Source organism: Prionailurus bengalensis, chromosome E1 (genome assembly GCF_016509475.1).
Source record: "Prionailurus bengalensis isolate Pbe53 chromosome E1, Fcat_Pben_1.1_paternal_pri, whole genome shotgun sequence".
NCBI classification, from domain to species: Eukaryota; Metazoa; Chordata; class Mammalia; order Carnivora; family Felidae; genus Prionailurus; species Prionailurus bengalensis.
Genome location: NC_057347.1, coordinates 50,583,852 through 50,728,030, shown reverse-complemented (window position 1 = coordinate 50,728,030; position 144,179 = coordinate 50,583,852). Strand labels below are relative to the sequence as shown.

The window sequence follows — 144,179 nt, the reverse complement described above, 5'->3', positions numbered from 1 at the left end:
CAAATTCAGTGAGTATCCCCCACCCATCCAACCAGCCCTCTCTCCTGACTCCTGTTTCCTAATTCAGCCACGCCGTGACCAACCTTTGATGCTTCCTGCCACCTTCTCCCCTGCCATAATTTTAAAAAATTGCCAAATCATGTACATTCTTCTTCTGAAGCATCTCTGGAATTGACCGATTCCTTTCCATTCTCAAGTTCAAGCACTCATTACCTGTCATCCAAACAGAGCCATCAACTCATAACCAGCTCCTATCCTCACCTCTTACTCCTCCAGTCAAGTCTATGTATTTGACATTTCGTCTTCCTAAAAGTCTTTATAGCTACACCATTCTCTTACTCAGAAAACTTCAGTGGTCGCTCCCAGCCTTCTATTTCAAATAAAATCATTTAAAACCCTTAAGCTACTTTCCAATCATATACCCCATTAATGTCTCAAAGAAGCTACACCCTAGACCAAGGCTTCTCAACTTTGCCTCTATTCACATATTGGACTGGAAAATTCTTTGTTGTGGGACCTGTTCTGTTCATTGTAAGATGGTTATCAGCATCTCTGTCTTCTACCCACTAAGATGCCAGTGGCACTCCCTGCCAAGTTGTAACAACCAAAAATGTCTCTAGATATTGTGCAAAGTTCCTGGGGAACAAAATCCCTGCCCCAGACAAGACGGGTCTCCTTGGTTAGCAAGATACATCTTAGGCTTTCCATGTCTTTGTGTGTATTTGCAGTGGTTGGGAGGTATGTTGGGATGTCCTCCCTACCACCTTTATTCAACTCATACCCTCATTTAAGGTTTATCTAGAAAAATTCCTGTCGGGGCGCCTGGGTGGCGCAGTCGGTTAAGCGTCCGACTTCAGCCAGGTCACGATCTCGCGGTCCGTGAGTTCGAGCCCCGCGTCAGGCTCTGGGCTGATGGCTCAGAGCCTGGAGCCTGTTTCCGATTCTGTGTCTCCCTCTCTCTGCCCCTCCCCCGTTCATGCTCTGTCTCTCTCTGTCCCAAAAATAAATAAACGTTGAAAAAAAAAAAAAATTAAAAAAAAAAAAAAAAAAAAGAAAAATTCCTGTCATCAAAGTCTTGTCTCTGTTTTAACTAGGCTCCCTGAATTGAGGTATTTTCCTTTGCCTTTGGATGACAATAGCAATTTATGTGTTTCTTAAACCATGCATCTTATTTTGACTGTTTTCCTTGAATTTAGCTGCTAACAACATACGCAGAAGCATATTTTTGACCCACTAGCTAAACGTATAAATATTAATGGCATGACTTATATAAGCTACTCTCTATTCTGTTGGAACTTTACTTCCCTAGGTGTTGTTTGGGTTATTTGTTTTCTTTGGCGTTTTTTTTTTTTAATTTTTATTTTTTGCTTCTAACAAATCTATTTGTAGGGGTGCCTGGGAGTCTCAGTTGATTGAGTGTCCCACTCTTGATTTCGGCTCTGATTGTGATCCCAGGGTCATGGGATTGACCCCCCTGCTGGGCTCCAAGCGGAGTATGGAGTTTGCTTAGGATTCTCTCTCTCTCCCTCTGGCTCCCTCCCTGGCTCACAATACACATGCATGCATTTTTTTCTCTCTCTCTAAGCACACACACACACACACACACACACACACTTATAGCTTTTTGTATGAAATTTTTCCAGTATGTAAATACTACAAATAACCATCTTTATGTAATTATCTCAACATCACTGACAAGTGCATTAATGTGATGTTCTCTTAACAAATGAAACAGAAAATAAATCATAGCGTCTTTACAGAGAGAAAAGGAAAAAAACAAAAAACTGGAGTCACCTGGATCTTAGAAACTATCTGGTCCTTCCTCTGCCCCTTTACCTGAAGAAACTGGAATCTTGGAAGGTAAATGTCCCAAAGTGGGAGAACTAGTCGATTACAGACAAGACAAGTACCCTGGGCTCCTGCTCAGAATTTAATGCACTAGACTAGTTGTGCCTTATGTGAGGCCCTTGGGGCAGCATCTTGTGCAGCACTTAAGAACTTGTTTGAGGGGTGCCTGGGTAGCTCAGTCAAGCTCCAGACTCTTAATTTCAGCTCAGGTCATGATCTCACAGTTTCTGGGATGGAGCCCTGTTGTCTGCACAGAGCCTGCCTGTGATTCTCCCTCTCCCTCTCTCTCTGCCCCTCCCCTGCTCGCTCTCTCTCTCTCTCTCTCTCTCTCCATCTCTCTCTCTCTCTCCCTCTCTCTCTCAAAATAAATAAATAAACCTAAAAAAATAATAAACTTGTTAGGAATGCAAATTCTGGGCCCCACCCCAAGCCTACTGACTTAGAAACTCTGGGGTGGGGCCCATCTATGTTAGGTCTAATGCCTAAGTTCTCAAACTCCTATGCATAAGAATGACTCAGAAGATCTGTTTAAATACAAGTGGTCCTTTACCACACGCAATGTTGGATGAAAGGTAAGCTGTTATGGGCTCTCAAGACCGAACTGTGAAAGGCAGCTGTGCTCAATATCAAATTAACAACTTGACCTATTTCCTGGAATTTACAACTTAATACAGATTCCTCTGTTGACATAGTACAAATTTCATTCTACTTGAATCACTGTAACGTCTGTTTCATCTTCACGAAGAGAGCATAACGGATTTGCATCAAACTTAAGATAAAAACCCACTAGACTGCATTCAGCTCTGATTTTTATCATGTACAATAGGGTGTAGACATTCCAAGCATAGGGATATGAGAAAAGGGAAGTGTAAGCATGTTAAGTTTTTGTCTTATTGAGAAAACTGATATAAATGCAAACAAATCCTAAGCATTTGTGGAATGGTTTGTTTATTTCTCTTAAGTTTATTTATTTATTTTTAGAGAGAGAGAGAGAGAGAGAGAGAGAGAGAGAAAACCAAGCAGGCTCTGCACTGTCAGCACAGAGCCGGACATGGGGCTCAAACCCACAAACTGTGTGATGACAACCTGAGCTGAAATCAAGAGTTGGATGCTCAGGCAACTGAGCCACCCAGGCACCACCAGAATGACTTGTTTAAATACAACTATTGAATATATAAGGACAACCACTAAAACAAAATAACTAGAATATATATTTATAAGCCGACAGAAGAAAAAGTAAACACAAACATATCAATACAGGAAAGGACAGGAAAGAGAGAGGAGCACGGAAAACAGAAAACATGAGTATACATAGTAATGATAAATAGTCTCCTCTTCAGACATATAAAAAATTACATAGAAAGATAGAGAGTGGGGGTGCCTGGGTGGCTCTGTGGTTAAGTGTCCAACTCTTGACTTCCACTTAGGTCATGGTCTCAAGCTTGTTGAGCTCAAGCCCTACATCTGGCTCTGTACTGACAGTGTGGAGCCTGATTTGGATTCTCTCTCTTTCCATCTCTCTTTTTCTCTCTGTCTTCCCCTCCCCCCCCCAAAATAAATAAATAAACTTTAAAAAAATAAAGAGACTGAAAGGAGAAAAAAAACATATACTGGGTAAATAGCAACAAATCACACACACACACACACACACACACACACACACACTGAAACATCATTGTCATATTAGTGTTTGAGCAAAAAGAGGATTATTATATTTGATAAAGTGACTATCCACCAATAAGTCTGAACAATCATTAACATGAATACACCTAACAATAGATCACTGAGACATACAGGAAGAAAGTGCCATTGGAAATACAAGTAGAAATGGACTATTTCCCCATCATTATGGAGACTTACACACACTTATTTCAGTAATCAAGGGATTACACAGATGAAAAGTATTTAAAGATGTGGAATATTTGAATTATATAATACTTTGAATTGTAGAATGATGTAATTAACAGGCATATAAATGCACAGAATTTGTACCTGATGAAGAACAGATATACTTTCATTTCAAATAGTCATGGCATATTTACAAAAATTTGCCATTATATTAAAAAAATTTTTAATGTTTATTTTTGAGAGAGAGAGAGAAACAGAGAGAGTGAACAGGAGAGGGGCAGAGAGAGAGGGAGACACAGAATCCGAAGGAGGATCCAGGGTCTGAGCTGTCAGCACAAAGTCCAACACAGGGCTCGAACTCAGGAACTGTGAGATCATGACCTGAACTGAAGTTGGACACCCAACTGACTGAGCCACCCAGGCACCCCCCTTTATATTTAAAAGAAAAATAATATATCACATGTTTTCTGAACATGATTGAATAAAGTTAGAAATTAAAAACAAAACAAAACAAAACAAAACAAAAAAAGAAACAACCTCCTCCCCTAAGAACAAAACAATGCAAAGAGATCAACAAATATCCAACTGGACAGTTAAAAAGATTCTTTTTGAAAATCTTTGAGTTAACACAAACTACTTAAAATTTTTTAAAAATACAAGAATGCTACATACCCCAAAACCTATGGGCTTTGGCAAAAGTGGCAACCACATGATATTTTATAAACTGATGCACACATTATAAAATAAAGATAAAAAGAATGGTAAAAAATGAACCATGTGTTCAATTCAACAGTCCTGAGTAAGACCTAAAATGATGATACATTTTCATCGGCAAATTGTGGAAATTATAAATAAATCAGCAAAAAGTAAGAATCACCCATAATCCCACTATTATTATTCTTTCCTTTCTTGTAGCTGTAACACACATAACAAACAATAAATAACTCAGGCTAACTGATCCAAATTGTGGCATGCTCTCACGGTTTCTGGGCTGGATTTCCCCTTTGATCTCAATATCACCAGACAGACTCTTTTAAAGTGAGGACTCTGGGAGTAAAGGGAGTGCCTTTGGTTCTACACGTGCATGTGCAGGTGGTGTGTGGGTGTGGGTGTGTGGGTGTGTGGGTGTGCACATGGTTGGGTGTGGATGATGGGCAAAATGTGCTTCCTCCTAAGTCCCTGTCAGGAATACAGCTTTTCTTTTGAAAGAATTCATCAAAGGAAAATAAACGGTTCGTTTTAGCAGATTTTCCAAAAAGATTTCAGTGACACGAAAATTTTGTGATTTGGCTTGCAAAATGATGTGATGAAAGCCGAGAGAGAGAGAGAAATAAATACATATATCTAATCTATAAGGAAGTGACGGGAAAAGAATTCCTTGGAATCCAATGAGGGGAAGTCGCTTTGGACACTGAGATTATGTAGAGGAGGTTTTCTTATATGATCAACCCTGACAGAAACGTCACCAATCCTCTGTAAAAGAGCAAGGCCACTCTAGTTTGGCTACAAGTTCCAGGAAGAGCCAACTCCTTTGGCCAGTGACGCCATTTTGTTCAGCCGAAGGCCTCTGGGGTGCCTAATACGGTTCTTGTTTGGGCATTGACCCTACTAGGAGGCATGCCAGGAGACTACAGTCTTCTCTCACAAAGAACGAGAATAAGAAATAACTAGCATGTCCTAACAAGCTGTGAAATCCTATTCTTCTTGCCCCCTGAATAGAGTCCAATGCCCCAAGATAAAGGAAATCCACTCTGTAATCTGATAGGTTTGTTACTGAGCATTTTGCCAAGAACAACGCCTTCCCTTCACGTAGTGCCAGGGTCCAGGTGCATAAACTCCAACCTTATAAACTCCAATACAAAAATAAAAAAAAACACCAAAAAATAATAATAAAACACTTTGGCATTTAGTACATATGATATTACACGACAGGTAATGCCACGGGTTTTCTCAGCAAGGGTGGAGGAAAGCATGCTTACGTCTCTTGCACAGACACTGCATTGGAGGTCTTTTGGCTTGATTGCTAAGGTCAGAGCACAAATATAGAAATCTAAAATTAGTGTACTGTAATTGTTCTCATTCTCCCTCACCCCACTGCAAGCTCTTTGAAAAGAGTACCTTTGAGTCTCCAACACACATCATAGTTTTAGGTACTGCATGCTTGGTGAATGTTTCCAAAATGAGAAAAGGTGATTTTCTTCTTCTTTTTCTTTCTTTTTTCTTCCTTTTTTTTGGGGGGGGGGCAGAGGAAGCATGGGGGAGAGATGAACAAATGTTTTGAATTTGGAGTAAAGAACATTTGTATTAGAAATTAAAAGGGGGGCACCTCATGGTTCTGTCAGTTGAACGTCCAACTCTTGATTTTTGGCTCAGGTCACGATCCCAGGGATGTGGGATCAAGCCCCGAGTTGGCTCTGCACTTAGTATGGAGCTGCTTGGGATTCTCTCTCTTTCTCTCTCTCCCTTTGCACCTCTCCTTCACTCTCACTCTCACTCTCTCTCTCTAAAATAAAAAAGGGGTACCTGGGTGGCTCAGTCAGTTAAACGTCAGACTCTGGATCTCCACTCAGGTCATGATCTCACAGTTCGTGGGTTTGAGCCCTGCCTTGGGCTCTGCTGTTTACATCACAGAGCCTGCTTGGGATCTCTCTGCCTTCCCTCATGTATGTGCATGCTCTCTCCTTCTCAAAAAGAAACAAACATTTTTTTAAAAAGTAAAATAAATAAAAAGAAATAATGAAAAGAAAAAAGAAAAGAAAAATTGCTACTACAAATACCAATATATATATAGTACTTCAAAAATTATAAAGCACTCTTACAAAAACTATCTCCTTTTAAATCTCACAAAATTCAGTCTTTGTTCTTATTTTCCAATGAGCAACCCAAGGCTCAAAGCTCAAAAGTGACTTGAATCTAGAATTCCAAACTTTTGTACCTAGAAGCAGGTAACAACCACTCGGAGGAAGTTCCTCGAACACAGCTTTAAATACCTGTTTGGCTCTGAGTTCAGATGGATTGTGCCCGGCTATTAGCTGCTGTCATTGGTGTTGACTTGTTTTTGCTTTCCCCCCACAACAACTCACAACTAGAATTCAACCCCTCTTTGAGTTTATCCAAAAGAATTGAAAAATCCATTATAAGCAACGTGGACTTTGCCGAAAGTTTCACATGGGAGGCTAAGTCTGGGTTTTTAGCACACACCCCACAGAAGACAGCATCTAACTTATCTTTCAGGTCCTATTTCTTGAGTATTTTTTTCTCTTATCCCGCGCCCCACCTTCACTGGGAGTGTCCAGTGAGATTTGACTTTTTTTACCTCCTGAAACCATTCAGATGCTAACCAGAACAAAGGACCATGTGGTTAGGAAAATGCTCCTTGTTAGAAATGGGCAACTTTGTAACTGCACAGACTTCTTTTTATCTGATATGATAACTATGATGGACAGAGTCATAACCTCCTGTGAGTAGTTGTTATGTACCTCTAGGTACAAGAGTCTGGGAATTCCAGACTCGTTAAAGTAAACATTTCCAACTTTAGATTCTCAAGCAAGTTCTTCAGCTCCGTATTTTTGGCAAGCATGGAGCTGGTTTCAGCAGGCATTTATTTAAAAAAATTTTTTTAATATAATTTATTGTCAAATTGGCTAACGTACAGCGTGTAAAGTGTGCTCTTGGCTTTGAGGGTAGATTCCCGTGGTTCATCGCTTACAGACAACACCCAGTGCTCATCCCAACAAGTGCCCCCCTCAATCCCCTTCACCCTTTTTCCCCTGTTCCCCATGCTCCCCCACCCCATCCACCCTCAGTTTGTTCTCCATATTTAGGAGTCTCTTATGGTTTGCCTCCCTTGCTCTCTGTTTGTAACTATTATTTCTCCCCTCCCCTTCCCCCATGGTCTTCTGTTAAGTTTCTCAAGATCCACGCATGAGTGAAAACATATGGTATCTGTCTTTCTCTGACTGACTTACTTCACTTAGCATAATACCTTCAGTTCCATCCACGTTGCTGCAAATGGCAGGATTTCATTCTTTCTCATTGCCAAGTAGTATTCCATTGTATATATAAACCACATCTTCTTTATCCATTCATCAGCTGATAGACATTTAGGCTATTTCCATAATTTGGTTATTGTTGAAAGCACTGCTATAAACATTGGGGTACACGTGTCCCTATGCATCAGCACTCCTGTATCCTTTGGATAAATTCCTAGTAGTGTTTTGCTGGGTCATAGGGTAGTTCTATTTTTAATTTTTTGAGGAACCTCCACACTGATTTCCAGAGTGGCTGCACCAATTTGCATTTCCACCAACAGGCAAAAGGGTTTCCGTTGGAAAAAAAGACAGTCTATAGTAAATGGTGCTGGGAGAACTGGACAGCAACATGCAGAAGAATGAAACTAGATCACTTTCTTACACCATACCCCCCCAAAAAAAACTCAACATGGATGAAAAACCTAAATGTGAGACAGGAAACCATCAAAACCTTAGAGGAGAAAGCAGGCAGCAACTCCTTTGACCTCAGCTGCAGCAATTTCTTACTCAACACATTTCCAAAGGCAAGGGAATTAAAAACAAAAATGAACTATTGGGATCTCATCAAGGTAAAAAGCTTCTGCACTGCAAAGGAAACAATCAACAAAACTAAAAGGCAATCGATGCAATGGGAAAAGATATTTGCAAATGGTATATCAGATAAAGGGTTAGTATCCAAAATCTATAAAGAACTTACCAAACTCAACACCCGAAAAACAAATCATCCAGTGAAGAAATCAGCAGGCATTTAAACAGCATGGCCAGACTGGTTTTACAAATGGCACTAGCCAAGGGGCGCCTGGGTGGCTCACTCGGTTGAGCATGACCTACACCCAGGTCATGATCTCCCCTGCTCATGGGTTCAAGCCCCGCATTGGGCTCTGTGCCTACAGCTCAGAGCCTGGAGCCGGCTTCGGATTCTATGTCTCCCTCTCTCTCTCTCCTTCCCACCACTCATGTTTTGTCTCTCTCTCTCTCTCTCTCTCTCTCTCTCAAAAATAAATAAACATTAAAAAAATTGAAAAACAAAACAAAACAAAAAGCAGTAGCTCCAACCTGCCACCTTGTTGACCTGCAGTCTGCTGTCTCTCCAAAAGGGGGAAATTCTTTCCTAGTTTATTCATATAAAAGACTTATTTGCCTTGCAGAAAGCCTCAGCATAGGACCACACACTATGTAAAATGGTGAGAGGGGTTACACACAGTCCTGCAAATCAAGAGAACAGACAAGGCATATACTCAGACAACAAATAAGGCTGGATTCTTGTTTATCGGACACACCTTGTACCTTTGCGTTTTCCATTTTAAGTAAATTCCATATTGCACACGGCTTCATGCAAATCACTAGCAGGAAATAGCAACCTAAACACTTTCCAAATCATGCCAGCAGGAAGGTTCAGGATGGCCTTGTTTCAGTACAGAAAGAGTAAGGAGCAGAGGGAACTTTTTCTTCCAGCAAATTTAATCCATTAGCCCATCAGAAGGGGTAAAAAGAACTCTAGTTCTGACCCTCTGTCCTAGGTGAATATTGCAAATAGCACTAACTATTGAGGTACTTGTATCTCCTTCCTCCACCTCTTTATTGTGAAAGGAGCTGTTTATACAAGTAGCAACAGGATTTTTAAAAAAATGAAGAAGATGAAGAAAAAGAGGAAGAATTTTGTTAGCGAGCTTCTCCACTAATTGCTTTATTTGGCATTCTCCTGTCCACTTCTTTTTATTATCCTACAAAATGGCCATAAACTTATAGAATGCTTTAGACTAGCGGATGCCTGAAGGCAGAGCAGTTTCTGTCGGCCCTGGTGAGCCCAGAGGGCCTAATGTGCACAAATGTGCACAGACACTCGAAATGGACCCGCTTTTATAAGACTTCACATTCAGATGTCAAGCGTGAGCTGGGGGAAAGGTCGAAATTCAGAAGAAAGCCTCATTCCCTTATCTTGGCAAATCTGGGCTCACTTCAGTTAAACCTTACATGAAGACTCCTGTTTGAATAGTTGGAGTTAGTCTCGAAATAGAAGGGAGAAGTGAGCTGTAGACTGAGGCCAAAGTACATACTGTATCATCGAACACAGTTTTTTCAATAATTACATCCTCGTGCACTTTTAATTTTTGCTTCTTGAATAAAGTCACTCAGATGAAATTAAGGAGAAGGTGCTCCGATGCTTCTTTCGGTTTCTATGGCAACTCTGGGGCATCTCCTGCAGCTGCCTCATTGACTAAGCGCGCCAGAGTGATGCAGGCTGCAACTTTAGGCTGATCCTGGAAAAGGCGGGGACGAGTGTTGATATTCAGGCCACCAAAAGAGCTTAAGGCAGGACGGAAGAAAATCTCTGAATTGTTGATTCGACTTTCCCTCAATGATTGCCATCTGAGAGCGCTTTTGCCAAGAGTGTTTTGTTAGGGATGTGTACACACTTGCCTTTCACACCTCGCTGTTGGTAAATAATCTGTTTTTATGGGTCTGTGGCTAAACGCCTAATCCAGCCATTTATAGATTTTGAAAGAAACTCTTACAAGCCATTTAGTGGAACGCTGTCCAGGCTCAAATAAAAGGTTGCTTAACTAGCAATTTAGATGTAGAAGTATAGTAGCAAAGATGTGAAAACCAAAAGCCAAACTAAACTACACAGCGTGACTTTGGTTCACTCGTTTGTTAACCTGGAGTGAAGTCAGACGCTTGCCCAAGGGGTGTTTTCTGCGCAAGCGTCAGGATTGGGGCGGCGGCGCTAAGGCAGGTGCTTGCCCAGACCTACTAACCTCAGCGGGGACCCGGGTTAGAGCCGTCGTTCAGCACGAAGAAGGGGAAGAACAGCATCCTTGGGGGCGAAGTTTCGACAAAAGCAACCTCAACAATTCCCAGTAAGCTGTTGCAAACATATTTGAATCCGTGGCGACATCCCTGAAAAAATATTCAGCGAAGTGAAGATTTCTGTATGTCGAGGGCAAGAACTGTGTCGTTGTCCAGCGCCTAATGCATCGGGAGCACTCGGTAACTGGCAGCTGTTATTATGCATACATTGCTTTTGTTGCAAACTCAACTAGTTTTCACAGCTGCAGGACAAACGAATATCCATCTGCACTGCTCGTTTTCTAAACTATGATCTAATGAAGACAAAGGCCACATAGAAAACTTCGAACAACCAGCACCCGGTAATACCTCCTCCATAAATGTTTGGTCAAGTTGAACGGAATTTTTGAGAAGTCAAAACCTTTAACAGCCTCAACCTCTTGGCACATAATCTCAAACCTGAAATTAAAAAAAACAAAACAAAACAAAACAAAACAAAACAAAACAAAAACCTCTGAAAACAAGGACAGAAATCATAAAATCCCTTTATTCAAGCCAGACTTTTGTGTCTCAGCTCACCTTTCTGGGTTGCCGGGCATTCTGACCTCAGTCGTACAGTCCTTATAATGGATTATCTTAGTCCTGGACACAGCGGATGGGAAACAGAAGCCTAAATGATGCGAAGGGACTCTGGCAATGGACAGAACCGCAGCTGGTGATTTAATGGACAAAATTTAAAAGCACATCCCGCCAGACAGAGCAGCACCTATTAGCCCGTTTCCTTGGAAACATTAAATAATACATCTCAATTTTTTTAATAAGCAGGGAATTGTATAGTCTTTTAGAAAGCCCTTCCTCCAAAACAATGAATGCCCTGAAGGCAACAACTTGCAGTTATTTGGGAAGAGCCATTTAGGTGTAATTATTCATCATTATTATTCTTATTAGTTAGTAATAATCCTGTGTTGAATTTTAGACTCCTCCCCTTCCACATTCTTCTTAATGGCTCTCTCCTTTCCTTTCCCAGAATCCTACTCCACTACCTTCCAAACTAGATGACTGACTCATCCCAGTGTGCCCAGAAAGGTTCCAGTTTTAGCACTGTGATGCCTGCCTCCGGGGAAGCCCCTCTGTCTGCCACCCCCATCCCCCGCCCCGGGAAACCAGGACAATTGGTCACCCTATTCTAGAAGCAGGTACTGTGGTAGAATTATTGACTCATGGCTTACAGGTGTTACCTTGTAATTATGTAATTTTTAAAGTTATTGTAATAATCCTCATATAGTGGCTCAAATCATCAGGTCACTAGAGTCCTTGAGCTGAATTATTTTGGAAAAAGAAAAAGTCTCTGGTTTTTTTTTTTTTTTTTTTTTTTTTTTTTGAAATAAGCTGATCATGGAGCTGGTTCTTAAAGTACATGGAGCTAGCCTTCATTTATTTACGTATGTATTTATTTAAATTTGGGAAGCAAATCTGACTGACTTAATCTGCTTTGCCAGCTCTAAAATGGAAATTTCTAGAGGGAAATTTGTTTTCCTCTTTGCAAGTAGGATCTGGGGAGCCGCTGCTTCAGCAGGCCAGGATTTGGAGGTTTCGTTTGTCACTGAAAAGAAGGCCTAAGCAGAAAGACTCTGAAATCCCACCTCTGTCTTTTCTTTTGGTATATATATTTAATTTAAAAAAAAATTGTTTTTTTAAGTAGAGGTGAGGCACACATAGCATTCAGCTCGCTGCCTGGAGTTACCATTATATATCTTGCTTAGTGAGGCCAGTCACCAAGAGGATCTTGTTACACCTTTGGCTCCCTGAGTGGGAAGAAAGCACAGTGTATATAATGTGGTAGGATGCCCGTAGCTTGGTTAGTACCAGAGCTTTGTGGTTCCGCCTGGAGACAGGACCGAGCAATCCCTAGTTAATGGAAACTAATCTGAAGTTTGAAATTTACCCAGATCCCACAACCCATGCTTAAATTTGTTGTTCCTCTACCCTTTGTGAATTGTTCCATCTCTCCAAGAACTGGATGAGAAATGGAGGAGCAGGTTATGAAGGAGGTGGAAATCCTGGGCTCATGTGTCCCATGTGGAGAAAAGGAATCCATTTTCATCACCTGGGAACATAGAAACTAGGAAGCAGAAAGGCCTTGGGTTAAATGGTGAAACTTGTGCCAAGAATGCCTCCAAATGGAAAAGCATAGAGTAGTCATCAAACAAAAACCAAAAAAAAAAAAAAAAAGCGCACAGCCCAGTGCTCAATGGCCTCAGTTTACATCTCAGCTCTAATACCTAGTTGCTCTGTGTGCTTGAACAAGGCACTCAACCTCCCTAGGCCTGGTTCCTCGTTTCTTAAATGAGGATAATACCACTGCCTACTCCATAGAGTTGCTGTCAGGATTAAATTATTTCCTACTTACAAAGAATCTAGAACCATGCTTGAAACACGGGAAGTGCCCTGTGAGTATTTGTTAAAGAAAAAAATATTAAGGAGCAACCCGTATTTCAGATCGCAGATTTCCTCAGTATTTCCAATCATGAAGAAACAGTTAAGTTATTCCAAATCTGCTGGATGAAGTGGCATTTTCTCTGAGACTGCCTATCCCTGGCAACTTTGTGTCCTGAAACAGTATATAGGTTAGTGGATTAAACTGAGTTGGGAGGTGGTTAAAACCTGAATTCAAATACCATCTCAGCAATTCATTAGCTTTAAATCCAGCCTCAGTTTCCTCTATAACCAAGGTTGGTAAATTACAGGCCATGGGCCAAATCTGGCCCACCAGTCATTAGTCAAGTTTTATTGAAACACATCCACATCATTTATTTTCATATTATCTGTGATTGCTTTTGGGCTACAAGAGCCGAGTTGCATTGTTGACACAGATTCTCTGTTCTGCAAGGCCCCAAATATTTACCGTCTGGCCCTCTACAGAACAATTTTACCAACTCCTGATTTATAATACAGGAATAATAGTATCCTAATCGGCCGGGGTTGGCGGGGGGGGGCGGACAGTGAGATAATATAGAAGGCAGAACCCTACACATGGTTCAGGCTCCATAAAGGGTAACTATCATCATTAAACAGAGAGTCAAAAGCTAAAGCGTATGAATTTGTCAGTTGTATCTGCTCCTTTGTTTTCCATCCTCTCTCTACCTACAACATTCTGTCCAAAAACAAAATATGAGCTTGACTTCCTCTAACTTGGATTAAGTTCATCTGCCACTCCACCACACCTCCCTGTTTGGGCAATTTCTATGGCTCTATTCTTCCCAAAGGTCAGGATTTATGTCCTATTGTTTGGAAACATTTGCTTCCGATCTCAGCAATTCTACAGCAATCACACAGGAAGCCCACAGACTCTTGCACGAATTTGTCCTCAATTTTTAATTTTTTATTTAGAAATAATAAAATAAGACATAATATATAAAAATATGTACAATCCATGGTTTGTGCAGTACAATAGGAAGACTTTTAGATACAAAAAGACGGCAAATGGGAAAATAATAGTGATCACGATTGTCAAAGGCCGGGATTGTTCAACTCGCCAGAGCCCAGAGCTGAAACCCAACAGAACTAGAAAAAGAGATTCTAGTCAGGAGTTGGGAGGTGCCTATAGAACACTTTTATTTTTCACCTTAACATTTATTAGACCCAGAGTGAAAAAGAACTCACACTGCTTCTCAGAACAAGCTTCTTGCCCTTACTGAGCGGCTTATTATAAAACATGAACTGACATTTGTTATTCGCGAGGGTAACATGATTTGGGGGGACGGAGTGCATCAAACAGACATCAAGGTTTGGGATGGAAGTTTATAGGGAAGAAAGGAAATGAGGAGAAAAAAATAACGCATTAATAGGTGTGTTTTTTTTTTTTAAGGTAAAACAGACTTTCTCCGGGAATTTGGAAATGGCTACAGTGCTATAGCGACATCCTTACAATGTCTGATTCAAGTATACTTCTTAGAGGGATAGAAAACTATTCTATTCTCAATAGTCAAAATAGAATTCACTTTGTCTATCTTTTATTTAAAAAATAGGATAGCCAGGAATCTATGCCTCCTCCCAAAAATATAATGCCCATCCAGACACGAGCAAAAATTCTTTAAAAGGGAGCAATTCCTAAGTAAATTCAACGGGGGTTTGCTTGCAATAGAGAAGCAACACCTAGCTGGGAACAGACCCCAGATATTCACGGCGAATCTCCTCTGTCTTCATTCTAATGACATATGTGCACTAATTACGGAAAGGAGACCCAGTCAATAAGGACAAATGTTTTGAAGGTAAAATGCAACAAGACATGTTGTGCATTACCTGCGTCTTGGCTCTTGACAAAAAAAAAAAAAAAAAAAAAAAAAAATTGCCATTTAAAGCTTGTAATTGTTAAAAATACTAATAACTAGAAAAAGCTTTCAAATGAACAGTCCATGCTGAAATAAATAACAGAACATAGCAACACGAACCTTATAAGGCTGGTAAATATTTGCTAAAACCATGCTAACCGGTAGCATATAGGTACTCGCTCTCAGAAATTACAGAAATTATACTTTCTATGGCAATTTTTTTTCCCTTTACAGACTTCTATTTACATTTGGCTTTAAATATGAAAATATCTGATAAACTTTATAAAATGTACACTTTAAAAACATAGCTTCTGCAAAATTTTCTTGGAAAAGAAAAAAAAACAAACCAAAAACAAAAACAAACCTGTGCACCAGAAATGTTAGATTTTTTTTTCCTTTTTTCAGAAAGAAGTTGAAAGATTTCCCTCCCTCATCCTTGCCCCCAGACCCACCCCTTTTCAAATATCTCAAGTGTTTTTAAGTGGCAGCACTGTGTGTTTGGGAGGAACCTTCTCAGTGGTCACCCCCATTCTCCATCGCATCTTCCTTTCATTTACATACCACCGAATACTCTTTGGTTTGATTATTTTCCTTTGCAACATATCGAAATAGCAGCAGCTGGAGCCCTCAGTATTCACTCACTGTCAACAGCCAAATTGTTCCCTCTTCTGTCAATCGTTTTGTCCCATCAACCCCAATTCCTCCAACTCTCTAAACAACTTTCCAAACCTGCCTTTACATTTGGATTTAAAATAACATCCCCTTGCTTGACATCTCTGTCTTGGTTTCGGTGAAAAGAACACCAGTTTTCAAACCCATCGACTTTGAAGGCTGAGAACAGCAGAATCTGTCATATTATTGCAGGCATGGCTTTCAGAGATGGCTGTTCAAGAACCAGAGACTATCACACACATCAATTTACAAAATACAGGATTCCAGAACAAGCTGTTTTTTAATGGCATACAGGGATATAATACCATAAGAGAGTTGATTTTGAGACTCCAATTAAAAAGAAAAGTCAGCACCACCACCACCACCCCCCCCCCCCCCCCCCAGAATTCACACATAAGGAACTTTAAGCCAAAAAAAAGAGTTCCATTATTGAGTTAGAGCAAGAGGGAAAAAATAAAAGAGTTTCGATCAGCCAGGCAGGAGAGACTTCTCGAAAACAATGTGTCCTTAGTAACCTGCTCTCAGGATCCACAGGCTAGAAGGATCAGCTCAGATCCAACCCCAGGTGTGCATATATAAAGGAGAAGTAAATCTTGTAGTTCATTATCTCCTCTACTTGTGGCCGCCTTATATTTTCTATGGCTCTTGTTGACCCTCAAATACTGCGATATTTTCATTCCTACCCTCTACCACTAAAAAGAAAGTAACTCTCCTCTCCCTCCTGAATACTTGAGCTGATGTACTACATCAGAAGTGGCTGGTCCACATCTCGCTGGCTCCCCCTTTGGCATCTGCAGCTTCCCAGACACCAGGGGACTTGCTCCACACAGACCGATCGGAAGAACCAGCCTAGAGGCCAGCTGTGGCATCTTCTCAAAGGCAAAGTCAAGCTGGAAGTGTCCTGACAGTTGGGGCAACGAATTCAGCCACAAGGGTTTAACCTTATTTATCTTTCATGTTGGACGGCTCAGCCTTGAGGATGCCAACGAACTCCAACCTAGGAATACATTTTGGAATGTGCAAAAAGGGGAAACCCAGAAAAATCTAAGAGCACATCGCCATCTCGCACCTTATGCATTAGCCTGGCCAGCCCTACCTCGCAGGAAAGAAAAGATATTTAATATTGTGTATGTGTGAATTTTACTTCCCCTTTCTTCTTTCTTCTATCATACACAAGTTGCATGAAAGAACAAAACTGAAAGAGCACTACACTTACTAGACTCTGTGTGTATGATGTTCTATTTTCTGAATAAGGTGAAAAAGGAAAGGGCAGTTCAAGGTCTTGCTGAGGTTCAAAGTTACTGTCTCTTGATTTCAAGGCAGCCACGGGGCTTTTTATCCCTTTTAGTATAAGCTCCACTGTGCAAAAATGTGCATTATCTTTGGTATTTATTTTAGGTAATCTAACTTAAAATTTGAGATAACCCATTAACATCATGGAAGAAAAAAAAAAAAAACAAAACAAACAAACCCAGAGGCTACCATTTGGCTAGTGTTACATAATGCCCTTATGTAACCAAAGAGAGAAAGAGAGAGAGAGAGAGAGAGAGAGAGAGAGGAAGAGAGAGAGAGAAAATCAATTCTAGCAAACAAATTACTGGCCTCAAAAAAATCAGGCTCTCGTTTTGGCAGCTCTTGGCAAACACTTGCCACTTTGAAGCACATATCATGAGCTTTCAACAAAGTTCAACATTGACTTTTAAATTACACGAAAGAAAAACTACACAACAACAAAAATACAATTTGTGTTCATGTAGTTAGCAGCTTTTCAAAAATTAAGGCAGAGTCTTGCCTTTGTTATGCCATTAAAAACATTCTTGTTCCCTAAAGAGAAGCATTCTGGATTAGTCAAATACCCAACCAAGGCTTGCCTGCAAGTTCAAGTTTTGTAAAAACACAAAACAATACATAAAGACCCCATAACTTATTCTACAACATGTATGTGCCATTGGGTCACGGGGGTGGGGGTGGGAGGGGTGGGGAGGGGGAGGCATGTTGAGTGCTTTATGTTCATCTCCGAGCTTACAGTCTTTCTCTGAAACCATTGTACTAGCCTCAGTCCCTTGTGGCCACTTGCCTTGACCCACCTCTTCACCAGTACCGTCGTCTGAATAACTGTTTTGGGCCTTTGACCAACAGACTGTAGTTTAAAGTAAATATTCCAGAGAAGGAAGCAGTCATATCTCCGACTCTCGCCGTAAGGGCCTGGGCTCTAGAGGTACACTTGCCTGGTTGTGAAGGTCTATGTCAGGGGGTGTGTCTGTACTAGTGCTTTCCGGGACTCCGTTTTCACTGTCATCTTCCTCTTTGCTTGTGAGGGCAACTTCGTTTTCATAGCAAAATGAATTAGCATTTGAGAGGATATATTTCTTTTCTGCTAAGTCTCTGGCACTACAAAGGGGAGTGTTGGGCACTTCATAAGTCTTGTGGAACCTTGAGTAGTCCACTTTGTAATAGTGCTTCTCTTCAAAGAGTACAGGCTCATAGCGGTGGCCCCAAAGGATTTCATTGGCCAGATATGAGCTACGGCACTGTGTTGTCATGGCCGTGGCTTCCACCATGCCTTCCAGTATCACAACAATTTCAAAGTCTGCATTGTCAATGTCCTGTTTACTCAAATCATATAAAGGACTATCTTCATCTATTTCATGGACTATAGTGATGGGGGACACCAGAAATATGCGATCAATTCCACTGTCAAACCCAACGTTGATATCTATTTGATCCAGGGGGATGTACTCCCCTTCGGAAGTAATTCTGGATTTGAGCAGCTGTGCTCTCACGTGAGCTTCCACCAAATGGCTTTTCCGAAGATTGCCCACCCGCCACATCAAACACAGTTTGCCATCTCTCATGGCGATCACAGCATTGTGACTGAAGACGAGAGTCTCGTTTCTCTTCTTTGGCTTTGCCATCTTTGCCATGACTGCGCCAATGATAAACGCATCAATGATGCAGCCCACAATGGACTGGAACACCACCATAAAAACAGCAATTGGGCATTCGTCCGTGACACACCTGAAGCCATAGCCGATGGTTGTCTGGGTCTCGATGGAGAAGAGGAAGGCAGCTGTGAAGCTGTTGACCTCCGACACACAAGCTTTGCTCTCTTTAGATGCATCCAGATCCCCATGGAGCAAAGCTATCAACCAAAACACACAGCCAAAAAACAGCCACGAGAGAACGAAAGCCAGACAGAAGATAACCAGCATCCATCTCCAGCGAATGTCCACACATGTGGTAAAGATATCTGCAAGGTACCGTTGTCCCTTCTCACCCACATTGATGAACTGAACATTACAGTGGCCGTCTTTCTTCACAAAGCGGCTCCTGCACTGTTGTCGAGTGTGGACTTTACTCTTCCCATTCCCAAAGCCATTTGCAACCGCCATGGTGGCCAACTTCATCCCGTCTTCTTCTGAAGAGACAATGCTGTAGCGGTTGGTTCGCACACTGCCCATCGCTTCTGCTGTGGACTCCAGTGCTTCTGCTTTGGAAAACAGTCTGAGTTTTTGCAAAACCCTTTGGAGAAACAGTTTTGAATGTTCAGTGAGGACACACACACAAAAAAATAAGGAGAGATGGGGGTCTCCGGGAGCCTTGAGGTTCTACCAAGGTCTGTCTACTGACATGCAGCACTACCTTAGTAACTCAGCTGACATCCAGGGTACATGTCCTGAAAAAAACCAAACAGACAGACAAAAGACATTATTCATTAGAAAACAAGTCATTATTGAAGGGTTCTACTCCCTAAGGCAACATGTCCTAGCAGGATACAGTCAGAGATAGAGAAATACACTCTGCATTGAATAACAGGAGTTTTCATTTCTTTGTACCCTAAAAAATATCTGTATTATATAAACAAAGTCAATAAACATAGAAGAGTTAGTTGTTTGGAACAGCCTTTCAACCAACATTTCAGGTCCTTTTCTCCCTATTTTTTTCCAGCAATCTAGGAGATTCTATTTTACAGATAACCTCTCTTATTCTCTCTCTTGCCTTCTCTACATGCTAGGGTCCCGAGTTACTAAGCAGGAGAAAGGCTTGCTAAGTCCAAAGTCTGTCGCCAGGTTTTGGGAACTCAAAATGTCTAGAGAACATTTCATATAAATGCAGAACATTAATATTAATTTGAGTCGCAGGCGCATTATGGGAGAATATGGGAGCCCTTGATGACGCGGTGGAAAGCAGAAGGCACAGACTATTTTGTTTAAATGATAAAACTGAGTAGACAGCCCTTATGATGATCTGAAATCGGTCCCAATTTCTGGAGACTGTTTGGGCTTGCTGCATCACTTCACACGCTGCAAGCAGCCACTTTGCAGAAATGCCTGATAACATCTCTGTTAGTGCAAGTGATTCTGACTTGAAGGCGTAGGTTTGCTCTGGGGGATAAAGAGCGAGTCTGTTGCCTAGCAATGAGTCCTGAAATTCTCTGGAGATGGGACTGCCATGTGTAATGACAGGCTAGGAAGTAAGCACCTTTGTGCCAAAGGACCAGGTCTTTAGCGAATTGAGATAAGGCAGGAACTCATTTCATGTGGGTCCAATTCTGGGTCTTCCCAAACAGAGACAACTTTGTAGGAGTAGAGCATAATTGTCAGTTTACTTTCACTTCGAGCGCTCTTGTTTGCTGTATGTTCCCATGGAGAAGGCACTCACCTTTACCTAATGTGAACAAATAGTAGTTTTTCAATTTTTTCCTCTTGCCTTATCCTAACCTGGGTAAAAACTATCTATTTAACTTCCCATCTTCACTCCAAAGAAAACTATTTTTTTCCTTGACCAACAAACAGAAGTGTAAGATAAAGTCTAACATGTTTTCTTCGCCACATAGAAATTAACAAAACTAATATGGCATATAAAAACCAAAAGCGATCCTCCACTTGTCAAACAACCCCATCGATCTCCTGCAATAAAGGGGGACAATGAAAACCAGATGGCAAGGAGCAGAGATTTGCTGCAGCCCTGATCATGAGGACTCCACTTTTTCTTTCCCCCCTCCAAACCACATTAGGATTAAGTGGTTAACAGAACCAATCTCAGCCAAGCCAACTGCAAAAAAAAAAATAAATAAATAAAGCCGTTCATGTATCTTGTTTTGTACACCCCCCCTAAAGAGAGGCAAGGTGTATTGTCTTTGAAAATGCCTCGTTACAGGCTTTTCGCTTCTCCCTCCTTATCCAAGTTATTATGCAAGAATGTGCCCCAACACATTTTTCCTGAGATTAGTCATCTGTGAAAATTGCAATGTGTGTTACATTTTGGCAGCTTTTGACACCTAAATGATGCCCGATTTGAAAGTGCCTTTGAATTACTTTATAAAAAGAAGTTACTGTGCCTTCCCAGTCTTCCACCTGCTTCAATGTTTTGTCTGCTTCCCTACGAAGTTTGTACTTGGACAAAAGGAACAAGCCTCCTGTTCCTCAGGGTTCTAGGTCCTGGACATGGAAAGAATTATTTTAACAGTGATTTCAGATTATTGGGCTCATGTGAAATTGCCAAGGATTTCTACACAAAACCAGATAGGGATAATAATATAACAGCAGATACAGGTGTACTTTCCAAAAAGGGGGGATGGGGAGAAAGCTCACTTAAATAGTGCTTGTATCCTTGAGCTCTGAATGACTTCAGAATCTTATATTATAAGTTGACACCAAGAAATTCCCTTTTCATGATTCAAAACAAGCCTTCCATCTGAGTTACCATTAGGGACCACGAGTAGACAGTTTCAAATTTCTTCTGACTTATTTCTTCACTCTTTCCACATTAAAGCATAACAACCATATGAAATCTAAAGACTGAATTACAATCTTCCAAAAATCCTGACCCCAGGACATTAGTTCGAATTCCACAAAACACAATACCAGCTTCCTACAGATAGCTTTCTGCAGTTAGAACTTGAAAACAGCCTGTATTGAGCGACTATTATTGTCTTATTTCCACTGTTAATGACAGAATTTGTTCCACATGCAGAGCATCATTTAGAAATTTTACCCTTCTGCCTGCAAAGGAGAAAAAAGATGGTTTGTTTTGTTTTGTTTTGTTTTTTGTTTTTTGGCAAAATGGAAGATTTTGTCACTTCGAATAGATATGCTCCAAAACAGATTTCTGTGTGTATATGTGTCTACACACATTATGTATATTCAGAGTTTTGGGAAACTGATCACAGAGCAAAACTCTAAACCTGCCACAGTTTGCTAGGGTGATTGTCTTAATATTTCATTATGATGAATGTCCTTTTTACTGACCTACTCACATGCCCAACTGACTTTACGCAAGCAGAAAACTTCCTTGCCTGCTTTTCTCTCACTGAAAATCACCGATTCATGAGTGTCTAGAAATAAAAGCTTTCATTAGGAACAGGGCTTTCATGCAACTTTATTGTAGACATACATTCAAAATTACTGTGTGAGAAACATTCAATCAAGAGTAGAGGAGATCACTAAGTGATGTGACTCCTTGAGGGGTACAATTCAGGAGAATCCATAGTTGATTTGATGTGTAAATTCCCCTCTGAGCCAAAATATTTCAGGCCCTGATGTAAATTTAATAGATACAAATAATCATTTTACCCAGGCTATAACCAATGAGGTAGAAAGTATTTCTGGGAAATTGAGAGGCTACATGTGGTGGTGTTCATGTTAAGACTATTTATAGGCTGAGCCAAAATTAAGCATAAGCAATGGAAAAAAATAGTTCAGCCGTTTCAATCTTAGGTAGATGTTAAAGAGAGAGAGCACTACAGATAAATTCAAGGTCAAGGAGATAACACTGTATCAATGAGTGGATCTGAATCGTTTTTACCATATGGGAAATACTTCCAAGATGGGTTATAAAAAACAGGAAAAATATAATTATGAAGAATAAATGTGTCCCATAATAAGGTCCCGGTGAACAGTGGATAAGAAAGTTTCTAACTAAGGACAGGAAATAAGGATAGGTAAAGAAAGTGTGCTGGGCTGAAAGAAAGGTCTGCTAATGAGTGTTTAGAGCAGTTATTCCCCAGCTGACGCCATATAGACCAGCCTGAGTGTGCTCAGGGCACATGTTGCTATGTGAGCACAACTGCTGGCAAAGCAGCCTCTTGGAAGCTCAGTAAACAGAAGGGAGGGGGAGGGGAAGGAGGGGAAGGGCAGAGGGATATGCATTTATCTATGTGAGCACTCTACCGTTTATACTCCGGCAATGCACGTAGCATCATTCAGCATTTGCAGATGCTGAGAAATACACACATTTGGTGAGATAAAACCTGCAACAGTCTGTCAGTTCAGGTAAAAATGTGGCCCATCTTTCATGCTACGGAAAAGTTATTCAAGGACTCTACAGCTAACCAGAGATTCTACAGCTGGAGCATCTAAAGGTAGCAGAAATACTGTGTGTCCTTAAAAAAAAAAAAAGCCAAATTGACAAGCGTTTAGAGCAAATATTCCTATGGATGCCAATAACATTAAAGAAAGTGCCACCAAAACCTGAGGGGGAGGGGTTAAAGCAAAGTTAAATGACCTTGACCCCAACGTTGACCCCTCTCACCATCCTGGAAGTAATAGCTCTTACTCCTGAGCCTGGAGACTTTTCAGATATTGGCAAATATAAATAAACCACTCAGGGGTGGGGGAGGAGGGGAGCTGAGAAAAAGCTAATAAGTGTACAGGTAATATATAGCAGACACAGGGCAGTGGTTAGTGAGAGGAAATCTGACAGCCTTTTGGTTATTAATGTGAAAAGAAAGTAAGTGGTAAAAGTCAATATGCATTCTTTCATACCTAAAACACGTTTTCAATGCCTTGTTTCCTAACAGGTAAATTCTGAGCTTATGAAAATCCCCAGGATTCACAGCGGTATCCTAGTTACCATCCTACTGCCAGGCTTATCCAGACACAGACATTAAACTGCCCTTTTCCTATCTCGATTTTTTTTTTTCAATTGTCATGACAAGTCTATGTTATGATGCAATCCTTTTGCAGAAGTCATTTTGACCACTGTGCTTTCCTGAAATCACCCTGTCTTCAACTTAGGTATTAATACTATTATTACTAAGAATAATACGTTGCTTAGGACAGAGTGACATATGATGTGAAAGTTTTGCTGTCTTCGGGCTCAAATCCAACGCGGGCTCGCGCTCTCTTTCCCCAGCAAAGCAACTTTGAGAGACGCTCGCTCTGTTTGGAACTCGACGCTACACTTGAAGCAATGACAAAGGGAAAAAAAACAAAAAAAGCAAAAACAAAAACAAAAACAAAAAAACGCCAAGGATCAAGACTACTGCTGAGTCCCAAGTTCGCCAAGGTTTGAGACCAGTGTTCTAGAAGCACTCCCCACCCCCCGCCTTTTTTTTTTTTTTTTTTTTTTTTTTTTTTTTTTTTTTTTCCCTTAGAGCGAGAATCGAACACAGGCTCCCTGGCCCATGTCTCCAAACTCAGTATCTCGCTACAGCTGGTGCATTGGAAGTTATGAGCACACACAGATGCTGCAGAGAAATCTGTTTCTATTGCTCAACTGTTCCAAGCATGTCTCAGTATTTTTAGCTCTGGGGATGTTCTGGTGCGCACACAAACTCCATAGGCATGATCTGGGACTCCACAGCGTGGGTAAGCGCTACAGCAGCGTGACAGCTGGGCACCTCTGGAGCAGCGGGGCAGGGTAGGGTCGGCGACGGCGGCCCGAGTCCACTCCCCCGGACACACAGGCAGCGGGAGACAAGGAGGGAAGAAAACACACAGCAGCCCTTACCTGTTGCTGGCGCAGGAGCATGGGGACATGGAGTGGAAGTGGGGGGTACAGAGGCATGTAAGATCCAGTAGTTTGTAAAAGCGAGTGAGCCAAAGCAAACCAGAATCCCCAAGACCCAGCTTGCCGGCGCCGAGTGAGACTGTGCGCTGGCCAGGGCTCTAGTGCGCTCTGCAATATCCTGGGCTCTTTTGAGATACCGGCCCGCCTGGCTCCGCCCTCCGGCCTCTGCCGGCCAATCGCGGCGCGCCTGGCCGCACGGCCGGCCCCGGGAATCGCGGCAGGGAGGGGAGGATGCTACACCCGCGACCCGCGGCGCTGCCAGCGAGGAGAACCTGCCGCCGCTTCCTCCCCCTCCGCCCTCCGAGCCGGGTCGGGGAGTCCGGCCCCGGCCGGGGGAGGAGGAAGTTGCGCCCCAGCTGGGACAGCAGCAGGTGGGCAGCTCCGCGGCCGGGCTTTTGCGGCCGCCTAATTGCAGCCTGGCCTCGGGATGAGCTTCCTTAGCCGTCTCCGAGCCCCACACTTCCCTTTTCCTCTGCTCGGTGGCTGCCGTGCTGTGTGCGTCCTCCTCGAGGGGCCCGCGAGGTGCCAGGGCTGGGCTAACCGTTTGCAGGCGGGGAAGATTGCATTGCGTTGCAGCCCAGGCGCACCTCCCTGTCCCCTTGCTCCCACCTACGGCCCCACGCCCCCCGAATTCCCCGGCGGAGGAGCCGCGAATGCAATGGGGGAAAGGGACCGGGACGGCGCGCAGAACCCGGCTGGATTTCAGACGCGCACAACTTTTGCAACTGCAGAGCCGCTTGGCTCTTTCTGCTCCCGGCTGTTCGTGAATTACTTACAAAGCGCCTAGACTTCTCTGAAGGGTGAACGACTCGTTCCCTCTCGCACTGTCCGCCCTCAGTCTCTTTCTCCACCGCCGCCCGGCACGCTCTACTGATCTAAAATCAGAGCAATTAGAGTAATGAATTCTCTGGAACAGCAACTCCTACAGACACTCAGCTCTGCCCTCGCATCAGCGCCTCCCAGCCCTCATTCCCAGCAACCAGGCAAGAGCATGTAGACCCTTTAAAAACCTGTGTCAACTTCAGTGTTAACCGCGTCTGGATCCTGCGGCTTTTACAGCTTAGTCCGTGTGTACGTGTGTCTGGCTGTCGGTGTGTGTGTGTCTCTGTGTGTGTGTCAATTGAGTAAGTGCATGTAACTCTGATTACTTGGGCGTCCTAACGAAGCTTTGCTCTTAAAGGACACAGTATATTTAGGAGTCTTCCTTACACGGAGTTTGAAATTCCTGTGTGTGTGTGTAATGTTTATTTCCTCAAGCGACCAAATGCGTCCTTCGTGCAGTTGGTTGAAACCTCCAAAAGGCCTCCTAGAGTCGCCAAACTACTTGCACAGTCTAGCTCGTATTCAGGGCGGCCCGGACTGGTGGATTTGTGTGCGTAGGGGAGGTGAAACTTGACAATTCAAGGAAAGGGTCTGCGCCGGTACCCACCTCCTAGCCTCATTCCCTCACTTGGCCCCTAGGAGGTGCTGGTGAAATATGCTAGGTTTTGCAGATGCGTACTTAACCCTGCTTTAGCAAGGGTGCCGCCTGTCCTGGCGCGGAGCGAGAGACTGAAATTAAGAGTGTGAAATAAGTTGTGCGTGCGGCGTATCTGCGCTGAGAGCCAAACGTCTTGCTGTTCCGTCCCACTTGCTGAGATTGCACAGTACTCCAAACCCTGTGACCGTCTTGCCTTGTATGCGGGAATAATACCTCACCCGGGGTGGGGGTGGGGTGGGTGGCGGTAGGGGTGTGTGTGTCCACTTTAATATTTATTAAGTAATGTATTACTTTGGAACAGCTTGCATTAACTGTGCCAAATAGATGGATGTGTAGAAACCCAGGCTGCAGCGCAAAGCTAAAAACGTGGAGATAGACAAGCTAACTCTGTGTAGCCAGAGGAAGGACAATGAGTGACATGTCACCCCACCACAATAAGCTGCTTCTGAAATATGTTTCTTCATGGATTTCTTCTAAGAAACAGTTGGGAGAGGTCCAATCAACCCCTTAAAACATATTAAGACTAAAGGGAAAGAGGAAATTAATCATTTATGTGTATGTCCTTTATTATGATTCAGTCTGTGCATCTGTAGATAGCTAAGAATTTTCCAGCCCATGTGAATTCGGAGAGGCAGCATTCTTATTTCCAGGTAATGAGCTCTTTTTGAAAGTCAGTCACCCAGAAAGGGGTGCCATTTTCCTGGCATGTGGATTGAAATTGTGTTATTTTAATACTCTAACTGAATAAACTGAATATAATCATAGGCCAAGATAGTTTCATATAATAGAAGAATCTTTAAAGAAATTAACACGAAGTTATAAGATTATGGTTGTTGCGTAAATTTTGTCATGGAGGGGGCAAATAAATAGACGTACTTAATCTTTCTCATCAGCATCACTCTTACCCACCATGGGCTGATATGCAGCAAGGCTTATTTCTTGAAGTTAAAGAAAAATTGATTCTTGTAATACGCAGATTCCCAGCCTGAATAGAGGTTTTACCTTAATTATTTAGCTAAATAAGGAAACATGAAGGATTAAGTTTTGTAAGTAAATGACACTTTGTAAATGCATGAGGGCACTAACCCCACTGCTTCGTGTTATAAAGGGAAAAAAAAAATTAAGTGTGCATTTGAATTAATAAGTGACTTGTCACTATGCCCCTATTAGGAAAATTCTAGTGTTCCAAAGCTTTCAGGACTTTTTGGAGTGATGCATGGTACAGATTTCTCTAGTCAGAGTGTATCTTTTTTTGGCTGAATCAGTCCTTATTTAGCAAAAATCCCCATTAGTTTTGGACACCAATGCAGTTGGGTGTTGGGATCCATCTGTGGATTAAATTTTTCCAAGGAAATGACAGTTATGCCCTTACTGATTCCCTCCACAGTAACCACCTATAATATTAGAGCCAAATATTAGTCACAATCCAGATCTGCAGTTAGATTATGAAGGGTTGTGTGACGCAGAAGGGATTGTTCCGCTAGGAACACAGATCTTTCCTTTGCACTTATATAAATATCTCTAGCAATTAGATATATTTTCAGACTTCTGTTAACCAGGTATGCCGTCCAATTTTACAATGATGAGAAGTGAAAAACTCCTTTCGTTTGCATCCACTGTGTTTTGAGAACCCCTTAGTAATCTTCAAAGTAATAATTGATAGCAAGAAATAATAAATAAATGTCAGGTGAACTTAAAGCGTAGACCAGATGAGTTTGCAATCTCCTGCAATGAGGACAAGCCATTGGCAATGGTATTTTTTTTAATGTTTATTAATTTATTGAGAGAGAGAGAGAGAGAGAGAGAGAGAGAGAGAGAGAGAGAGAGCTGTATGAGAGCTGGAGAGGGGCAGAGAGAGAATCCCAAGCAGGATTTGCGCTGTCAGCTTAGGATGAAACATGGGGCTCGAACTCACGAACACTGAGATCATGACTGGAGCCAAGATCAAGAGTTAGATGATGGGGCACCTGGGTAGCTCAGTTGGTTAAGCATCTGACTTCGGCTCAGGTCATGATCTCACAGTTCGTGAGTTCAAGCCCTGTGTCGGGCTCTGTGCTGACAGCTCAGAGCTTGGAACCTGCTTCCGATTCTGTGTCTCCCTGTCTCTCTGTCCCTCCCCTGTTTGCTCTCTGTCTCTCAAAAATAAACGTTGAGTTTTTTTTTTTTTTTTTTAAAGGGTCAGATGCTTAACCGACTGAGCCACCCAGGTGCTCCCGGAAATTGTGTTTTAAGGCACCAAATGTAATCTTATCTATGGGAAAACAGCTTTGGCAATTTCGATTACATATTGGTAAGAGTTAATCTTCATATTAAATTCACTAAATGTATTTGTTGAGTATATACTTTGTATTTTAGCTATATGCAGAGTGATAGGGGAGACTTAAGAGCCGTGGGAGGGACAATTTCTTCCCTCTGGGAATTCACAACGAGAGTCTCTCATTAGAAGACAAACCATGCACCAGCAAAATCAAATGGCCCAATGACAGGATAAAGCAGCCTATGGTTGAAGTGGTAAAATAGATCATGCAAGAAAAAAAAATTCTGAAGAGTTTCTGTGGAATCAACTGGAATTTATGGGGAAGTTCAGGATCGAAGACTTGGTATGTACGATATACTACCCTGTAGAGTTGTGTTAAGGATGCTAAGAGCCTACTAGACGATAGGATTGTCTTTTCATTCAGTTTATGTCCTAAAACAACTGGTAGGCTCCCAGATCTGTCCATAGACATGCAATCCTGTGTATGAATTATAAGCTGCTTCTAAGAATGCTACATGTCTCTGCCTACACAGACACTGTTTCTTCTAAAGCAGTGGGATTTATTCCACAAGCCTTATTTGCCATTTGTTACCACTGTAGCACACAGTGAGGATGCCTTCTTTTCCTGGCATCCCTGGGAATGCAGTGTATCGCCTAATGGCTTTTCTAATTAATTGAAATTTGTTTGTGGTGGGAACTATTTTCTCTGATACACTGTAAGCCTTTGACTGCTCCTGTCCCACTATAAACATTTCTAGTGTAGCATATTTTGTTCCTCTCCTGCTATTCCAAATAGTTGTCCCTATATTTTTCCACCTAAGAGCTTTTCAAAATCCACTCTCATATCTTTTTTGTCTTTATATCCTCATTGCTTTGCACGTGGCCAAGGAAATAAGTCAGTTTCAATAAATGTCAGTTGATAGATGGAATGCAGTATTTCTGAGTATACTACAACTTTTGAATAATGATTCAGTATCATTATAATAAACATAAGCAATTTCATTTTTACCTGCAACAGAGGGGGACAATCGGGGTACAGTAAGAGCAATGTCATCTACATTCAAGGACTCTAGACTAAGCTTATTTAAGTCTTCTGCTTGTTTTTTTCTTTCCCCTCTTTTCCACCAAGGACAGCCTTCACTTCTCATTTTTTCTTCTGTCAAATATATCAGGCTGCCATCACGCTCTATCTAATTTGTTGATTCTAATCTGCACTGTACTGAGAACTTATATAACCAGGGTTGCTTAGAAATATATGCAAAGTGAAAACAAACATATTCTAAAAGGCTTAAAGTAGATATATATTTTTGAAATAGTATGAGCAGATGCCAAACTTGGAGTTACCTTGTTTTGGTCAGTTTCCTTTTTGGGTAAAAAAGCTTCAGGATATGGATTTATGACATCTATTTTAGCCTCTCAGAGTGTTTAAATGCTTTAGTCCCGTATTTACTGTGTAACGAATAGTTGAGGAAGACCTCCGGGTAAGGGAGGTACCTTTGTGTCTGCAAATATGCACATGTTTATACATATATGTACAATAAAACCATACAGTCATTTATTGAGAAATCATTTGAGTGCTTACTGTTTCCATTAATATGATCTTTATTTTCCACCAAATATTTTTAAACCAGCAGTACTAAGTGGGATTTTTTTTTTTAATTCACACTTCCAGTGCAGCTGAATTATTATTTAGTAAATTACTCTCTTCTGTCATGCTCTGGACGACTTAATGTATTTCATGTGGGTGAGACAGTTACACTCTGAAAATACCATAATCATCCTCAGGCCAGACCCTACATTACACAGGCTCTTAGCACAGTGATTATGATGACCATTGTATCTGTGTTGTCTGTGACACATCAGCTCCCTTAAAGGTAATGAGCCTAAAGCCTCAGTTCATTCTCTGTTAACACGGACGGCAGCTTCTGAGATCAAGGAGCCCAGCCATAAGATGCCTGCACCTTGGCTTTTTCCAGAACTAGCAACAACAAAAAACAATTTCAGACAACAAAAGTTAGTCACGATTATAGACATTTAAAGAATGTGCCACAAGCTATAAAGAAAACACAAAACACAGTTTGAGTAAAGCCAATGATACTGTAATGTTACTTCTGAAAGAAAGGGTATATACCAGAACGTCTAGATTTGGGGATATAGGCTTTAACAGTTTGTGCGTGTGGGGTTCTCAAGTGTATGAGTGTATATAGGTCTGTTTTTTGTTTTTTGTTTTTTTTTTTTTTAACTGTCAAAGCAATTGTGGAAAATGTACCAGAGAAGCATTAAAAATATAGAAGAATGCAGGAAAACATAAAAAATAAATCCATATTCTCAGGGCGCCTGGGTGGCTCAGTTGGTTAAGCATCCAACTTCGGCTTAGGTCATGATCTCACAGCTCCTGAGTTCAAGCCCCGCGTCGGGCTCTGTACTGACAGCTGTGAGCCTGGAGCCTGCTTCGGATTCTGTGTCTCCCTCTCTCTCTGCCCCTCCCCCACTCATGCTCTGACACTCTCTCTCAAAAATGAATAAACATTAAAAAAAAGTTAAATCCATATTCTCACCATTATGAATACTTCGGTATATATCTTCCCCTTTTTCCTTTTTTCCATTTTTGTGTCTTTATATTTTTAAAATTTTAAGATCAGTTGTGTCATGCTTTTTGATACATGAGTATCTTACTTTTTATACTTCTTTGTCATGCAATGAAAATTCATTGGAAAGCATATATTTTAATGTTTACATGTATTTCATGTCCGTAATATGTGTGAATCATACTTTAATGAGCCATCACCTATTCTTATGCCTTTGTATTCATTTTTGTTTTATACTCGTATAACGATGCATTAACTTCTCACATAGATTGTTTATCTTCATCTTTTGTTAGGTTTCCAAATGTGGAATGACTAGGTCAAAGGGTATGATCTCTTGAAACGTTTTTTGTTTGTTTGTTTGTTTGTTTGTTTGTTTGTTTAATTGCAACTCTTCCAAGGCAAATCCTGATATGTTGAATGCCAGGGATGTTCTGCATTATGTGACCTTGGTGATGGTGACGGCATTGCACGGTGGTGAGAGTTTGGGCTTTGGGTCAGCCTGATGTGTGTGTGCAACATTGATCCAGCTAGCTGTAAAAGGCTGCTATAAGGATGAGAAATAAGACACATAAAATGCTTGCCACACGATGAACACTTAGGCAATGGAATTATTGACATTACTTGAGACTGCTGCTACTAATGACGATAAGGTTAATAAATAGAATCAATTAATTGGAGGGAAATAAGATGTTTTAAAGAGATATTTAGATGTAATAACCCTTTAAATAGCATTACAATCTTCTGCAGTGCCTGATTAAGTACGAAAATCATAAATGAAGAGAGAAGCATCTGAGGAGTTTAGGAACATTTTATAGCTGTGTCGGCATATGGGTTGCTGTTAGAGGGAGAAAACCAAAGCAGATTTTCTAGGTGATGGTCAGCATTTGAATAAATTAATGAAAAAAGAGATATTAGTATTGAACATTAAATTCAGGCCAGATTTTAGACCCTTAAGCATGAAGAGTGACACTTTATTCGTTAGACGGGGAGGGACCTGCCGATGACTGAACAGAAGGCTAAGAGATGTGAGCAGGACTGTTAGAACGTTATTCGGACTGTCATTTCTTCATCTGTTGCCTCTGGCTGCATTCCTGCCATGTGATCTTTTCTTCTGGATTTCTCCTCATATGATTTCCCAAATCCCAATTTTAATGTATAAGGAAATAGAGAAATCATGTGTCAAGGAAGTTCCTCATGTGAGTGGAGACTGTTGATAACAGATTCTAAGTCTGCTGATTTCAGACTCAAGGTTTCTTCCTCTCCTTTCTGCAAAATATAACTTTTCACAGCAACCGTGCTCAGACAAATCTAGAAATCAAAGAATAGGGCTGATCATTTTTGCTGCCAGTTACTAACTCCCCCCAAATTATTCTTACACTGAATAAAGTGTATAGTGTATAATAGGTCCTCACGCAAGACCTATTTCCAAATGTTTGGCTCAATTTCTGTGCTTCGCTATGGGAGAGTTTCTTCCATTTTAAAAATAAATTTGATCAGTATCTGAGGATACGATCGATCTTTTCCTCTTTCATTGACAAGTTCATGTTCTGCAGGCGTATATCCCCCATTGATATTTAATTCCAGGCCCTTGGTAAATGTGTCTTTTAATATTCAAAGCCCTATGTACAAGTTACAAATAAGTAACTTGTATCACAACTATGCAAAATTAAAATGCTATACTCCACGGTCACCAATAACATTAATGACTAATGATGACAGGAAAAATAACAATAATAGCCCTATATGGTTACTAAAACAAAATCCAAGTTACATTACTGCCCATCTTATAGGTGCTTACTTAGATATTTTAAGGTACTAACTAGGATCAAATCCAATTCTCCTCCATTCAGATTTGAGCTTCCCCTGGTCCATTCTAAATGTTAAAGAAATCCAGATGAATGATCACTGTAAACGAGCATTTCAGAAAATTGTCTCTCTTGTTAGTAATAGAGAAACTCTGAATTTACTACGCAGACTTCAACTCTGTCTGTGTTTCAGCTTCTGGTCTTATCAGCAAAGAAAATCTCTTTTTAAAACTTGTATTTACACTAAATCTATTCTGTTACATGGTTTGAATAACTGAATCACCAAATTTTAGCAAGGCAGGAACTGACACTATAAATAATGCTTTCTTGTAAGCTCATTGCCATTTTCCTGCATGTAAATTGAAATACGTGCAGACTCTCTTCTATACCTGTTAGGTCAACTTGGGGAAAGCAAATCATTTAAGAAAGCTAGCTTTCACATTTACTGAGATTAAATCTCTTATGTACATTAACACACACCGTGATGCTTTCCAAAAAGAAAAATCCTTGAAAAATAATGATGTATTTCCCCTTTGGGCAAAGCTTAAAACCCATTTTATACAAAAATGTAGTGCCTCCTTAGTACTGGATTAACTGAAAGGAGGAAGGTACTTAATAAATTAGTGGGCACAAAGCAAACTCACAGTATATAAACATGAAAACATGCACACTCGGAGTTCTACGTCTTGACCTCATGGTGTCATATCTAAAGACCTTATAAGAGGCTCAAGATGGCCACATTTTGATTTGTAGTTTCTTAGTTCTGACAAAAGATCTGTACTCGGCATTGAGACTCCATTTCTGAGTAGCTTGCTTTTGTGATTCTGATTGTATGGTGTTTAAGAGTTCGGTTATATTTTACAATTTGCAATTTTAAAAAAGTATCATCTACTCACCCATTGCACACATATTTCTTATGCATTAAAATACGAAACATTCAAAGCAGATAGTGGCGACTCTCAGTATTTTCCAAAAAAAGAATAATCTATAAAGCTCTGAGGCTAAACAGCTTCAGTCTTTCTGGAAAACACTAGCTAAGTACACATAACAGAAGCAGTTCCCTTGGAGCAGCGGCCGATGAAAGTGCTATTTGTGTGTCCTGGCAGAACTTATCTGAACATCTACTTGGTCAAAGCATCATTTAGCACCAAAGACCGTCATCAATGCTATATCCATAGTATCAAAATCCAGGCAGTATAGTAGAAATGTATGCAAGTCTCCTCAATCCTGGGCTCACAATGAGTCGGCGCTCTTCCCTAAGTGAATTAAGCACACACATTAATTCACTCCTCTCTATGTTCTATCTTCTTTCCTCATGCATTGCTCGCCTTGTTCCTTTTTCCTCTCCGTGGTCCATACATTATTTCAAATCCTACAAAAAAAGAGGACCCAGACATAGCCAGTGATCCAGGCAGAGCAGTTAGAATTGTATTATTAGCCTTCTTTAGCATTTGGTTCGTCTCTGGACATGCAGTTCAGGATCTACCTCCACAGGCTCCCTTAAAAAGCATAGCCCATCAAAGCAACGTGCCGGAAAAGCATCAAGCACAGTGCATAGAAAACCGACCCATGCCCTGCAGGTAACAGAGTCCGGTCGGCCAAAAATAAAACAAAGAAAATAAAAATCGTTTTGGAAATTATTTTTCCATAAGGGAAAGCAGTTCTCTGTGAGTTGACTTACAGGTCATGGACACAACACCAAAAGGTCAAAGAACAGGAAAAAAAAGAAAAAAGTTAGACCCCTAGGCATGGACAGGTGTCCTGCTCTTTCTCCTGTCTCCTGAACCCTCTTCGGAGTCTCCACAGAAGGATCTGCAGCCTGTTTCGAGCAACATAGGGACTGGTGATCTCTCGGGCAAGGTTTCACCCCTAACTCCACTGAAGACCCCCTCAGACCAAGAAAGATTTTCTCACAGGAGAGTTTGAGAGAGTCTATGAGTTCATGCTCGAAGTAAATTTCATAATTTCCTCTCTGTGCAAATACCAGGGTATTTATTTCTCTTACGTAATTTCCAGGGAGTCCGTTACGTGACCCGACTTCTATTCTGTTGGTCTACTGAGGGACCTTACCGTCAAACAGTCACCCTTGGTGAGAACGTACCCAAGGACTGATATACGACTGCAAAGGAACTTAACAATTCCTGGAAGGAAAAGGGTTAAGAGCCAGTAAAAACAGCATAAATTTACACATGACCTAGTACGATTACACTTTCATTCTCTTCCTCGCAAGGAACAACAATGGCAACATCCATAACTAATGCTTCTGGTCTAAAAAACCTTCTCCCTAAAGGAGTGGTTTTCACCCACTGCAGATGATCTCAACAACCTGTGGTTAGAAAGGATCTCTAGACAGAGAGATGTACTTGCTGGTGATTTTTCTTTCAAAAGGAGCTAAAAGGTTCATTACATCTTGGAAAAATAATCTCAACTATCGGTCTGAAGGGAGCAGTCTTGTGCGATTGGTTTGTGATGGTCCAATTCTGGCTGACAAGTTCTAGAATTAGATTGGTTTGTCCCAATCTTAACCTAACTGCTAGGAAGGGGGATGGCTTAAATAGCCAAAGGACTTGGCTTTGGACACAATTATGAGCAGAGAAAAGCCACTGGAGTGGTTTTAAGTTAAAACAAAAACAAAACAACAACAATAAGAAAACAAAAACAAAACAAAACAAAACAAAACAAAACAAAAAACAAAACTGGTCCTGGAGAAAAACAGAGGACATGCATTTGTTTTCCATTAGGGATGAGATCAAATGCTACAGTCCTCTCTGGCCTAAGCCCACAGTGGAGGCTTCCCTAGATGAGCAAACTGGTTGCAAACTGAGCTCCCTGTAGGGGATCCAGGTGGGGCAATAGAAAGTGAGCAGAGCTGAACCGCAGCCCTTCCCTTCCCCACCCCCAGATCCTGTAATCACCACCACCCTCTCCCACCCCTGCAACAGTCCCCTTTCCTTTTTTCCCCTTTCTCCTCTAGGAATTTTCCATCAGCTGGAGAGCAAGGACATCAGTTGTGACACTGATGGGAAAAGTTGCACTTTTGCCCTTGACCACAGCTGCATCTGGGCGGCCTTGTATTTGCCTGTGGAGCCCACGGATACTGGAGCAGTATGCAACAGCTGCTCTGTCCAGGTCCTACCGATGTCACCTTGTTCTTTTCCTCCCCTCCCCTCCTCCTTCCTTGTGGTTTGCACACAGATGTCTCAGGGAAGACCTTCATGATGCTTCCTGGCAAACACCTCAAATGCCTTAGATCAGCACTTATCTTGGAAGAACTGGTCTTGGGGACTTTTCAAGACTGTTAATTGTATTAGAAGTGCTAATGAAAGACTCAATTAAAATGAAAAAGGTAGCAAAACCTTCCCAGTTTCAGGAAAAACTGAGACATTTTGAGATAGCATCATTGGGAGATTTTTTTCCTTTAATATCAATTTTTCAAAAAAAAACAAAAAACAAAAAACCTCAGTCTCTTGTGTGGTGGAATAACTTCCCTGGCTCCAGATGTGGCCAACTCTGAAGTGAATTCTCCCAAAAATACCCTCCTTTTTTTTGTTCATGAAAACAATACAGGGCTGAGCATTCTTGATGGGAGCCTACCCACATCAAGAAAACGAACCAGAGCAAAGATATGTGATGTATACACAAATACCCTGATATTACAAGACCTATAGAAAATACAAGTTTCTCTTTTCCTGAACCCCAGGCCTTTCTGATATTTAAATTAAGAAATGTCAACCTTTCCACTGTTCTAGAACAGGGGATCCGTAAGCTACAGACCACAGGCCAAATCTGCCTCATCATCTATACAGCTCCTGAGCTAAGAATGATTTAAATTTCTTTAGGGGGAAGAATCGAAGGAATAATAATATTGTGTGACACTGGGATATTTTTTAAAAATGCAAATTTCTCTGTCCAAAAGTAAAGTTGTATTGGAGCATAGCCACACTTGTTTGCTTACAGATTGTTTCTGACTGTTGCTTTTGTGCTACAAAGGCAGAATCGAGTGGAAGACAGAGCCCACATGTGGGCCACATACTATCTGGCTCCTTACAGAAAAAGCGTTCTGACCGCTGGTCCAGAATAATGCTACGGGCTTTAGGCTGAATTGAGTAAAAAGGGTGTGAAAGCCATCCCTCAACTCTAGTACTAACAGGCTGAATACATTTATTGTATTGTAGGATTTATTTAACTGTGGGCGCTCCTTGTTAAAGTGGAGAGGTTTATTTTTAGGATCAACCATATATGTATGGTGAAATATGTAGTCGAATAATAAATATTTTTTTGTTTAATGACAGTTGACAAATGTCAACTTACATGTCAAAACTAAGTGTCTTCCAAGTAGACTCATAAAATAAAATTAAGGTTACTGTTAATAGCAATCCTTTAAAAATCAACGAATGGGGGGGGCACCTGGGCGGCTCAGTTGGTTAAGTGTCTGACTTAGGCTCAGGTCATGATCTCGCAGTTTGTGAGTTCAAGCCCCGCGTCGTAGGGCTCTGTGCTGACAGCTCAAAGCTTGGAGCCTGCTTCAGATTCAGATTCTGTATCTCTCTCTCTCTATTCCTGCCCTGCTTGCACTCTGCCTCCCTCCCTCTCTCTCTCTCTCTCTCTTTCTCTCTTTCTCAAAACTAAAGATTAAAAGAAAATTAAAAAAAAAATCAATGAATGTCAAAACTGCCTCCATGGAGATTGATTTTTGCAAATCCACTGCTAACCTGTTTTATGCTTGCTGATCCATAGGAGACCAGAGAGTCTGTGAAACTATCAGACATGTATTTCCCTTTGTGTTGCTTCAACAAATCTTGAATTTGACCTCGTTAGCAACTGCTAAGTGTTGCATGTAAGAGTATTTAGTGATGGGCACCTGGGTGGCTCGGTTGGTTAAGCATCTGACTCTCCATTTTGGCCAGGTCATGATCTCATGGTTCGTGCATTCAAGGTTTGCACCGGGCTCTGCAATGACAGCACGGAGCCTGTTTTAGATTCTCTCACCCTCTCTCTCTCTGCCCCTGCCCTGCTCATGCTCTCTTGCTCTCTCACAATAAATAAACTTAAAAAGAGTGTTTAGTGATTGAAAAATATAAAAAACAATAAATAATAGAAGAAAATGGGTTATTTGCAAAAAAAGTTGTGTCATGGAAAATGTTTAAAGACTGAACTTTGAATGCAGATTATATTATATGATTCCATTTTGTTGAGAAAAGAAACTCTTGATGTTTAAATCAGTTCTTAGATCTGCACCGCTGTCTACATTTGTCTTCAGTGCTAGGATTGGGATGTGACAAGGACTACACACATCAAATGTGAACTTTAAGAGGCACAAAAGAAAAACCAGTAATCAAGATAACAGTTCAATTCATAATTTTTTTAAAATGAGAAATAATGCAAAATAACCCATAATGAGCAAAATAGGCCAAAATTATTGTATAAATTCAGGTTTGCTATAGTTGCCTGCAATGGAAAAATTCAATATATCAATATATTAAAAAATGGAGACCTATTTCTCCTTCATGTAAAATCATTTGGAGATGGGTATCCTACAGATGGTATTCTGGGGGCCCCATGCCATTTTTGATGGGTCAGGCTCCCATATCTCAGCTTTAACATCATACATATATGTACATACCATATACGTATAAGATAATATAGTTATTAACATAATATTATATCACATGTAAAATTTAACAATGACCTAGTAGATGTGGTTATAATTTATTTTTATTGTCTTACGTTTGTGTATCGGCATTTTCTCATTTTTCTCTAAATATTTATTATTTCATAATCAAGAACAAAACCTAATGCATGATATAATTTTGAAACTAAAAAGAAGATGCCATTCCTTTTTTATTAAAATTTTGTCTTTATTAAGGCCAAGATGTCAATTTGATCTTTCATTTGCTGAGGTGACTACAAAGAATATTGGGTAAATGCTCTTCGAGTGCATGCAGACTTTGAAATCATATTTCTATACTCATTAGGGAACATTTTTTTTTATCTGTCTAGAAACACAACTAAATCAATCATTCATATAACATTTTGTTCATTAGCTGTTAAATAAGTGAATGCAGAAAGAGTCCTAAACCAAACCAATATAAGTTCACTGGTGAGGCTAGGCGAGATTTCCTTCCTGGGTTTAACGAGAAAAAAGTAAGAAGCAGAATGCACGTTTTCAACATAATTCAGTGTGCACCTTTTATCCCCGGAGCCTCACAGAACACAAATTCTGGTAAATTCCTCGGAGGAATGAAGTACAAAGTCACCAAGAATAGTTCCCACTAAAAATTTCTAAGAATTAATAGAAGTTTGGTCTTTTCTCCCTGAACACCACTAGACATGCCTAGAAGCCTAATTTGAGCCTATTCTATAAGAGTTCTACTGTCGGTTTGTTTTAGTATCAGAAGCTCAGTATTAAATAAATAGGGCTTTAGACTTCTGCCCATTTGAGTACTTCCTTTAAAAAGGAGAGAGGTGGGAACACATCCTCTCGTTAACTCTCCTGCCCCTGGTTTGACATCATACTACTACTAATAAAAATGTGCTAACTCTACACATTGACCCTGAAAACCAGATTCTAGGATGTGAAAATCTTCCTGAAAATATTGATTCTCAGGGAGCTTGTTGCTGATAGATTTGTCATCTGACATTAATTTTTCTTAATGTAATTAGATAGTAGCATAATGGCTATGCTTCCATAGAGAACAATTAGCCATTCAAAACATGTGGTGTGGATAAAAATTTCCGAATTGCCTACAGGAATCAATTAAAGGAAAACACAACAGAGAGAAAAATCAAATATGGTAATGATGGGATTTAAAAACTAATAAATTATTGCATTTCCTAAGAAATTGCAGGAAGAAAATTAAGGGAGAAATAAAGCCAGCCCCTTGATTTCAATGGAATTGTGAGCTTCAGAATCTATTCTAATGAAATGGTAATGGTAATACTAATTCTGTCAAACAATATAGGATTCCCTCAAATCCTTTGTATTTAATTTAAATATCTTTTTATTAAAAAAAGATTCTAGGGGCGCCTGGGTGGCGCAGTCGGTTAAGCGTCCGACTTCAGCCAGGTCACGATCTCGCGGTCCGGGAGTTCGAGCCCCGCGTCAGGCTCTGGGCTGATGGCTCAGAGCCTGGAGCCTGTTTCTGATTCTGTGTCTCCCTCTCTCTCTGCCCCTCCCCCGTTCATGCTCTGTCTCTTTCTGTCCCAAAAATAAACAAACGTTGAAAAAAAAATTAAAAAAAAAAAGTTTCTAATGATCTTTGGGGTTAAATATTATTCACCAAAAATTTGTGACTAAAAATGAATTATCTTATTTCATCCTGTTTTTATTCTACAAACTTGGAAGAGGGGGTTGAACAAGAGTTTCTTTAAGGTTCTGTCCAAAGTTACTTTTCTGTGATCTCTTTGGTCAAACTAAAATGGCAGACATCTTATCTGATGCTATTGGCCCTCTTAACTTTGTCTACTAGAAATAAAATAGTTATAATCTGTTTTCAAAATTTCCGCATGAATGTAAGTCCTCTGAAAGTCATATAATGTAAATGATTAAGATGTAAACAGAATTAAATATGAGTTATTACCTTAGTTCTCCATGACCTGGGTGGTTTCAGTCTGTGACATTCAATATGACATCATTATATATTTCTTCTGTTTGTTTTTGCATAGTTGTTTTAATCCAATGAACTCTGAAGGTTGATAGAAAGGTGCTGTTAATATTATTACTATTATTATCATCATTATCATTGTAATTTCCATTTTGGGCAATACTAAGTAAAGACCACCCCTTTCTTTCTTCATGGCCAACAATTGTATGTGAGTTTAGAAACAATAATGTCCTGTCTTTGCAACACAATATTCTTGGGGCCCTTGGGTGGCACCATTGGTTAAGCATCTGACTTTTCTTTTTTACTTTTCTTTTTTCTTCTGTCTTCTTTTCTTTTCTCTTCTTTTTTCTTTTCCTTTTTTTCTTTTTTTTTTTCCTTTTTGTTAATTTAAATTCAAGTTAGTTAACATACAGTGTAGTCTTGGCTTCAGGAGTAGAACCCAGTGATTCAGCTCTTAAATATGACACCCAGTGCTCATCCTGAAAAGTGCCTTCCTTAATGCCCATCCCCCATTTAACTCTTCCCTCCCCACATCTCTCCTCCAGCAACCCTCAGTTTGTTCTCTTTATTGAAGAGTCTCTTATGGTTTGCCTGTGCCTGACTCTTGATTTCAGCTCAGGTCTTGATCTCAGGGTCAACATAATGTTCTTATAGGATTATGAATTTCCTTCATATAGGCTCCTGGAAGAACTAATTAGATGGCAGCTGTCATTGCAAATACACACACACACACAAAAATATAGTGCATTTGATGCTTTCCAAGAGTTTTTCATTTGTAAGTATTTGTAAGTAAGCATACTAACAAGTTTTTGTGAGCCTCTCTCTTGTTTATATGTTGATAGTCAACAAATGTACTATAGCTACCTGATAAACAGCAACTTTACTATAAACTAAATATAAATACAACCCTCACACAAATATGACAATTGAACTTACAATGACAATGACAAAATATGCATCAGAGTTTTGTTTACATCATAGATGCCTCTTTTTCAGTACTTTTAAGAATATACATTGAACATTTTTCATTAACCACTATAATAATGCATGCCTTAATATACACCCAAACATAGCTTCACAAATGTTAACGTGTTCACTGAAAAACCATTACTGGACTTGAATCCATCACCCTCTGTCTTTACACTTTTAGTGAAAAGCGAACTTCTCTAGCTTTTATATTCTATTGACTGATCGAAAGTCGCCATGTTAGATTTCAGCGTCACTTAACTACATGCTCTCTAACAGCAAATTTTAAAAACACGAAAAGTAAATTTAAAAATCAAATTTAGGGGCGCCTGGGTGGCTCAGTCAGTTAAGCCTCCAACTTCAGCTCAGGTCATGATCTCTCCTGCTTGCGGGTTCAGGCCCCACATCCGGCTCTGTGCTGACAGTTCAGAGCCTGGAGCCTGCTTCGAATTCTGTGTCTCCCTCTCTCTCCGCCCCTCCCTTGCTCTCTCTCTCTCTCTCTGTCTCTAAAAAATAAATAAACATTAAAAAGAAATCAAATTTAAAAGGAATTTGTCGTAAAAAGATATCAAAGAATATCTCAAACCACAGCAGGACCAAATCCATTAAGATCTGTCCCCTCCTCCCCAAAAAAGAGTGAACATGGAAAGAGTTCATTGAAAGGAAATCAATAGCAATCGAGAATAGATACAGGGGATGGGCCTGACTTTAACCGAAAAGGCCAGTTTTAACATTGTACCCAAATACATGAGAAAAAAAAAAATCAAATCCACAGATGGAAAAAAAAAAAACACAGTGAAACTATCATGCAAACAAACGTTTGATTAAAAATTGTGTTCCTGGGGCGCCTGGGTGGCGCAGTCGGTTAAGCGTCCGACTTCAGCCAGGTCACGATCTCGCGGTCCGCGAGTTCGAGCCCCGCGTCGGGCTCTGGGCTGATGGCTCAGAGCCTGGAGCCTGTTTCCGATTCTGTGTCTCCCTCTCTCTCTCTGCCCCTCCCCCGTTCATGCTCTGTCTCTGTCCCAAAAATAAACGTTGAAAAAAAAATTTTAAAAAAAAAAAAAATAAATAAATAAAAATTGTGTTCCTCAGCACAAACCGACAGCAGCCAGGTGACCACAGCTCTGGAAAAACCTCAGCTTAAAGCAGCCCCTGGTTCTCTAGCTCAAGTGCTCAACACAGCCTATTTTACTGCACTTTAATACCGCATCCTAAAAAGCTTGTGAAATAGTATACAGACCCAGGGGCCAGGATGGAGTCCCAACACACTTTACACATCTGCCTTCCACAGTTGGTTGTAATCTAGGACCAGAGAGGGAGGGAGAGCTAGCATAATGAGTCACAGGGTTTCTCCTCTTTGGTATACTTATGTGGTCAAATGTTCTTCCTGAGCCAGAGTGGTGATCTAGCCACTTCTTTCTACATCTTCACAATTAATGTTTCCACGGCAGATAAAATTGATCTCTTTTATTAAATTGTGTGAGTCCAAGTGTCACTCACAAAAATGAGACATGTTCATTTGGAAAGCTGGGTTTTTGGTGGTTTTTTATTTGTTTTTTGGGAGGTGGGGGGAGCTGGATTTTTAAAAACCTGGTTAATTCTTGGGAATTCAGTTTTGTGACAAATGTGCTAGATGACAAAAAACACACCTGCTGGCCGTTGTGACTTTACACATGTAGTCACAGGACTCCAAGGGACTTTGGGAGCACCTGGCAACCCTGGTCCATCAAATGCCCGGGCTCTCAGGGTAGGACTGGAGCCATTTTCAGCTCCACTCAAACCTCACATACATGCTTCACTGTCAGCTGATTCCCCTGCTTGTCATCACAGTGAAAGAAATGGAAGCAGAGAGAAGGGTATGTCTTCAGCCTTCAGGTCTCTGCCTGAAACGCGCGTCTCTATCTCCACCTGGGCGCGCAGGTTTCCCTCCTGTGAATGTAGCTAGGATGCCTCCCTCCCTCCATTTGTAGCCTGGGCGCCTTCCCTTCTCATCTATTCAAGGCCTCTTCTTCTTTATTTATCCACTCTCTCCTACATTGTCTATTTTTTCCTCTCGATGGGATCGTCCCCATCTGCTCATAAACATGCTGAACTACCTCCCCGCTAACAAAAGAAAGAAAACTACAAAGAAGAAAATTGGGGAGGAAAACAAAACAAAACAAAAAACAGAAAGCTTCCCTTGACCTTGTATATTTCTCCAGCCGTTACTTCATGTATCTCCTCCCCTTTTTATCAAAACTTGTCGAAAGGTGTCCCTGTCTTAGCCCCAGATTCTCCGTTGAATCTCCCCGAGATGGGCACCCCCCCCTCCCCAGGCGTGCTTTCCCCGGTCAACTCTGTTTTCTCACACTTTCTCCAAGTAGTACTTGACAGGGCATCACTCGGTCACTTGTTCCACTTGGCTAAGTAACCACTCATCTCTGTCTTTTCTCCTACCTCACGGACAGCTCCTTCTGGTCTCCCTTTAATGCTTTTCTTGTTTGTTTCAATCTCCCGATGTTGCAGCCTCCCACCTGCCTCTTCACTCAATTCCTGGGGGACGTCGTGCAAGCCTGTACTTTTAAATACCTATCTCTGCAGAGGGCTTCCAAATATCCCCCCTCAGGCCTTGACCTTCTCCCACAGCTCCAAACCCACATATACAGCTTCCTACTCTTTTCCCCACTTGGGTGTATCCAGTAAGGCATTTGAAACATATTGCGGCCAAAACTGAACTCTTAAGTTTTGCTTTTCCCCTGGACTCTCACACTTGTTTCTGCTTCAGGGCCTCTGCCCTGGCTCTGTTTCCCCAGGCATCCATGTGCTTTACCTTCTAAACTCTTCTAGATTTCTTTTTTTTTTTTTTTAATTTTTTTTTCAACGTTTATTTATTTTTGGGACAGAGAGAGACAGAGCATGAACGGGGGAGGGGCAGAGAGAGAGGGAGACACAGAATCAGAAACAGGCTCCAGGCTCTGAGCCATCAACCCAGAGCCTGACGCGGGACTCGAACTCCCGGACCGCGAGATCGTGACCTGGCTGAAGTCGGAGGCTTAACCGACTGCGCCACCCAGGCGCCCCAAAACTCTTCTAGATTTCTGAGGAAACGTTACCTCTGCAGAGAGGCCTTCCCTGACTATCCTTGCTAAAATGGCACCTATCCCTGTCTGCACGGGTATATTCCTTTACTTTCTTTTCCCATCAACTGTGCCTGACATTGAAATATGTTTGGGTTTTTTTGTTTGTTTGTTCATGTGTTTGTTTTACCTTCTGTCTCTCTTCCTAGGTTGGAAGTTCCTAGAAAGATAATTTTTTTTCCTGTTTAGTTCATCATTACTTTTACAGTGTCTAGGAAGGACCAGACATGAAGTAGATGTTCAATATGCAAATACATCAATTAATGAATGTTAGAAAAACGACGTACTGTCAATGAAAGTTTTAAAAATTTTTTAATGTTTATTTATTATTGAGAGACAGAGAGACAGAGCATGAGCAGAGGAGGGGCAGAGAGAGAGGGAGACACAGAATCCGAAGCAGGCTCCAGGCTCCAAGCTGTCAGCACAGAGCCCAACGCAGGGCTCCAACCCACAAACCGTGAGATCATGACCTGAGCCAAAGTTGGATGCTCAACCGGCTGAGCCACCCAGGTGCCCCTGTAAATGAAAATTTTTATCTCACTAACTGCATTAATTCTAGTCCTAGTGAATAAATAGGTAGATGATAGGTATAGATAGATAGATACATGATAGATAGATATCTATAGATATCTATAGATAGATGATGATGATGATAGATAGATAGATAGATAGATAATGATAGATGATAGATAGGTGATACATAGTGAGATGAATAGATTAATAATGATGGATATTGATAGATAGATAGAGGAATGGAGAAAGGGAGGCAAGGAAAGAAGGGAAAAGTAAAACTAGTCAAAAAATGAGGCCATGGTTTAGAAAGAGAATTATTGTTCATTGCAATGAACTCTGGGTAAGATGTACAAACAGAAGATAGGGATCATGTATGGATTCTGCTACTTAATAATCACATGATTGTAGGTAAGATATTTCATTCAGCATTTGAATGATAACGTTGTGAAAAGAGGCACACGGGAGATTTTTCCCTTTTAAAATTCTGTGTGCTACATCTGTAATTTACAGTGACATTATACCTCTAAGTGAGGCAGCGTCACAATGTCTTAACAGTGATACGGATTTGACTATGAAGAATGGGTACTTTTTTTTTAGACAATAAAAATAGAGATGGGCACCTTGTACTGGCCATTTGCTCTGGGCTAAGTATTGTCTTGGGCACTTTTGCATGCAATGAGTCATTAATTGTCACAACAGTTGTAGGAAATGAGTACTTTTACCCCTGTTTAATAGATAAGGTAACTGAGTTTGAGTACTTTGTGCGAGGGCACACTGCTAGAAATCCAGAGAGCTGGGACTAAAATCCAGACCAGTCAACCTCCTGGATTTCAGTCTAAGTTAAATGAGAGAGTGTAATAAAGAGAGAGAGAGATGCAAAGAGACAGAGAATACAGAGAATAGAGACAGACACAGAGACAGAGAAATTAATAGGTATACAGAAGACCAAGAAACAGATGAAGAAAAAAATCAATACTAGCACAGCAATACATCTGTGAGAATTTGTTAAACTCTCTTCTCTCTCTCTCTCATTCTACACACACACACACACACACTACTTATAATGAGAGATTTTTGGAACTTCATTTTTTTACCAATAGCTTCATCCTTGATAAAAGCTGTAGCCCCGATCAGACAAACACTGATAATATAAATCAGTGGCCATAAAATTTCTGAATTTGTTACAAAATATATTATTTAATCCCAAGTAGATAGTACTCTGGGATGGTGGCCAGTCCTTTCTCTGTTCTTCACATCAGGATGGTGACATAGTAGAATTTAGAAATTTAAAAAAAATCATTTAAACAAATATCACAACTCTTTGAAAAGCATACAGCTCATGAGATTATAACACATATTTTACAAAGCAAATCTTTACTTATAAAAATTGTGTTTGTTAAGCTGTTTCTATATAGGCATGAATGTGATTATTCAAATATAGTATTGGTGATTGATGTCTAAATTCTGGTTGCTTTCTCTTACTAAGGGATTCCTGAATTAATAATTAGATTATCAATGGACAGGATCCAGACTTCCGTGTTTATATTTGTAGATCAAGAATGGCAACCTAAATGAGCTTTAATTCCATCTTCTAAATACGTAATTCACACTGAGGTAGCAAAGGGAAAATCCAGTATGGGATCCATACCTAGACCACTGTTGTTTTTCAGTGTATGTTAGTTTCTGATGTGAGTGGTGCCCATTACATTTTGTTTATAGCCCTTATTGGCAAGGTGCTTCCCAACTTAATTTTCCAAATATCCTTCCATAGTAGTGGGGAGAAAATAAAAATTTAATAGATTTACTTCATGGAAAAAAAAAAAAATGTGTTCTCTTGTGACCACAAGGTGGCACAATGGTGACCAAGAATATTCAACATCCTAATAGAATTGCAATTACCAGAGGCTTTTACATAATTGCTGTTATTAATACTGTGCCTCATTATCATTATGGTATTTCAGAAGACCAACGTATCACCTTAGCAGTTGGTGAAAAGATAAAGTGCTTTTATTTATTTTTTATCATCCTCCTTCTGCCTGCTAAATCATTAATATTTTGCTTTCTCCCAAACCCCAACCCCAGAAAGGACAAGTAGGTGTGTAGCTCCTTCATTTAATAATTGTCCAAAGCTTTAAAACAAGGAATAATGACTTAGATAAGGTACATATCTGGAGAAGGATAAACAAAACTATATATTTTTTTTTATGTATGTGACGTTGTTTTTGAGCTTGTTTAAATCATTCCATGACCATTCTAATATCTATTTGTAATACAGGAATACAAAAGCCATTCTAGGAACTTCAGTTTACAGTGAAAGTTCAGATCTGTTATTTGCAAATGGGTTTTTCCCTGGTCTGACATCAGACATGATCTTGGGAAGAGCACCCAGGATATTCCAATGTGCTGTCCACCTATTTTATGATTGTTTGGTATTGAGATTAGACCATCTCTCCTCATGCTCAGGGGACTCAGAGTCCACTGGTGCCTGGAAAGCGAGATGCTGCAATCATACAATTATATAATCAAACAATTATATTTATATAATTGTATGCATACAATTATATACTATCATCAAACAATTATATTTATATAATTGTATGTATACAATTATTTATATAATTGTACGTATACAATTATATACTATCATCAAACAATTATAGTTATCACGAGGGTATAAGAGAGCAGCCATTTTTCCCAGCTGAAAACAACACAGGCTGGCCAGATACAGTTGTTCGACTGTTCACTGCATAAATCACCATCTGAAGAAGCACCTGAGTAGTGATACAAAGGGTTAGTAGCATCCTTCACTGAAAACTTTTTCCTCAACTTCCATAGATCAAGTGTCTTGGCATTTCACAAAATTTAATAGCATATTTGATGTCCTTTATGAATTTGTCGTAAATTTAGGTGGCCCTCATGAGAATGTTAGTGTTCTACTTTAGTGATCACATTTTTCATGCTGCTACCTGCTTCCTGCCATTGCAATTATGAAGCAATATTTTGCCTTTAAAAAAAAAGACTTGCATCATTTTTAAATGCCTTAAATTTTGCTGCTAAAACAGATCCAATTTCAGAAAAAGACAGTAATATCAGACCTGAAAACGAAGTTCGACAAATATTATTGTAGGGGAATTGTCGGTGTATTATCATGGGAAGTAAAAAGGCACATCCCAATTACACATTCAAGCAGGATTTTATAAGAAGTAGAAAATAACATGAAAACTAGAACTTGCCTATAAAATTCAGTTAGTAATCATGAGAATAGGAAAGTTTGCAGTAAATTACTTATGCTGTTGAAAGAAAGCATAAAAAGCCAACAAGAAATTTAAAAAGAATCAGGGTGATGGGGCACCTGGGTGGCCCAGTCGGTTAGGCATCCGACTTCAGCTCAGGTCATGATCTTGTGGTCCATGGGTTTGAGCCCTGTGTCGGGCTCTGTGCTGACAGCTCAGAGACTGGGGCCTGCTTCAGATTCTGTGTCTCCCTCTCTCTCTCTCTCTCTCTCTCTCAAAAATAAACAAACAAACAAAAAGAATCAGGGTGGGAAGTAGGAGGGAAAATCACATTTTGAGGCCACAAGGAACCGTGGGGTAGCAAAAAGTAACATCCCTGCCATTAGTGTTGAGAAACAGTGGACCAGAGAGGGTAACACCCTCAAATCCCACAGCTAATTAGTGGCAATGCTGGGACGAAAATCAATTACTCCTGGAGGCAGGAAGAAAATACATCCACAATGTTGTTTGGACATCAAAAAGAAAGCATGGCTGTTTCAAAAAAAATAATAATAATTGGGGAGATAATACAGCATTATTTTCCTACAGCTACTAATGCTTTTGCTTTCAAATCCCTTTGAAAGATGCTATTATTACTGATTTATATGAAGGAAAACAGGGAATATTAGTTTATTGAGCAACTCCTATGTGCCAGGTAGTTTTGTCTATGCCTGTATATACATACATACTTATGTACATGCATGTATGTGTGTGTGAATATGCTGGTACACACTTCACAATTGGCCCACAAGGTAAATATTACCTGCATTTACACTTCTAAAGAAATTGATGTTCAGTGACAACTGAGAAATTGCCCAAGTTCACATGACCGGCAAGGGTTTTGTTTGTTGGTTTGTTTGTTTTTTAGGGTTTATTTATTTTTGAGAGAGAGGGACAGTGTGAACGGGGGAGGGGAAGAGAGGGAGGTGGACAGAGAATCCGAAGCAGGCTCCAGGGTCTGAGCTGTCAGCACAGAGCCCAATGTGGGGCTCGAACTCCCAAACCTTGAGATCATGACCTGAGCTTAACCAACTGAGCCACCCACCAAGTCAGCCGCTTAACCAACTGAGCCACCCAGGCGCCCTGGACACACTTGTAATTTGAACCCACTTCTGTCCGACGTAAAGTCTATGACCATCCTACTACTGTATGTCTTCCCTTAAAGAAAAAGAATGGTTTTTCCTTCATCCCAGATGAGTTGCAACATGTCTTTTCTGGCACATGAAGCGTGGTTCTCAGTCTTCTGGGTGCTGTGCAGAGTCATGGGGCCCAGCACCTTGTAAGTCAGCAGTTTTTCCGGGTTCAGTTAGCTGCGGCTTGATTGGTCGTGATGGGTCGTTGCTGGATAATGATCCTGCTTCTCTTAGAACCCCTTTACTTTGCTGGAACATGTTGAGAAGTTTGAACATAATCATGACATTATGTTATCAAATGGTTAAACAGTGGTTGAAACTGCGTAAATGCAATGTCTCCTAGGTAGTTTATACCGCAGCGTATCCTGTATGATACAGCCTGATGTTTCCTTCATTTAGTACTGTCACTAAGCCTTCGGTGTATGTGAGTGGAGTGGTATTTTCATTCTCAGAGCACCATTGTACTGAATCCCGATGCTTCACACAACGGGGAGGAAGTGGGGTTTACTTAATCCGAAGTGGTTTTGGTAAGAGAGTACGCAAATAATTTATGTTGAGATGAGAATAATTTATATTCCTTCTATCAAATTCCAAATGACACTTTTTAATTTCTTTTTTTTTCTTTTCTCTTGCTTTCCTTTTTTTTTTTTTTTTATTGGCTTAAGTCAATGTCAAAGGTCAAGGAATGTAAATTAATTGACAGAACACTAAAGGAGAGGAGTTTGCTGCTGGCCACAACAGCACGCACTTTACTAGCACTCACGACGTGCCAGACGTTGCCGTAAGCGTTTTACAGATGTTACTGCACTTAATCCTTGCAGTGACGGTGAGGTGGTTTCTATTCTGTTCCTCACTTCGCAGCTGAGAAAACTGGGGCACAGGGAGATTAAGTGAATTGCCCAAAGTCACACAGCAGGAAAACAGTAGAAATGAGATCTAAACCTAGGCAGTTCGTTTCTGAAGGCTCCACTCTTCATGACAGCTTAATATGGCAAGGAAAACTCTAGGTAGGGCAACGAAGAATCAGAAATGCTAAGTCATTTGCTCTAAGTTGCACAATTTATAAGATGAGCAATTGAGCAATTGCAGTCAGCCCAAATCTGTGTAACCCCCTCAGGTTGGCCTCCTTTCCTTGAAGGGCCTGCTTCAAAACTCCAGTGTCACTTGGATGGCTCAGTCCATTAAGCATCCAGCTCCTGACTTCAGAGTTCCTGGGATCCAGCCCCACTTTGGGCCCTGCGCTGACAGTGCAGAGTCTGCTGGGGATTTTCTCTCTCCCTCTCTCTGCCCCTCTCTCTCTCTCTCAAAAATAAATAAAGAAAAAAAAAAAACAAAAAAAAAAACAACCCACAGCAGTGTCCATTTAATGGGCGATAAATCCCATGCCACATTGTGTTTGTTTATTCCCTAAGGGCAGCCCCGCCAGAGGACTAAATGTTCCTCCTTTCAAGGCAAAAGGCCTGGTGACTGTGGATTAGTGCACGGGGATGGGCATTAGCAGTGCCCTGGAAAGCGGTGAGCCCTTTTAATGCAATCATTTTTGTTTACATCTTGGAGAAGATCATCCTTACTCATCATGGCTCTTATCAGCTGTTTCCCACATAATTTTTTTCCTTGCTCACTCTCTTGTCTCTCTAAATAATCAATGACCAACTAACAGTTCATTTCAGAAGCCCTTCTAGAAAATAACGGGCTTCTTTTTTAACAAAGTGTGTTGAGACGATCGTCTTTCCCATTTAATGATTACATAATGAAAACAACTCAACCTCAGCGTCAGAACTGCTCATTGCCCATTCAGAAGAGCCTTGGTTGGGCATTGATGGTTGTGTCTTCTTCCTCTGCGGCCCCTCCATGGCCGTGTCTCTTTGGGCAGATAACCTCTCTAATGCTGGAGGTTATGCAAAATAGAATTTGATTAAATGAGTTGATATCTCTCTGATGCCCCAAAAGTTGCTGATTGTGGAACTGGCAATGGGCAGCTGTGTCCTTAACCTGTCCCCTATAGCTGGCCTCCCTTTCCCACACAAACTGGTATCAGATGGAACCAACAGGTAGCAGAATAAATAATTGATCGATAACATGTGTTTCTAATTCAAACAAAGAGCCTTTACCCACAGTACATAGTGCATGTGACTCAAGTATTTTATGTGGAATTTGTAAGTTTCTGATCACGTTCTGTAAAGAAGTTTTCACAGGGTCAAACCTCTTGGGGCTCTGTCTGTCCCAAGTTCAAGTTACTTAGATAGTGATTAAGGATGTTTTATAGGCCCCGGTGGTAAATGATAGCATAGAGGAAAAGCATTCCTTGGCCATGTAATTTAGCAAGACTTAATCTGTTTGGATTTTCATCCACTGGGCTTGCTGAAAACTTTAAATGATTAACCTGTTTCTCTGCAGCCTACAGAGGCTCCAAAGTTAGCATCCAGGGCCTGAGTTCAGTGATTACCCAGCTTGGGTTGTTTTTTTTTTTTGTTTGTTTGTTTGTTTTTAGAAGCTCCTTAATCTCAGTCCAGCTCCTTTTTCTTAGGATGACAGATAGACTCTAGATGCAGCATTCTTTCACTGTGCAGTATTTATAAAATAGCATAAATCAATGAGACCAAACAACAAGAGGGCAATAGTTTATTTAGCTCAGTTTATTTAAAAATATCCACCAGGTACTCAGCAACTACGAGTCCGTTGAACATCAAAATGTGTAGCCTTGTCAACTTAAACCTTCGGTCTCCGCACAAAAGATCCCAAACCACAGGCACCGCCATTCCCGAGGAAAGGGGGCAGCACAGGGTGATATGATAGGATAGATACTGCTTGCCCTCTGCCAAATTCACAGCCCAAGTCCTAAAAGGATTGTGTTAAATTGCTTAAGAAAAGTAGGAGCCATGCAAGACGAACTTGGGAATCCTCTTGGTTCTAAGGGGTTTCTTACCGAAGAAACGCTCCAAAGCAATGCAGACCAATGATGGTTTCCTGGCAACCGTGATTTTTGCCTCTTCCGGAAAATGGAGGCCCTCGCTTGCTCTCTGCCCACAGATTTATCTGAACTGAGTCTCAGTTACCAGCTTTCATGTTCAAAGGCTTCGTGCCCGGGAGAATTTCTGCAGAGAATTTGCCAAACACCTCCCTGCGGTTTAATCTGTCCGTCTTGTCTGTGTCATTATCCTTCCTTGTATATTCTGTATGTGGCACCCCCAAGTTCTTTTTTCTGGAATATAGGTCACGCTGCTGATTTCAGAATGAAAGTGAGAGAGGAAAGAAAGGCCACACCAAATTTAGAATTGAGGGTGGGCCTTGTGATTTATAGGGTACCAAGGGTGTGTAGGGTGGTTTCTGGGAACGCACAGGTGAAGCTTACCTTAAAAAAAAAAAAGAAAGAAAGCAAGCAGAGGGGCTTATCCACATGCCTTGCAGAACATTCAAGCAGGAGAATCAGAGCTTGTAATGAATGGAACCAACAGACTATTTTAAGCCAAAATAAAATTTGGTGCCTCATTATTTAGGCCCAGAGAGTGGCCCAAAGAATCTGCTTGACACATATCCTGGCCAACCCAGAAGTCATGAAATACAAAGATCCAAAGTAAGGGTCTAGATTCCTTGGTCTGTATTTAGAGTCCACTTGAATAAGTTGATGCAGTTCGGTCTCACTAGGAGCCTGAGAAGGGTTATTAGCAGAGTTTTGCTTTTTTTCCCAAGCTGTACTTGTGCTTGCTTGCCTGAGTCTCTGTGGATTTCAGTCACTTGCCCTAGTGAAAGTCCTACTGATATAAGTCCGGGGGGAGGGAAGGAAGAAGATAAAGGGCGGCCCCAGAGCGGTCCTAGTCAATCTTCTTATCAAGGTCACTCAGCCATCAGTGTCTCAGAGGGCTTTCCAGGCCCAAAGTAATTCTTTTGTGTTTGTTTTACAATATACTGGCATTTCCTCAAACGCCCAGAAAATATGTGCTTTCCACAGAGACCGACTCCATCAGATGGAGTACAAGTTGAACTCCATCGAGTACAAGTTGGACCCAAGTGATCCCTTTATGCGTACTCTCCTATGTTTCCCTCTCACCGTTCAGTTAGAAACCATTTATTTCCACTCATGCAGAAGAAGTCCGGAGATGTGCAATCTTGGGCTGCCTCTTTCCTACTTTCCTGACGTCCCTTTAAGGGGTGTCCGTGAGGTCTAGGGGAGAAGGATTGATGCAGGGAGTAAAAGGACGTGTGCCACCTCAGACCCAGCGAGAGAGCTTTCTTAAAGGTCACATCCAAGGAACTCTACTGACATCTCCTGGGCCAGATCCATGCCAAGTAAGTATTACCCCCACCCCACACCCCCGCCTGCCACCCCTTAGCTGCAAGGGAGACTGGGAAGCATAGTTGCAATTTTTTTTTTTTAGTCTGGCAAGTTGCTGTCCCATTTGGGAACTGGTTAGTCAGGAAGAAGCAGAGAATGAGATAGATATTTGATGCTATGGAAATTAAAAATATCCACCCCACCGTTTTGTTGTGGGGGCTAAGTGTACATGTGCAAAGCATAAGGTGCTTGATAAGCCGGTGGTACATGAAACAGCATTTCCTTCTCTCTCCCAGATCTCCCTCCCTCTTCAAGGGCCGAGTTCACAGGTGGGGCACACAGCAGAGAATGCCTTGACGCCATAGTGTGTTTCCCGTCTAATTAAGTCCACTGAATACTTTCATCTTGAGGGACAAAATAGCTGCCATAAGAAAGAATATTCGACCTACTTATCATGGACAGAGCTTTTGAAACTAGAATGCCATTTTGCATGGAGCCTTCTTGCAAAGCTTACAGAAACACAACTGCTAATTCGGATATAGCTGTTCTACAAGCTGTTAAAAACCCATAAAAATGTTTATAGTTCTGCCTATGTTCTAATTCTGTAAGAGAGCATCTCCTTTTTTTTTTTTTTTTTTTTTTTTGGTGCTCTGCACCCAACGCTGACCACATCGGCAGAGTTTGTACTAATCTGAAATACAGGCATATGCACACAATTTTTGCATTACTTTGAGATCTTTATTATTAAGTAACTTGTTGGGGCATCAAAGCATGTTATAAATCTAAACAGAAAATTAGGGACAAATGTTACAGGTGAATGTCTATTTTACATTTTATTCTGGGTAGGAGGTCTTAATGGTGGAGACAGAGCACAGCAGAATGTACTCATTGATACGTCTATTCTGATACTAACAAAACCAGAATCATGGCTAGGCAGAGTCTAGGAAGCAAGGCAAAATGAAGTGAAACTAGATGTGTGTGAAAGGAGCTTAAAAAGTCAGGGGAAGGGCATTTGGATCTGTCGTGGTGCTGGTTGTTTGCTACTTGGTAGACTGTAGTACTCTAATTTAGCTGAGTAATCGCGGCTACAAATCCAAATCTGCAATGCATGTGTAATTTTAAAAATGGGTTTTGCATTTCTGGAGCCAAATAGGAAAAAAATTGCATTCTTTAGATCTCTGATATTAAGCTTCAGGACAGTTTTACAACTTGGGACCTGAGCAAAACTCTTATCCATAAAACAACAGGAATAAAAGATTTGCACATGTGCATTTAGAAAGTAACTTCATTGCTCATAGTCAAAAGAAAAAGAGGAAAAGGAAGGGAGGAAGGGAGGATGGAAAAAAGAAAAAAGAAGAAGAAAAAAAAGAAAAACACTTCACATACCTACCTATTTCACTTTTATTGGTAAGCACAGACTATATGATTCAGTTCAATTTACTTGTGTGCTTTAATTTAAATGGAGAGAGGGGGATAGGGAGCTTTTCCAGAGAAATCAAAAACTGTGTGTGTACATATATTTAAATAAAATAAACAAAGAAACACTGGGGCATATACTTATTGTCAGCTCAGCAGCAACGTAAAAAAAGAAAGAAAGAAAACAGATAACTCTGAATGCAGCTAATAACGGTTTGATTTAAATTTTTTTAAATGTTTATTTATTTTTGAGAGAGACAGAGACAGAATGCGAGTGGGTTGGGGCAGAGAGAGAGGGAGGCACAGAATCTGAAGCAGGCTCCAGGCTCCGAGCTGTCAGCACAGAGCGCCTGATGCAGGGCTCGAACTCTCAAGCTGTGAAATCATGACCTGAGCCGAAGTCGGACGCTCAACTGACTGAACCACCCAGGCACCCTTTAACTGTTCGATTCAGAAAGCTTAAAGTGTCTTTTTACTCATAAGGGATTGGGCTTAAAGTAACCATGATTAACATCTTTTAACACAGAAACAGAGCATACAAATTTATCTCATGTCCTAAAATTTAAGCAATTCCATAGCACTTAGCTTATCCATTTAATAATATGCATAAAAATCACATTAATTCTATTTCACAAAATCTTCTATCTACATGATTGTTCCAAGTTCAAAGGAAGAGTTTCTTAAAATCTAGAATTCAAGTCATTTATGTCTTGTAAAGTGACCAAGACAGGAAGCATACCTAACTGCTTCTGGGCACACATAAGTATCTTTCCCCTGCCCTCCCTCCATTATGCTCCCCACCCCTCATGCCACACACACACACACAAAAACAGCTCCATCTTCCAAGAGAAGACGAGAGGTGGGCAAAGGAAGCCCCTTATCGTTCATTGCCTTATTTCTGCTCTTCTACATAAAGCCCTTTCTTTGTTGCAGTCAACCAAGGCATTTAAGAGAGAAATACTGCTCTGAATCATGTCCACTCTTCCTCTGCTTTATCAGTGATAAAAACAAAACAAAACAAAACAAATCAACTTCTAGCACTCAACGATCATCACCTGGGTAAGTGACAGGTGTCTATTTCTCACCACCACTGCTTCTTCCGAGGATACCAAGACACTACGAGGGGCAAACATCAAACCTGCCAGGTGACTTCAGTTAAATATCTTAACGTTACAATCTACTGGATGCATTTCTCGCATACCTTGGTTGGATGACAAGATGCTTTTATGGGAAACTAGTATCGATGTAAAAAATGTGTTATTTATGCTGGCTGCCCATCTTCCTATTTTTATTTATTCCAGTACCCTACCTTTGTTCTCCATTACTGAATACCATACCCCCTATTGAAGATACAACTCTATGGTGTAATAAAAGGAGATGAAATTTAAACTAATCAAGTAGGCTCTTTTTTTTTTTTTTTAATTTTTTTTTTTTCAACGTTTATTTATTTTTGGGACAGAGAGAGACAGAGCATGAACGGGGGAAGGAAGGGCAGAGAGAGAGGGAGACACAGAATCAAAAACAGGCTCCAGGCTCTGAGCCATCAGCCCAGAGCCCGATGCGGGGCTCGAACTCACAGACCACAAGATCGTGACCTGGCTGAAGTCGGACGCTTAACTGACTGCGCCACCCAGGCGCCCCAAGTAGGCTCTTAATAGCATCCCTAATACAAAATTTGCTAGCAAAAAAAAAAAAAAGAGTTTAAACAACTGGGTACTATGTCATGTTTAGATGATCTTTCACCAGATTTAACATGTTCTTCCTATCCCCATCACCATGGCACATAGCTATAACATCCCTTAAAAGCCCTTGCATAACTACTCGCCTCGAGGTGACTGGCTACAGAGTAAAATGATTGGGTGGGAGCCCTCGTGATCACCATTTGAACTACATTTGGGATTCTACAGAGATTCTATTTAAAGTCAAGACAGCTTTCTGATAAGGTGCTTCCTTACACTCATCCGCGGCCGAGGTGGTGGTCTCCTCCGGGTTTTCACAACTGCTGACAATGGCAACCGCGCTAAATGACCTTCTTCTGACCTTGGTGTCTGACGGGCCGGGTCCTCGGACCGGAGGGGTTTTTTCCATGTTGTGGAGCTGCTGGTCTTTCCAGTCCAGTTGTTTGGCACTGCAGAAGGGGGCATAGACTTCCACGCTCCCCTCAAACTGTAAGCAGTTCACCTTGTAATACTTTCTCTTAACTTCCAGGACGTCATTGAACCTGTGGCCCCAGAGAATTTCTCGGGGAACGTAGGAACTTCTGGATTGGTGGGAAGTCCCCGTGGAATCACCAGTATAGATAAATGTCACCAAAATCTCAAAGTTATCTTTGGCCACTGCTTTTCGGTCAAGGGCATACAGAGGGCTCTCATGGTCAATTTCATGAACAATAGTTACTGGTGTGACAAGAATGATCTGATCATTAACCAACTTTAGGTCTTTAAAGGCCATCGTCATCCGCCCTTCGCTGTCTTCTGTGTAGCGGAGAAGTTGGGCTCTCACTGTGCCTTCTACCACGTGGTTTGGTCGGAAATCACCAATGCGCCACATGAGGCAAAGTTTCCCGTCTCTCATCCCTATGAGTGCAAAATAGCTAAACCGAATGGTTTGGGCTCTCTTTCGAGCGGTTGCCATTTTGGCTAAGGCGGCTCCAATGATGAAGGTATTTATGATGCAGCTCAAGATGGACTGAAGGATCACCGTGAGCACGGCCACAGAGCATTCTTCAGTGACACAGCGGTAACCGTAACCTATGGTGGTCTGGGTTTCCAGGGAGAATAAAAACGCCCCTGTGAAGGAATGGACGTTGTCAACACAAGGTGTGATGTGTGGATCATTTAACAGATCACCGTGATGAAAGGCAATGAGCCAGAAGATAGAGCCAAATATCAACCAGGAGAGAATATAGGATAAGGAAAATATCACAAACATGTGCCGCCACTTGGTATCTACGAGGGTGGTGAAAATGTCAACCACGTAGCTCCCCCATTCTCCAAAAATGTGCTTGAAGTACACATTACAGCTGCCATCTTTGTGGAGCAGACGTCTTCTGGCTCTTCTCTTCTCAGCTATGATGTGCTCTGGGGGGTAGCCTGGGTATTTGGGGTCCACGTTTACAATCGGATAGCTGCTGCCGTAATAGCTCATCCTTTCCTATGCCCTTCAAGCATCCGGGTGGATTTCGTAATAGTACTAGTTCTATTCCTATCTGTTGATTTCAGTTTTCAGTTAAGATCTGCAAAAAAAGAAAATTAAATACACTTCAGCCTTAGATTTTAATTTCCATCTTTGTAGCAATTTGCCAAATTTGAGGCAATTTCATGCCGTCTGAAATGGTGAAGACTTCATTTGAACGGCAGAGACATTCAGTATTGATTACTCCTTTCAGTTTAGAATTCAGCTCAGTCATTATAGGAACAAAATATGTAATTAGAGAAAATAACATTTTTATATATGCACAAGGCTTGGGTAAACACTATGATTATCCCAAATGAAGACTCACTACCTTTTCTGACCTGATATAAACAAAAGTCTTGGGGTTGTTTTTTTTTTTCACTCTTCTGACATGAGGGCACTTAGAAAACAAAGCCATCTATAATGTAAAAAGGCAAAACACAATTCACATATTTGAATAGCAGCCTTATCAGCCTTCTGTTTAAGTCAGATGGTTTTTCTTCTTCCTTTTTCTTAATGTTTTTATTTATTTTTAAAAGAGAAGGAGAGAGAGGGCACGCAAGGCAGGGGAGGGGCAGAGAAGGGAGACAGGGTCTGAAGCAGGCTTTGCCCTGGAGCCCAGGGCAGGCTCTAGCTCAGAAACTGTGAGATCATGGCCTGAGCCTAAGTCAGACGCTTAATCGACTGAGCCACTCAGGCACCCCCAGATGGGTTCTCTAAAAAGGACGCAATGAAGCATCACCACCTTCATGCTAACATGTAACTTACATACTCGTTGCCGCAGACTTTCACCTCCAGCGCCTGCTGCCTCCCTTCTCTTCCACGGAGGTTTTGCTTCCTTGTAGACTTCCCAGGACAGAACAGAACTGACAGGGATGCTATTTCAGATTCAAGTCCTTTCCCCTAGCCCCCTTAGTTTTAAGAGGAGAAAAAAAAAAAATTCTTAACCCCAGAGGAGTTAAAACCACGCCCAGGTAAGCTTTCAATAAGGTATAAAATTGCTTCTGCTTTTGTCTCATGACATCCATCCTTTTTTTTTTTTTTTTCCCTCTTCTTTTTTTGGACACTGCAATCTCTTCTCTTTCCCTCTCAAAAGAAGCCGAAATTTTGCCAAAGTTCTAATCTTGTTTCCCTCTTAAAGGGAGCTTACTACAATTGGACCCTTCTCTCCAGCTCTGATATGTATTTCTGATGTTTTCACAGCCATCTGTAAGCAAAATCATTTTTCCCCCTCCGAATTCAGTCTTTAAAAGATCAGGGTAGAACATACAGTTCTTATCGCTTTTAGCATCCGTGGAATAGGCCAGTGGTTTTCCCAGCTCAAGTCTGAAAGTAAGTTTTAAAACTTCAGTGTTAAATGGCCTTTAGCTACTTCTATGCCAGAAACAAAAAGTCACTGCAGCCCAATTTAATGGTGTATTAATTATTAGAATATGCTTTCCCCATAATCTGCCGGTGCCAGTTGGGGGCAGGGAGGATAAGGGGGAGAAAAGATTCCCACTAGAGAATCCAGCCACTGCTGTATAGAAAATGCAGTGAGAGTAACACTATTGCGGACATCGAGACCCCTCCCAGTGAAACCAATGAAGGAAATTAATCACTAGGTACTTATCCAACACCTTCCCTGCAAAAGAGAGCAAAGAGTTAATTTCCTTCCAGTCAATAGGAATCATTTTTCTTCTTCTCCAGGGATCAGGCCCACTGGACAATAAACACTTTGTTTCGTGGACCACTGTGAGGATGAACTCTGCTTTCAGCCAAAACATCCTGTAAAGCATGTACATGTTTCTCTCCGTCCATCCCCATGCCCCCAGCCTGAGCCTTCTGCCCACTTGTCCTCCAGATATGTTTTGAGTCATAATATCCCCTCCTTTATCCCCAATCGGGTTTTTGGAGAGATGATTGCCTAATCTCAGGATGTGACCCAGGGCTGACAAAATGCTTACCGGAATGTTGAACATAAAATATTTCCACAAATTTTGTTCGCAACACATACCTAGGTTCCTGTGTGATTTGTTAACTGAGTGACACTTTCCTAACAGAAGAAAGCTGCCGAAGGTTTCTCCGTCTCCATTCTCTCAGCTGATCACCGGAGGCATGAGAATGGGACCAATTCTAATCAAAGGCATGTATGATTGGAAATTAAAAAGTCGATTTGGAGATAGAATCGCTTCCTTGTTAAAGGCCCCCAACCCAGCTCCTTTGAAAGGGACCCGCACACCCTGTGGAAGTCTGAGAATAAGAAAACGCAGTTCATAAATCAAGAGCTACTGTGTGACTCTGCTCTTTTGTACTGCCAAGAGAAAAAAAAGAAAAGGTTTTTATTTGAAATGGCACGCAGTTTGAATTCCAGCAGTGCCAGCGACTGTTACAAACAAGCTATTTTAAAAACACCTTCAACAGCATGCTAATTGGTGAATGAATTTTCAATTAATACAAGCTGTAAGGGAGCAAATTTGATGATGTGCAAAATTTGTTTCTAAATAATGGAATCGTTTCAGGGAGACAAGTTACAGCTGTGAGAGTTCTGCCCTGAACCCACCGTGCCCTGTGCTCCTGCCGTGGCCCACCATGTTGAATTGATCATTTATTCCAACTTATCCAGAGAAAAGCCTTCAGATTCTGTTTGGATGCCTGCATTTGATTTGTTGACTGGCCAACCATGTGCATGATACGTTTTCTAAAAGAGATGGTCTTTTACACTAAATGCCAGATTATAAGCAAACTAGTTTAATGAGTCTTAACCATTTCTCAGATTACCCAATGGGCAAAGAATTTTATGGATGACCATTCGTCAAAATGACTTGACAAAAATGTTTATTAATCTCTTGTCTCATCTGTTGTGTTAATTTGAGCACTTTCCCAATTTTTTACCATTAAATAATAGAGGCTAAGACTTGTGGGTTGGCTGGACATTCTATGTGTAACATGCACGTTTCTTAGGATGAAAACCCAGCTTTCAGAATGCCTCCATGCATTCACAATCATCTCATCACCTTCCATTCTGTCACGAAAAATCGTTTGCGATGTTCCTACTTCTGCATGTCTTTTTGCATGTTCTTGCCCTCTAGCATCCAGTGACTGTATCACTGGAGGTGAAATTCCATTTTTTATTAAAAATGGGAATTTGAGCACTGTAATGACAAAATTGTGGAATATAAAGTTCAGAAGGAAGGGCTGAATCTGGGGTCCCCCTTCGGTGCCAGTTTCAAATTATTTGCCAGGTGACTAACGACAAAGGCAGGAAAAAAAAAAAAAGACTGCAATTTCTTTGTCGTGCACGGAGTTCTCCTATCGGAGCAGCTAGAGGTAAGAGGCAAGGCAGGTCAGGATGCTGGGCTGTTTCCTGAGAATGCTGTCGAAGTCATTACAATTTTCTCCACACCACAGAGACGACCCAGAGAAAGTTCGAGGGGTCAGCAGACCCGATCCTGACAGCGACTGTTTTCAAACCCCACTCATTGTGTTACGTTCAGACATTAAAAAAAAAAAAAAAAAAAAAGCTTTGTAATTTACTTTGATGAAGGGGATCTGCTTTTAGCCCTTAGTATTCTAGATCTTTATACGAATTCGGGGAGAAACCATTACTGATTTAGCAAATTTCAAATGGGCTATCCACATGATAGGGAGTATTTGCAACAGCACAAGTGAGCATCCTCCCTATCTGACCCCATTTCTTGATACGCAGAAGGACCTCAGTCAGATGCACCCATTGTGAAGGAATCCCTCTGCCATTTTGCCAGTCTCTCAAATTCAGCTATCTACCAAGCAGACTGCTCTCATTGATAGTTCTTCACACTTAAACTTTTCCTCAGCATGGTGACAATGCAACAAAATGGTTAAAACTTTCTAATCCCATGTCACTTTGAAAATAAAATTCAGGGGCGCCTGGGTGGCTCAGTCGGTTCAGCGTCTGACTTCAGCTCAGGTCATGATCTCACAGCTTGGGAGTTCAAGCCCCGTGTCAGGCTCTGTGCCGACAGCTCGACGCCTGGAGCCTGCTTCGGATTCTGTGTCTCCCTTGCTTTCTGCCCCTCCCCCACTCATGCTCTATCTCCCTCTTTCTAAAAAATAAATAAACATTAGAAAAGTAAATTAAAGGGGCTCCTGGGTGGCTCAGTTGGTTAAGCATCCAACTTTGGCTCAGGTCATGATCTCACTGTTCGTGGGTTTGAGCCCTGCGTCGGGCTCTGTGCTGATAGCTCAGAGCCTAGAGCCTGCTTCAGATTCTGTGTCTCCCTCTCTCCCTCTGCTCCTCCCCCACTCATGCTCTGTCTCTCTCAAAAATAAACAAAAAAAATTAAAAAAAAATAAAATTAATTAATTAAAAAAATAAAGTAAAATTCAATCTTACCTTTAGCATCTACTTAACAAAAATATTTTAATAGTGATATGAATTGTCATTGTATAATTTGAGATACACCACAGAGAATGTTCTAAATATCTCTGGCGAAATTCAATTATTAATGCCCCTGGCCTTTGATATTAACAAGTACCTTCTTGAGCACGTACATCATTTACGCGAGGTCATTGGTAATCAAGTTACTTTCCTGGCGACTATTAGATGAGATAAATTTTAGTGGACACATGAGAGCTGATGAGGAAGAGAGTAGAAAGGGTGGCCTAGATTCTGTGTGCAGGTCATTGTCTTTAGAGACTGCCTTGAGGGCAGCTCTGTGGCGTGTGAAGGGGGCCAGAGCAAGAACCTGTGGTCAGAAGGCACTTGTGGGTGGGCCCTGGCCGCTGAGGAGGAAAGAAGGACGGAGTTCATGGGATAGGACAGAACCCAAACCAGTTAGGTTATTTTGCTCAAAACCTATTCCATAATTTATTGCCTTGGAATTATGCTAGAGCCTTGTCTTGCCTGGAATCCTCCAAAGACATTCAGACACAATTAGGTGGAGCTCTTCATTCAGCCATTGAACACCTGCTTCACCCAGAACCCACTAGATACTGCCCAGACTTCTCCAAATACTCCCTGTCTCCCAAATTTCAAACAGTTTCTCCTTTGTTGACATTCCATGGCCTTCTCCTGTTTCTCCTCAGCTGCTATCATCCCCAGAGCAGGTCTCGGATTGAGCTCCAACCTTTAACCTCTCTGTTCAAACTTCTGCCGTCTAACTTCTCAGTGATGAAAGACTTTACCTCTTTCCTGATAGAACTCTACAATCTCTCCTGAATCAATTTAAGAAAGTCTTGTGCCAGTTTAAGACAGGAAAGGGGGTTCTGCTATGCTACGAGCAAACAACCGGACTGAATCCTGGAGCTGGGAGGGAGAAACAGAAACCAGGTGTTACAACATTGCTGGTAACTTTATCTGGACGGCCTCTTTCTAGCCCATTTTTTTTCTTATGTAATATCGACAACCTAATCATAAATCTGCCATATCCAAAAATGGTGCTCTGTTTTGTAAAGAAGTAGGAAAGTCTGGAATTATGTTTCCCCATTTTCTGGATGTCAAGATCATACAAAAGCAGTAAGAATTATAACTGCAGGGCTGCCTTGGTAGCTCAGTTGGTTAGGCATCTGACTCTTGGTTTCGGCTCAGGTCATGATCTTGCCGTTTGTGAGTTTGAGCCCCATGTCAGGTTCCAAGTTGACAATGAGGAGCCTACTTGGGATTCTCTCTCTCTCTTTCCCTCTCTCTGTGCCCCTCCCCCGCACATGCTCTCTCCCTCTCTCAAAATAAATAAATAAATTTTAGGGGCTCCTGGATGGCTCAGTCGGTTGAGCGTCTGACTTCAGCTCAGGTCATGATCTCACGGTCCGTGATTTCGAGCCCCGCGTCGGACTCTGTACTGACAGCTCAGAGCCTGGAGCCTGCTTCACATTCTGTGTCTCCCCCTCTCTCTGCCCCTCCCCCACTCACTGTCTCTATCAAAAAATGAATAAACATTAAAAAATTAAACAAAAATAAATAAACTTTAAAAAAAATTAAAAAGAAGAACTATAATTCCAAATTATTCTGCCTTAAAAATGATCTTAATAAGCAATAGTCTGAAATAGAATGTTTTTTGGTCTTGTAGAGAAATCCTGAATTGAGAGACAGACTTCCAATTCCAGGTCTGTCCCCAGTATCTGGAGTGGTTCAGGAAAGTAACTTTTCTCAGAACCTCAGTGCCCTCGTGCATGATACGGGGATAAGAACACCTATGTGACTGAGTTATTGTGAGTTTGATCGAGATAGTGAATGGGAAGCCATATTTCACTGTGCCAACCTCATGGTAATTACTAGATAATTATTGTTTGAATGTGAATCTTGTGAAGACTCAGTTTCCCTCTCAGTAAAATATCAGAACATCTGCTTGACCCTATCAAGGAGCTTTCCACTTGCCTGACCGAAGGGTTGACAATGTGGCTCCCGGCAGATACTTCTATTTTAAATTCAGGGGTGGCACCACTGTTTCCTACTACTGAGCTACAGGAGCCAATTCTCCATCTTTCTAGCTTCCCAAAGCGCCAGCGACTGGATCGTATTCCTTTCCTTTTCACAACGGTCACCAAATGGGAAATCCCCTACTCCTTGTCCTCAACACAGGCGCACGCACACATACCCCTATCCCACAACACACATACACACTCCCATATACATGCACGCACATACTTTCAACTCAATGATAAAAATGCATTGCTTAAAAAAAAAATTGTGCTGCTATTCTCTCTGAGCAACCAAGCTAAAGGAAACAAGACTGACAAGCTTAGCAAAGTCAACAGATTAAAGAAATCCATTAGGTAGTTATCATGTGTATTTTTTGTCTTAAAAGGTATGGGCATGTTTTACTAAAATAGTTCTGAAGGTTTCTCTTGTTCTTATCGTGATAATCAGCCCATCCCTGTCTTGGTTGGACGCCAGCCTGGGTTGCTCAGAAGGGTGCTCCTTTGAGCTGTATCGGGGTTGGTTGCAGAAGCTGGATGTCATGAGATCTTACGTCCCTTTAAGAGAACGCAGTCCAACCTTCATGTGTCAGGTTCCCCAGTGGCGTCTAAAGGTCTCCAATGGGAATTTGTTGCTGATTGTTTTCATTCTGGTCTTGTCTTTTATTCATTTTTTTTTTCAATTACACTCCTACTGTGTGCCAGACCCACCCACTTTTAGGAATTAGTGAGAGTCCCACTTACGCGGAAGGCGCATTTGAGGATTGGCAAAAGGAAGCACTAACTCAGAGAGAATGGCCCGCAGCAAGGAGAGAGGGCGCAGTTTAACCCGGGCGATCAGAGAGTGGTGCCCACTTGGCATCCAAGTGAGGATGTGCTCTTCACTTTTCCTTCCTGTGGCCTTCAGTAAGAAAGTTCTCGACTCAGGCCTCGTTCTCTGTTGTATTTTGTTTGTTTGAGACACGGTCACTATCTAGTCGTTAAGGCTTTCGCTATTTACAGGTGTAATCTGGCTGCTGCACCCTTTGCTCTGAGCTAATTTTAAGAACCGGTTCTCAGAAGAACCTATCATTACAGGAACGCATCTGCATTTTATCGCTAAAGTCAGGCTTTCCTGATCAGGTAAAAACCTGGTTTTACCAGGTCTACATAACAGCCTTCTAACTCATCTCTTGCCACCTTTATCCAGAGTGATAGTTCTAACCTAAAATGTAAATCAAATACTCCTTCTCCTGCTACCATGGATCCAGTCGAAGCTCCATATTATGGTCCTGCAGTAGCTCTGTTAAAGGGCAAGAGCATGGGGATCAAAGACTTGGATTCTGAGCATGGTTCCACATCTCAGCTGCATGATATCAGCATCTTACAGATATCTTTCAGCTTCATCTTCTTTATTTGAAACATAGGGACAATCGTTGACTCTCAAAATGCTTTTCATAAGGAAAAAATGGCATAATGTAAAAGATCACAATGGTTAGCATCTTGGAAGCTGTCTTTATTTATAGTCTCTGTTGACCCCTTAATTTGAATGCCTATTTCTCCTCTGTTTCTTATAATAGCTTACAATACTGGGTCTGTATCTATTCTGGGATAGATGGATATCTGAACTACAATATGAAAAAATGAACACGACTAAATAAGAAGAAGGAGAAAAAGAGTTTTCCAGGCAGAGGAACAGCATTTGCAAAGACTCTGTGACTCAAGGATGCACAGGGCATGCTTTCCAAAGAACTGAAATCAAGGAGAGAGGGAGCTGAAGCTGGAAATGAAAGTGATTGAAGTATCTTAACTAACAGTACAGCATAATAAGGTTTCTATTTTTAAAAAGACCACTCTGGGGCGCCTGGGTGGCTCAGTCGGTTAAGCGTCCGACTTCAGCTCAGGTCACGATCTCGCGGTCCGTGAGTTCGAGCCCCGCGTCGGGCTCTGGGCTGATGGCTCAGAGCCTGGAGCCTGCTTCGGATTCTGTGTCTCCCTCTCTCTCTGCCCCTCCCCCGTTCATGCTCTGTCTCTCTCTGTCTCAAAAATAAATAAACGTTAAAAAAAAAATTAAAAAAAAAAAAAAGACCACTCTGGCCATCCAATGGAAAATTGGCTGGAGAAATTTAAAAGCAGGCATGGGGAGTAAACCAGGAAAGTATTTCAATGATCAAGTAAGAGGTGACGGTGGTCAGGATTAGGACACTGCCAGTGGAAGTGGCAAAGCCACTTATCACCACAGTGTTTCTTTACCAGCACCTGGAGCAGAGTCACATGACCCTGGAGTGACCAATCAGAACTTCACAAACAAGTCTTTGACTCTTGAGGAAGTGATTGATACAAGGGTATTGGACCCTATTATTTGAGGCAACTTCAGGGAGTCAAGAAGCCAGCGGTGAGGTGGCGCGTCTAAGTTTCTCTACAGAAGGGTACAAGTTGCAACTCCTAGTGAGACGGTCCCCCAGGTAAGATGCTCATTTTGCCTTGCTTCTTGCTTTTGGCTCATATCAGGTTTTCTCTTTTCATACAAAGAGGCAAGAGTGTGGTCTAATCAGTCTCCCTTACTCCTATCACATACACCGGCAGCAAGTCCTATGGGCTCACCTCCAAAATAGATCTTGGGGTGCCTGTGTGGCTCAGTCAGTTAAGTGACTGACTCTTGATTTCGGCTCAGGTCATGATCTTAAGGCCATGGGGTTGAGTTCAGTGTCGGGCCCCATGCTGACAGTACAGGGCCTGCTTGAGATTCTCTCTCTCCGTGTCTCTTTTTGCACATGCTCTCCCACTCTCCCACTCTCTCTCTCTCTCCCACTCTCTCTCTCTTACTTTCTTCAGTAAAGTTCTTCTTCCCCTCTCCCACTCTCTCTTGCACATGCTCCCTCTCTCTCTCTCAAAATAAATAAATAAACTTAAAGAAAGAACAAAGTAGATCTCAAATCTAATCAGATCTCCTGGTAGTCCAAACCACCATATCTTCAGGGGACCACTAAGAGATCTTCTTTGCCTGCCCTTGCACTTTAATCTACTCTTTTTGAAAATAAAATCAAAACATGTCACTCCCCTGCTTAAAACCCTCCAGCACCTTTCCAGTCTTCCCATTGCAATTAGAGTAGTTTGCACAATCTGTGTTATATACACAGCACATACCTCTGACTCTGCCCACCTCTTGAAATTACTTCCTACCATTCTCCTTCCCACTGTTCACTCTCTAACATCACCGTGTCTCCCTCTTTCACTGACACAAAGGTCCACAAGTTATAGTCTAAGGGCCAAATCGGGCTCACCTCTCGCTTTCATAAAATTTTATTGGAACACATTCAGACCATTGTTTGTAAAATTGTCTACAGCTACTTAGTGTCATGCTACCACTGCCGACTTGAGTAGCTGCAACAGACACACATGATTCACGGAGCCAATATTTTTATTATCTGACTCGTTACAGAAAAAAAAGTCTGCCAAGTTCCACTCTAACACCCAAGGATGCTCTGCCTCAGGGCCTTTGTACATCCTTTTCTGCCTGTGTGACTTCTTATTTATCATCACTGAAGTCTCATCTTTAATGTCACCTTTTCAGAGGGGCCATATCTGATGAGGATGTGAACTAAACTCCTCCCCCACATCATTCTTTTTTGTATCGTTAGCATGATTTTCATGGCACATTTTAGGCACACTCGCCACCAGTGATGGATTACATGTTTGTTGGCTGGATTGCCCCATGGAATAGACTGCAAGCTCCATGAAAAAAGATCCTCTTGTCTTCTTCGCCCCTGTATCCCCAGCAGCTAGAGTAACGTGTGGCATGTAGGTATTCACCAATTATACATCGAATGAATGAACTAATACACCAGTTATACATCGAAGGAATGAACTAATAACTAATTGAACAATATACTATCCTTAAGGAGATTTTAGTTCTAGTAAAAGAATCAGCATTCTTAGAAGTGTAGACCATCAGCGCTGGTAATTCTGTAAACATCAGCTCTCAGTTCCTTCCACTTACCTTGCTTCTCCCCTGTCCTAGCTGCCAGTTCACACATAGTTTAAAAAAAAAAAAATCACACTGTTTATTTAGGTTAGCAGCTTCCCTAGAACTGCGGATTTCAGTATGATAATGCCCGCAGCTATGCTGCAGAACTCTGGAACTCTGGAGTTGGGGGAAAAAAAAAAAAAGAAATCAAGCTTGGCACTAAAAAGTGTTTAATAACATTTGTTAAAGCCATGATTGAATTATTAGAAATGTGGTTCCCCTAACACGGATGCCTGTCATTATATTGTCATTTTAAAGATATGTCCAAATATAATATATATTATGTATTTAATTTGAACTATTTCTGGAGGTAAGTTGGCATGATGCGACAACAGTCTACGAATTTCATGCAGCCACTGATTCAGAAACTCCATCTGTACCAGTATATCCTAAAGAAATGATCATGGGTGAGCATAGAGACATGGCTAATTTGTACAACTATTTGTAGTAGCAAATTTTGGCCAGGGTCTCACCATCTAATAAATGTGGGATTGGTTCATAGGTAATGGTACAATCATAACACTGCTCGTTACTTTTAATGTGCCCATTAAAAGCGATGGAAGAGAATGAGAGAAAAAAATGTGAAACATATTGTCTGGTAGAAAAAATAAAACAGGGCTTAAAAAAAAATCCAGGGCTGTAAAACAGCTTGTATGATAGTATTTTATATATATGTGTGTGTATATATACACACACACACACACACACACACACATATATATATATACTTAAATATATTTAAAACAGAGAACAGACAGTATGATATGCAACAAAATGTTAATTGTGGCCCTCTCTGTTTGGTATGATTATTTTTTCTCCTTCTGTTTCTTCTATTTGCTTATTTACATTTTACAGGGAACACACATTACTTTAACCAAAAAAAAAAAAAAAAAAAAAAAAAAAAAGAAAAGAATAGAGAAATAGGTATTTTTCAGTTGGTAGTTTGAAGTGTATCAATTCTGAGGCTTCACAAAGGGAAAGCAAACCAATAGCAATCTAAAAGCATTTATTAGGGCCTTTAAAAGGCAGCTATAAATAGCCCAGGGAGGCAGACAGTCCTACAGACGTTTAAAGTCAGACATTGATGCTGTAATTTTTGCTGGAACAATTCACAGAAACAAATATAGTGACATTTAATTCATCTAAGTAAAACCAGATCTCATTTAAAACAAGGAGGGGGGATGGAGAGGGAGTCGGGTCAGATTTGGCCACTGGAGACTGATTGCAGAAATCATGAAAGCAGTTGGTAACAAATCAGGGATGCATAAAGCAGAGGTAAAATTAAACAGGCATCAAATACAATCCTCCCTCTCAGTGCCCCCTTTTCTCCCTTCCCCATTCCAAAACATATTAAACCGTTAATACCTTCATTTCTTGGCTTGGGATACCAAAGTCTGTTTTAGGCGTCTCTCTTTTATCTTAATATTTTCAATAACTTTGGAAAGAAAATGTTAAAAGTTGTGCTATTTTGCAACTTTACTACTTTAAGGCCTATGTTGTTAGATTTTAAGACCCAAGGAAACGGTCCTTGGAAATGGATGAATTTGAGAAGGGCAGTTAGGTATTTATGATGTAGATTTGCCTAACTAGACAGCCCTGGCCGGTGCTTAAGAATTCATTTTCATGAACTCCAAAACCTCATTAAGACACGTCGGCCAGCAGTACAACATAGAGTCTTTCTGCAAGTGTAATCTACCACCACCCAGCTTGCACAGACCTGGGGGAGCACTTTACACCTTCAGAGCCTTGGGCTTCACCCCAATCATTGGGATTCCCTTCCCTCCCCCCTCCCCATCGCCACTTGATCCTTCTACATCCTCAAGATAGAGATCTACCACCTTAATGTTTCAAGAATTGAGACACTGGGTTTTGACAGACCTGAGACTGAGTTCAGATGTCTGCTTGATCATTAGTGACACGGTGCATTTGTGCATAAATGACTCGACCTCGTCAAGCCACGATTTGCCCATCTGAAAAATGCAAATCATAGGACTTCTATGAAGATTAAATGAAGCTGTGTTCCCAAATCTCCTTTCATGGGGCTGGTACTTAATAAATATTTAATTGCAATGCTTGTAGCTATGACTATAGTTCAATCAAGTATAGATCTAGAGGAGAGAGAGAGAGAGAGAGAGAGAGAGAGAGAGAGAGACTGCTATGTTTTTAATGATAAATCACTATTAGATTGGCAATTTCCCAGGCTTGTTTGAAAGTTGCCTTCTAGCACCTAATTGTCTCGACATCACCTTTAGGGAGATATGACAGAGCTGCCCAGAAAAACCACAAGTATCATTAAGAATAGGAGTCATTATGTACTGGCCACTCACCTTGCTTTCTAAATGCCAGCACCTCTGACCGAACTTTCATAGCTCCCGTATAGTTTGATTCGGGAGCCACTTTGGTGGAACCTAACGGTCCATTCCAAAACAAATGTAATCTATGGAAAACATATGTGCCGTGACTTTTGACCTTCTTCGAGTTTGGTGTTTATGGTATTCCAACAGAACACCCGGTCCTATCACTCTGTTGGTATTTTCCAATTTTGTGAGAACTGCCTGCAAATTGCCCTCTTTGGAAATTTACAGAGAATCTATTTATTAACCTATTCAATCTGCTGGGGATCACTGAAGTCACACATGTGATTTTGCTAGTAGACCAGGAACTCCCTGGATAGTGTCTACAACTTTAACCTTTAAATGATTGAGTTTCCACTTTAAGCGGTCAAAATGAAAACTCAGGACATCTTCGTTGGGGAGAAACATAAGGCAACTGTTACTGGTTCGTATCTTAATTTCCATTGTCCCTTGTGGATGCCGATAAATTGGGAAGGTCTTTAAAATACAGGACAAAAGATCTCCCTGGGAAGATCCAGATAGATAGCCAATTGAGGTAATACCTTAAGCCGTGTGTCGCCTATCACACGAGATTAGCTTTATTAGCCTTTTCAAGGGCACTTGGCAAAAAAGCATTGCCACTTACTACCGATAATAAACGACTTAAGTAGCTGATGGAAATCAGTGCCTTTGACAGACTCTCAAATTTTCATGCATTTCATCTTCTATACTTTCTCCATAGGTTATAGTCCTGTCTCCACGGCAGTGGTATAGAAGCAGAATGAAGCTGGAAGGTTTGATGCTGTTATCTATGAATGCCTATACAAACAGAGGTGACCCAAATTAGCAATACTTCTCTTAAAAAGGAAAAGTGATACGATTCTCAGTGTATTCATTGTGATGGACACTAGGGAGTTTAGTGTGGGGCAGACAGGGACGTTTTTCCCCTCAACCTCATGGCAAACTATTTAAGCCTTCATTGTAAGAGACTGTTTCACTTGGCTAAATATATCAATGCCTACAGTTAGCTAGAAAAGATCGTGGAAACAGCCTTTGTGTATTCCTCGATTCGATTAACATTTAACTAATCTGAGGCATTGTGCGAGCTATCACTGAGGATTATGAAGACTATCACTGCCCTGGAGGAGCTCCATCTTGCCAAGTATACCACAGACATTTTGTCAAGACAACCCGCCGGAGAGTGGAGGCATCTGCGGTCGATTAGTAACGACACGGCATGATGCTGTAGCTGCAAAAGAAAGGTGGTTGGGTTTGAGACCTTTCCTAGCATTTAAGGTGCAGAGGTGCTTCCCCAGCATTCTGCTTTGGTGGTCAGTTCTTGATTTTGTAGGCTAATGAAGGAAGATGGTGCTACAGATAAGCCACAGAAGGAAAGCAATGAGAAATCGATTTGCATTTGGCTTGGAATAAATCATATGCTTTGGAAAGAATGCCCCATTTCGGTACTTTGCAGGCTATTAAAATGATTTTTCTGTTCCCTGGCTTCAAGCTATCAGACAGGCAGGATGTAATCAAGGGGAACATTCTGGGCAGTTGAGCAAAAGGCAGTTTAGGAATTTTTATTTTTAATTTCTTGGGCTAATTCATCCAGCAGATAATCTGCCTATGGAAATTTAAGTGGTGCTTGGCTTGAACAAATAGATTTCCCACATCCAAATCAAAATTCATTCTGAGCCAAGAATGTACACAGCATAGCTATATGTGAAAAGGTTTCCAATATATTTTGAAAGTTCAACAATTTTTAGCTACTGATTTTATTAAAAATTATTCATACCATTGTAACGGTAGCCGACATGGCCTCCCTTTATTTGAGACTGACTGGAGGAGGGGATGGAAAAGAACACTTTCTCTGGTAATGTGATTACCTTTTGCTTCAACTTTATAAAAATGCCACTTTGCACCCATGTCTGGTAGATAACATTTCTGAAAAACTCATTCAACAGATGAGCCTTGGCAATGCTGCAGAAGTTTAAAATCTTAATGGAAAGAATATGCTATGAACTAAAATAGCTTTTTCCATTCATAGAGTTTAGGAGCAGAGGAAGAAATATTGGCTTTTTAACCGAGAAATGTAAACATCGTTGGCATCTGAACTTCCAAATTTTATGTAACTTTCCAGTAGAAAGATAGATTGGATGCCCTCATTGAACAACAACAACAAAAAAAAACAAAAAAAAACCAAAAAACGACAAACCCATCCTCAAAGACAGATTTTCAACAACTTAGGAAAATGTCCGTGCCAGCTTCCATATCCACAAGCATTTAAGAACGGAAACATAACAAGCTGAAGGAATATTTGTCCTGTTAATCATTCATATTTGACCAAATGGCACTGAAATGTTGTGAAAACCAAAGACTCCACCTCTTCCTCTCCAGCACCACCAACCTAGAACTTGCACTTGTGTCCTTGGGTTCCTGGTACCAGGCTTGGTTTGGCAACACGCTATCTATGCATGTGCCATTAAGCAAAACAGATCCTCACTTCCTCTCCCCAGCCGTGCTGTTCATGACCCCTGTCCTGGTCATTTGAACCAAAGAACACTCCTTGCAGGGAAACAACACATTGGGATTTGTGACCTTGCCTGTCTGTGGGCATATTTCCCTAGTCCCTTTCCCCAAGGAGCTTTTACTGTCAGTTCAATAGAACAGTGCTAATAAAAAATCTCCACAATCTAAAGAGCAATAGCCAGGAAGTCAAAGAATTACCACCAAGGAGCTTAGTGCGGTGCAACCTTGAAGATCCCACCCACAGGCAATCTGTGATGCCAGTCAAGGTCTCTCTATGTGCTCCCTGCTTCTACTTGTAGTCACATCTTCCTTCCACTCTTTTCAGCTCAATGCTGAATGAAGCCTCAATGCTGTGTCCCTCTCCCCTAATCCTAATAGCAATCCTGAAAAGCAAGTTTTACTATATCTTTTATGTTTTGCAAGTTAACAAACTAAGGCTTAGAGAAATGAAGTTGTCTGCTAAAGAAGCAGGCTTCAGCCCAAGTCTCCGTAACTGGATTATAAATGGTGCATAAAAGTTAATGTCATGCTCTTGGATATGCATATTTTTGTATCTAAGGCTCGAAACAGATCTTCTAGAATGAAGGAAATTGTGTGCTATTCCTGTAGCTCCAAACACCAGGGTTATAGGGAAATAATTTCAGCATCAGTGGTTGTTTTCAAGCTTTCTTGAGATATATCTACCCACTCTACTGATAAGAGCAGTCGTTGATGTGCGCACCAGTATACACAAGCATAAGTGACTTTCAACCAGCAAAACCCCACCTAATTGAGCCATTAAGAAGTGTCAGCAAGGAAAGAGGCCAAAGGAAACTCAGAGCTGGGTTGGGGGTGTTGGGGAATGCTGTCAATGAGGGCTTATTGGGCGCTGCCTTTTCATGGAGAGGAATGTTTCCAATTGTGAGATTACACAGCCAATGGGTGGGCTTGAGGGAAGGCTTGTTGGCTTTGGACGCCCTTTGGAATGAAGCCAGTGTTTGAACACAAAGGGAAAAACAATCCAGTGTGGATGATGTCACCGAGCATCCTGAGGAAAGCAGCAAGGATAAAGCTTCCTACTGCTTGGATCCAAAGAACACAGACTTATTTTGGTATGAATTCCTTGTGCAGCCAGTAGCTTGACTCTTACAGAGGGATCAGTTCTAATCATAAAGACTCAGTGCTGGAGAGAGAGCGAGTGTGTGTCAGTCTGGTTCCTGATCTGTGAGCTAGAAAATCCACACCCCCACCCCTCCCCTCCACCCATGCTCTAGATTGTTCATGAATCCCTGTAAGTTGGGCAAAGGCCATTTTCCACAGGGGGAGACAGAACATGGGCCTGCTCTCCTCAAGGTCACTCTCAAACTGTGATCAAAAATCTACCTTCTCATATAGTAATGGTGATTATTAGATATGGGGAGGTGGGTGTAGGGAAGAGGGACCCAAAACACAAGGGGCTTTTTGTCAGTGGTCGCCCGGCAACAGTAAAACAAAGAGAAATTCATGCCATAACCAATGACTGAGGACAGTCTATTTGTCAGGTCACATCAGAGAGATGAGAGTACGTATTGTAAATATTTTTTAAATGGTCTGTGTATTTGCTATCTGGACATCCTAAAAAGAAAAGAAACAAAAACAAAAACAAAAACACAACATTCCAGCTGGGGGAGAGACTGCCCCTCCCAGGGTTAGCCAATTCTTAGAGATAGCGAGGGACCCAGCCTGGAACATGCTTCTGATATAAAAACTAACTAATGCAGAGCCATATCTCCTCCATCTGTCCTGTAGACCCAAGGAGGCAATATTCTTCTGCCTTAGCCATCCCAGGACCAGGTATCGAGCAGCTAAGGACTGCTCCCATAGCCCAAAGCCCACCAAAATTATTTAAATTAGCCAATGCAAAACTCTTTGGCCTGTCCTGCCTTGCCTTTTCCACTCAAACCCCTATAAAAGTTATGGGTCAGATCTTCCTATCACTCCTGTCTTCTGATCACCCTGGTGTCTTTCCCATGTGGCCCCGTGCAGTGTGCTGTGCCTCCTGTTTTGAGGGCCTGTGAGTATCACAAACTGTTTCCCTCAGCCTCAATGCCACCTGCTCTTGTGGCCACACCTGACTGACCATCTCATAAAAGAGTGCAAAACCACCTAAAAGTGGGATTGGCAAAAGACACGTTTCCATCATCATTGCAAAAAATACTCCACAAGGGTAAAGAGTATATTGCCATTACAGTCCAGAATGGTTTAGGTAGAAGTAGTTAGTGCCTTTCACTGTGGAGAGGTACCTGGTAACATCGCAAGTGAAGGACAGCATGTTCCGCGTCTTCCAGTCTCGAGAGTGTCAGCCAAGGCTGAGCAAGCAGCGGATTGTGGGATAGGCGGTCATAGCTTCTTGCTCTCAGCACGTGGGCCCAGGAAGCTGAGAGGGTCGCCCCAAATGGCTGTGAACATTTATGTAGGGAGAAGATGGCAATGTCTTTCTAAGTATCCAATCTGATATATGCAGATATACCCAGTATAATGGCCAGACTCCTAAGGTCAAAGCTAAGGAGTGGGGGGACACTGGGTGTGCTTGGAAGCAAGCCTAGTGATGCAATGGCAGAAGAAGAGAAGTTCAGCTGAGCTGCTGGAAGACAGTAAAGACAGAAAAGAGTTACAGTTAATCAGCTTAACAGACACCCAGTGAGAAGCCAAGGGACAATAAGGAAGGGAAAAAACAGAGGTAGTGAATTGAAGAGAAATGAGAACAGGCATCATGTACATACTCAGACAGGTGAACACTCCACATGAAAGCGTAATTTGGCTCTAGGTGTGGAGCTAGGGTTCAGGATCTGGGCTCCAGATTGAGAACAGATAAGGGCCAGATACAATCCTGAGCCTGAAACGAGACACATCTTAAGTGCTAGGCACTTTATGTCCATGAATCTAATTTTCCCCCAAATTCTGACAACCAGTGATCAGCATCATTCCCATTTTCAGGATGCGGAACTGAAGCTTAACTTGGTGGGTAGATTTAGTCAGGGTCACAGAGAGAATAAATGCTGGGGGGAGGAAAAAAAAATACAAGAAATTTTTAAGTTTTTAATTTTAAATTTTTAAGTTTTAAGCCTTAATGAGAGGAGGAACTGTTAGAATCAGGATGAAGTAGGTCTTTGGACCTCATCTCAGGGGGAAAAAAGAGAAAATTCAGTCACAACGACTGGGCACAGGTTCAGAGCAGAGCTAGCTGCAAGAGGTACAGGCTAAGTCCCATTAGGTGTGTTTTAGAGCCACTTAGGTGCTCTGCGGATCGACCCGTTTCAAGATGGGAAGCAGAGGGGCCCGCATGTAAGGTCAATGCCCTTAGCTCTAGGGATTGGAGTCATTGACAGCAGGGAAACTTAGGCAAATGATTTCCCTCAAAGCTGATCAATCTCAAGCCCAGAAGCCAGCAAAGATGAGCAGTAGGAAAGCATAAACGAGCTTAAAAGTATATCTTTCCCAGAAAATCAAGGCAAAGATTCAACAAAAAAGTTTTTCATCTACACAGAATTCCCGGCAAAAATTGCAAACGTTTGTTCACTTGGGAGATATTTCCCCTCTGCAGTGTCATGTTTGACTCTGGATATCTTGCTTTTTAAGAGAAGTCACTATCATGCTGAAGAAGTGGAACACAGAAAGAAGTGAAGGAGAAGAAAATATCAGAGGAAATATACACTTGCATGTTCAGAACCTTTGCCGAGTACCAACTACACCCCCTTTACTGTGAAGCAGATGTGCTGAGACCATTTCAACATGTCCCTGCTCCTAGTACTTCATAGGCTTGAATGCAGAGATGGGACATCTCTATCCATCAGGAAAGAAAGGAGCTGGCTGTGTGAAACCCCAGGGGGTTGGAGGGGGATCTGGGTTGAGATTTATAGGGAAGCAGGTTTAATATTCACAACAAGAAAAATATTTTTAGTGTTTATTTATTTATTTTGAGAGAGAGAGAGCAGGGGAGGGAAGCAGAGTGGGGCAGGGAGAGAGAGAGAGAGAGAGAGAGAGAGAGAGAGAGAAAGAGAGAGAATCCCAAGCAGGCTCTGCCTGTCAGCACAGAGCACAATGGGGGGCTTTGATCCCACCAATCGTGAGATCATGACTTGAGTGTAAATTAAAAGTCAGACACTTAATTGACTGAGCCACCCAGGCACCCCAAGAAGAATATGTTTATTGTTAGTATCTCTAAAAATTGAGTGAAAATTAGGACTTGAATTTGGATGATCAGCTTGAAGAATATATAGACATTTCCTGAATTTGTTGGGAGGTTCAATTACATAACACTGAGGGTCTCTTTGGTTCACGAAGATTTAAAGATTTGCTGTTATGTTATTTTTCATTAACTAGTTAATAACCTCTACTACAATACTAAGAGATGAATGGTGGTGAAAGACTGCCCAAAAAGATGAAAAATAAAGTGTCAGAAAGACCTCATCATCCCATTAGAGTAAAGACACTTGAGTCTTCTAATTTGTTTTAGTTATTATAAGCCATATTGTTATGACAAGAGGAAAGATCATACCCATGTTTTTTGTTCATGCACTTTTTTATTTTAGCTGTTTTTATTTTCATTGTGTTTTCTAATAAATGTTTATTTATTTACTTTGAGAGAGTGTGAGAGAGAGGGAGAGAGAGAGTGAGCGTGTGCATGTGCAGGGGAGGGGCAGAGACAGAGAGAATCCCAAGTAGGCTCTGTGCAGTCAGCACAGAGCCTGATGAGGGGCTCAGTCCCACAAACCGTGAGATCATGATCTGAGCCAAAATCAAGAGTTGGATGCTTAACCAACTGAGCCCCCTGGGCGTCCCTAGTTTCATTTTGTATTTCTGTGTATGCCCTAAACTTAAAAACAAACAAACAAACAAACAAAAACTCAAACTCAGGCTGGATCATGGATTTTTCTTAGCAAAAATTTAGAGAAAACCCAGGTTAACAGCTGACAGGGAAGTTTCCAAGGGCCAGAGTTGCTCCTGGATCAATTTACTCTTGTGTTCCAGGGTGCCCCTTAGTCCCACTGTGAGGTTGGGCAGACCATCTCTTGTAGGTGAATCAAATTCGGGTTTTGATGGTCTGGTCTCAGAAGGACCTTATCAGGTTCTTATCATAACCTATCATTCTAGATATATTACTCATATAATGCAAACAAAATAGCGCCTTTGCTTTAATCATTTAGATTTGAGTTGTGGAGTCAGACTGATTTCTCTCTGAATCTCATCTCATGTACCTAGCTAAATTAAGAGCAGTGATTTTACCTCTTTGATCCCCGTCGCTTTAAAAAGGGTGATTAAGAGAATTAAATCAGATAGCATTGTAAAACAGTAGGCGTCCCACAAATGCCAGCAGTTTTCACCTGAAGTTTATCACTTGGACAGACTAGGAGCTTTGCCTCGGCTGATTCGAAGCAGCCACTGTGACGTTGAGAGAGGCAGATGTTTTGATTTTAAGAGATCGACGTGTGAAATATTGATTCGCCTTTATTAAACTATGTATCCACAAAAGAACGTCCTGGCCCCATCTCTCTCTTGTTGACCCTCATTGCCCCCCAAGCCAGCCCCACATATCTTCCTTGACCTCCCCTGCCTAGCTGCCCTGCAGAGATTGGGCTCATCAGAGAGGTGAGGCCCGGGGCTGGAATGCAGATGTCTGAGAGCCAAAAGGTTCCATATTGCTGGTCAGAAAACCATGTCAGAAGCAGGTCGAGGCTGGTGAAGATTGCCCGCACTACCTCCAATATTGCAACAGTAGTCTGCCTTCCTCATTACAAAGCTGCAATTGGCTGGGGTTTTCTCAAGGCTGAGAACAAGAACTACGTTCGTTGGAGTGGAGCCATTTGAGATGCTATGCTGAGCTTAGCTATTAACCCACTATCACATTTGCATCAGTTTCCCTCCTCCCCAACACGGAGCTAGAAACCACGGTCTCCACGCAGTATGCGCTCCCTATGTGCCAGATGGCATATCAAATGAGATTCAGTGATATCTGACAGACACACATTATTAAAGGCTTCTGAAAAGGAGGCAGAGAGAAGCTAAGTAGATTGGGAGGGTCACACTTCTGCTAAGCAGCCAGCGTGGGCTCTACCTTCAGGATTATGGGCTTTCAGAACCTCCGGGGATATCGTCCCCAGCTCCCTCGGAATGCTCAGAATTACGTCAAGCCTCAGAAATACAAATCAAAGAAGGGGCAGAGGAAAAGGCTTTTAAAAGAAAAGCTTAAGGAGTTTCATCAATAAGATATATTTATGTTTAAACCCATGGCCCTGCATCTCTGCAGGCTTAGAACTTCCAGGTAGACGAACCGCATTATCTCAGCCTCTGTTCCTTCCACCAGTGACACGGAAAGCCGAAGGCATGGAACGTAACAGATGTTATTTACTCCATAGCAACGGTCCAGATTGCAAATCGTAAGACAACAATGAGTTGTAGAAAAACAGTAAAAGTTAGAAAACCCAGGCCTTTTATACCTCATCAGACTTCACTGTTTGAGAAGCTTATTCTTTATCAGAGTTAACTTGCTTGCAGCTTTTTTTTCTTTCTAATGAGTCTTTCCAGCATTTCCATCTATGTATTTTTAGGTGTAAGGACACAATGAATTACAAATCAAAGACCGCGTCTTTTAACACACAGTTTCAAATTCTCCAGGCCACTTCGTTGTCACTTTGGAACAGTGGTAGAGTGACAAAGACATACAGAAGAGATGGTTTTATGAATGGCTGTTTCCACAGGAAATTAAAGACTCATCGTTTTCCACTTTGTCCCACGTCAATAAGTAATGTTCAGCTGGCTAAGTCATCACGCTTTTAGTCTCTCTCTCTCTGAATGTTACTTCCCTTAACTGATCTATAAATGGCCCTCACATTCTTAATCTGTTTGGTGCAGCACTCCCCAGAGATTATACGGGAGAAAAAAGAAAAGAAAAAAGACGATTCCCAGCCATGGAACATACAGCAAAAAAGAGTCAAAAGAAACCTCCTAAAGGCACCTATTAGCAGACACACACGCAAAAAAGAAGCAACTCAAGATCAGGCAAGCAGTCAGTTGAAGCTTAGGTCACTCTGCCACCCACCCGATGGTCTTACCTCAGTTACAGATAATGAAGGTCAGACCCAAACCCGGTGTCCTTTTCATCTCCTGAGAGCAGTGCAGCTCCCCATCTCAGGCTCGCTTCTCTTTGCTCCTTCCTGCTCTCTCTGGAGCCGTCAGCACCTACCGCCATGGAGATGAGAAACCCCACAGGAGAATCTCGCTCTTTTTTGCCTTTCCGGACACATTCACCACACACAAAGGCCAGCGAGTTCTCAGCTCACTCTAGTGAATCGACACTTTCTTTAACCGGTTCCCATGCCTACACGTAGTAGACAGTCTTGCCAATGGTGGCTTACAGAAAACAAGGATCAAGAAGAAATACCCTTCCTCCGCTGCCCATCTACATCTTTGTCTTTTGATCAGACCTTTGTGAGCTGGTTCAACAGCAAGGATCTCCCCCAAATCGCAAAATGGCCCGAGACTGCCCCTAAACCGAAGGCTGCATTTTCTCTCACTATCACCTCCAGGACTCTTACAGCTTCTTCCAAGGGTGTTCTTTGTGGGTGTAGGTGTTCTCTCGTCGCGGTAAAGATTTTTCTGTGCAAACACACACCCTGTCTATGTAATCCTACACCTAAAGCAAACAGCCTCTTGCCCAACATCATTTCATTTGGGTTCCAAGGAAGTGTGTGCCCCTAGAAGACCACTGACATCCTGAGTAGTGGTTCCAAGGACAAAGCGTAAATCTTTTTCTGAGCAACCTGTTTTGTTTTCTGGCGTGTTGGTTTGCTTCTTGTACGTCTAAGATAAGGGAGGGAATACGCTTCTTACTCAATGTCCATTTTTGCCTATAGAGAAGCCTTATAATCTGGAACGAGCTAGTCATGAAAATGCGAACATTTACAAGAAATTGAGTGAATACTGGTGCTGTTTCCGGAGACGATGGAACTGAGAGAGAAAGAATTTTGAAGTTGAGGTTTTCTTGTGGTAATTGGAGATGCTCTCTGGCAACCAAATGAAAATGGCGGGTGGACAATACATTACTCTGGAGTTGAGGGGAGACATCCAGAATGGAGATCTAAGATTGGAAGTTATCAGTACGTATATAGCCGCGAACATGGGTGAGACCGGACAAGAGGTGAGAATAGTTAGAAAAGAAAGGGGTTCCAGTGATTAAGCTCTGGGGCAGCCTCTCCGAATTGAAGTTGGGAAGATTAAGAAGATCATACAAAGGAGACTGAGAAGGTGAACTGTTTGAAGTAAAAGGAAACCTTGAGATGTGGTCTGAGGTGAAGACAATGTAATAAGAACAAGGGAATCAATTATCTGTGTCAGAGATTAATGATGGTGAGAATGAGAACTAAGAGTTGACCCTTAATGGGGTGCCTGAGTGGCTTAGCCAATTGAGCATCTGACTCTTGATTTCAGTTCAGGTCCTGATCCCAGGGTCGTGTGATGGAGCCCTACATTGGGCTCTGTGCTGAGCATGCAGCCTGCTTAAGATTTTTCCTCTCTCTACCTCTTTCCTTCTCCCCTACTCACTCTTTCTCAAAAAAAAAAAAAAAAAAAAAAAGAGTTGACCATTGGATGTAGCAATGTGATGTCACTGGTGACTCTGATGAAAGACATCTCACTAGCATTCTGGAGCCAAACGCTTGATTAGACTGGGAACAAGTGGAAACAGGACTGGAGGAAGTGGAGACTTGTATGTATCCCATCTGGAGTAGAAAAATGCTGTCTGTGATGGATAGGAAGGAAGGTAGGGGGGAATTTATTTTTCAGGAGGAGTTTCTATTATCTCTTGGAATATTTCCATGTTAGTTATAATACGATGTTGCCAACTTATTGGCTTTTTAATAAAGGAAATGTCCTACCATTAGTCCTGTGTGTCATTTCCATTATAAGTTAAGTATTTTGAGGAGACTTGAAGAAGGTGTCCAACCTGTTTGATCTCAGAGTTTCATTACAAAACCATAGGGAGAGAAGAGAATACTATTATTGGATCAGTAACTGGGTCTGCTTTGTGCATGATATAATACTAACCACCAATTCCACCTAACTGGATGAAAAGCAAATAATTTAATCAGGTGTTTTCTTTCAATATTTTCTTTCTTATTTTTTCCTACATTCTGTAAAATACTTTGCTTAATTTCATCTTAAATAAAAACTGCTTTTATAATGGTGTAAAATGATATAAATAAACCGCAGGAAATATAAGCCCCACATTAATAACTATTCAGTGAACATTAACCAAAATAATCCTAACATTGATCTACAGCTTATCGTAGTTTAATCCTACTTGTTCGCCTAGAACATCGCTTGGTATACAGTTTATGCTTCATACTTTATTCTTTAAAATATTAATGAATTCTTCTAAGAAGATGTGGTACATAATGGAATATTACTCAGCCCTAAAAAAGGATGAGATCTTGCCATGTGCCATGACATGGACAGAACTAGAGAGTAGAATGCTAAGCTAAACAAATCAGTCAGAGAAAGAGAAATACCATATGATTTCAGTCATATGTGGAATTTAAGGAACAATGAGGATAGGGTGAAAAAAGAGAGAAAAGGGCCAACCAAGAAACAGACTAGAACAAAGTAATGGTTACCCGAGGGGAGGTGGGTGGGGAGTGGGTTAAATAAGTGATGGGGATGAAGGGGGGGCTCTTGTCCTGATGAGTACAGGGTGATGTATGGAGGCGCTGAATCACTATATTGTCCATCTGAAACTAATATTACACTGTACGTTAACTAACTGGAATTTAAATAAAACTTAAAAAAAATTAATGGATGAGTAACAAGAAATCTGCTATTAGAACAATTTTCCGTAAGAGTCACATTTGTTTTAAGGCTAAATTATGCAACTGTGTCCTTTATAAACTATTCAAACTTCTGAGAAGAGAAGAGAAAATATAAGACATATAAATTGAGTCTACTTAAACTGACAGACTAATAGGTTAATAATAGATTTAATTTTATATGCATATAGTTTTTATATAGCTTTATATAATACTGTTGAAGAGGGTCATAGACTGTCCTCAACAGAATTATTTTAAATGTGTAGAATACCCTGGAACTGGGTTTCTCAGCCTTGACATTTGAGCCAGGTAATTCTTTGTTGTGGGAGGATGTTCCGCGCTTACAGTGTGTTTAGCAACATTCCTAAACTGTGTCCACTAGATGCCAATATGACTGCAACGCCCAGTGTGACAGTTAATAATGTGTCTAGACATTGTCAGATGTCCCCTGGGGTGGGGGGGAACCACCTCTGGGTTGAGTGAGAATCACTGTCTTAGACTCAAAGAACCGGGTAGATGAGTTTTACTCTTAGTTAATGGAATCTCTAAGAGAATATGCACTCAAAAAAACATGTGATTGTCATTTCTTTCACAATAGATGTGAATGCTTTAAGGAGAAGGTACATATATAAAATGTGTATGAAAGGATGCAGTGTTTTTTAACATCGACTTTAATAAGGGTCTGACGCAACACTTGTGAAAATACATGTTCACAAGAAGAAAGGCGGACTTCAGGAAAATGGGTAGGAACAAAACACATTTTCACAGAATATGAGTGCTAACATTGGTTTACAGAAAATCATACTAAGATTGGCTCAATTTGTTACCTTTAAAGTAAGAGGCCACATACTGATTAGAACTGAGATTTGGAACACTCTGTTGATTAGAAACTGTCTCTAGCTACTTTATTAGGCACTCTGTGCCTCAGTACACCCATCTGTAAATGAAAGATAACAAACATATCTATTTCGTGTAGCTCTCAGGAGATGTAAATAAGTTAATATTTGTAAAGCACTTTAAAAGTATCAGACAATAATATCTGTCATCGCTATGTTGTTACCTAACAGCCCGATTGGGGACGTATGAAGAGAGAGGCATGTGGGTTGGTGGATGAGTGCACGTTTCCGGCTGATGACAAATCAAATAAAATATGGAAAGCTTTGGAGGAAGCTGCATGGCTGAAGGAATGGGCAGAGGAGTTATAGGGGAGCTTAAAGACGTGCAAATGAGAGGCTTTGGTCTTGGAGAAAACCATGCTGGAGCTGCAAAGTAATGATAATCACGATAATCCATATGATGATCTAACTGACTGATTCAGTAAGGACATCTGAAATAGGGAAGAAAAAGTCTGACTTTTATGTGATCCCTTATAGACCGTAGGTAAAGGACAGAATGGTTTATTTTAAATGGGCTTTCCATACTCAGTGGGCAACTGTAGGCTGTTTCCTACAGCCTCAGCCCCTGCTGCAACCATGCCTTCAGATAGACCCAAACACTTTTCACAGGTGCCATTTTTGCTCGCCGGAGGGCTTCCTGTTATTCTAACTCTCGCTACCATAGGATACAAAGTGCTTGAAGTCCTTGATGCTAAACAGTGTGTTCCTCTCCCACTACTTATGATCCTAAAATTACATGAAACCCATTGACTTACTTTCTTCTCTTTGGCCAAACTGTGCTAAAGTAAAGCATGCTAACAGCTTTGGAATCAGAAATAAATCGGTGTAAGCTGGTTAGCATGTACTTCCTCTCAAATTAGCGATAATAATTCATTTTTTGAGAAAACTGAACATGAGGTTTAATAAGGTTTCTGTTTGGGTCATTTTTTTTTTTCTGAATTTGAAGGAATTATTTTTCCAGCTGGTTGTTGTATCAGCTACAAAACACACACGTTAGCCAGCAAAGACCCCCTGAGAACTGCCAAAATGCCTGCGTCAAATACTGTCAGGAGGATTCAACTCAAAATATGAATCTTCGAGAAGGCATTGACGCAACAAGAAATCATTGCTTGAGTCCTTCCAAATCCCCTCAAGTTGGCCTTCAGTCTCAGGGCATTTTCATTGACAGGGACCTCACTGAGCCCACACATTTTCTGTTCCTGTTTTATGATGATTCATTGCTGCCAATGAGGAAGTCCTTCCTTAAGCTCAGATAAAAATGTGTCTCCCTGTAGCTTTCCCAAGACTTTCCGGTCCTCATGCTGTGCCTCAGAAAAACAAGCCTTGTACCACTTCCAAGGGTAAGTTCTTCAGACAATATAAGATAAGAATCTTACAGTTGCTTCTTTCTAATTCAGTCTTCACCTCTTGGAGTGAAAAATCTCCAAAGCCTCCAAGTATTGCTGATCTGCATAGTGATCATTTAATTTGTCACCTTTGAAAGTGTAAAAGGTAGGGACAAATGCTAAAACGATGAGTCACTAGGCCTGTCAACCAGGACTGCTGAGACATTTAGTCAACTTACTTATGAGCGGTGACGTGCTGGTAAATTTTAATAGGCTCTCTGAGGGGGGGAAAAAAAAGTACAGACTGGTAGAGTTTGCCAATTTCTGTAGTATATATACTCCAACCATGTGATGTCGTAGAATGTGAAGTTGGTAAGAGGTGGGCACCATTGGCTCTCCTGAGTCGGTATGAGCTGCTCCCACAGAGCACTGTGTGATGACCCAGGTTTTAGTATCTGCTCTGCATCCTGGTTCCTCCCCTCTGAAGGTCTCTTTTACTATGTGGTATATTTTAATTCATAATTACTGAAGTGTGTTGTTTTGACCAGCCCAGAATCAGTCCAGATTCGGCCCAGAATCACTCCAGACTCCACCCGAAATTCTACTTCAAAGCTCTAATTCCATCAGAATGCAACATCAAAGTGTCTATGAATGGGGGGAATATACCATGTCACAGAGCAACCCTCTGGCTTCTAATATTTGGGTCAGAACAGAAAAATTGGCATTTGCCCTGGAAATGAAGCAAAGTAGTGGAAATAAAGCTGAAAATAAAATCAACTGCAAAGTTGATATATTAGGGCACATTCTCATTCAATTATATATATACCATTAAGCAATTATTATATACCACTAAGCCTAATTATATACACCACTAAATTGTTTTGTTAATGGAATGGAAAAAAAAAACTGGATTAAAAACTGCCGGCTTGTTAAGAGGGATACTGCAAAACATGATTTAAAGTTTTAAATGTTTCCCTATAATTCAGCAAGCATGTATTAAGTCCTTAGCATGCATTAAGGAAACTCTATAAATATTCAACTTAAAACTCTACAGTGAATAAACTTGTTTTCATGTTTAGCCTTTTTTTCACTCTTGGATAGGCTCCTACTTTCTTAAAAGCCATGGGTATGTTTGTTTTTGTTCTTCAGTGAATCCACTCTGCAGTAGTTACTCGTGAGTCACATTTCCCCAAGGGTGTAATTTACACCCTTACTCTATTCATCCTGCATGCAACTGGTTGGGACAAATGGTGTTAGCACTGAATAAGCATTAGCAGGAAAAATAAAACTGCTTATTTGGCTCCATCATGGGATCTGCAAGAGTCAGAAATCCATCGGGGAAGGAGGGGAAGGGAAAGGAACAGTTGCATACCGGAGGGATGGGAAGCAGTCCAGGATGATTCCAAGGAAAGAATGAAGCTGCGATTGAGCCTATAGGTAGGTCACAAGAAGCTTGGGACTGTAGTCGCTGGTTGAGCGAAGGGTAGTGGGGAGAGGAGATGGAATTAGAGATTTAAAGAGAATGGAAAAACACTTGAAATAGGTACAGTAGGGAAGTTGAAACATATGTTATGTGGGGTTGTATTGAGGGTCCCCATTCTCGTTGACATTTGTCAAGAATCTAATATCAGGGGTGCCTGGGTGGCTGGGTCAGTGAAGCATCCAACTCTTGATTTCGACTCAGGTCATGACCTCGCAGTTTGTGAGTTTGAGCCCCGCATCGGGCTCTGCCCTGACTGTGTACTCTCATTTTTTCTCTCTCTCTCTCTCTCTCCCTCCCTCCCTCCCTCCCTCCCTCTCTCAAAAATATATAAATGAACTTTAAAAAAAAGAATCTAATATCATATGTGTATTCACAATACACAAAAAGTGTTTTGGATGCTCCCAATAGATTATCCTACTTCCCTGTAATGACCTGCTTCTCTAATGTCTAATGAAACCCACCAAACACAACAAACGCTTTTTGACTGAAGAATTTTAACAAGGTTAACTCATTCCCTTCTTTGTTTCCCGATTGGCCACTGAATGGCGTTTGTGACAAAAACAGTGAAATTTCCACAGATATTTGCCCTGAAAACAATGGCGGGAGACGCCACCTCTACCTCAAATAAATCCTAGACGTCGGTGAGGGGACAGGAGTGCAGAGGCAACGTGATCCATACTGTCCTTGTGAGGAATTTCAAAAGTTAGTCAAGGAACCAACCCCAGTGAGGTCATGTCTCATTTGGGATTAAGTGGCTAACCCTGATTCTGTGATCATATTAAGAAAAATGCACAGTGGCGCCTGGGTGGCTCAGTGGGTAGAGCGTCCAACTTCAGCTCAGGTTATGATCTCACAGTTTGTGAGTTCGAGCCCCATGTCAGGCTCTGTGCTGACAGCTCAGAGCCTGGAGCCTGCTTCCGATTCTGTGTCTTCCTCTCTCTCTGCTCCTCCCCCACTCATGCTATCTCTCTCTCTCTCTCTCTCTCTCTCAAAAATAAATAAACATTAAATTTTTTTTAATTAAAAAAAAGAAAAAAAAAAGAAAAATGCACATAAAATGCCCAGGAATTATTCCTTTGTTTGATTCAGAAATGAAACATGCACACATCATGTCTGCAAAATGAACATTTCACCGTGGCAGGTGCCTTCCTTTGATGGTGATGGGATGTAAGAGAGATCAGGCAATGTGCTACCTTCTTCGGCTGGCTGTGCCGTGGGCCTTCCTGTACCTCTGGGGTTACGTATATATACATGTAGTTTTGTCTACAGTCTAAAAAGCAACATTTATATCCAAAAATCTTAACCGAGTTACTGGATATAACCTGCCCAACCAGTGGAGGCCGTTGAGAACGCAAAGGTCAAAACCATCCCTGCTTGTCTCATGCCAAGTCATCTCAGCTCTGAGGGACGTGGTTTTTAATACAACAGAAGGTGTACATCACTTGAGTTATGAAAACAACCACCTTCATTCCCCACATGACATAACGCACCTACTGTCTTGTAACCGGGCTGATCTGCTACCTAGTACCATCTGAAGAGTTAACAACTTGCCAGCAATTTCCAAGTATTTGCTTGAAATGTTCTGTGTCCTCTCGTAAGGTATAAAAAAGACTGTTCACTGGAAATACGAACATCTACTTTGATATAATAATATCAAATACATTAATATGCATTTATTTTATTGTTACAAGATATAATAATAGGGTAACCGTTTTACAGAAACGATGTTTTAATTCTGAAGCAGCCAATATGGCAGGTGCTAATGTTACTAGCAATTTTTAAATAAGTGAACTTAAACTTAAGTATGTTAAAAGACTCTCCTCAGAGTCCCATGAGGAGTAAAACTTATTGGCAGGATTAGAATCGAAATCTTGTAATATCGAAGACTACACACTTTGCAGTTAATAAAGGCAAAATCGACCCTCTCCAGGATAGAGAGCCAGTTTGAACCAAGAACAGGAAATGTCCATTACACCTGAGTAGTTCCCCAGAGAAAACGACCACCCAAACCAGACTGTATGCAAGAGACTCCCAAGCAGTAGGACATTTGCTGTAATGACTTAGAAGTAAGATTGAGTAATACAAATGCCAAATCATCACAGATCTGAGCTAGGTCAAAGGGATCTTGACCCGTGCTTGAACCAACTGTAACAATTTTTCTGGCTTTCAGAATTATTGCCACTACACTTAGTACCCAGTGGCCCTAAATGATTTTCTAAATGTGGGCAAAGCTCATCTTGCCATTTCAAGGTTTCTGTATAGAAATTATAATAGAGATTCTGGAAATAAACAAAGACTACCCAAAAGAGAACAAGCAAGGGAGTCAGCCATCATCACTTGGGTTTGGCAGAGACCCAAAGAGAAGCAAGAAAGCAGGGATACTTTATAGTGAAAAATGGGAAAGCTTCAGGTATGATCAGAGGCTATTGACCTGGGAAGCTGGAATAAAGCTAACTAGAAATGGGAATTCTCTGTGATTGGTTGGGTTCTCACTTAGAAGCAGGGAGAAGAATTGGGAATTTGGAAGTCAATGACCAAGTCTTGACCATTTGGGGCTCACTGTTCCAGACTGGGGTTTGTCACCTGACTATTTGTTATAAAGGCTATGGGTCAGAGTTGTATTGTCCTGATGGTCTTGGCCACTGTCCATTTGTATATCCAGCCTCCCAAAACAAACACCACAATATGGTGGTAAATAAAATATGGGACACTACTTGAATAAATATGCTTCTTGAAACTACTGCCTCCTCACCAGTACTTACAAATTGGATCATCTATGAATAAAACTCCCCAAATAAAGTATTCAGACTCCTCCATTAGAGGACTCAAAAGAGAAACATGCATTTAATCACTCATTTTTTTTAGGGCAGCTTGGCTTTCTTAGAAATCTAATTATCTATTAGCTAATATATTAAAACCGGATTGATTTAATTATAACTGAATCACTCTGATCTCAATGAAAGCTATTTTAACAAATACTCAATGATAATGATTTTTTCTGTGGAGAAATTACATGACCTTGCAGTATAGGATCTTGAGATCCAACACCTCCTCCCATCTCTCAGGACTGGTAAATTCTAGCCTGATGGATGCATCATGTTCTTGGACACATGACAGTTTACCCACTTTTTTTTTGTTTTTAGCTTTTGTTTATTTTTGAGAGAGAGACAGAGACAAAGACAAGAAAGGGAGATACAGAATCTGAAGCAGGCCCCAGGCTCTGAGCTGTCAGCACAGAGTCAGGTGCGGGGCTTGAACGCACGAACTGCGAGATCATGACCTGAGCCGAAGGGGGGACATTTAACCAACTGAGCCACCCAGGCGTTCCTACATTTTACCCACTTTGTATTTACTTTCAAGTGTGACTCTATTTTAATAGTCCAAATTTATTTTAAACCTTGGGGGTGGGGGGCACAGTGTATAATAAATTTCAGCCTTGTTATATCGACTAAGTCAAATTTGTTTTAGCCACAAAAAGTAAGGTAGATGTATTTTACCATTTTCCCCACCTTTTCTGTTGGCTCTATTTCTCTGGTCTTACATCAGTGGCTAAGAAAGGGCCATGGATGGGTGTGGTAATTTGAATATTTTGCCAGCCCATTCTTTCGGTCTAGATGGCGTCTGTGTATACAATGCACACTTTTGCCAAGTGTGAACAATGCAAGTTCTTTCGATTTCTGCCACGTTTTCAAAATCACAAATGCCAACACTCACTAATCAATCGTCTTTTCAGCTTGTGGATGTCTCCTTTCGCAGAAAGATTCATTTGACAGTCTCACCATTCCGCCCCTCCCTGTTTGAAAATATTGCAATCGCTGCCCTGAAAATAAGGACCAAAAAAAGACAAGCCTGGCCAAAATAGCTGAGTCAGTTATTCCATGCAGACGCTCCTTGAAGGTTACTTTTATTTTCACTTTGATTTTTTCCAAAGCCTTAAGTAAATGCAAATGTTACTATTGTTCTTTCTCTTTAGGCTAGGAAATCTGGAAAATATAGAGGAAGCTTCAGAACACAACGGCTGTCTGGGGCGCAAGAGAAATTATGGAAGAAAATCTGAGTCATGAGGCTGTGGCGTCAATACCCAAGTACCCAAACTTTCTCCATGTTTGTAGGATAGCTATTTCTCAGAAACTTCATGTCTTTCACCTTTCTTCAACCCACAGCTACTTGTTCCTTTCATTTTGCCCTTTTTTCTTTGTCCTTTCCTTTCCTCTTTGTGAAATATGGTCTTCCACTTTGTTTATTATCAGCAGTAAGGTTGCCTCCTTACTGACAAATCATCAAATTCGGATAGTTGCAACAAATTACAAAAGAAAGGTGGGGCTGTGCCTCTTCAAAGGGGTGAAAGATTCAAAGCAAGAAGTAGAAAAACTAAGTGCTTCCCTCTAGTATTATCTTAACCATTTTATAATGGCCAACATAAACTAAAAGCACAGTAATAGAAAGAATTATCATACATTTTTTTTTTTTTAATATAAAAGGAGGCTCCTGGGTGACTCAGTCGATTAAGTGTCAAACTTCAGCTCAGGTCATTCATGATCTTGCAGTTCGTCGATTCAAGCCCCGCGTCGGGCTCTGTGCTGACAGCTCAGAGCCTGGCGCTTGCTTTGGATTCCGTGTCTCCCTCTCTCTCTCTGCCCCTGTCCCACTTACGCTCTCTCTCTCGCTCTCTCAAAAATAAACAAACAGTAAAAAAAATTGTAAATAAAAGGAAGAATTGTAAGAAAAAGAAAGGAAGGTCATCCTTCATTTCATTGTATTTCTCTCCTCTTTTCTGAGGCAAGAGTGGAGTGTCTCATTTTTCTGCCATCATTGTCTGTTATGGGTTGAGTTGTCTCCTCCCAAAAAGGTATTTTGAAGCCCTAATCTCTGGCACCTGTGATTGTGATCTTACTGGAAATAGGGACTTTGCAGATGTGGTCAAGTTAAAATGAGGTCATTAGCGTGGGCCCTAGTCCAATATAACTGGTGTCCTTCTGAGAAGAAGGACCATACAAACAGAGAGAAGAGTGCCATGTGAAGACAGAGGTAGACGTTGGGGTAGCATTGCCATAAGAAAGGAGCCTCGGGCTACCACAAGATGAGGAAGCAAAGAAGGTTCCTCCCCTAGAGGCTGTGGCAGGAGGGTAACCTTGATTTTAAGACGTCCAGCTTCCCAAACTGTGAGAGAATAAATTTTTGTTTTATTTTTTTTAATGTTTATTTATTTTTGAGACAGAGAGAGACAGAGCGTGAGCTTGGGAGGGGCAGAAAGAGGGGGAGACACAGAATCCGAAACAGGCTCCAGGCTCTGAACTGTCAGCACAGAGCCCAATGCGGGGCTCGAACCCATGGATGCCAGATTATGACCCGAACCAAAGTTGGACGCTTAACCAACTGAGCCACCCAGGTGCCCCGTATGTTTTTGTTTTAAACCACCCTGTTACAGCAGCCTGAAAAAACTCATACAATTTCCATACTTGCATTTGAAAGGTTATTTTACACCTTTTAGGATTTTCCTCCATCTGTTCCTTTGTATCTGAGCGACCTTCTACCACCTCCCAACCTTTGCATTGATGGACTAGTAAGTCACTCAATTCTTTCTGACCATAAAACCAGCCGCCTGACATAACTCAGGTTCTGAGTTTGTTTTCCAGCAATGTCATCGTCAATATTAAGCTTACTCTCTGGTTGAGAGGTGATGGAAGTCTTAAAAAGTTGCTCTTCAACTTGACATGACACCTACAGATCACTAGCCATCTACTTCCTGGGGGGATGAGTCTGCTTATGCAGTTTCTTCCATCATGGTGAATACACAGGCTAAAGAGAACAAGTGAATTTTTTTTTAAATTTTTTAACATTTATTTATTTTTGGGACAGAGAGAGACAGAGCATGAACAGGGGAGGGTCAGAGAGAGGGAGACACAGAATCTGAAACAGGCTCCAGGCTCCGAGCGGTCAGCCCAGAGCCCGACGCGGGGCTCGAACTCACGGACCGCGAGATCACGACCTGAGCCGAAGTCGGCCACTTAACCGACTGAGCCACCCAGGCGCCCCAGAACAAGTGCATTTTTGAAAGATATCGTTTAAGTCATTTGATTCTATATGAAAACTGAGACTCATAAAACAATTAAAACGAAGTCCCAAACATTAGCAACCTGCTATGCTTCACCTAAATGTGTTTCTAGAAAGACATTTTAGGATTCTTTTATTTATGGCATAGACCAACTTTTAGACTTTTTGGTGTTGTAGAAAACCTGTTTTCCTGGCCCTAGGAGTGAGGCTTTGCTTAAACAGTACAAGTGACCAGCCCTCCTACCTGCCTCAAATTACCCTCTCACCCTGGCCATTGTAGTACTTGACATGTTAACGTTATTCACTCTGCAAGCCTGGCACCCAAAAGTCTCAAATTAAACGTAAATATTACATGAGAGGGTAAAATAAGGGAGACGTGTCTCTTCACCGAGCACGATTCAAGAGTATAGGCTAAAATCAAGCAGACAGGGGCACTTGGGTGGCTCGGTTGGTTAAGCATCTGACTTCGGCTCAGGTCATGATCTCGTGGTCTGTGAGTTCAAGCCCCACGTCAGGCTCCGTGCTGACAGCTCAGAGGCCTGGAGCCTGCTTCGGCTACTGTGTCTCCTTCTCTCTCTGCCCCTCCCCCCGCCCCACGCTCTGTCTCTCTCTCTCTCTCTGTCTCTGTCTCTGTCTCTCTCTCCCTCCTTCAAAAAAAAAAAACATTTAAAAAATTTTTTAAAAAGAAATAAAATCAAGCAAAGAAGTCCCTATGTGTCTCATAAAGCCCTACATGGGTAATAACAGCAAACTAAAAACCTACCAGGAGTAATAACAAAGAACTAGGCCAGTAACCAATAGCACAGATAAAATTAAAGCATCAGAAGGAGGAAGTATGTGTGCACGCACATGCATGTGTGTGTGTGTGTGTGTGTGTGTGCGCGCGCGTGTGTGCGTTGGGGGATAGGGAAGGGTACTGCTGGGAAAGAGGGCTCCAAATAAAAGAATGCATATTTATAATTTGTTTACAGTGTGTTCTATCAAGGAATGAATTCTATTCTGTATCATTTCTAAGCCTAATATTGTATTCTTTGCCTCAAAGAAATACATGCTCTTGGTTAGGCCTTCCTCTGCTTCCTATATTAAAGGCAGGTAACAGGTTGTTTGCAAATTTACGATTTCTAAGGCATGATGCCAACCCACAAGAAGTTAGTAAGGTATTTAGATGACAAGATAGAACAAACAGAAAATTACCACTTAAAGTGTATTCGTATTTCAGTTTTACTTTGGTTAACAGTCAGATGAGTGGGAAAGGATCATGGATGAAGGTCAAGTAAGTAGACGAGGAAACAGGGACTCCTGGGTGGTTTAGTCAGTTAAGCGTCCAACTCTTGATTTTGGCTCAGGTCATGATCTCATGGTGTGTGGTTCCGAGCCCCATTGTCAACTCAGAGCCTGCTTGGGATTCTCTCTCTCTCCCCCCCATCTCTCAGCCCCTCCCCGGCTCATGCTAGCTCTCTCTCTCTCAAAATAAATAAATCAGCTTAAAAAAAAAAAAGAGGAGAAAACAGAAACTACCAAGGTATAAAAGGGGGCAGGCTTCTTGTTGGTTTAATTCAAATTCATCTGGTAAGGTGTCATGCAAAAAGCAGATTTGGCTAGCACTTTGAGAGAAACGCCTGGGTAAATGAGAGTCAAAGGGAAAAGATTTATGTTCTCCAGATGGAAGCAAAGAACCCAGCATTTTTGGAAAGCAAGAAAGCTGGATTCATAAAAGGGAAGTGGTGGCCGAGAACACCAAAACATTATGTTGGGACCCAAATGGCAAAGCTTTTACCTGCCTAGCTAAGGACTCTGAATCCTGTCATTTGTTCGTTTTCTTTTTTTAGTAGCCATATGTCTCCTAAAGAATATTTCCAAACAAGTTTATGGTTACATTTCTGGCAATCGAGGCAAATAGCCAATAGGTGACACTGCCATTTTTCAGATGTTCTGCTTGAGAAATTTAGCAAAATTATGCAATACTTTGCACATTCCTGATCACCTAAGTGGATGAATCACAGTTTATTGAAGAGAGATTCTAGAATTTGACAATTCAAAATGACTGCCACAGACTCATAGGTATCTTTAGCATATTAATACGCTAAAAGCTCCCAGTGAGTTCAGCTCAATCTGTAAGTAGGGTTATGTACCCAAATTAGGTCCATAATTCAGCTCAGAAAGAAAAAAGACCTGGGAAAATAACCTTCAAGTGTTTTCATTAACCTCAATTACCCATATAATGTGTGCATTTTTATCCAGCCAAAGTGTAACAAAGATGATCTGTTTTCTACCAGCCAAAAGTTGGGGAGAAGGCACACAGTGTTTTTAGGTAGACTTTCCCCCTTATCTTAGAGCTTTCAAGCCTAGAATTTTCTTTCAAGGGGGGGAAAAAAAAAGAACAATTACCCCATTCAACTATAAAATCACTGTGATCAGCCTTTCCACCTTTCCACCGCTGACCCTTCTGACAGAAGCAGAAACAGCAGGTTCTGCCCGGCTTGAGTTGCCCTGTTTCACCAGCACAAATACTTTGGCAGGAAGATAAGTACGTGATTAAATGCAAGGTGGAGCCTAAAAATATAAATGCCGAGCAAATGATTGAACAGCTTTTTTTTTTTTTTGCGGTGCAATGAGACAGCTGAGGCTGAACCGAAGTGGCCACCACCGGTTCCCCTCAAGATGTCCTGGCCATAAACATCAGTGCATCAGGGCTAGACCCAGCGATGGGAGCAGTTATTGCGAAGGTCATGATGTGTTAGCGTATCGTCTTTCGCCTTTGTCTCAAGAGTGTTGTAACTAGAGACTCTGAACAGAGTTAGTCAGAGCCCTGTGTTCTCTGTAAATACTGGAGTAACTAGCTTTTAATCTTTTTATCGACATGCAGAGTTGGTAAACAGAGATATGGAAACCGTCCGAAATAATGTTACCTGCACTTATAAGTCTAGTTTATAGCTAAATATTTCCCCTTCTTCCTGGCAAGTTAAGCTGATTTATTAGTGTGCCCTCGGGTTATAGACTACCCCAATTATGGAAACCCTGTGGTTTTTACACCTTAGTAACATAAGGGCTTTTTAAGTTTTTGGTTTTTGTTTTTCTCACTGTCTCCCTCAAGTTAGGAATCCCACCTTTGGGAACTAATGAGAAAATAAGCAAAAAAAAAAAAAAATTATATATATATATATATATATATATATATATATATATACGTATATATATATATGGCTTTGAGTGATTGTTTCTCTTCAAACTTCAGGAACCTGGGGCACACAGAGAATTAAATTGAAGGCAGGCAGCCACTGCCCCCTTCCTGGTAGTTAAAACTCATGTACAAATTATGGAAGACTCTTAATTCCATCTAAAACCAAAAACTCAGGTGACCAGTTGATGTGGCTTAAAGACCCCAATTTTTGTTGCAGAACACCTCCTATCTAACCCTGTCTCCCATAAACAAAGTCAAATAAATGAGACAGGGATGACCCTTCGCGTACAACATAGCACCTGACATGTGGGAGAGAGTGAACAAGTATTCTCTACTTTTGTAGGTCCAAGAAGAGGAAAAACAGGGGAATCAAGGAGAAATTGACTTAACTTGCCTGTTCATACCTGTATACTCCATATGGCGACCTAAGACCAACTTACATATATTTTGGTGAACACAGGCTGAAAAACGTTTTTCTTGAGTGTCAAAATTGAATTTATAGTTTTTTTGTTTTTAAACTGAGGGCTTTTAAATTACTGAGCCATAGTTAGATATGTAAATTTTATGTAATTCCAGCCATGGGACTAAATTTGGCCATTGGACAAAGCTATCGTGACACCATTGCCACCATCACATAAACAGACAACAAATAAAATGGTAGTGACAAAGTCCATGCCTCTCTGTTTTAACTGAAATTGCTGGGTAGAAAAAAAAATCACTTGGCTTCATTTGGTTTCTTTTCAATGGCAGCTACTAACTAATTCGGACATAGCCAAGATATACCATCCAGTTGACCCACAAGTTAGAAATCGTCGTCTCATCCAGGTTTAGAAAAAATGCTGCATTCAAGAAAGGTGATCGCTTCCTTTCTGTTTTCAAATAGAGGGCCGAATTTATTGAATGAGGGGAAATTAGCTCTTGCAATACAATTCAATTCCCTGGGAATGTCAACATTTCTTTTTTTTTTTTTTTTTAATTTTTTTTTTCAACGTTTATTTATTTTTGGGACAGAGAGAGACAGAGCATGAACGAGGGAGGGGCAGAGAGAGAGGGAGACACAGAATCGGAAACAGGCTCCAGGCTCCGAGCCATCAGCCCAGAGCCCGACGCGGGGCTCGAACTCACGGACCGCGAGATCGTGACCTGGCTGAAGTCGGACGCTTAACCGACTGCGCCACCCAGGCGCCCCAAGGGAATGTCAACATTTCTAAAGTGCCTGTCTACTATGTGCTGGTTGACTTTCACAAGAGCCCGACATCATAGCTACTGTTGACCCAAATGGGAAAAAAAAACAGAACTTCTATAGTGGTGAAGTGCGTTGGCCTAGACCACTGGTTTTCAAACCTTCATATCTATCAGAATCACCTGGAGGGTGTGTGAGGAAGAGGTATGTTGGACTCCATCCCCAGAGTTGCTTATTCAGTGGGTTTGAGGTGGAGCCTGAGCATTTGCATTTTGCACAAATTCCCAGGTGATTCTGAGGCTGCTGGTCCCGGACCACACTTTGAGAGCCACTACAAGTCACACACGGCAGCTTAGATTAAAACCCAGGTCTGTCTGACATTGAAATGCAAACCGATGCCGCACTGAGGAGATACCTGTTATCCTATTAGGATTTCTCCAGTGCAGAGATAGAAAAGGGAAGAAGGCAGTCATACAGGAAAGAGAAATGGATCTGGAGTCAAACTCCACAGTCTGAGCTCCCCTGCCGGCCGCCCACCGGCACACCACTTTAATTCACCTGATCCTTACTATTTCCATCGCTATAAGAAAAATTCTCTATTACTCCCACTGCTCTTGCAAAGGTGTTTTGAAGACACAATACGATCATTGCTGTATAAGTGTTTTCTAAGCTTTGCATGCTACCACAGTGTTGTTTTGTTATATTCATTAGGAATAAAATAAAATCAAAAAAAGAATAAAGATGAACGAAACAAGAAAGACAAAAACATGCCAGTGAATGATCTGGTCTTCGGTTTAAAAGCTGAGACTACGTAAAAGGAAGCGCCAAACACAACAAAGAAGTTTATTAGAAACTTCAGGAGTTCAGTGATCTCTGAGATGAAGGCACGAACAGTTTTAAGGGTAGGGCAGCTATTAAATTTTCTCTAATAGTCTTTTTTTCAACTTAAAAAGCATCCTATTTCTTCACGCGACAGTCTTAAGATGAATACTAAAAATGATTAATAAGTAATGTAATTATTAATCATTTTCTTGTTATATCAGTATACTATGTTATTTGATTCTTAACAGTTGGTGCAATTGTTTTTGACTAGTACAAGTTTATGTTAACAGCTTTCTTAGGATGTGTGGTTTTCTTCCTTTCATAGAATACTGAAAATATTTTATTTTTAAAAATACAATTTGATTATGTTGATGGCTGGCTTCTGATGCTCTTTCTGAAAATACACATTTGATTTCATTTGTAATACATAGCCAAACCAATTGAAATACAGGATTTACTATTCAGTAAATGATAAACACAGATGGCTTCATCATTGTTAATCTTTACTGAGGCATTTTAATACAAGAGTAATAACTGAGACTGTTTCTTCCTTCTCCATGAAAACTCTCATTGTAAATATTTGCATATCAAGAGCAGTAATTTCTAACAAAGTTAATATTTACAAGCACAAAGAAAAAGGGGCCATTTTATATTGGATTAATTAAGGAGAAGCTTTTTACTCTAAACTGATAAATCTCTCAAGACCCACCAGGGTCTACTTGTATCTACATCTTTACCCTCAAGCAAATGGCTTATTTGATCTTAGCTCAATATTCGTTATTAAAGCCAACAGACTTTCATATGTCATTAGGGCCATTAAGAATGGCTGCATTTTCTCCCATCAATGAAATACTGTTTTCCTTAGATTGTATATTATCCTTGCTCAATGAAATGAAATCCTTATTGATTTATGGTGCTAAAGTTCTGTTTGTGTTTATTAGCTTTTGATGAAAATGACAAATCCCTCTATTGGTGTGGGTAGGGTTTTGCCCGTTAAATAGAGTGCAGATATCTTCTGTTCTGTTTCTGATTTGCTTCTTTTTATTCTTTAAATGCCTTGACAGAGAAAGAAGAGTTTAATGCCTAGCATGCAAAATAGAATACTTCAATCAATAATTAGAGAGTAGCGAGTGGGGTCTCATTGGTAGGGTTTGATTTTATTTTGTCATCTCAAGGTCTGAGCATTTCTCAGGCTTTCCCTCTGTGTTGTGTACAGAGGTTTCTTGAATGCTGGGGGTATCCTCCAAAGTACGTATTAATATAATTTAGCATTCCTAATAATCACACAGCTATGAATTTATGGAATATTGAGGTTCTTTAAAGGGCACAGATTAGTAGTAAAAACAGATACCGGGGAGAAAGACTGCCTGGTCCAAAATCGGCTTTGCCATTTACTAGTTATGAGATCTTGGAAACACTACATGGCCTCTCAGTGACCCTGTTTTCTTATATGTAAAAATGAAGTTTATCATGGGGATGGAAGATTAATATCTGTGAAGCACTTACTATGGTGCATAGCATATCATCTTTCAATAAAAATCAACCAGTATACTGAAAATATTATTTCTGCAGTAAAGTAACACATGTTCCTGTTATCGGCAGGGGAAACATCACATACATTTCCCCATGTGGTCTCCTATCATTTGTAAAAGATTCAGCAAAAATGCCTTCTACTCCTAACTCTGGTAACAGAACGTTTGGGTTGTGGAAACAATGAGGCCACCTCATCACTGCAACACAATCTTTGAGATACAGAGAAAATGTGAAGTCCCTGAAATATACAAAATCTGCCTATCTAGACAGCATCAAAGAAAGAGAAAATGAGGCAAAAGACAAAGTTGAGAGGGTGAGTCAACCATACTCTAGTAAAGAGAGAGCAGGGATAATCTTCACACGATGGTGCTGATTAAAAAGCAGTTTTCATGGGCACCTGGTTAAGTGTCTGTGTGACTCTTGGCTTTGGCTCAAATCACGATCTCACAGTTGGTGAGTTTGAGCCCCGTGTCCAGCTCGGACAGTTCCACCGACAGCACAGAGAATCCTGCTTGGGATTCTCTGACTCCCTCTCTCTCTCTGCCCTGCTTCAGCTCGTGTGTGGGTGCGCTAACCCCACCCCTCAGAAAGAAAGAAATAAACTTTTTAAAACATAAATAAATAAATAAATAAATAAATAAATAAAAAGTAGTTTTCAGAGTACAGTTTTGGCATAACATTTTGAGGCTATTTCCAAACTTCAATGCTTATTTAAAAATTAATAGCCAAAGAATTTTGCTATGGGTTTTTCATGTGTCCCATTTTCTCAGCTTAAAAGGAGGATTAGTTATGCTGAATCAGGACACACATTGTCTCTGTGGGGAAATGGTTGGTGACTTAAATGAACAGGTATCATCTCATGAATGAAAGGGTTTGGGTTAGTGTAGAGATTTGGTTGCTATCCATTCAGCACCACTACACCTACTTGAGTGAAATAAGGCAAAGACCAGGGGACCTAAATTTACTAAGATATCTAGATTCAACTTATTCCCAGTGTTTACTTTTAAAAGTAGAGGTAATCTAACATCACACAGCCCAAGCAAGACTCGGAAAGCCACTAAACGTTTAGCACTTCCAAAGCTTGTTCATGTGCATTAATCTCACTTTTTGCTTGTAAAAGAGGCAAAGCAGTTCTGTTATAACACCCACCAGCGTTAATTAAGACTCTCTTCCATCACACAGTTAGCTGTTTGGAGGCCGGAACTACATCTCAATCATTTAATTTAGATTCTGAATGGCAGGTGTCAGAGGCGGTAGGTTTGGATTGTATTAGTTTAGTGAAACTGGGACTACATGTTCCAGATTTCCATTTCCTTTATACTTCCGGATTAGCCTGGAGCCTGGAAGATATTTTGCATGAGATCTGTGAGGTGGAAGGAAACCAAGAGCCATGTTCTTTTTCCATCAGAAGGTTGGCATAGGGCATGAGGTACTGTGGGTGCTCACACAGGTTGTCACTGATGTGCCAGCTCATGTTATTGGCAGGGGACAGCAGATCATCCCCAAATTTCTGGGACTCTCTTCCTTCAGTTTCTATAGCTTCATGTTACATGAGAGAGGGTACCAGCTTCTCTTGCTGGCCACCCTCATTTTCTCATTGGAGGCTCACATGCTGAGAGATGGATGTGAGCTCCATTTCATCCTGGTGGCTCCCAGCTAATTTTCACTGCTTCTCATTTGTCTTCCTTTACTTCACAATGCATCTGTCTTTCTAACTGCCTGCCTCATGGCTTCAGGCTCCAGCATCAGATAAATACACACACACACACACACACACACACACACACACTTAATAGGCTCAATTATCAGGGTTTGATTACAGAAGCAGAACCACTAGGAAAATTTGTACTTATTTTATAGATGAGGAAGCTGATGATACAGAATTAATTACTGGCAAGTAATTACGGGGAGACTGAGGACTTCTGGTGTTGAGCCCAATGTACCACTGCACCATAATGTCTCTTTAGTCTATCTACTCAACCCCTGGTATGTAGGGTGAATTCCCAATACCATCTTAAGCTCATCATTAAGATGTGAAAAGAAATTCTGACCACCTACTCCATAAACAGAGTGACACTCAGTTAACATCCATGCAACTTAGAACAATAAAGCACAGGAAATGGACAACTTCGGAAGACAGTAGAACCCTGTTAAGCAGTTACCAAGTTCTATGGGTTAGAGACCGTTCCCTTTATCGAAAAAACCTACCTTGCATCCAAACCAAAGACTTCTCTATAAGGGAGAAAAACATCACTAGTTTGTCCGCCCTCCTCTCTGTTCTCCACATTCCCTATTAAATCCTGCCCCTTTCCTAGAATCAGTCCCAGGTAATAGGGAGCTAGTTCAGTCTTAGGACTATAGTCCTGAGTGATCTGGGGGAGAAGGGTGGACCCTATAAATATCCTTCGCATGCAAGCTACTACCTAGGTCATACATACCCACTTTTTATTCCATTTATTTCCGCTCTGCCTTCACCCTCACCTGAAAACTCTATGTGCCAACCACAGAACGTCTCACATTCTTCCAAACATGTCAGGTTCTTTATAAATCAAGCAGACATTTCATCTTTCAGCTAAAACACATACATTACATGCACCGTAAAGCTTCTCTCAATTCCCCAGGCACAGTTGGTTTTTCTGCCTGTGTCTTTTTTGCTAGGTTTTGACTTTACCATTGGCAACCAACTGATAGGTCTATCTTTATATACCCAGTGCCCAGTGGAGTGAGCACTGCACGCTAACTTAGAAGAATGGAGGTGCCGTTTGTTCAGTTCAAGACACCAAAGTGTAACAGATGACAACATTCTGCCCATTGAATGGCAACGGGGTTACCAAATGCTATTATTTTGATGCCTAAAATAACCATCCACAATACGGTACTAATGATACGGCGATTACCATGGTATTCATTTGTGTATAATTAAGAGAGTCTCGTACTTTTCTCACGCACACAAAAAGAAGCATGGTGACTCTGAACAGCTAATGTCTACAGGACACAACCTGGACTTCCACTCGACGCCTCGCTCTGCTCAGGCTGTACTCCTGTGCCTCCGTTGCACAAGCTCCTCCAACAGATCATAACCAAATTCCACGCGCAAATGGAGAAATGATGCCCACTGTCTACACCAGCAAAGAACAGGAATGATTTGATGCAGTTGTGCAGGAGACGCACACCCAAAACAATCTTTCTATAGCAATATAATGCATGGAAACCTTGTCCGGATTTCCATCATACTTAACTCCTGTGAGTGTAAAACACAGTACATTCCGCCTCTGTTTGGTTTTGTTCAGGTCTGCTTGTTTGTGATTTTGCTTTGCTTAGTTTTAGTTCTCTGAAAGTTCTTTTTAGCTTTTCAACTCCTAATGCAAATGGTGTGATCTTATCATCAACTCAATACTGTTATCGAATACAGCCAAATAAAACGTTAGTCATAAGGAAATAAAACCACCTTCTATTCCGACAAAGCCTAAATTTAAATATGTGTAACTTTTCTCCAATTAGTCACACCACTTTCTCCTTCAGTGTTCTCTAACCACCCACAAGTTGGCTCAATTCTGACCTAAACAAAAGCCAAGTTAAGCATACGAAAGGAACATGTTTCTTGCTGCGATAATCCTGCTGTATGGCTCATAGTCTTTAATATTCTGGCACCTTCTCAATGGTAGTTGCCAGACCAGGGAAGGATTTTACTGAACCATCTATAAATAGAACTCAGTAGTACATTACCAGAGCACTAGAAGGTCAGTTAATAACCTAATATCTCATCAATGATGTTTGAGCGTGTCATTCAGATAAGTGCTAGTCGGCACGAGCTATTCAGCTCTTGTACAGCAGAATTGATATGCCAGCTTCTCTCTAGGAGAGCCCTGGATCAGAGATCTACTGAAAAATTTTTGCGGCCCAGCCACTATGCTAGGTGCCTTGTTTTGCGAGGTTATTTTGGATTATTTTCCCAAAGTAGAGACAGAATGTCCTGAATTACCCATTGTTTGGAAAAGTCTCACATGAGATGTGAAGAGCACATAGTTGTGAAAAGACTGGCCAAGTTTGTGGGTGAGTAGATATTTTTCTGGGGCAGCGCCAACTAACTAATCAAGTAGTAACCTAACCCAAGAATTTGGTCTCACAAAAATCATCCTTTAATAGTACTTCTCAAAAATTTTCCATTAAAAGAAAAACCTGAAAAAAAAATCATAAGAGAAATGAGTATGTTCCCCTTATCCCTACCCCAAATCCTAGGGGATCTGAGAATATAATACAAAAGATTGAGCTCAAGCTCACAATGTTCTGGTCTTATTATTTTTCTTCAAAATCTATGCTAGTTTTCAATACTGATATAAATCTCAGAATAACCTGAATTACAAAAATAATTATTTAAACTGCTTATCAGTTAAATTATTTAATTCCTCTTGTTCTCCTTTGAAATTCTTGAGTTAAACTAATGCTTCTAAAAAGTACTCCACGTTTACCTTGTGGCTTCTCCATAGTTCCTGGCACAGCATTACTACTATGAACATAGTCATTTGGAAATAGGACTCAGACACATGAAAAATAAACTGCACGAAAATATAGGAGAGAATATATAATAGTTGGAAAGTATGGTGTAGACTGTGAAGTCAATTGAAGAAGAGACAATGCCATCGGAAGGACAGACAATGGATGTCTTTTAAAGTAACTTATTCTTTGCCTCCATTGAGAGAAATTACTTTGTCTTTGACCAAACTGCGTGTTAAAAAGCTGCAGCACTGAAAATACTGCATGAAATTAATGGATACTTCTATAACCAAATGATGGCGTTTTTAGGATATCTATTCTGTGAAATTTAAAATGGAGTAACTAACAAAGTCTGGTTCTTAATCTTTTCACAGAAACTGAAGCTTCAAACTCTCATAATGCCTGTATGACAAAATACAATCCGGGTGAAAATGCTCTATGTCACTTTGAAGGTTAGTTTTCTACATCAGCATGGCTAAGTTATGTGTCAAGTTGTTTGGCCAATCATCACTCCGGATGTTTTTGTGAAGATATTTGTTAGATGTGATTAGCACTTACAATAAGTAGACTTTCAGCAAAGCACACGACCCTCCAAAATACGTGTGGCCCACATCCAAGCAGTGGAAAGGATTAAGAGTAAAATTTGAGGCTTCCCAGAGGAGAAGCAATTCTACCTCAAGACTGCAATATAAGAAACTCTGTCTAAATTGCCTGCCCACTGGTTTAACCTGCACATTTTGGACTCAAGTCTACAATATCAACTCTTGCCTTCATTTCCAACCTGCCCCCTAACCTGCAGATTTCAGACTTGCCAGCCCTCCCGGTCACATGACCCACTCTTTAGAGTAAGTCTCTTTTTCTCTCTCGCCTGCTTTGTATACCCTATTGGTTCTGTTTTTCTGGAGAACCCTGACTAATACAGTTACCAAACTTAGGGAAAGGAAGATGACAAATGTAAGGCAATGAAAAAGTTTGTAAAACAGCTCATAGTAAAAACAACATCCATGTCTAACATTCTGCATTCTAGAAGCACACCCTGAACAACACCCACAGGCCCCAAACAAGTCTTAAGTAGCCCTATTGCTTTCCTGAGAAAAAGTTCAATGGGTTGATGTGCTAATCCTATCTTATTTTATCATGGTACTAGGCCATTGAATTGCCCTTAATTATGTACAGACCTGCCTTTTTCTGCCAGGCTGAGGGCAGGGACCAAGGTTTTGTTATCTTTGTATCCAGACTGAATAAAATATTATTGATTGCATGTGAACATGGTTCTAATTTAAAAGGGAATATAGTGAAAACTTAAAAGTCACCATAATAAAATACGCTTTGGGTCCCAGGTAACTAGAAAAAGTTGCATTTCAAAGGGAAAAGCCTCTTTAAAATGCTATGCACATTTTGTGTCTGAATCCTTGATTTCAGAGTAGAAAACCCTGGAGGAAAACAGTTGATCCCATCTTTTTTGTGCAAGAGCAGCTATAAGAAAAATTAAGTCATCCGCTCCTTACATTTAATAACCACAAAGTCCAGGGTACACGCGGCCTAAAGAATAAAGGTGAGAATTCTCCTCCAAGTCCGCTGAGGCTAGCCAGCTAAGATAGCAGGATGCAACTGTCTCTACATAGGAATGTTTCAATGTGATGCCTTTCAGAGAGTAGACAAGCCTGAGTTCTTGGGCCTAGAAACCATGAACAAAAATAACTGATCTGAGTTTATTTCAATGCTAATAGATGCTGTGGACGAAATGTGTGTGTCCTATCAAAACCCATACATCGAATCCTAATCCCTAATGTGATGGTATTAGGAGGTAGAGCTTTGGGGGAGATGATTAGGTCATAAGAGTGAAGCTCTCATGAATGGGATCAGTGCCCTTACAAAAGAGACCCCAGAAAGCTCTCTTGCCTCCTCTGCCATGTGAGGATCCAGTGAGAAGATGGCCCTCCATGAACCAGAAAATGGGTCTCACCAGACGCTGAATATGCTGGCACCTTGATACTAAACTTTCAGCCTCCAGGACTGTGAGAAATAAATGTTTGTTGCTTAAGCTGCCAAATCTGTAGTATTTTTTTTTTTTTGGTAGTATTTTTGATACAGCAGCCAGATTCGATTAAGACAAAATGCATCTCAGAAGTACCGTCTGTTTAGAGCCCTTATTCCCATGGTTCCAACAAAGGAACCATTTGAAGATGCTAAGACTGATGGATGGCCTATGGTCATTATTTGCTAAAATCTAAGAGAAGAGCACATCCTAATCAGGGGAGAGGCATTTGGAGAAAGCCTTCGATACTGTTTTCTGCCCAAGAAAAGTCCTTTTGCTTTGGAGCCCGCTGTCTATTGGCAACAGCTGGGATGGGCCAACGAAGGCATGGTTTCTGTCATGATGAGATTGAACATTTCTTACAAGTCTCATTTGGTGAGCAGGTCTTTGGCCTCAGCACAGTCTTGATGTGAAGATACCTTTTCAGAGACGCCTGGGTGGCTCAGTTGGCTGGGCATCTGACTTCAGCCCAGGTCATAATCTCACAGTTCTGTGCTTCTGATTCTGTGTCCCTCTCTCGCTCTGCCCCTCCCCTGCTCTCTCTCTTTCTCTCTCAAGAATAAATAAACATTCAAAAAAAAAAAAGATACCTTTTCATTATTCCATTGGTCAAACTAGAGGGGCCACGTCTTCATTTACCCTCATCCCCACTTGTGTATTTTCTTCATCCACATCACCTGCCTACCATCTACAATACTCTTCCTCACTGTCTTTATAGCTATTAAAATTTACACCTCCCCCTGCTCTTTTATAACATCTCAAAACATCATCTCTTGACACACTTAGCTTGCAGAATCCTCTCCATTTTGGATAAAAATTCTGGCACATCTCCATGACCTCATCTACTACTACCCTTCCCCTTGCAACTTTGCTTCAGCCATGCTGGTCTCCTTGCCATCTCTCAGACATGCCAGGCACACTCGGAGTCTTGCACTGGCTCTTCCATTCACCTGAATTGCTCTTCTCCAAGGTATCCATATTGCTCACTTTCTCACCACCTCCAGGTCTTTGATCACATATCACCTACTTGGTGAAGTTCTCCTTGACACTTGTATTTAAAAATGCAAACCTGTGATAGGCAGGTTTGAAGATGGCTCCCTATGATCCCTGCCTCCTGGAGTTCATGTTCTTGTGAAATCCCCTCCCCCTGAGTGTTGGCTGGAATAAGTGACTCACTTCTAATAAATAGAATTTGGCCAAACCGAAGGGATGTCACTTTCAAGATTAGGTTTGAAAAAGACTCTGTCTCTGTCTTGTTTACTTGCTGCTTGCTCTAATGGAAACCAGCTGCCATGTTTTGGATATTTTATGGAGAGGCCCACATGGCAAGGAACTCAGGAAGGACTCTCGCCAACAACTGGTGGAGAACGGAGGCCCCCCCCCTCCAACTCCCCCAAAAGAACCAATCCTGCCAAGTACCATGTGATTGAGCTTGGAAGAGAATCTTCCCCCATGTAAGGCTTGAGATGGTTAGTCCCAATAGACACTTTGACTGCAGCATGTGTTCCAGAGGACCCAGATCAACCTGGATTCCTGACCTAGAAAGTTGGGAGATGACAAATGATTGTTGCTCTGAGACACAGTTGTGGGGAAATTTGTTACACGGCAATAGATAACGAATACAATATTCTCACTCCTCCACCATCGTTCCCCAGTAATTCCTTCATCCATCATGTTTTCCTCTGTACTGCTTATCGTCACTAACATGATTTTAATTTTACTTATCGATAGTCTCCCCCAACATCTACTAAAATGTGAGATTCATAAAGGTAGGAATTTTTGTGTTTTTCTTTTCATCAGTATGTCCTTTTCATCAATATATGTGTAATCAATGCCTGGCACAGAGTAGTCAGTCAATACATTTTTGTTGACTGCATGACCTATTATGCATTGACAAATCATCTGTTTTTCCTCCTTCTCTTGTCTTAAATTCCCAAAGAAAGTGGTTTCACTGCAATAAACAATCTCCCACGCAACGCTTAGGCTTTAGGACTGTTTTGTCACTTACTAAATATTTGCTGAGAGAATCAATCAATGAATAAATCAGAGAAAAACACCTCTTACTAAGTGCAGCACTAAGCAAATCAGGGAAATGGCAGGATGACCCATCATCTCGATGTCAGTGTCTCACGGGGGCTAAGGGGTTCAGACTATGATGGTAGAAAAAAGAGAAGAAAAGAAAAAGAGAGAGCGAGAATTCTGGAATTTCCTTTTCCACAAACAAAACGTAGGTCATTGCCCTCCAAAGAAAATTAACTTATTTCTTTCCCATTATCCCCCCAAAAAGAAAAACAATTTACTTGTGGAAAAAGCAGATAAAATTTCCTCCATTCTGGAAGAACTGTTTTTACCAATGTGATGTTATTTTGTGTGCCTAGAAAAGAAGAGCAGTACCAGGCACCACTTTATAAAAAGAATCAGGGTAGATTCTTAAGGGCTAAGCCTTCAGTCACATAGAGTAATGGAGCTATGATGATAGGCTCCCACTTGGTTTGTTAAAACCAATATCCATGGACAAAACATCACTCACAGCTTCATAGGAAGAGGCTATTGGCAACCTGTGTGTCCTCAGATATATCCACACCAATGAACACACATGAGAGATCTTTTGGGGGCATTTCCTCTTTGTCCTTTGTATCAAGCTTATTGGCTCTCAATATCATTGGGATTAGAAAAGGTAGGGTACTGTGTGGTAATGTGAAGTAGACACATTTTATGCCTAAAGTTAGGTTTGAGGGCCAGCGTTCCTAGAACAGGAAAGTAGCGTAGGATATTTGACGATACATTCATATGGGACAAAAGTTGCACAGTTTGTTCAGATGATGAGTTTTACAGATTCAAAAGAGGTTCACCTACATATATGGGTTGTTTTGATACCAAATATTTACTCTACATACCGTTTATATGTCTATCGTTTTCCCCAAAATTATGCTTTTGGTCGATTTCTAATTCTCAACTAGTTGATATCCAAGCCTTCACTTGGACTCACCCCTAGGTATAATGGATAGTATATGTATGTATACTATGTATACATATGCATGGGAGTATACGTCTATACATACATATGTATAATGTGTGTATATGTATAATGGAAGACACATCGTTTTCAATGTCCTTGAAAATTCTTGTTCTCTTGCAAGTCAAAATATGCTTACTTAGGAAAGTGTGTTAAAATAGTATACTGAGTACCCCTCCCACTAGGGTCTTTTCTCCCGGTTTCAAATGTGGTCCTGGTCTTGTTTTGTGTGAGACTAATGCCTTGGATTTACCACACTTCTCATGTTCTAAAAATAATCACAAGCAGGAGTTACATCTACCAGTTACTTTCATTCCCTCACTATATCTTCCTCCTTCTCTTTCGCTGGCTCTGTATCTGTCTGTCTGTCTCTCTTCCTCCCTCTTTCTCTTCTTCTGCTGATTTGAATGCACTTGAACTCTGGACCCTGTTCACTTTTAAATGATCTGGCTTCATTTCAAGAACTTCTTAAATGGCATTCTGCAAACCAGCTGTGCTTTAGGTTCTTCATACGACTCTACTGGTTAAAATCTGACATAGGGAGTGGTTGGCCTACAATTTCCAAAGTAAAGTGGCAAAAACACATTATTCTTTCTTCCTAAGGCTCTGACTCTTGACCAGCTGTAACAGTATTCAGCAGAAATACTCCAGTTCTATTTCCCCAAGGACCTTTCAGTTCCTATGACCATCTAAGAGTTTGATGCACCTGATCAAAATCCACCTGGTTGGTAGAAAAGTTCTTGCCTACCACCCGTATCCACCACCAACAGAAACAATTCGATTATATGTGATAGAGAATTCGTAGTATCCAGAGGACAAAGATCAACATGTCCACACGTCTCTAAATAAATGCTCAGAGACACAACTTTCTAAGATTTTAATGCACAAGGAGAGGGGCGGGAAGCTTTAGAGAGACGACAGTAAACACGACAACAGAAAATTCTCTATTTCTAATTTATGTTGAAAGGAACCTAAAAATGGTCGCCTAGCTTTTCAGTGTGTAAAACTTGCTACTCTTGATCTCAGGGTCATGAATTCAAGCCCCACACTGGGCACAGAGCTTACCTCAAAAAAATTGGCTTCACACAAGCAATTGGCAAAAAGGAGGATTTTAAAATAAGTCTCAGCATGCATGTTTTTGTTTCCTCTCATATCATTATTTACAATTCTCAGAAAAAATTAACCTATTTTTCTTTAAGCTTTTTGAGGGGGTGTGTAAAAGCACATTTCAATGTTGGAAGCTATCTATCCACAAATGTATATACATTTGCACAGGATGCAATCATTTGCTTTTGAAAGAAATTATAGAATTCTCCATCTGGTATTGAATATGGAATACGATAAAGTCCCTTTTAGATATATACATGTATAGTATCACGTAAAAGCTGTTTAATAAACCCTGTAAAGACCAGTTTGAGAGCATTTTTGACCAAAGCCTCAAAAGAACTCAAAGAATACGACACAATGACTCCTACTTATTAAAGCACTTGCATAGGAAAATAAATTATCTTAATTGCATTTAACTCAACATTGACATTGACATTGCTGGGCACGGAGCATTGGTTGCCCCATACAGAAGCCAGCATGAGCAAAGCATAGGCTGAATGACTTTGTATAATAACAAAAACTGAGCAAATGCTTACCTTTATTCACTGTCCCCACAGAAGATCTACAAGCTGGGTGCTCCCAGCTGAGCAATGGTAAAAATGTCCTTTAGTTAATAATAAAGGAAAGAAAAACTCCAGACACCAAGAACCTGAGTTAACCATTGACACAGGTTTGTTCCTACAATTCCACCTGAGAATCGACATAGGTAGCCCTTGGCATCTTATAAAGCAGGCGATAGCCAGTCAGCTGAGACAGAGGTTAGTTACCTCACCACTCCTGTCCCTCTGGGGGAGGTACAGCGTGAAGGGCATTCAAGCATACCCTGACTAAGTTTTCATGAGGTCAGGGATATAAAGGAGGAAGAATTTCCTGGGCCAGAAATACGTTCGACAAATATTTACAAACAGGGTTGTTGAGACCTAACCTATGGAAACGCTCCTGCCCGGAGGGGGAGAAGAACAAAGAAACTTTTTACCAGAACTCTTTGTCTACCTCTTAGTAGGTGAGGGTTGAGATCAAATGCCAATGAAAACTGAGACAGGACAGTTAGAAAGAGCTAAGCATCCATTCATTCCTTTAATGATTAGTTACCACATGCAGCACGGTTCCAAAGAACCAGCATGAGCATGTGCAGCACAGTTCCAAAGAACCAGTTGAATGAGCCCTGATAAATGGAAGATAGAGATTGAAGCCAGAGGGTGTTCCCTTCCCCAATCCCAAGGATCAGAGCTTAGGACAGAAACGATTAATAAAAAACACAAGCTGTGGGTCAATGCACAAGGTTCAGTCTGATAGTTACTCTGTCCCAGCAACAGATCCTAAGACATTAAATGAAATGGCGAGTGGTCATGTGGTCAGGTTGGCTGACCATAAGTCAGAAAATTGAATAAGTGAAGAGGTGGCTTTAAAAGGGTAGAGTCAGGAGAAAGGTCCAGAAAAATGTGAAAGGAAGCCACAAGAAACTAAATAAATAACGTCTTAAGCTCTTGCAAACCTGAGAGAGTTATACCCACAAGAGCTAAAAAGGAAGATTGTGTAGACGAGGAATTAATATATTTCTTTACTCTGAAGAGCATCAGTAGCTAGGGGATCTAGGAGGCCCCATCCAGTTTGGTTAGCCCTCCAAATTTAAGGGGCCATTTCCAGGGTCTGACCACAGTTGCCATTTTGAGCTTGTTTGGTTTTTGTTTCCATTTTTATTTATTAATTTATTTAACGTTTATTTATTCTTTGAGAGAGAGAGAGAGCTGGGGAGGGGCAGACAGAGAGAGAGAGGAGAAGAGAGAGACAGAGAGAGACAGAGAGAGAGAGAGAGAGAGAGAGAGAATCCTGACCAGCCTCCACACTGCCAGCCTAGAGCCAATGCAAGGCTCGAACTCACAAACTGTGAGATCAGGACCTGAGCCAAAATCCAGAGTCAGATGCTTAACTGACTGAGCCACCCAGGTGCTCCTGTTTCCATTTCTAAAAACGGAAACACTCGAGGAACATAAGATATGGATTTTAATGTTATTGCTGTCAGTTACTAGCTTTGTGATCTTGGGAACTCTTTCCCTCTCTGTATCCCACTTGTCTCATCTGTAAGATGAAGATAATAAAAATAAATAGAAGACCTACCTTAGATCTTGACCTGAGGATCCTGATAGGAGCACTTAATTTGCAATCTGCTGCACAGAACCAGGCAGAAGAGTGAATCCTCTAAGGGACCTATCTTTTCAATTACCAGTGAATATTAGAGAGGCATTGGACACCAAGTTGCCTCTTTTGCAAAGCAATTTGAATGCTAGGGGAAATAGGACATTTCCATACTAATCGAGGCCACTTCCATTGTGGTTTAGCCATAGTAAGTCTGACTTGGTCATTCGGTGAGTATTTTATCACTTACTCTGCTTACCTCCTTCCTTGTTTGAAAGCTGAGCTCCCTTTGTTAGCATTCCATCTGAAATGACTTTTACAAGAACAGCATGATACACATAACACCCTCCGCTCTGCAATGACCATTTCAGGAAAGGTGGCTTTGTTTGGGTGAATGTTTGGATTGATCTAAGAAGATGAGACATCTAAACACAGCCTAAAAAAGACTGCAGAGAAGAGCAGGACAGAAGGCAAGATAGAGAAATTGGATGGTTTCCCAACTCCAACTGAGTCAGAAAATCACAGCGTGGCTTCATTCCTTTGTTTGAAGTAAATTCCCAGAACATCGGACACACCCATACTCACATGTAACTAGAAAAACACTTTCTAAAGCCAGATGAAAATGATATCTGGGTTGGCTTTTTGGTTGCATGTCTATGCCTCCTACATCCACCTTAACTGAAAATGAACTTCACTGAAGGTCAGCTTTGGTGAACTGTAATCCTCCCTGAAACAGAGAGAGACACCGAGGCAAATCGAAGGGGCTGGTTGTTGTACGATTTGTCAAGTAATAACATGATGAAAGAATTCATTAATAAAATATAAAAACTTTAAGTGATGCATAATTCTCTTTGTCAATACCATGTACTTGAATGTTGTTCAACAATTTTAGTAATGGTCTAAAGAGAAGTTAGAGGGGCACCTGGGTGGCTCAGTCAGTTAAGCATCCAACTTCAGCTCAGGTCATGATCTCATGGTTCCTGAGTTCAAGCCCCATGTTGGGTTCCACATTGACAGTGTGGAGCCTGCTTGGGACTCTCTCTCTCCCTCTCTCTCTGCCTCTCCCCTACTCTCTTTGTCTCTCTGTCAAAATAAATAAATAAACCTTAAAAAAAAGAAGTTAGATTATACGAAGAGGCTGTTTATTATGTAGAACTGAGGTATTACTAATCTAGCTCTCTCATTGGCAAATTGTTTTTGTTTGGTCAGCCTGATGCCTGTTTTCGTAAGGCCTGCAAGCTAAGAATAATTTTTACATGTTTAAATGGTGAGGGGGAAATTAAAAGAAGAAGAATATTTTGTGATGTTTGGAAATTATATGAAATTCAAATTTCAGTATCCGTAAATAAAGTCACTGGAATACAGCCACATTCATTCATTTATGTATTGTCTAGGCTGCTTTTACTCTCCAATAGTAGAGTCCAGTCCTTCAGAGCCTCAACAGAGCCCATGTAGCCCTCAAAAACTAAAATACAGTTTGTGGCCCTTTACAGAAAAATGTTTGCCAATCTCCGAGCTAGCTAAACTGTACAATTCCCTAGTCTCCAATGACAATGTTCCTCTTTTCTGATTAACGATTAATGCATGGTTAACTCCAAATCAACTCTATAAGTTAAAATCTTATCTGCCTTTTGTACAATCCACCAATTATGCCCCTGGATCTTTACTCAAAAGAGCTAAAAACTTACACTTCCACAAAAACCTACACATTGGCATTTAGAGCAGCTTTATTCATAGTTGTCAAAACTTGGAAGCAACCACAATGTTCTTTAGTTGGTGAATGGATAAGTAAACTGTGGTTAAAGAATGGAAGAGCTGGGCATCTGGGGGGCTCTGTCGGTTAAGCCTGCGAATCTTGATATCGGCTCAGGTCATGATCTCACAGTTCATGAAAGTTCAATGCGAAGTCAGCTTGGGATTCTCTCTCTCCCTCTCTCTCTCTGCCCCTCCCCTGTTTGTGCATGCATAGTCACTCACTCTCTCTCTCTCAAAACAAATAAGTAAACTTAAAAAAATTAAAATAAAAAAATAAAGCATGAAGAAAATTTAAATGCATATTACTAAGTGAAAGAAGCCAGTCTGAAAAGGCTCCACACTGTATGATTCCAACTATGTGACATTCTGGAAAAGGCAAAACTATGGAGACAGCAGCAAGATTTGGGGGACAGTAGCACGGACACATGAATGGTCAGACCACAGAGAACTTTTAAAGCAGTGAAAACACTCCATATGGTTTTATAATGAAGAATACATGTCATTATGCATTTGTCCAAACTCATAGAATATACAACACCAAGAATGAACCCTAAGTTAAACTATGGATGTTGGGTGACTATGATGTGTCAGGGTAGGTTCCTTCTTGATTAAAAAATAAATGAACTATTCTGGTGAGTGATCTGGTGATGGAGGAAGTTATGTATGCGTGGGGGCAGGGACTAGATGAGAAATCTGTACCTTCTCTCAATTTTACTGTAAACCTACAACTGCTGTAAAGGGATAAAAATCTTTTTTAAAAAATCCTATCTTTCCTTCAAGTTTCCTTTTACCAACTCTTCCTCTGCTTACTGTAAACATCAACTTATAATTTATTTTAAAAATAATTTTAAGAAAGAACAAACTGTTTTCAATGTTTATTCATTTTTGAAAGAGAGAGACAGAGAGACAGAGAGAGAGCATGAGCAGGGGAGGGGCAGAGAGAGAGGGAGGCACAGAATCTGAAGCAGGCTCCAGGCTCTGAGCTGTCAGCACAGAACCCCATGTGGGGCTCGAACCCACAGACTGTGAGATCACGCCCTGAGCTAAAGTCGGCCATTTAACCGACTGAGCCACCCAAGCGCAAACTTTTAAAGAAAGAAAAAACTTTTTAAAGGCACTGTCCCCTTCAATTTATATATTACAGTCCTTTGTTGCACCCCTCATTTCATTTACTGAATTTTAAATACTTGTGGGTAAGGATTGACTGAGTCTTATCCATCTTTGTTTTATTATTTTTTAATTATTTTTATTTTAGAAAGAGAGAGCCTGAGTGAGACAGAGAAGCAGAGGAGGCAGAGGGAGAGAGAGAATCCCAAGCAGGCTGCAGACTATCAGTACAGAGCCCAAAGTGGGGCTCAAATTCACAAACCTTGAGAACATGACCTAAGAGTTGGGAGGTTTAACCGACTGAGCCACCCAGGCGACCCAAGAGAGGAAATCTTAAGCAGACTCCACACTCAGCATAGAGCCCAACGCAGGGCTCAATCTCGTGACTCTGGGATCATGACTTGAGCTGAAATCAAGGGTCTGACGCTCAGCCAATGAAGCCACCCAGGCACCTTATCCACCTTTCAATCCAACAAAATATCTAGCAGAAAGCTGTGACATAGTACATGGTAAACAATGAATGCTTTTCTTAAATAAGTATGCCTTATCTGTTTGTTAGCACTTACCAGGTCTTACGAGCTTCCCAGTCATTCCTTGTCCATTTCCCACCTGTCCAGAAGCCCAAGGCCACGTGCTGTCTAGAGACTCTACCTACCATCATCATTCCTAGAAAAGTGCCTGTGTTTATTTTTTTCTCTTTGTCGTCCCAACTCTCAAATTTTTATTCCATGTGTCTCATATGTCACTTTTGCAGGAGTCTGACGTACTGTGTTCCAAGCCCTCCAGAACAAACATGCCAAGAGGCAGAGGGACAAGGGGGAAAAAAAGAGTTAACCTGAATTTGCTCTTAAGGAGCAATCCAGTTCAGCATTTTTAGAAGATGATGGACCCTATTTCCACAAAAGATTTAAATAAAACTGATGATGTTAACTGCATCAAAAGGGCTTGATACACTGAATCATGCAAACAGGTTAAAAGCTGCATTATCCTGGGGCGCCCGGGTGCCTCAGTCGGTAAAGCATCCGACTTCAGCTCAGGTCATGATGTCACAGTTGGTGGGTTCAAGCCCCACTTGGGGCTATGTGCTGACCACTCGGAACCTAGAGCCTGCTTCAGATTCTGTGTCTCCTTCTCTCTCGCCCCTCCCCTGCTTGCTCTCTCTCTCTCTCAAAAATAAATAAACATTAAAAAAAAAAGCTGCATTATCCTTCTGAGGGGCAGGAACAGGGAGAAATGGGACAAATGCCTTTAAAAAATCTCTCCTGGCTGTTTAAGTTACATATGTTTATCGGAGATAATATGAGTAAAAGTGCACAGAAAGCAATCAAAATCACTCAGGAGCCTCAATGTCCTTTGGTGAAATGATTTGCCTTCTTCTCCCGTATTGTTTTAAGATAAAATTGAGATTCAAATTGTATTAGCAATTTTGAACCATGTTTTTTAACCTTGGTCAAGGAGCTCTCGTCTTAATGGAAAAGAATGCATTCCTAACCTTGGAATTCCCAACATCCAAGGATAGGCAAGTGAAGCAGGCCTTCGGGAGCGTGGGTGCCGGCCTCCCAGTACTCCCCAGTCACACCCACATTTACGGGTATGGTTTATACCACGCTGTGGGCATTAGCTGAAACCATGCCCGGAGAGAGCTTTATAAACTGTCAAGCACAGATGTGATGCCACGTTTGAAGGTGCGCCCAAACATTAGGTAGATCCTAATCCCGTGCAAGAATCCTGTGGGCTCGTGTGTTGAGAGGCTGTCGCTGTCCTCGAGGAAGCACGCCTTCCGAGGGATTGAGAGCTGCATCAGAGGCGGCTGAACGGATTTCAAAAGGCGCCTTCATTTCAGAGACAACTTTGCTCTTACTAATTTTGTCTTGGTCTATCCAAGGAGAGATTTGAGATAATTACCTGAATACTTCAAGCTCCAAATCCCCTAACTTGCTTACCGCACCGATCACTTCATTAGGAAATATTTGAGGGAGTCTCCTTTACCTGCAGAATGACTTCACATCTTCGCTTTTCCTACTGGAGGCGAACTCCAATCCCGCTCCCCCTGTGCCCTTTTGTCCTCTGTCAAACTTCAGGAATGAATTACAAGGAGGAAGGTTCTTGTTGTCTCATTCCCTTCCAAGACATTTTTTCCCCCTAATGCTTTCCTTCCCCCCAAAATAAGAATTACAAGTGATATTTCGTTTGACAGCTGGTAACTAATCCCACCTTAGCAGGAAGGAGAACAGGAAGCCAGCAAAGGAATTTTCCATTCCGATGTCCCTTTTAATTTTTTTTTCCACATCAGGTACTTTTCAAAATCTAGACGTTTCCAGTGAGTCTGTATATCTTCTTGTTTTGTCTACCAGCCTCGCGTGTCTTTTAACTTCTTCTGCGCCGATGAAAAGCCTGACTGCGGTGATGTTTGTAATTGGAGGAGGGAGAATTAGAGAGCTCTTGAAACTCCAAGGGGAATAGAATTGAAATGGGATTCCTTTGCTTATGCAAAAGGGGTTCTTCCTTTTGTAGAGATAAAGTTCCCACAAACCACAAATCAAAATGCCTCATAGTGTCAAGAGAGCTACAACTTTGACTTCTGAAATAAGTCTCTGCTCAACTATCTCGCCTGCCAGACTGCCTTCCTCCCTCCCTTCCTGCCCTTCCATTTTTCCTTCCTTCTTCCCTCTTCCTTCTTCCTCTCTCCATGCCTTCTTCCCTCCCTCCCTCGCCCTTTCATCTCTTCCTTTCTTTTCTGTTTAAAGCGCTCTGTGCATTTTACCATGCTCCACGCCTTCCAGAATGTATATAACAAGAAGCAGAAGAAAAAGGAGAGTCAACTTGAACTTGTTTTTTCAAGGAACAATCCAGTTCAGCATTTTCTTTTTAAAAAAATTTTTTAATGTTTATTTATTTTTGAGACAGAGAGAGACAGAGCATGAATGGGGCAGGGTCAGAGAGAGAGGGAGACACAGAATCGGAAGCAGGCTCCAGGCTCTGAGCTGTCAGCACAGAGCCCGATGCGGGGCTCCAACTCACGGACAGTGAGATCATGACCTGAGACGAAGTCGGACGCTTAACCGACTGAGCCACCCAGGTGCCCCCAGTTCAGCATTTTCATAAGACAAGGCACAATAGTCCAATGAGTGCTTTTTTTTAAATAAGGAAATTATAGTTTCTTAAGGGTGATTTGTACAAAATGTGAAATAAATATATTCACGTAATTTGGTATCATTTCAAAGGACACGATTTGATTAAGATGATGTCCACAGCAACATGGTAAAGTCTGTAAAAGTAACACACCTCTGTGTTCTGAAATTATTTTTTTCTGAAATTTTTAAAAAATTTCCACAAGCCTGTTTTTACTGAAGCGACAATAATTAGAATCTAAATAAAAGTAACAATGGGCCCCTGGGTGGCTCTGTCAGTTAAGCGTTGGACTCTTGATATCACCTTGGGTCAAGATCTCACGGTTGGTCAGTTCAAGCCCCAATCAGGCTCCAGGCTCTCAGTAGGAAAGCTTCTTGGGATTCTCTCTCTCTTCCTCTCTCCCTGCCCATTTCTTTTTCTCACTTACCCAGTGGGTAAACTGAGGAAGGCACAAGCCTCTTATATTAACTGCTCAAAGCCCCACATCTAGTCAATAATGGCCCCAAGATATGAACCCACACAATCTGGCTATGGAACCAGAGCTCTTAACCACTTGTTTTTGCCTAGGTATCAGCCGAGCCAATCTTTCCTTGGTTTAACAAATATATTGTCTTGTGTAGACATCAACAAGGAGCCCTGGACTGAATTGCAGCAGCCCCAGATGAAAGGAAAGTGATTTCAAATTACAGCAGCTAGAGATCAGTATTTGTGTCTCTAGTTCTAAATAAAGTCACCTGGGACACCTGGGTGGCTCAGTCGGTTAAGTGTCCAGTTTCGGCTCAGGTCATGATCTCACAATTCATGGGTTCAAACCTCGCACCGGGCTCTGTGCTGACCGCTCCAAACCTGGAGCCTGCTTCGGATTCTCTCTGTGTCTCTGTCTCGCTCTCTCTCTCTCTCAAGAGTGGATAAACGTTAAAATAAATAGAGAAAGAAAGAAAGTTAATACAATAAGCAAATACAACTAAATTATAATGAAAATCTCACAATCTGAAGTTTAGATTCTCTTTTTGACAGATTTAAAGGCCAATGTAAGGCAAATAGATCAGGCAAATTTATATCTTAGCATAAGATTTTGTAGGATTATTTAGTGTGTGCTTAGTGTTTTCACCCAGCTCAGAATGATTCCTATGTGTAAGGAACCTGCCACCCCGCCTCAAGTACTCAGCTGCAGATTGCCCCTGCCTGAGCTCTAGACTCCCCAAGAACTCTGATGTGAAGTTCACTGCCATCTCCTTCCAGGTCCTTTCATACCCTGACCACCTTTCCTTTGAGTTTCATACTACACCTTGTATTCCTATGATAAAGTCCACTCTCAGCCTATTTTACCTATTTCCTTAAGTAAGCCCAAATTCCTAGGACCTTTGGATTGCTCACACAGTAAAAAATAAAGACCACTACGTTACAACTCCTTGAGGGGCGCCTGTGTGGCTCAGTTGGTTAAACGTCTGACTTCGGCTCAGGTCATGATCTCACAGTTCGTAAGTTGGAGCCCTGTGTCAGGCTCTGTGCTGACAGCTTGGAGCCTCAAGCCTGCTTCCAGTTCTGTCTCCCTCTCTCTGCCCCTCCCCTGCTCACGTTCTCTCTCTCTCAAAAATAAATAAACGATAAAAAAAATTTTTTTAATTGCAACTCCTTGAATTTTTTCACTGAGTCTTACACCTGTTATATAATCAAACAGATACAGAATTAGAATTTCTGCATTTGTCTAGAAGAGATAAAAAGGCAGGGAAGGAGGGCAGAAGGGAAGGAGAAGATAGGAAAGCATCCTCATCTTTCAGAATAGGATTTAGGTCTAGATATTTATATCTATCTATATTTATATATAGATAAAAACGTATCTATATATTTTTATTCCTATATCTCTATATTTATATATAATGTATTATATATTTTAAAATTTGACTTACATCTACCTGTATTTATATACAGATATATAAATATAAAATATTATATATTTTTAAAATTTGGTTTAACACACATTTCCTGAGTCCCAAAGAATGGGCTTGTAGTGTTCATAACACTACAGTTATGAACTCAAATGAGAAGGCGTTATTAGTCTAGTAGGAAAATAGAACACATATGGAAACGTCAAGAGCAAAACAGCTGGATTTTAAGCAATGTGGATGCTTAAAAGCACAAACCCGGGAGCTTGGGAGGCTCAGTGGGTGGGGCTTCGGACATCAGCTAAGGCATGATCTCACAGTGAGGTGAGTTCGAGCCCCGCAGCAGGCTCTATGCTGACAGCTCGGAGCCTGGAGCCCGCTTCGGATTCTGTGTCTCCCTCTCTCTCTGCCCCTCCCTCCCAAATATAAATAAACTTAAAAAAAAAAAAAAAGCACAAACCAGTTGGTATGGGATCAAAGTAAGGACAATCCAATGCACTGGCAGAGCTCAGCAAAAGCTGCACGCGAGTGGTAATTTCACGAGGAGCCAGTGGGCTTTCAAGAGGTCAGAAAGGGTATGCGTGGATTCTGAGCCTAAAGGGAAACACGAGCAAAGACAGAACAGAGAAACTATTGGCAAAACAACAGCGTTGCGGGTTGATGTGGTTTGGGGCACCTCTACAGAACCAAAGTCTGAAAGAAGCCGTGCCAGATCCTGGAGGAACTTCCTCGTCCACTGAGGACGCTGTGTTTGGTGGGGATGCAACGTAGAACCACTAGAAGCCAGAGTCAGAACGGGAATCTGCCCACGAGTGTGATGGAAAAGGACAGTTGGGCTGGGCGGTGGCGTAAGAAAACGGGGAGGAGCAAGACAGGGGTCACTTACGAACGAGAGCCGAAGTCAGTGAGTAGAGAGAGAGTTGGGCAAATGTAAATGGAAGAAAAATGCCTTTGTGTTATTTAGCAGCTGATAAAATGAAGCAATAGGGGAGAAAAGAGCCAAAGATAATTCTTTAAAAAAAAAAAAATTTACTGGTTTTTTTTATTTTTGAGAGAGAGAGAAAGAGCGTGAGTGGGGGAAGGGCAGAGAGAGAGGAGACACAGAATCCCAAGCAGGCTCCAGGCTCTGAGCTGTCAGCACAGAGCCGGACGTGGGGCTCGAACCCACCAACTGTGCGATCATGACCTGAGCTGAAGTCAGATGGTTTACCGACTGAGGCACCCGGGTGCCCCAAGAGTCAAAAGTAATTCTCAGTTTTCATTATGTGAGTACATGGGAGGAATTTTTCTGAAGATTCCTTACTTCTTAATGAGAAGAGTATTTTTCAGTGGTATCAACTTAGTACAAGCAGCCAATGCAGGGGCAACACAACTAGAGAAAAAGTCAGGAAATTGGGACCTGGTTCTGAATTGACAACTAACCACAGGTGTGATTTTCTAGTAAGCAAGGAAGAGCTGGACCATCACTAGGATTTCTTCTAGGTTTGCAATTGTATTATTCCCTGGGTCCACATTAAAATGAAGCTTCATAAATAAGAACAGGGATTATGCTTTTTTTTCATTGTTCTATACTACAAAGTCAATGTCTAACAGCGGTATTTAAACTGTAATATGCCCTCAATAAATACATCCTGAATAAATGAGTGAGTCAACAAAAGATTGTTTATAACAAAGTGAAAGGACTGATTGATTCATATCTTCTGTTTTTGTTTTTTAAACTCAAAGTAGCCATTTGGAGGGTTTTTTTTTTTTAAGTTACTTATTTAGAGAGACAGAGAGACAGAGAGAGAGCATGAGCAGGGAGGGGAGAGAGAGAGGGAGAGGAAGGATCCCAAGCAGGCTCCGAGCTATCAGCACGGAGCCCAATGTGGGGGGCTTGACCCCGTGAACCGTGAGATCATGGCCTGAGCAGAAATCAAGAGTCAGATGCTCAGCCAACTGAGCCACCCAGGTGCCCCTAAAGTTTTAGCCTAAGTAGTGGAGCTGGATTTGACATCAAGAGATTATAGTCACACTTTTACAATCTTCCAAGTTATTTGCTATTGCTCACATGTAAATGTTCCCAGCAATGCTTACTCTTCAAAATGGAAAATCTCTGTCCCTTTCTGTATATCTCTTATTCCCATTGCCATCTCTACAGGTTGCTAATACTATATAAAATAGAGATCTACCTAGTGAAGGCTGGAATGGAAGGAGTTACTTTCAAATTCCACTGGTTTGGAAATCTTGCATTTGGTTGTGGATTTCTATTGTGCAGTTTGAAGATAAAATAGATCTTGAATTTTTTTTTCTACAATAAATTGGCTGACTGTATTTACAATGCCCAGTTATTTCAGTCCCTTGTAAATCACAATCCAGCTTAGAAAGCAACATATTTCACATCTCAGCTATTGCTTTGACTCACAAGGACAAAGAATGAAGGAACCAAAACTTAGCAGAAGTGGGTAGACAAACCTTTGCTCACAATTATTCTAGAAAGTGTATTCACAATTTCTCCTTTCCTGATCTACAGCTTCAAAAGCAGTTTGCTAATTCTCTCCCTCACCCCAAAACCGCACATTACCAAATACCTGAGTATTTAACACTACGTACACAAAATACCTTAGATGGTAGATTGTTTATTTCTTTTTTAAAAATTTTTTAATGTTTATTTTTGAGGAGAGAGAGAGAGAGAGTGAGAGAGAGAGATGGAGACAGAGCATGAACAGCGGAGGGGCAGAGAGAGGAAAACACAGAATCCGAAGCAGGCTTCAGGCCCTGAGCTGTCCAGCACAGAGCCTGATGTGGGGCTGGAATCCATGAACCATGAGATCATGACCTGAGCCAAAGTCAGATGCTAAACTGACTGAGCCACCCAGTCCCCCCCATAGATTGCTTATTTCTAATAAGGATGTTTGAACGTTGTATCTAATAACCTATATACTATCTCATCCCCATCTGAACCCACTACTATTTTTCCTTATCTAAAATTTAATAATATAATGAACTGGATATGCAACAGTTCCGTCTATGTTATAGACTTAAACCATAGTAAGATAAAATAGAACCTTCATAAGATAAAAGAATACCTTCTAAGGTTATATTTAATATTATCCCCAAAAAAGTACATGCCAAGTATTTATTTCAATAATTTGTAAATTACAGAAGGTGTTTCACAGTGAATTTCACTAAAGTTAAACAAAGATGTAATTACATAGTTTAGCCACAGCGTATTTTATTAAGTTCAGTGTTAGAGAGCGTTATATTCCTAATAGTGAATTCAGGATGGGGTTTAAATAAATCTATTCTCTTCTCTTATGCAAACTGATATCTCTACGAAGTGGGGTTTGGTAGAAGGAACAAATGTCACTGTGTGTGCACGTGTGTGTGCGTGTCTGTCTGCTTTAATGGAAAAGCTAAGAAACTAATGAAGTAACATTCCTATTGGTTACAGGAATAGAATGTTCTCAAGTGGGTGAGATGGCTAGGCTCTCTTAAAAATGGGAAATAAGAATGTTAGCACTACATTTCCGATTACTGAACCCATCTATTTTATTTCTACTGCCCACAGAGCAGAAAGGCATACCTTGTTCCAGCATGGGAGAATATGCAACATTGACCTTCTCCTTCCCCTTGAACCAATTTTCACAAAATAGAACCCAGTGAAAGAAAACACAGGGATCCCCAAATGCATATTGAAAAGTAATCCATTTTTCACTCATCAGATAACAACACTTAATGACTTGGGTAACCCAACTTCACTCTCCAATGGCCTTAATGAAAAGGCCAGTTCATTCCATTAGGAAATCAGTGAGATGAATCGTAATGAAAAACTGTGACTCTTTGCCAGGATTTAGCAAAGGCCATGAATAGCCCAGCTTAAAAGTTGAATTTCTTGTTTTCCTTCCTGTGTGGCTCTCTTTTTTTTTTTTTTTTTAAAACACCCAGACAATGCTTTTGGTTTTTGTTTTTTTTTTTTTTTTTTTTTTTTTTTTTTTTTTTTTTTCAACATTTATTTATTTTTTGGGACAGAGAGAGACAGAGCATGAACGGGGGAGGAGCAGAGAGAGAGGGAGACACAGAATCGGAAACAGGCTCCAGGCTCTGAGCCATCAGCCCAGAGCCTGACGCGGGGCTCGAACTCCCAGACCGCGAGATCGTGACCTGGCTGAAGTCGGACGCTTAACCGACTGCGCCACCCAGGCGCCCCTGTGTGGCTCTCTTTGAAAGGACAAGAAAATGGTCCATTTGGTCTTTGGAAAACCCATCTCAGGGTGTGAGATACTGCCAACTGGTTAGGTTATCTTAGGTAAATGAAGTCACGGGAGCATTAGGAATAAAATGACCAGAGGGCAGATTTGCAAGTGAAAACAAAGTGACATGTTTAGGTTTTCTGACTAATGTAGTAAAGGTAGCGAGCAGATCGTATCCCATAGAAAATAGCACCTTTGGGACACAGAGTCCTGGCACGTTGAAGTGTTTTCTGCCTCACCCCCATTTCCATCACCCATGAGTTCTCTTCGACATAATAGTTCTGCTATTATTTCTTAAAAATCACCATGCTATGCACGATCTAGGAAAAAAAAGAAAAAGAAAAGGACTTACAGGGAAAGTGGCAGGGGGGTGCATAACACTCCGAGGTTTTGTCAACAATACATTCAAAAAATAAATTTAAAAAGAGAATAGGACCCTAACAGAAGGGGTGGAACAGTTTTGCACTTGGTCAGTAGTAAGGAATGCATAAATACTACAGGAAATATGGCACTTTGTCTTGAGAAAGGCCTGAGGTTGACTGGTGGATGTGGGCATCAGGAGAAGGGTTTATAGCTTGTGAGTTACAGCAAAGTGGTGGAAGGAAGATTATCTGAAATCTGATGGGAAGTTATAATATCAGGGGTGTGGATGAGCTCCTAACACATGTGGTACATGGAGGTGACTGCAGGTGTCCAAGGACTGTGCAGATGGATTTTGTGTCTTCCAGTGTGGCTCAGGTAAGGTGCAGGTATAGCAGTTTTCATTCACCTAGAGTTTCTGGAGGACAAAATCACGTATGGGCAAACACAAAGCTTGCTCAAATGATGCGTTATGCTCAAGCCACCCCATGTTGCATTCAAATTGTCCCCTTGTATATCAAGTGCACTGGAACTGACTTACATTTGCCAAACAGGTGTTAGAGCAGAACTGACTGTATATTCTCAGGTTATACTTATTTAATACTGAAACAGTCAAATGAAGAGTTAAATTTTTTCTTAATCTTCTGGAGATTTCTAGACAGGTGTTCAGTGTTGGGTTGACATATTATATCATTCTACCTCTATAATCATTACCTAGCCCCAATAATACCATTTACCTGCTCATATTAGAGGACCATAATTAGGGTAGAATTGCAGGAATTGATCGGGGGCTTCCTTTCTTCTTGCATGATGGAATACCTTATTGATTGGATTATGTTACCCCGTAGCTCATCTTCCACCTTCTATCCTAGTTGTATTTTTTTTTTATGCTTCTATTTGTTCCGGATCTTAATCACAGTATTCCATAGCATACCAACTTATTATTGCTACATTCCAAAAATTTATCTAGCAACGTCTTATCCTCGAAATGTTCTTTTCTTGTTTCATTTAAAGTTGGATTTTGTTGTTACTGTTTGGTTTTTCTGTTGTTGTTGTCGGTCCAATTCTGTGACACTAATCCACTTACATGAAATAGCCAAAGCAAAGGCTTTTCAATATATCTCATCTGGTTTTTCAATAACGTGCAGAGTTCAGGAGCTTCTCCGTCTAGGAATCTTACTCACTCTTTGGAAACGATTTTACAAGGATCCAATGTAAATATGAAATAACAGGAACACCCACACCATGCTTGGCCCCTTTTTCATCATGTTTTTAATGCTAATCCAAGAAAACAGCCTATAAAATATGCACACACGTATGTACACTGCAGACCTTCTTGTAAACATCCCTTCTGTGATTAAATTGATTCCTGAGGAATTGGTTAAGACAAGCAGTACCAAAGGTCACTTTCAAAACTTCCTGTGCCCCTGAGAATGTTTTGTGTTAATAATATGCATTAGTTTTACAGCCACTTAAGAAGACCTTGTTTATGTCAAACCAGAAACAGAGGGCCAAGATTAAAACTAGGGGTAAATCCTATCACTCCAATACCATCACATGAGTGCAGACTTCTGGAAACAGAAGAAAGCTGAATTTTAAAAGATTCACTCAAAGTCTCAATTTCTTGACAATTTATCCCAAAGCCTTCGTACAAACAGAAAGTAACAGAAAACTGTGCCATCCAGGGACAGAGGCCATCTATTGATCTGGACAGGATGATAGATGAGAAACACAGGAAAGAGCCAGACTTGGGATCACAATTAAAAAAAAAAAAAAGCAAAGCCAAACAGAGGAGTTGGATTCTCAACACTAATAAACTTGCTAAATAGGATTCTTTTGCCATTGTAAAAATAGAAAGTAGGAATCTTAGAGAACTTTTTAAACTTCTTCACATTTAGGGAAATATGTTTCTTAATTTTCTCAAATACAAATAAGCAAATAAATATCTATCAATCAACCACAGGCCCTTTTTGGGCAACTTTGTTTGAATCACCAAATGGGGAGACCATGTGAGAACACTATTTGCTTTCTAGAGTTAAAAGAAAATGAGCAGGTGTTTCATACAGGGAACATGATTTCATTGATGGTGTTAAACCCTCTTACCTAAATTTCTTTGAAGACAAAAGTTTCCATTTCCCTTTTAGAGCCAATATGTTTTGCTTTCTCAGAGTAGCACAACATAATTCCATAAACCATAGATGGCTGGTGAGTCACTTTTTTTTCCCCTAGAGATCAGAGATTATCAGAGCTTGAAATTTGAATGCTGTGTAACTGCCCCAACTCTCCAACACTGCTCACGAAGTTTCTGAAGTTTTAAGCAAACAAGGAAAACATATTTAAAAAAAAAATTGGCTTCTTTTGAAAGTGGGAACTCAAGTTACCAACGTCCTGCCCTTATTGGGTTACTGTTGTCATAGTCTACATGGGAGACTCCTCTCATATGATTGTAATTACCAACATAACCAAGCTATTAGAGTATGGCATCAGGGCCTGCCTGTCACAGTGCCTAAGGTGATTTATCTTGAAAAGGAGACAGAGGGCTGCAGATGAATGAACCATAGGAAACTGATTTGTGCAACGTATTCAGCACGGCAACATGGTCTCAAATCCGCTCATTTGGCCCAGCTCAGGTATCAGTAACTGGAGAAGAGCAGAGAACGGCAATCAGTTGAAATTACTCCTGTCTGATCAGTTCTAAGCTTGTGACAGGTGACGTGCTGCATAGTTCCTAGGGGAGAGGAGACAAGAAATAGAAGTGTGGCGGTGGGAAGAGCCAACTGAAACTCCCAAATGTAAGTCGAAATTATTTGAGTATAAAGGAAAAGCATAAGGAAACAGCATATGGGGTGCCTGGGTGGCTTAGTCTGTTAAGCTTCCAACTCTGGCCCAGGTCGTGATCTCATGGTTTGTGAGTTTGAGTCCCATGTCGGGCTCTGTGCTGACAGCTCAAGACCCTGGAGCCTGCTTCGGATTCTGTGTCTCCTTCTCTCTCTGCCCCTCTCCCGCTCATGCTCTGTCTCTCAAAAATAAATAAACATTATAAAAAAGAAAAGAAATAGCATATAACTGTTGCAGAAAATATATCCAGGACTTCTCATCATTTCTACTCCAGCAAGTTTTTATTATTTTTTATTTGTTTAACTAGACATAGATGCTGTTGTTAATTGCTACTTTCCTTACACTCAGCTTCAGGTAGACACTGCTAACACGCAAGCTCTTCTGAGCTCTGTTTTGGATACTGTGATTATCTTGAATGATTTGCTTAATAAACTACCTGAAATCTGCTGATGATCCACCTACTGGCTGGTCTCCTGGCACTTTGCCACTTGTCCAGATAGAGTGTGGATTTTTTTTTTCAATGTTTATTTTTATTTTTGGGACAGAGAGAGACAGAGCATGAACGGGGGAGGGGCAGAGAGAGAGGGAGACACAGAATCGGAAACAGGCTCCAGGCTCTGAGCCATCAGCCCAGAGCCCGACGCAGGGCTCAAACTCACGGACCGCGAGATCGTGACCTGGCTGAAGTCGGACGCTTAACCGACTGCGCCACCCAGGCGCCCCTAGAGTGTGGATTTTCTATTCTTTTTCCATTACTATATTTGAGGTGCTTGCCTCTCTTTCAACTAGGTTCATCCCATAGCCAAGCTAACTCCTCAGTGCAAGTCCATTATTGGTTTTCTGTACTTCCATTTGGACCCATGAAAGGGAAATGCCAGCATGACTGGGGAACACAGTGTGGGTGCCTGAAGCGTAGCCAGTGCTCTGCATATATCAGGAAGACAATGTGTTAATGAATTGACTTGGCAAAGTCAAATCACTGAATCATCTGAACACACAGACCAGGTAGTGCTAGGAGAGCACCAAACTCCATGCATCACGCTATAATGGAAAGCAGATTGCTACCAGTTCCCTCAAATTAGTCAGGGATGGACAAAATAATACCACGAATTGCAAAATGATTCTACTAATAACCATTTCCCAGCATGCCTCTGTGAAGAAAAAAGTGTATAGAGGAAACCAGGTATTTGACGTCTGGGGTATGTGATTATGTTAGGTGGTTCTGATTCATTCTGCTTGATATGTTGACTGAACTTTCCCATCATTCAATTGGTTATCCTAGAAAAACATTTTAAATATATATGTGTGTGTGTGTATGTGTGTGTGTGTGTGTATATATATATATATACACATATATATACACGTATATACACATATATACACACATATATACACACACACACATATATATGTATATATATGTATGTAGATAGAATATAAATGTAAGATATAAATATATCTTATATATGTATATATGTACATACATATATATGTAAGATATAAAAATAAAACTCTTGGGGGGATGATTTCTGAAATAAAATAAATGGCAATTTCTGGGTCAGTTCATTGCATCTCATCAACCAGATGACACTTGTTTCAGAGGTTATCATTATGAGATGGTAGGAACTAACAAGGTATGGGAAATACTAAATGATTATTAAATCACATTAAATTCGATTGTACATTGTTGAAGAGAAGACACAACTTGGTTCTATAGTCTGAAAAACACTGGTCTTAAAATTGAGAGATCTAACTTGTGGTCTTAATTTTGCCACTTACTAATCTGTGACCTTGAGATGTCACTTAACTTCCCTTAGGCTCAGTTTTTTCATCTACAAAATTAAGATGACTAAAAGTCAAACCTAAGGTTCTTTCCAGCTTAGAAATTCCATGATTCTTGGATAATTTTTGTCATATTCGTGTATCTATCTATCTATCTATCTATCTATACATACATATATACTTTAAAGGTGTATTTATGTTTGAGAGAGAGAGGGAGCACAAGCAGGGGACGGACAGAGAGAGAGGGAAACAGAGAATCCAAAGCAGGCTCTGTGCTGCCAGTGGAGAGCCCGATGTGGGGCTCAAACTCATGAAACTTGAGATCATGACCTGAGCCAAATCAGATGCTTAACCAACTGAGCCACCGAGGCACCCCATCACATGCCTATATTTTAATTGCAATTTGCTGTTCCATGAGAATAAGCTAGAACTTTAGATACATCCTCCTTTGCTCTTTCTAACATACAACCCAACTATCATATGGTTTTTAATTTACTGATTTGAATGAAATAAGCCGAAGTATTTCACCTTAAAAGTGACCGTATAATATGTAATTCTGGTATATTCAGTAATGGTGCTGGCTTATGACATGCTAATCAGTACTATCTCTAAAAATGGAGCCACAAATACATACACTGTAATTCAGGCATAGAATTTTCCTCTACAACAAATAGTGTGGTTTCTTGATGAAGTGAATTAGAAATGTCTTGTGTTTGTGTACAAATGGTTTCTAGCAGAGTACACAATCTATACGTGGAGGCTGTGCCCTTCATTTGTCCCATGGGATGCTGATTAGTGGTATTATTAGGAGCTATGGAAAAAATGTGGGCTCTTCTTAAAAATGAAGCAGGATCCTGTCATAGAAACACATCCATTCTGGCACCTGGCTCCTAGTAATTTTTGTTCCTGATCCTTTAGTATTTGTTGGTTTGGTCAGGGGACAAAGGAAAGTTGTTCCATAACAACCAGATGGAAAACCATAAGCTCAGTGAAACCCAAGAATTGTTTGAACTCATGCCACAGGCAGCAGCAAGGTAACCGTGCCAAAATGGGTCAAAATTCCCCAAACCACAGAAGGGTCAACCATGTGCTGTAGGGGGGTCAAAATATACATCATATTGTCACCCATCCAACTTTGAAAAGGCAGCACCTGTCATGTATGGGGAAGGAATCAGTCACTAAACTATAGAGTCACAGGAAGTGACTATTCTCTCTTATTGGTCAAACAGGGAGCCCTTCTTTAGGGAGCAGAATTCTCCTCTTCAGAGCTAATTCTCACAATTACACTAATTCCATGCTAATGGCACGAATTCCAATAATGAGAACTCGCCCGTTAAGCCTAGCTAACCAAGGAAAACAATAACCTATCCCGCCACGGTTCTTCTAGTCTTCACCTTAGTTAGAGAACCATTGATGAATCATGAATCCTTCCCTTATACATTTGAATTGCACTTGCTCTAGGTATTTTCTGAGGAAGAGCTTATATCATGACAAAGGAATAGAAAAAGAGGTTTGTTCTGCATGTCCTGATTTTTCCCCCAGAATAGATACAAATCCATGACTGCCATCTAGTTAAAAGAGAATCAATGCAGGGAGAAAAAAAAAAAAAAAAAACTCACCAGGAAACAACCATTTTGATCTATTTATAGCAGCTTTCTCCTATGTAGCATTTACTAAAGGTCAGGCACTATGTTAGGCACTTCAAGTATGTTATCTCATTTAATCCTTACAACCTCATGAGTCAACACAAAATTATCGCTCCTATTTTACAAATAAAAATATGAGCCTGGAAAAAGTTGACTTCAAAGTCACATGGCTGGTGAGGGTCCCGGGTTCTCTTCATCACTGGCCTTCTTCCTGACATGTGCTTTTGCACATGGTCCTTGGGGCAGAGGCAAACCTGTCCATCTCTTTCATCTAAACGAGAAATTTCCCCTTGAATTACAACAGGTTTCTTCTGGGTATTCTACAAAAAGGAAAATGCACGTTGGGAGAGCCCAGCCATAATTGGATGTTGCAATTCCCTTGAAAGTAAATAGGAAGTAGCATATGCCAAACCTTTTCAGCACACATCTTCACCAAGAGTGGGCTAATATGTTGTTAGTCACTTTTGTTCCTTGAACTCTTGCTACTTCATTAAAAAATATCTGTCTTCCTCTGACTGTGAGAATAGGGCTTACATTGTCACAGAAGTGATTTTCAAGGTCGTCATGAGAAAACACCACGCTCCCTCAAACCAGGCACACTACTGGAGGTCAGATGGGGCACTTCATTCATTTCCTGAAATTACTTAAGCACTTGAAACTGATACTGATCTGCAAGTCCCTGGATGTTCTAAACATCCAAACCACAATGGATTATGGAAAGAGAAGGTCTCAAACTGGTTCTATGGCATTACCCTAGTGGGATTTTCATTTCCTATTATAAATTTTTTTAATGTTTATTTATTTTTGAGAGACACAAAGACAGAGTGTGAACGGGGGTGGGGCAGAGAGAGAGGGAGACACAGAATCCGAAGCAGGCTCCAGGCTCTAAGCTGTCAGCACAGAGCTCTACACGGGGCTTGAACCCATCAACCGTGAGATCATGACCTGAGATGAAGTCGGACGCCCACCCGACTGAGCCACCCAGGCGCCCCATTCATCTATTATAATGAACAAGTTGAAATTCAAGAATTTGACAAAATCTCAGTGAAGACAAAGAATTGTAAAGCTGAACAGGATATGATGATCCTCGCTTTAAAATCTACAGGAGATACCCAGCTTCATTCATTCCTTAACTATACGTTAATGTTCAACAATCCTTTTTAGTGACTTCCCCTAGAGGCTCACTTCCATTCAAAGGATATCTGCTCCACATTTTAAATCTCACTAAAATGTTTCCTTTAACTTTCTTTTTTCCAAGGTATGCCTTTTCACGTTATTATAATCATGGGTAAAATGATGACATTTTGTGGAAAAAATCAGGGTATATGGTCCAGTGGAATATGTTTCTGATTTACGAGTTTATTTACAAATAAACACAATTTGATTATCCTTTTAAGGAATTGCTTTTATGAAAGCATATAAAGGCACCCAGGCAGACTGCCAGAGAAAACCTGATTTGCGTGGTCCGGGGTCACTTTTCCTAATCATTAAACAAAAATAACAGCCACCATCATGAAAACCCTTAAAGACTTAGCAACGTGAATATTAAACAGTAAATATTAAAAACAGTGAATATTAAACAGTAAAAACAAAAAACAGTAAAAACAGTGAATATTAAACAGTAAAATATTAAACAGTAAAAAATAAATCAATAGACATTTTTAAATAAATAAGTAAACAAATAAAGTAACTTATTATCATCTTGAAAGTAAGGCACACATTTAGCATTTACATTACAAGTCAAAGTAATTATTTGAGTTCAATAAGCACTGATTTTTATCATTACCCATTAGTTATAATACTTTGAAACCCACACATCAAGGTTGTTTTAAAAATACAAAGGACTCTCGTATACGAACCCATTAAAACACACAAGAGCCACTTGGAAATTATTGATGAAAGAGCAGACCCAGGCTGGCTGACTAGTGACGATGTCCCCAACGTGGCCGCAGAAAGAAGTTCCTGCTCAAACCTCAGAACACGCCTCCTCCCCTTAAGTAACTTACCGATTGATGCCTTCTCCGAAGTCTGAGGTGGGAGGAAGGGGAGCGTGAGAGGCGTGGAAAGTGTGAGCAGAAGAGGGAGGGCTTCTCTCAGGTGGGGGCCAGAGGCGGGAGGCCTCAACCCTGTCCAGGCTTAGAATGACCTGGGAGCATTTTACCCCTCCCCAAACCAATTCATCAGAGTCTCTGGGGATGGTGTTTGGTGCTAGGTATTTCTATAGCACAGCAAGGCTGACAGCCAATGGTTCATAGGTGACCAGTGAGAAACGTTCTGTATACACTGAGGCCAAACATGTTCGAGATCCTCAGACACAGTGGTTCTTAAACTCAGGTGCATCAGAATCTCTTGGAAGATTGTTCAAACACAGATTGCTGAACCCCACCCCCAGAGTTTCTGATTCAGTAGGTCTGTGACCACCAGGCCCAACATTTGAATATTTAACAAGTTCCAGGTGATGCTGATAATTGCTGATCTGGGACCACACTTTGGCAGTCAGTCGGCTGAGGCCACCACCCTTCCCCAGCCAATCGGCTAAGGCCATGATCCCTATAAACCTTTGTGCTTTTGAAACTTGCTCTCTCTCTCCGGTATCTCACCGCTGCGTTGGTGCAGGTAGGAGATTGAGCTCGAGCTAGCTCGAATAAAGGCTCTTTGCTTTTGCGTCGGACCCGGCTCCCTGGTGGTCTTTGGGGATCACGAATTCTGGGCATAACGTTCATTGATTGACTGATTGCAAATACTGTCTATACAATCTATTATTCTATTATTCAGGATCATCAGAGTGGAATGTCAGAAAACCAAAGACAGAATTTTGTCCCAAGCTACCACCACTTAGCAGGCATAATCTGGTTTCACCCCAGCTGCCTTCCAATTTTGTTCTCTACTGATATACAGTACTTTGACCAATGACATTCCAGGAAGATGGGTTCCACAAGTCAGCAAGTGCAATAAAAATCTGGGGAAGAAGAAATCATGGAGGACCAAGGAAACAGAATCTGCTCTAACCTAGAAAGCTGTCCTCTTTCTCCCTTTCCTTTTCAAATTAATTTTTCCATCTTGTTTTTCAATGTTATGCCCAGAATTCATGATCCCCAAAGACCACCAGGGAGCCGGGTCCGATGCAAAAGCAAAGGGCCTTTATTCGAGCTAGCTCGAGCTCAATCCCCTACCTGCACCGACGCAGTGGTGAGATGCCGGAGAGAGAGCGAGTTTCAAAAGCACAAAGGCTTTATAGGGATCTAGGGGCAGTTGGTGGGGTCATGGTCGTGGCCTTAGCCGATTGGCTGGGGAAGGGTCAGAGTCCCGTTGGGCAGGTTGCCGGGCATGGTTTGAACCGGAAGTTTGAACAGGTGAACGTGAAGTTACTCAAGGGGAGGAGGCGTGGTCTGAGGTTTGAGCGGGAATTTCTTTCTGTGGTTTTCCCGGAAAGGGGGCCATGTCGGGGTTATAGTCACTCAAGATGGAGGACACAGAACAAAATGGAGTCGGCCGGCCTAGGTCCGCTCTTTCATTCACTACCCCTGCTCAACGCTCCCTCTAAACTTCCCAAACTCCTGGCTGAGGTCTAGACAGAATTGTAATGCATGCACACACACGTACACAGCCGTGGCCAGCGAGGCAGGAACATCCACACCTTAAACTTGACAAGCATAATAAGAAGAGGAAATTATGGAGGCACATGGCAGTGTATTAAACCGTGCCCATTTCCAGAGGGCAAGGTTTTGGTGCTTCTTACCCCCACTTACACCACCATATTAACTTAGACTGCCAGAGACCAAAACTCATGGGACCCTTGAACATCAAAGGCCATTAGTGCCACACCACCTACTGGTTCCTGGTTTTGCATTTCATGTCTCAGCCGCTCAGTCTTACTCATGCCTTGCTTGCAGGGCCAGTCACATCCATAGTATCAAAATGGATTTGTTCATTTGTCTAACTGAGAAAGTTTGAAGTCTAGAACAGCTAGATATACTTTACTGGTGATGTACTAAAGGCCCATGCATCTTTAATAAATCCCCCCCTTCCCAGAAAATGTGTCCTTCCATAGCACATCGTCCAAGGCACTATGATCAGACTCGTAACTACAAATTACGATTATTTATATGCACAGTCCCCTTCCCCGTCATACTGTGAACTTCTCAATGTCTCCTCATTTCGGCAGCCACCACCCACACTCCTCTGTCCCTCTAACTCTTCGTGGTGACTTCCTGGCACTTCCTATCGACTTTTTAAATAAATGTAAAAGTGAATGAATAAATGACCTTTGATTGTCCTTCATGTGAATGAATGCCTTGCCCCTCAAGAAAAATATGGCACATGTTATTTTGCAACTAGTCTGTACCACAAAGTAGGTAGGCATCCCGAGATACGAATTACTTCCTCAGTCTGACCTTATTGACTCTTTCTACTGTACAGTGAAGGAAAGGCAGCAGGCTTCCTGTTTGCTCACAGCAAACCTTCCTGCCTTTTACTGCATTTTGGAGCTGGCTCTCAATTTCTCGATGATTCTCTTCACACAGAAATGCAGCTTCGTACGTTGGCAAGGCTGCACTGCCACGGGAGAATCCGCATTTTCTAGCCTGTTCGAAATGGCCTTTGTTCTTTGTCAACCCTGTCCAAAATTAAGGTGTTCTGGAGAAATCTGCAGTTGATCTTGGGACTCAGGCAGAAACCAGAATGGCATCAACATCACTGGTTGTTCACAGTGATTGGATACCTTTGAAGAATATATTTTATAAATAAATGACCACATTTTCTTTAGAATAGAGGCTCGTATATCTTAAATAACATTTCCCACCGTAGCCATGATTTGTGGTAGGATTGAAATGATTGAATTGGGTAGTCTAGATTTTCAAAGTCAGACGTTCCCACCTTCACAGGAATTTCTGGGGAAGAAAAATGCGTCACAGGTCAGAGGGCTTGGGGTGAGAAGCGGCAGCCCACAGATCCAGTTTCCAAGTTCCCACTACGGATATGATATCCAGCAACAAGAGCCTTGCCTCTGGAGAAGAAATAGGCCTTCCAGAGAGTCAGCTGGAAAAGAGAAACAAAACCGCCAACCGAAATGGGCTTCACCCCCTTGAAGCTTACATAACCATTGTTTTTAAGTCTTTTGACATCAGTGGGTAGAGGGGCACTTTGAAGCTACATTTAATATTTTCTCCAAGTACAAAAGAAAATTTAATCGCCAAATTATAAATCAAGGCTAAGGTATTGCCAAATGGCTGTGAGAATAATATAAAAAGGGTTTCGTTTATCTGTTTGCTTTTTGTTTTTGTTGTGTTGTGTTTTGTTTTGTTTTAGCTTCTGCACACGCATGGTCTGGCAAGTCCGGCAGTGAAAATTTAAAGAACACATCTCATAACTGAAGAAGTCTGCCCTTGGCAAGGTAAAGGCAACACCTGACTGGTCTACTGGCTTCCCACTGAGGTGTTGCATTTAAGCAAAAAAGTTTCATGCATTTGCCTCAGGTAAGTGAGTCTCACTGACTGAGAGGGAGCCATGAATCCAGAAATCTTCTGCAAAGAAACACGTTTAGAAGTTTAAGAGAGGTAGACTACCTGAGCTGTTTCTTACTAGCACATTACCAGGTCTTTTGCAGTATTTGTATGCAAATACATCCAGACAAAAGATGTTATTGTCTGGGAGACTTTGGAGGAATCAGGTTCCATCACCTGGAGGCTAGTGGTGGTCAACCTACAGAAAGCAAACAATAGTTCCCAGACCTCACTCACTTGGGTTGGTGTATTATGTTTGATTCCTTCAATGCTATTCTACTCATGTCCTTTTAATTCCTTTTGCAAAGCTCATTTGCCATAGACGGGATTGAAATGTCGCACCGTGGGCATTCCCCAAGCATAGTAAACGCTGTGGGTTGATATATAAATGGAAATTTACCAACTCATATGAAGGGTCTCTTGGGGAGACAGAATTTGAATGTAAATTCAGATAAATTTAGGTTTACAATTAGGAATGGTCTGGATTCGGTTTGGAGTTTTGAGGTAGAATATGTAGGCTCTGCTTCTGTTGACTTAAATTATCCAGAAACCTTTATTTTCCAAATACATTTTTCCTCCTTTATTCATTGTCCTTAGGAATTAGCTATTTAAAATTATCTACTTTGCTCAGATGTATATAGGAACCTACTTCTAAATAACCTGATTAATAAACTCCTTTATTAGATAAGAACTTTGAAAATCATTACAACAAAGAATGAGCTTCCAAGTCCAGTCATTTGAAAATACTTTTAGACATATACTCAATATAATAGTTCTGTATTTCTAGAAGGATGCAGCTCTCATTTTAAAACATAACACAATTTTTAGCTTAAAATAAAATGATGGGTCTGGTCTGGCATGTAAGAAGGCTGGAAATTGTCACACCATCCTAACAACAAATACAAAACTGATCAAAGATCAACAACTCTTCTTAGCTCTGCCAAAGAAAATTGCTACCACCGAAATTGGAGACACAAACCAGGAAACACAGAGAGTCACGAGTTATCAGAGCAGAAACCTCCATGAAAACCAGAGCCAGGGTAGAAAAATCTATACTGTCACTGACAATTGCTGGACACTTATGTGGACAAGTCCGAGAGATCAAAACAAAACAAAACAAAACGAAGAACAAAACAAAAACTCCAGGGGACTGCATGTTATCTCTTTAAGATTCTGATTTCAATTCCTTTAGACATATACCCAGAAGTGGGATTTCTGGATCATATGATAGTTCTATTTTTAATTTTTTGAGACACTGCCATACTGCTTTTTCATATTGCATGTACCAATTTACATTCCCATTAACAGTAAACAAGAGTCTTCCACATCATCACCACATCCTTGCCAACACTTGTTATCTTTTGTGTTTTGGGTAATCGACATCCTAACAGGTATGAAGTAACATGCCGTGGTACTGGTCTCAAAGGTGTATCTTATTCTCTTACTGATCACGACGTTCGATACTCTTTGACTGATGATCCGAAACCATGGGAAGAGGCATCAGTAAGGTTTTGAAAAGCAATTACCTATGCTGGCTTCTTTGCCAGTCAAGAGACCAGGGAACATGAATGTTTACTTTACGTCAAAACCATCAAGTCGGAAATTCAGCTGAAATTCACCTAGAGAGCTCTCATTTATGGCTGTAGAATCCAAAATGCAGTTTCGCAATACCAGCCTACTCCTTCAGAGTAAAACCCAACCTGTGATTTGAGCTAACATTGACTCGCTGCCTAGACTGAGAAAGGCCCTGGGCTAGAAACCTTACAAATATGATTTCTTTTATCTCCCTAGCTTCTAACCCCCATTCCACGGATGGGAAAACCGAGGCTCAGAATTTAAAGCAATCTATGTAAATTCACATGGATAAGGAGTAGTACTGGACTTAGAATTCAAACTGACATGCATATGATTTGAAATCTATGTCCTCCCCCCCAGAACAGATCAAAACATGAACCCGATTCATAGATATTCTAGCAAGGAAACTGAATTAGACGTCAGGACACTTGTGGAGCACCTGGGTGGCTCGGTCAGTTGAGCAGCCAACTTCGGCTCAGGTCACGATCTCATGGTTCATGAGTTTGAATCCTGCATCGGGCTCACTGCTGTCAGCACAGAGCCTGCTTTGGATCCTCTGTCCCCATCTCTCTGCCCCTACCCCACTCACACACTCTCTCTCTCAAAAATAAATAAATCATTTTTTTTTAATTAGAAAAAATAAAAGAGGTCAGGACACTTGTTCCCAGCACACATCTTGACCCACTATGTTACCTGGATAAGCCATCTCCTCTCTCTGAGCCTCAGTTTTCTCACGTGTGAAATGAAAAGCTCTAGAATGATCTTTAATTACAGTATAGCTCAACATGAAATAAGTGATTATAAAAAAATAAATTAGCATTAAATAATCCCTGTTAACATTCATTTTGGAGACAATATGAAAGGCAAATACTTAATGACAGAAGCATCTAGACCAAAGCTGACAGCATTAACAATAGAAAAAAAAAATCCTTTACTATTGTTACAAATCATTTAAGTTTAAAATTTTGACTTACCTTTTCACAGGCTCACAATGTCTTCAGTTAGCTGCCTCTTAAGCTTCTCTTGCTACCTCTGATTCAGCCTAAGCAAAACACCTTTCCTGCTTTGGCCAGTTTCTATTATCTCTTTTTATCAGGATCTTGGTTTGATATCCAGCCCAGTCAGTCCATGAGGACACAGATATCAATGAAATTCTGACGCCAATATTATGTTGTGTTCGTAAACTTTCTTCCCTTCAGCCAAACCACATGGTCACCAAATATTTGAGGAGAAACTCATGTTGGACCGAAGCATTCGAGAAAAACCTGAGAGCAGTGTATGCTTCATCACTGGCTCTCTCTGGAGATTCACACCCTTTTCACCAACACAGGCTGGGGACAGTTGTGTAACTCATAGAGAGCCTATGGTTCACTTCGAGCCTCAGTTCACTTACAAGTTGAAGTGTGTGGATAATCCAGAATCCCAGATTCACTGGAGACTAACAGACTATGTTTTTTCACACCCTCATGCCTCTGACAAATCTCATAATGTCCTCTACCATTTCACAATCCTAGAAAACTTTGATCCATATTTTTGTCCTTGGTTTAATCATCCACCTTCTCTGGAAGGATCGTCCCTATATCATGGCTGCTAGTTATGGGCCGACTATTTGTTCCAAAGGTATTTTTATTCTAACACCTGCTGTATTTTTTTTTAATTTTTTTTAATGTTTATTTTTTATTTTTGAGACTGAGAGAGACAGAGCATGAATGGGGGAGGGGCAGAGAGAGAGGGAGACACAGAATCGGAAGCAGGCTCCGGGCTCTGAGCCATCAGCCCAGAGCCTGACGTGGGGCTCGAACTCACGAACCGTGAGATCGCGACCTGAGCCGAAGTCGGACGCTCAACCGACTGAGCCACCCAGGCGCCCCAACACCTGCTGTATTATAATGTAATCATATCTTTACAGATTTGTCTTTGCTCATAGAGCAGAACTTCAGTGATAAGACCCATGGCTAATCTTTCTCTAAATCTTTCAGAGAACCTATCAAAGTACCTAGTATATAAGAGACCCAAATAAAGCATGATTGGAGTTAATGCATCAAAATACTAATTAAGCATAGATCCCTCTACTTAGTAAAACCTTGAAAGACAAAGAGGTAATTTGCTCTTAATCTCTAAGCAATGTTGTATGATCCACCCAATGTATATTTATGGCACACCTACTATATGTCCCATGCTCTTTTAGGGTCTGTGAATATAACCAAAAAAATGGATGCAACTCCTGCTGTGTGAAGTATTCCATTAGAATAGAATAGAGACAAGTGGCACAAGAAAAGTCGGGTGTAGTAGATGAGGAATCCTGTGAAAAAAGCAGGATGTGTAAGGGAAGGCAGCTACTTTATATAGGGCAAAATAAGAATGCAGGAGGAGGAAAAAAAGGAGGAAGAGGAGGAGGAGGAGGAGGAGGAGGAGGAGGAGGAGGAGAGCAGCCGAAGTAGCTGCAACAAATAGCAAGTACCATTCGATTTGGCTGATGGATTTATAATTAACCAAGCAATCACACATACATTTTCTGGAATTCAGGGAAGGCGATTTATTAGATTTGCTGATAACGTGTCTTTCTCCTTGTAGCTCCTGGATATAACATAATTCACTTTACTCTTAACCTATAAGGGTAGCCAACTAGGACCAGAGAGAGAGAGATCTTTCCCCATTAGAGACTGACAGGGCAGCGGATCCCTTTGCATATTAGAAAACCAAATGTTCTTACAGTTTCATTGGTTCTGTGTAGGGATCTTTATCCTGCGAAGCTCTGATCTCAAATCAGAACTCATGTCCCTTCCCCGATAGTGACACCATGTAGCAGTAGCAAACTGTCAGGCAATTTTCTGGCCAGAAAATTTGGTTGATGTTTTAATTGTTCTGAATAGCCTATTATTTGATCGGCAACAGTTGGTTATACTGCCTCACACCTGTGCAACTGCACATGTATAGGGTGAGGGGCGGGGGTAGGGGCGCAGGGGCGGGGGTAGGGGTGGAGGGTGGGGAAACAGCTGCATAATTGGTCTGTAAAGTGGTGCAGACAGATATTGTAACATTCAGCAAGGACAACAAGGTATTGAGAGAATGGAAAACTCTAGTAGATGCAGTTAAATACTTAAAAGCCGGTAGCATATTATTAATGTCTTCTGACGGAGAACGGAGTTGAAAACCTTAAGGAAGCTACCGAAGAGAATGCTAACGTGCAGGAAAACTCAGATTTCTTCTCTTGGGTGTCCATGGAGCCTTCCGTGACATAGAGAATGATCACTGGTCATGTTTCTCAAACTCTGTTCTGAAGACAGAGTTTTTCTTCCTCAGGCTAACCAAGGCACTCTGGCACAACACTCGAATTGTTCTTTTCCCAGTTCGCAAGATGAACGCCTACAACAAAACTCAGTTTGTTCATGGAAACACCTCAATTTTAGCTTGCTTGCTTGCTTGCTTTCTCCCCTTGAAATGTAATCTGCATCCAATTTTCTGTGTTCTTTTAAAAATCTCTGAACGTAGATTTTTGCTTACAAATTATAAAGGTTTATCAGTAAGAGACAATTATTTTTCCTCTCTATGTTAGAAGTAACCAATTAAAAGGAATATTTTGGGGGGGGAAACAATCTCATTTATACAGCCACAGTAAAATATCTAAGAATTTTCTTTTTTTTTTTTTTAATTTTTTTTTTCAACGTTTATTTATTTTGGGGACAGAGAGAGACAGAGCATGAATGGGGGAGGGGCAGAGAGAGAGGGAGACACAGAATCGGAAACAGGCTCCAGGCTCTGAGCCATCAGCCCAGAGCCCGACGCGGGGCTCGAACTCACGGACCGCGAGATCGTGACCTGGCTGAAGTCGGACGCTTAACCGACTGCGCCACCCAGGTGCCCCTAAAATATGGCTTTAAAAAAAATTTTTTTTTCAACGTTTATTTATTTTTGGGACAGAGAGAGACAGAGCATGAACAGGGGAGGGGCAGAGAGAGAGGGAGACACAGAATCGGAAACAGGCTCCAGGCTCTGAGCCATCAGCCCAGAGCCCGACGCGGGGCTCGAACTCACGGGACCGCGAGATCGTGACCTGGCTGAAGTCGGACGCTTAACCGACTGCGCCACCCAGGCGCCCCTCTAAGAATTTTCTTAACATCTACTGTATGTGATGAGTGTGTCACTGAATCTAAGAAAGTGGGCTGCTGGAGACGGACTTTGGTTCTGACTTTGGACCTACAGTGAACAGCGACAAATGTATAAGGGAAGGTATAATGGAAATGTGTCATGGATGCGTAAGGGAAGGCAGCTACTTTATATAGGGCAAAATAAGAATGCAGGAGGAGGAAAAAAAGGAGGAGGAGGAGGAGGAGGAGGAGGAGGAGAGCAGCCGAAGTAGCCGCAACAAATAGCAAGTACCATTCGATTTGGCTGATGGATTTCTAATTAACCAAGCAATCACACATACATTTTCTGGAATCCAGGGAAGGCGATTTATTCACCTACGGTGAACAGGGACAAATTACCCTCCTTGTTCCTCAGTGTCACCCCTGTTAAATGGGGACGATGCCAAACCTCTCTCTTTTAATCTTAGAAGTTAAAAGTCCTTAGAGCAATGCCTTGCACACAATTAACTTTCAACAAACATTGTCTATTTTTACATGAAACGAGGAGTGGCAAAATTCCACTGAGAAATATCAAAGAAGAATTAAATAAATGAAGATGTACCTTATGCTCCAGGCTGGGAAGGGTGCTTCTTATGACAGTGTATTCTCAAGTTATTCTATCAGTAGCACATACTTCCGTTCTGAATTCACGTTAACAGCAATTCTTGCCGGAAATCGACAACATGGCCCTATACTGCAACCAAGAGAATAAACGTATGAGAATGTCTAAGGAAAATAAAACGGGAGATGAGAATAATGCAAATAAGTCGCATTACCGGGTGTTACAATGTTACAGTCAGAGTAATTAAGTCACCGGCGAAGAAGCCAGAATAAGCCAAATTTAAGACATTAGGTTTCCCAGAGGAAGACACTAAAATGGGAAAAAGCAAAATATTGGATGAAGGTCACAGCACAAACAAATGAGGAAAGAATGTACTATTCAATATAAATAAATAAATAAATAAATAAATAAATAAATAAATAAATAAAAATGGAAAGGCGCCTGGGTGGCTCACTCAGTCCGTTAAGCCTCTGACTTCAGCTCAGGTCATGATCTCACTGTTTGTGGGTTCGAGCCCCATGTCGGGCTCTGTGCTGACAGCTCAGAGCCTGGAGCCTGCTTCGGATTCTGTCTCCCTCTCTTCTCTGTGCCTTCCCCACTCGCACTCTGTGTGTGTCTGTCTCCCTCAAAAAATAAACATTAAAAAAATGTTTTTAATGGAATAATTGGCCAGCTATTTGGAAAACCAATCAATTTTACAGCCTATCTTCATACCTTGCAGCCAAATAGCACCAAGGGAAATTTTTAAAAATTAAACCATAAGGAAGTCAAAAGAAAATGTATTTATTTGGTCACCAGATACAGAAAGAATATTTAACTAATGAGGGAACTGTGCCTTCATTATCACTGTCATAGGTAGTACTTATTAAACATTTACTAGGTGTTCAGCAATGCATAAAGTGCTTTATGTTCTTTTCTCTTTATTCTTTACTCTTATTGACTCTGGTTTAGAAATATGGAAGATGAGGCATAGGAAAGTTAAGTAAGGTTGCACAGCCCGGAAGTGGCAGTGAATGAATTGGGGCGGTCTGATTCTAGAACCCTGTGCTCTCAGATTTCTACCATCTAAAATAGATCTAACGGAATAAAATTGGAGAGGAAAAGACAAAATGGAGAGAAAGAGAGAGGCAGGGAGAGAGAGAGAGAGAGCAAGCGAGCAAACGGGCCAAGATATAAATGAAATCTTTGTCATAAAGTAAAAGTGAAGGGACAGTAAACTTGTAAAGAAGTTGAACTTCCCTCATCAGTCACACCCACAGAACCAAGACACTGAATTACCTTTTTTTCTTTTAAACAGAAAATCCGTACTGCTTTCTTTCTTTGTCTATCCAAAGGATCATATTTAGAACTGGTAAGATCTCGGGGAGGCATCAATCAGGCATTGCCAAACTGTGTTCCAGAGATGGAACACCAATTCCCCCTTGCCACAAGTGGCGA

The 144,179-nt window shown here is 41.1% G+C and overlaps 2 protein-coding genes across 5 annotated transcripts; both read right to left on the bottom strand.

Annotated features, from left to right (window-relative positions):
• Window positions 1-13,877: 13,877 nt before the first annotated feature.
• KCNJ2 (potassium inwardly rectifying channel subfamily J member 2) lies at window positions 13,878-24,422 on the bottom strand. The gene is made up of 2 exons (XM_043585131.1): window positions 24,254-24,422; window positions 13,878-19,196 (listed from the first exon to the last, which is right to left on the bottom strand). Exon 2 carries the CDS (start codon window positions 18,979-18,981, stop codon window positions 17,698-17,700), a length of 1,284 nt encoding a protein of 427 aa, XP_043441066.1. The 5' UTR covers window positions 18,982-19,196; window positions 24,254-24,422; the 3' UTR covers window positions 13,878-17,697.
• Window positions 24,423-56,446: 32,024 nt separating this feature from the next.
• On the bottom strand, window positions 56,447-110,773 carry KCNJ16 (potassium inwardly rectifying channel subfamily J member 16). Of its 4 annotated transcripts, XM_043585130.1 has the most exons (3): window positions 80,224-80,835; window positions 76,129-76,170; window positions 56,447-57,971 (listed from the first exon to the last, which is right to left on the bottom strand). In XM_043585130.1, exon 3 carries the CDS (start codon window positions 57,881-57,883, stop codon window positions 56,624-56,626), a length of 1,260 nt encoding a protein of 419 aa, XP_043441065.1. In that variant the 5' UTR covers window positions 57,884-57,971; window positions 76,129-76,170; window positions 80,224-80,835; the 3' UTR covers window positions 56,447-56,623. The 4 variants fall into 4 exon arrangements, with proteins under 4 accessions (XP_043441065.1, XP_043441063.1, XP_043441062.1 ...); XM_043585128.1 differs by lacking the exons at window positions 76,129-76,170; window positions 80,224-80,835 and adding an exon at window positions 110,640-110,773; XM_043585127.1 differs by lacking the exon at window positions 76,129-76,170 and having other exon boundaries at window positions 80,224-80,834.
• Between the last annotated feature and the right edge of the window lie 33,406 nt (window positions 110,774-144,179).

What these genes read in the sequence shown, in the direction of transcription:
- KCNJ2 (XM_043585131.1), bottom strand. Translation starts at nt 18,981, where the DNA reads ATGGGCAGTGTGCGAACCAACCGCTACAGCATTGTCTCTTCAGAAGAA.
- KCNJ16 (XM_043585128.1), bottom strand. Translation starts at nt 57,883, where the DNA reads ATGAGCTATTACGGCAGCAGCTATCCGATTGTAAACGTGGACCCCAAA.